Genomic DNA, 142,242 nt, shown 5'->3' on the forward strand with positions numbered 1-142,242 from the left:
TTTTCTTATGCCCATGCAATATATGCACAGACATATACACAATATCCTTCCTACCTGTTTTGTTTTGGTTTTTGTCAGTCCCAGGGTTTGAACTCAGGGCCTTGGGTACTGTCCCTGAGCTCTTTTGCTCAAGGCTAGCACTCTACCGCTTTGAGCCACAGCTCCACTTGCAGTTTTCTGGTGGTTAATTGAAGATGAAAGTCTCACCAACTTTGCTGCCCAGGCTGGCTTCAAACCACGGCTCTCAGATCTCAGCTTCCTGAGTAGCTAGGATGACAGGTGAGAAATACAAGTGCCTAGCATTACAGTTTCCTTTCTGAGCAAGAACATCTTCCCAAACCAGTGTTGATAAATCTTCCTTCCAAGTTTTTCCTTCAAACCAATAAGGATCACTTCTTTTCATTTTTTTTCTGAACACACACGCACATTATTTTTTTCTATACACACACACACAGATGCTTGGCCTTGCACATGCTTGGCAAAGTCTCCACCACTGAGCTATGCCCTCGCCTTCCTTTCATTTTGTTTCAGATGTCTTTTGTTGTTGTTTTGCCAGTACTGGCATTTGAACTTCAAAGCTTCATGCTTAAAGGCAGGTGCTCTACCACTTGAACTATGCCTCTAGCACTTTTTACTCCTCTGATTAGTTTTACACTCCTCACACTGCTGTAACCATTTTTTGTTCTTTTTTTTCTGTTGGGATGGGATCTTACAAATTTTTTGTTGGGGGCAGGGAGAAGTGTTGGCCTGGAACCATAGTGCTCCCAACCTCAGCCTCCCAGGTAGTTAAGATTACAAGTCCTGGAACTTGAACTCAGAGCCTGGGCACTGTCCCTGAACTTCTTTTTGCTCAAGGCTAGCACTCTACCACTTGAGCCACAAATCAACTTCTGGCTTTTTCTGTGTATGTGGTACTAAGGAATTGAACCCAGGGCTTCATGCATGGTAGGCAAGCAACTCTGACACTAAGCCACCTTCCTGGCCCTACATGGACTTTTTAAAATATAAGAACCTTAGAGGTGCTTGAGAGAATAGTCAGTGGTAACTTACCTGCTTGGCCCGTGCCCCAGTGCCCAGCATCCTTGCCCTTCCAAAGGAAAGCAATTCCATTCTTTTTTTTTGGGGGGGGGGTCTGGTCATGGGGCCTGAACTCTGGGCCTGGGCGCTGTCCCTCAGCTCTTCAGCTCAAGGCTAGCGCTCTACCACTTGAGCCACAGCGCCACTTCCAGATTTTTTCTTTTTTGCTTATGTGGTGCTGAGGAATGGAACCCAGGGCCTCAGGCATGCAAGGCAAGTGCTCTACCACTGAGCCACCTTCCCAGCCCCAGCAATTCCATTATTATGATATGTCCCCCAGAAGGTTTTGATTTTATTTGTCTTGTGCTAGGACCGGGGCTTTAACTCAGGGCCTTGTGCCATAGCTTGGCATTTTGCCCAAGGCTGTCATTCTACCACTTGAGCCACAACTCTACATCCTGCTATTTGGTGGTTAATTGGAGATAAGAATCTCATTGACTTTCCTTCCTGGGCTGGCTTCGAACCATTAATCTCAGCCTCCTGAGTAGCTAAGGTTATAAGCATGAATGTTTCCCCCCATCCCCCCACCCCCAGAGGTTTTTAGATAGGGAATATTCAAGTCCAAGTCTGCCACTACCCAGCTGTGTGGACTGGTAATTAATAATTTCTTCTTCTTCTTCTTCTTCTTCTTCTTCTTCTTCTTCTTCTTCTTCTTCTTCTTCTTCTTCTTCTTCTTCTTCTTCTTCTTCCTCCTCCTCCTCCTCCCTCCTCCTCTTCCTCCTCCTCCTCCTCCTCCCCCCCTCCTCCTCCTCCCTCCTCCTCCTCCACCCTCCTCCTCCTCCTCCTCCTCCTCCTCCTCCTCCTCCTCCTCCTCCTCCTCCTGCTCCTCCTCCTCCTCTCCCCTGTTTCTTCTTATTGTAATTCCTTCTTGTGTAAAAATGGTGATTTGTTAAAAAAAATAATTTACCACCTAGAACTTGAGAAGTACTGATGGTAAAAAAAATAAATACAATAAAAACTCTTGGTAGGCAGCCATTGTTATTGTAATAAAACAGCACAGAAGGTGGGGTTTGCTTTTTTAGCTTGGGCCACACAGGGCCAGCCCTGCACTGGCATTCTTCCATCCCCAGTGATTGCCAGGAGCTGGCACTTCCCAAAAGCTAACAGATAATTTGGACATTAGATTATTCTTTTCCTCCGGTGCTATTATTTTCATAGCCCTGCTTCCCTTCCTCGAGGTGATGTAACGCTGAACCATCTGCTTCCTCCTTATCTAAAAAGCCACCTCGAGCGATGCTTTTGCTAAAAACCTCTTCCAGGACCTTGCAGGGGGCATGGTGAAGAGCCAGCCAGCCTGGGGACTGTCCCAACTCCATGCGCAGCTCTCTGACCTTCAAAAGACTTTCACACAATACACCTCACCTCACCTCACCGTGGCATGGTGTGTGTGTATGTGTGTGTGACAGCATTGCGTTTTCCCTCTGAGACAGACTGGATGGTCCTATTTCATCAAGAAGCTCTGAAGCCAGGCACTGGTGGCTCACACCTGTAATCCTAGCTACTCAGGAGGTTGAGATCTAAGATCGTGGTTCACAGCCAGCCCAGGAAAGTCCATGACATTCTTATCTCCAATTAACCACCATGAAAACCAGAAGTGGCACTGTAGCTCAAGTGGTAGAGGGCTCACCTTATGCTGAAGAGCTGAGGGACAGTGCCCAGGCCCAGAGTTCAAGCCCCATGAACTCTATGGAGTTAAGAGTTAAGCCGGCATCTCATTTCTCTTTGAAGATGGTAGATTGGTTTGATAAGTGGATGACAGGGGTGTGCAGTGGCTGTCTTCAGCTGTAGGTACTGTTCAGGTGTTGGCACGGGGGCTAGTTGTGTCCTCTATAAAATGGGAATCAGCAGAGCACTGACTTGAGGAGTCCACCAGCAATGATCAAAGTTGTATAAGGTCATTAGCACTCTGCCCAGCATGAAACAAGAGTTGATAAATGTTAACTATTGTTATTATACAATTATTTACTACTACTACTACTACTTCTACTACTACTATTATGTGGGGGGGGGGGTGCTGGTCTTGAGGCCTGAACTCAGGGCCTGGGTACTAAGCCTTAGCTTTTTTTTTTTTTAATCAAGCCTAGGACTCTCGCTTGAGTCACAGCTCTACTTCAGGCTTTTTGGTGCTTCATGGGAGATAAGAGTGTTATGAACTTTCCTGCCCACGCTGGCTTTCAAACCCTAATCCTCAGATCTCAGCATCTGGAGCAGCTAGGAGTATACGCATAAGCCACAGGTGTCTCATCTTTCTTACCTTTTAACTGCCACCCCACCAATCCCACCCTGCTACCTGCCACACACCAGTACCCTTAATTTTCAGATCAGTTATTTTTTTTTGGGTCCGGTTGTGGGGCCTGAACTCTGGGCCTGGGCGCTGTCCCTCAGCTCTTCAGCTCAAGGCTAGCGCTCTACCACTGGAGCCACAGCTCCACCTCTGGCTTTTTTCTTTTTTCTTATGTGGTGCTGAGGAATCGAACCCAGGGCCTCATGCATGCAAGGCAAGCGCTCTACCACTGAGCCACCTTCCCAGCCCCTCAGATCAGTTATCTTTACAAAGGAATAAGGGAAGAATCCGAGGACAGACATCATAAGTTAGGTTGCTGGGCCTGGTGACTGGAAGGAAGCAAACAAGGAAGGAAGGAAGGACAAAGGAGGGAAGGGAAGACTACTATGGCAATTCTTGGGTAGCAGGAGCGTCGCCCTGCGGTCTGTCTCCATGGCTTTTACCCTGAGCATCCTCTGGTGTTGTTTATTACCTAGAGATCACTGGTGACTGGGCAGCACGTCCTGTGCCCAGATTCATTGAAGTTTGGCCTTGGCCTCTGCTGCACGTTGGAGCCACCAGGCAGAGGTTTCCAATGTTCCAGGGCCCAGCCAAATGCCTCCTGTTACCAACTTGAAAAGTCGCTATAAAAATAGCTCTTACGGAGAGGGAGGCTGACCTGTGACAAAGATCTCCTGGCAGGAACAAGAAGGCTGGAGGGTTTTTAAACATCTTTTTTTTTTCTTTTCAAAGAGAAATCTGCTTTCATGTTTCTATGGTGTGAATTTGCTTTTGAGGCTGTGTTTTAAAAAAAATTACCCTTGGACATGTTTCTCCTTCTCTAAGAGTGAATTCATTGGTTCTTTGTGCCCAGTTAGGATTACTCTTGGGCCAGGTATAAAGGTTGAAATCAAAACAAGATAGACCCTCCCCCCCACTTTTTTTTTCTTTTCTTACCTGGGTAATGAATTTGAGTATCTAAGTAGGGAATTTAGACAATCCTGAGGACAATCCTGGTGGTTACAGACTTTGGGGTGGGTCAGAATTCAAATCTTGACTTCAGGATTTTTCAGATATCAAAAAGGATTGATCACTCGCTGGATGCCAGTGGCTCATACCTGTAACGTTAGCTGCTCAAGAGGCTGAGATATGATCGCCATTTGAAGCTGGCCTGGGAAAAGAAAAATCTGTGAGACACTCATCGCCAATTAACCACCCCAAAAGAGCCAGAAGTACAGCTGTGGCTCAAGTGGTAGTAAGCAAAAAAGCTAAGGGCTAGCGTTCAGGCCCTGAGTTCAAGCCCAGTGTTGGCACAAAGAAAAAAAATAAACCAAAATGCTATGGGTCTTGGCCACTGTCAGAACTCTAGACAAATATAAAGCAATGCCGTGTTGTGAATTTCAGAAACAAAGGAAGAAGAAAGGAAAGATAAAATTCTCAGGTCTTGGAGGCTTAAGAATTTTTATTCTTAAATATAATTTATGAAAGAGCAACGGTATAAAATTTGTGTTGTGTATGACATATATATATACATTGTGTGTATGTTTACGTGTGGTATTGGAAATTGAACCCAGAAACTCATAAATATATGTAATAACTATTATAATAAAAATATATAAATACCCCCGAGCTACATTCCTAGGTCCTGTGCTAAGTTTACAATTTCTGTTTTATATTTGAACCCTTTTCCTTGCCAGGGGAAGTTGGGATCCATTGTAGTTACCCAACCCTCGGGTAGTCCAGGAGTTAATCGCAGAGCTCCTGTAGGTATGTGGTGTGGGCAGGTGTCTGGGCACAGCTTTCAGATCCACACTTCCTGCCTTTCCCGGCAGCCTGTCTCCAGGCCTTGGTGTGTAACTTCCTCAGCAATAACGTCAATGATCTAAATCTGAGGCCTTTGACGAAGGTAAGATTGAGGCCACAGGTCCCTCCTGTCCCTGTCTGTGATATTCCCAGCCTGGGCCTTGCTGGCTGCCAGCTGGGTGACCTTGGGCAAGCAGCTTAACTTCTCTTGGCACCAAAGTTCTAGTTGGTAAAATGCTTCATCGGTGTGTGCCTACCTTGTAGTGTGGTTGTGAAGAATGTCATGGTTTGGCTCAGGATGAGACATCAGTAAATGCTCAATACATATCAGTTAGACTCAGTCAGGGTTATTAGAGCCAAAACCCAATGCCTGGGCCAAAGCTGACTCACAGCACTGTGTGGTCACTGCCTCACCCTAAGTTCATTCTGTCTTCTTCCAACACATATTTACTGAATGACCACTTTTAGCTTTTGTGAGTTCTGTTTTACAAATAGAATTTTATTTTATTTATGTCTACACTAGCGCTTACACTCAGGGCCTAGACACAGTTCTGGAGCTTTATCCACTCAAGGCTGGTGCTCTACCACTTGAGCCACAGCTCTTCTTCTGGCATTTTTTGCTGGTTAAGTTTCACAGACTTTGCTGCCTGGGCTGGCTTCCAACTATAATCCTCAGCTCTCAGCCTCTTGAGTAGCTAGGATTACAGGTGTGAGCCACTGGCACATTTTTATTTGCTTTATTTTATTAATTTTTGTCAGTTGTGGGGTTGAACTCTGGGCCTGGGCGCTGTCCCTCAGCTCTTCAGCTCAAGGTGAGCGCTCTACTACTTGAGCCACAGCACCACTTCCAGTTTTCTGAGTGGTGTATTGGAGATAAGAGTCTCATGGGCTTTCCTGCCTGGGCTGGCTTTGAACTCAAATCTCAGCCTCCTAAGTAGCTAAGGTTACAGGTGTGAGCCATCAGTGCCAGGCTTCTCTCTCTCTCTCTCTCTCTCTCTCTCTCTCTCTCTCTTTCTCTCTTTCCTTCCTTCCTTCCTTCCTTCCTTCCTTCTTTCCTTCCTTCCTTCCTTCCTTCCTTCCTTCCTTCCTTCCTTCCTTCCTTCCTTCCTTCCTTCTTTCTTTCTTTTTTTGAGACAGGGTCTCATTATGTAGCCCATGATGGCCCCAATCTCATGATCCCCCTGCCCCTGCCTTCCCAAGTACTGAGATTACAGGTGTGTACTACCACACTGGTTTGGCATTGCTTTTATAAGCCACACTATTGGAGGTAGGATTGAGGGGACCTCTGAAAACTGTTTCAGTGCTTAGGGGCCCTTAAGTGGTACTACTCAACTTTTTCTCTCCCTCCTTCCCTCCCTCTCTCTCTTTCCCCCTCCCTCCCTTCGTCTTTGTGCTGGTACTGGGGGATTTGAACTCAGGACCTCATGCTCTTGCTTGTTTTTTTTTGTTCAAGGCTGGGGCTCTTCCATTTGAGCCACACTTCCTGTGCTCCTCCATTTTGGCTGCACATTTGAATGGCCTGGGGAGCTGCAAACAGGGATTCTGTTTCAATGGGTCTGGGATGATGCCTAGGTCTGCAGGGTCTATTAGAAAAACAAACTTGAGAACTCCTGTTAGGATCCCTCTCTGGATATGAACTGCTCTGTGGGGTGTTGCTGGGAATGTGGCTTAGTGGTAGAGTGCTTGCCTTGCATGCATGTAGCCCTAGGTTTAATTCTTCAGTACCACATAAACAGAAAATGCCAGAAGTGGCGCTGTAGCTCAAGTGGTAGAGTGCTAGCCTTGAGTAAAAAAAGCTCAAGGACAGTGCCCAGACCTTAAGTTCAAGCCCTAGGGCTGGCAACAAAAGAAAACAAAATATTGATGGGTCATGCCTATAATCCTAGCTATTCAAGAGGCTGAGATCTGAGAATCATGGTTGAAGCTAGCCCAGGAAGGAAAGTCCATGTGACTCTAATCTCCAATTCATCACCAAAATACTAGAAGTGGATTTATGGCTCAAGTGGTAGAGTGCTAGTCTTGAGCAAAAAGTCAAGGGACAGTGCCCAGACTTTGAATTCCAGCCCCACGACTGGAACAAAAACCCCAAATAAATAAGATGGTAGCACAATTTGAGTTTTATTTTAAGAAATCCCCTTGGTCTCTCCAAGAGTGTGGCTCAAGTAGAAGAATGCTTGCCTAGCAAGCATGAAGCCCTGAATTCAAATCCCAGTACCACAAAAAGTACACAGCAAGAACACATCTAAGGAAGGCAAGGAGATATCAAAGAAAAGAGAGGAAGGAAGGAAGGGGAGGGGAAGAAGGAGGGGGAAAGGAAAGGAAGGAAGGAGGGAAGGAGAGAAGAGACAGGGAAGAAAGGAGAAAAGAAGAGAAGATGGGGGGCTGGGAAGGTGGCTCAGTGGTAGAGCGCTTGCCTTGCATGCATGGGGCCCTGGGTTCGATTCCTCAGCACCACTTAAGCACAAAAAGCCAGAAGCAGCGCTGTGGCTCAAGTGGTAGAGTGCTATCCTTGAGTTGAAGAACTGAGGGACAGCGCCCAGGCCCAGAGTTCAGGCTCCGTGACCAGCCAAAAAAAAAAAAAAAACAGAAAAAGGAAAGGAGGAAGGAAGGGAGAGAGGGAAGGAGGGAAGGAGGAAGAAAGAAGGAAGGAAGGGAGGGAGAGAACGGAGAGGTCATTTTGGCCCTTTGTAGCAGAGTTCCTTCAGACAGATTCCCAGAAGTGGAATTACTGAGGAAAAGGTTATTAATGTTTTTGGATGCACTATTAAATTGCTTTCCAGGAAGTTTCTTCTCCTCTGTCCTCACACCACCCCTCTCCCAGCACTGTTTTTGACTGTTAATTATTTCCCTGGGAAAAGTACACACAGCGCATGCACGTGCGCACACACACACACACACACACACACACACACACACACACACACACACAATTGAGCAACTACACACAACCTTCTTTTTCATTGGTTGCAATATTATCTAACCAGGCACCAGTGGCTCACGCCTGTGATCCTAGCTACTCAGGAGGCTGAGATCTGAGGATCACGGTTCAAAGCCTGCCTACGCAGGAAAGTCTGTGAGACTCTTATCTTCAATAAATCACTCAGAAAACCGGAAGTGGTGCGATGGCTCAAGTGGTAGAGTGCTTACCTTGAGCTGAAGAGCTCAGGGACAGCGTTCAAGCCCAGCGTTCAAGCCCTATGACCGACAAAAAAAAAATTATCTAAGGGCTGGGGGTGTGGCACAAGTGGTAGAGTGCCTACCTAGCAAGCATGGAGCTCTGAGTTCAAACCCCATTATGGCCAAATACACATGTATATATGTTCTAAATAGGCAGATGCTTCAGAAACAAAAATGTAGAGCTGGTTTTTACATAGAATTTATGGATTCCTTATTGTGTAAGTTAGTAAACAAATATTGCTGTTAACTCTCAACATCACTATGGAGTCAGGACAATAATTATATCTCCATTTGATTTGCAAGAGTAAATTAAAATCCCAACAATTTCCTCTGTTACAAGTGGGAGAGAATGGAACTTAGAACCTTTCTTTCAATTACTGTGCTGTGGTTTATAATTTGAAAAAAGTTTTAAAGGAATCATGAAATTTCCCCCTAAGAATTGAGGATGCTTGTTGTTATACTATTAATCATGTTGGAATCTGAATAAATGGCCTAATTTGCTTGCTGAAGTGCCATTTGGAGCAAGGATTGAGGGAAGTAAAACTGATTGATTTCTTACGTCAGTCATTTATTCATCAATTCACCTGAGGCATCAAAAAGTAAAGAACTTGAGGAAAAACTGATGCAAATAAGCTCAGAACTCAGAGCAAAGAAATGCGTTCCTCTCCTCTTCTTTCCCTTCTCTTCCTCTTCCTCTTCTTCCACCTCCTCCTCCTCTTGCTTTGTTGTCTTTGTCTTCATCTTTTCTCTTTTCTGTGCTAAAGATCAAACCCAACACTTGTAGGACAGTACTTTACCTTTGAGTTATATCCCAGCTCTAAGAAAAGGCTTTGAAGCTAGCATGGTGGAACATGACTGTAATCCCAGAGTTTGAGAGACTGATGGAGAAGGACTAAGAGTTTAAGATTAGCCTAAATTATATAGTGAGTCACTGTCTCAAAAAAAAAAAAAAAAAAGGAAGAAAAGCAAAGAAATAAAACCTGGAATCTCTGGTCAGATTGATAGAATCCCAGAAGAGGAAAGATTGAGCAAGTGAATTAAGCATTTCAGTATTTATTTATTTTTTATGTCTGTGGTAATATTGGGGTTTAAACATAGGGTCTTGAATATGCAACTCTATTCTAGTCATTTCTTATAATAGATCCAGTTCCCTAATCTCAACTCCTTGAGTTCCTCAAGGCCAGAGCTTGGGTTATGACAACTACCCTGTCCTCAGAGATGGGTTTTCAATAACTTTTACTGAATAGTTTGAATGTGTACATTCAAAAGTTATGTGAGGAGCTGGGAAAGTGGCTCAGTGGTAGAGTGCTTGTCTTGCATGCATGAGGCCCTGGGTTTGATTCCTCAGCTCTGTTAGGTTTTTAAAAAGTGGTAGCCAAGTAAGAACAGCACCACACACGTGATATTCAGGTATGGGGTAGGTTTATTCATCGTTCTGGCTGGCCCCAGGCCATGTTGATCCTCCACGTGGCTGGGAAAGGCCTGGGAAAGAGAGCTGGGAAAGAGTGAGAGCTGGCCTGGGAACGAGAGCTGGGAAAGGAAGCATCCGGGCCTGGGCTAGGCCTTATCTAGGGTATGGGCGGAGAAAGGTGTGGCCGTATCAAATTCAGAAGTGACCTCATCGGATGCAGATGTGTGACCTCTTCCAGGTGTGCCAGTTGCCTTGGTAACGTAGGTACTGGGTGGAGACTTTGCTGTGAGGAGGGTGGAGTCTGCTCCCCATCCAGGAGCAGACCTTACAAGCTCCACATAAACAGAAAAAGCTAGAAGTGGCACTGTAGTTCAAGTGGTAAGAGCACTAGCCTTGAACAAAAGCAGCTCAGGGACAGCGCCCAGGCACAGAGTTCAAGCCCCATGACCAAAACAAAAAACAAAAAAAACAAAAAAACAAAAACAAAAAACAAGCAAACAAAAAATACACAAAACCAAACCAGGTACCGGGCCTCACATCTGAAAATCCTTGCTAGTCAGGTGGCTAAAATCTGAGGATTATGCTTTGAAGCCAGCCCTAGCAGAAAAGTCTGAGGTTCTTATCTCCAATTAAGCAGCAAAATGCCTGAAATGGAGCTGTGGCTCAAGTTTGTACAGCACCAGCCTTTAGCAAAAAAGCTAACTCAGTGCCTAGGTCCTGAGTTCAAGTCAAAGTCCAAGTACCAGCACCCCCGCAGCCCCATACACAAAAACAGTGTATTTGTTATGCCATTTAAGAACCTCAACAATAATTGTTATAATTTATAACGTGTTTATATTATACATATAACATATAATGTATTTCACATTAATTATTGTATAATAGTAATTATATAATTAAATCAATTTTCAACAAAGAAAAGAATGACTAGTTGAAAGACTATTAGTCTCACAAGGAAGACCATACTAAGTTGGAGGACTCTAATTCTAGGATTGGATTCTCAGAGAATTTTTTTCTTCATAAGAAACCAAAGAAGGGCTGGAGGTGTGGCTCAAGTGATAGAGCAACAGCCTTGCAAGTATCAGGCTCTGAGTTCAAACTCCAGTACTAGCAAAGGAGGGTGGGAGGTGTAGAGAGAGAAGGGAAGAAGAAATGGTAAGAGAGAACACTTGCAGGTTCTTTCTGAATAGTTTGTGGGACTCTTCGTTATATTCTCCCCTTAGCAAGAGAGAGGAAGATATCCAAGGCCACTTCTAGCTAGAGTGTGTGCTTATAAGAGCATGTGTATATATACCTCCCTTTACTCTCCCTTCTGTTTTATTGAATTAATGGATTATCAATTTATTAGTCTGTAGTGCTGGGGATAAAACAGAGGGCCTTGCCCACAGTAGGCAAATGCTCTAACACCAAGCTCCTTTCTCAGATCCATGGATTCATTTGTGTGTGTGTGTGTGTGTGTGTGTGTGTGTGTGTGACCAGGGTTTAGGTCTGCCCAGTAGGAAATGTTCCTAGTTGAACCAGTTCTGTGTTGAGGCAAATATCTACATCTGTTTAGAAGCAGGGAGGGCAGGGAGAGGAGGAAGAGGGAGGAAAGTGCCTTAGGATCCTCACTAAGTGAATGGTGGAGCTTACGGAGGAGCGAGGGGTAAGGGGGAGCAACAACTTTTCATAATCAAGTACCCCTGCAAGCAATTGTACAGTTCACTTTGCAACACAAAGGTTAAGTCCCCTTATGCAGACAAGCTTAAGACACGTACCTGATGTGTGTCTTGCACATTCCACCACCCCCCCCCTTACCCAATCCAGGGCTGGGGATTGAACCCAGAGTCTTACTGATGCCAGGGAAGTGCTCGATCGTCCAGCTTCACCCCAGCCTCTTGTCTACATATTCGATACCTATGTATCGATCACATCTGCATTCACAGAAGGAGTCAGATGCTTCAGTGAATTCTCTGGGAGGAACCGGGGGTGGGAAGGTGTTTCAGGGGGGATTCCCAAGCACAGGCTAGGGGCTGGGGTCGCGGCTTTTCCTCCGCGTAGGAGCGGGCTGAACTGTCAGGACTGGACGCACACCTCTCAGGTGTGGGCTGCGAACTCAGCACCTTCTTATTTCTACCTTTTCCGGGGGATCGCGAGCAGGTGGGCGCTCGCGAACTCCTATGCATGACGCAAGAACATCAGCGCCCTCATTGGACGCCTGATTACACCTGATTTGTGCGCGCGCGCGCGCGCGCGCCTGTGTGTGTGTCTGTGTGTGTGTGTGTGTGTGTATGTGCGCGCGCGCGCTTGTGTAAAAGCGACGGCGGAGAGTCCCCCCCCCACTCCCGTGATCCCCCGCGGTGGACGAATCTCAGGGCCTCGAGGGAGGTCTGATCGCGGCCCCGCCCCATCAGACCACGCCCGCCAGCAACAGGCCCCGCCCCCACACAAGCCCCCGCCCCTTCTCCCCAGGCCCGGCGGGCGCCGGCGCCGCCCCTCGTTCCCAGCATGCCGTGCGGCAGCGGCGGCGCGGCGGGCGGAGCCGGGAGGCGGGGAAGCCGTGGCCGTGTGAGCGTGAGGAGCCGCCACCACCGCCTCCTCCTCCTCGCCGTCCTAGTCCTCCTGGGCCCCGGCGTCGCGGGTCGCGTACGGCTCTGGAAAGAGACGTCGCCTCCCCTTCCTCCGCCTCCCCCTCGCCGCGCCGCTCCCGCCTCCTCGTCCTGCGCTGCGGGCTCAGGCGGAACCCGGAACGGCCGTCGGCCTCCCCCGCCCTCCGCCGCCGCCGCCGCCGCCTCCTCCTCTTCCTCCTGCTCCTCTTCCTCCTCCTCCTCCTCCTCGGCTTCCTTCTCAGCCCCAGGCCGGAGCGCAGTGTCGGCGGCGGCCGGTTCGGGCGGCGACTCGCGCTTCTCCGGGCGGCGGCGCTTGGCCATGTCGTGTCGGGGAAGGTAATGAGCCGCAGAGCCCCGGGGTCTCGGCTGAGCAGCGGCGGCGGCGGCACCAAGTACCCGCGGAGCTGGAATGACTGGCAACCCAGGTGGGTGACGGCGGCCGGCCCGCCGCCGCCGCCGCCTCCGGGCCCTCGGGGGCGCCGCCCGAGGCCTCGAGCCGCGGGGCCCGCCGGCGCGGCCTAGGCCCTCCGCCGCCCCGGGGAACCGGGCGCGGCTTCCTGGGTCTCTCCGCGGGCCTGCCCTGGCGGGTCGGCCGGCCGGCCGGCCGCGGGGAAAGCCAGGCCCGAGTGTCAGCGCCGGGAACCCTGGAGCGCCCTGCCGACACGCCCTGGCTTTTAGGGGTCGGGTGGGAAAAGGAGGCCCTCTCGGCATTTGGGGATCCGAGTTCAAGACCCGCTTGGTGACTCCCGGACTTCCTGGGACCCTCACCCTTCCAGCCCCCCACGTGGAGGACCTGAACTCCGTTCCCCGCTGGCCCTCCCACGTGCTCTTCTTTTTTTAAACCTCGAACTCCCAACTCGGGAACTTTGACTTTTAGGCCCGGCGCGAGTCGGGCTCGAGAGGAGGTTGTGGGGTTGATGATGGAACGTGTGGAGGGAGGTCGGCTTGTCCTGACCGATCCTGGGAAATGGAAGTTGGCTCTCCCAAGTGCAGGACAGGTGGACGGACGCACCTGGATGCGGAGATCTCCCTGGGCACTCACTCTCTCAAGAGTATTTTTTCTCTTACTGTGTCGGGCGGGTTTGATCTCAGGCCGCTTTGGGGCCTTGGTTGGATTAGAAGATATTTAGGAGTATTCGGATTTTTTTTTTCCCCATTAGGTCAATATAATTTCCAATTGTAGTTTAGGATTGATTTAGTCTTTGCTACTGAGAAAAGACTTGTAACAACCAGAAGAGTATTTGGAATTTAACCCAGCACGTAGGAGAACTTCCTCAGTGTATTTGCATGTATTTTAGGGTTAGTGGATACTGGAAGCTTTCAAACTTGAAAGCATACTTGGAATATAATTGACCAGAAACTGGCCAAATAAATGTAAAACGCACACACTATAGAATGCTGCTTTGCTTCCTGATGAACTTCTCCTGATTTTCAGCTGTGTATGGGAGTGAAAATTTTCAATTGTAAGATATTAGAATGTTAACCCCCCCCCTCCCTCCAGTACTGGAGTTTGACTTAAGAGAGGAGAGCTTCCTGACCAGGGAAGCCCTGCCATTCTCCCAGCCTACAGAATCGAAATAATCTTTGAGTGGTGGTGGTGAGGTCTCTTATTTTGTTCAAGTATGCTTCCGTTAGTTTGTGTCTTTTGAGAACTGATGTATTTAAATGACTTTAAAAATGAATGCCCCAATCTAGAATTGAGATGTTAATTAGTTCAAAACAGTTGTTTGAAAAGAATGGCTTTGACTTGACTGGTACAGGGTTTTAAATAAATCAGATACAAGTAGTATCTGTGCTGTACATACTTAATTGTTTTCGCTTTTATTTAGATGTGTGAAATTTGACTTTAGGCAATTAGTGCATTAGATGATAAACAACTTGGATTTGACCTTTCACACCTCTTTAACAATGGATTTTCTGTTGGTTTTTAGCATTGTGCCAGTATATTGAAGAGAATTTTAGATATCATTGAGAGGTTACAATACTTTTCCCAAATAGTCCTAGAGCTTTGGGAAATGAAAGTGTAACTGTGCTAAATAAATGTGATAGCAGATTGCCAGCCACATGCTGAGGTCACCTGACTTCATTGCTGAAAGGTATGAAGCAGAATGGCATAAAAAGTTTAGGAATCTGTGCATAGGTTATTAATAAATATTCATGTTTCTTTTAGTTGCTTTCTGTCTTGGCTCTGTGAGAGATTATTGGGGGTGGTGCTGGGGGGAGGATGTAAGGATGTAAGCTTGCTTTGGAGCTCTGTTCTGTAATAGTCTGACCTAACACCCAGGTTAGGTGGGTACTTGTGAGGTGCACCATGAATTTACTTAGTGGAGTGCCGTTGTAGAGAACAGAGAAAGAAGTATGTATGGACGTACTCAATAACCTTGATTAGTTTGTGATGTGCCATAGTTGCTTTGTAAAATGGCCAATAAATAACCCCAGGTATTTGCTAAATCTTAATTTTGTGACATTTGGGGTTGTTCCTTCTATTCAGAAAAATGAAAGATAACAGAATGGAGGTTGAACTTTCCACTAATTTTTAGGGTTCATCTGAATAGTAAAAAATTCCATTAATTTCCTGATTTTTCAGGGGGCAGGGTGTTCTGTGCTCCTTGATTTGGGATTTTGAGAAAGTGGGTTTTTTTTTTTTTTTTTAAGCAATCATTTTCAGTTTCTTTTAGCTTTTTTTTTTTTTTTTTGCCAGTTGATCAGGAAACTTGACAGTTGACTCAATCATGACCATGAAGACAGGAAATGTTCCAGGTGGCTGACAAGTCTAGTGTTAGAGAAGACAGCCTAGCAGGCCCATCTTCCTTTGAAGCACTGCATAACACTGGCTTACAGACTTTAAAAAAAACAACTGTACTTTGAACATTTACGAATGGTTAGGCAAGTGAGTGGTATTCGGTTAGTCAGTTATTACTTACAGTCTGAGGGTTCATCAGACATGGAGTTAATATTTTAGGAGGCAGGCTCGTGACTGTATTCCTAGTTACTCAGGAGGCTGAGATTTGAAGATCACCATTCCAAATCAGCCTGGACAGAAAAGTCTGTGAGTGAGATTCATACCGCCAATTAACTAGCAAAAAGACACAAGTGGAGCTGTGTTTCAAATGGTAGAGTGCCAGCCTTCAGCCTTGATCAAAAAGCTAAGACAACAACATAAGGTTCTGAAATTTTATTTAGTTATTTTTTATTTTTATTTTTTGTCTGTTGTGGGGCTTGAACTCTGGGCCTGGACGCTGTCCCTCAGCTCTTCAGCTCAAGGCTAGCACTCTGCCACTTGAGCCACAGAGCCACTTTCGGCTTTTTCTGTTTATGTGGTGCTGAGGAATCGAACCCAAGGAAGGCTCAGAATTTTAAATCCCAGTACTAACACCCAAAAAATGAAGGTTTCATGATCCTGTGGATACATCTGGTGTTTTCATATGGTGGCTTTTTGAAGTTAGTTTGCTTTCTTTTCTACCTTAAAAATATATTTGTCAATAGACAAAGTCTTTTACTTTTCTGATTTTATTTTGAAAAACAATTTATGTACCATTGAAACCTAGAATTAAAGTTAAATGTGTAATATTATACATTTTATTATTTTTTTTATTTTTATTTATTTTTTTGGGTCCGGTCATGGGGCCTGAACTTTGGGCCTGGGTGCTGTCCCTCAGCTCTTCAGCTCAAGGCTAGCACTCTACCTCTTGAGCCACAGCGCCACTTCCGGCTTTTTTCTTTTTGCTTATGTGGTGCTGAGGAATCGAACCAAGGGCCTCATGCATGCAAGGCAAGCGCTCTACCACTGAGCTACCTTCCCAGCCCCTATTATACATTTTAATATTCCAAAATACATAGATTACTTTGATATAGTAAAAAAAAAAAAGCTCATTAATCAAGAAAGAGAAAGCATTCAGTCCATCAAAAACAAGTATATTTTATTTCTTGGATTTGTTTAACAGATACATGGGAAGTCTTTTGGTGCCCAAACTTATTTTTACAGTTTTTTTTTTTTTGTTGTTGTTGTTTTTTAGTACTGGGATTTAAAGGCCTGTGATGCTAGTCAGGTGCTCTAGCACTTGAGCCACTCTAGATTTTCTGGAATGGTCTTGCTCTGTTGTTCATATTGACCTCAAACTTGAGATCCTTCTGCCTCAGCCTCCCAGATAGCTTGCGTTAGAGGTGAGTACCACAATGCCAAGCTATGTATAGATTTGATACAACCACATAGTAGAAATAGCTTGCATGTTTAATGTAGAACAGAGGTTAGAATTCTCAGTACTTTCTGTGACAGACCAAAAGATGGAAATGTTCTGAAATTGAAAGTCATATATTAAAAGCTAGAATTTATTTTTATTTTTGAGATGGGGTCTTGTTGTATAGTCCATATTGGACTTGAACTTAAAGAACTGCTGTCTCAACCAATGGAAGTCTGAGGTTAGAGGTGTGCATTAGTACACCAGACCTTTAGCTAGATTTTTTTTTTTTTTGAGCCTGTTCTGGGGCATGAACTCAGAGCTGGAGCATGAACTCAGAGCTTGAATGCTGTCCCTGAGCTTTTTTACTCATGCTAGCACTCTGACACTTGAGCCACAACTCTACTTCTGTTTTTTTTTGGTTTTGTTTTGTTTGTTTTTTTGGGTCCGGTCATGGGGCCTGAACTCTGGGCCTGGGCGCTGCCCCTCAGCTCTTCAGCTCAAGGCTAGCGCTCTACCACTTGAGCCACAGCGCCACTTCCGGCTTTTTTCTTTTTGCTTATGTGGTGCTGAGGAATCGAACCCAGGGCCTCTGGCATGTAAGGCATGCGCTCTACCACTGAGCCACCTTCCCAGCCCCTACTTCTGGTTTTTTTGGTGGTTAATTGAAGGTAAGAGTCTTCATGGACTTTTCCTGCCTGGGCTGGCTTTGAACCTCGATCCTCATACCTCAGCCTCCTGAGTAGCTATGTTTACAGGTGTCAGCTACCAGCACCCAGCTTCTAACTAGGTTTTTGAAAGAGTTTTCTATGAGTAGACCCCTTTATGAATTTTAATGTCTGATGCACATAGTATGGTGAAATATATAAAGGATATAATTACATGGAGACATTTCATAGCTATAAGTGGTACCAGATTACTTTTTGGGGGGGTTGCAGGGGGAGTTAGAGGAGGGAGACTGAGTCTCATTGTGTTCCTCAGGCTCTCCTCCTGCCTCAGCCTCCCAAATACCTGAAACTACAGGCATACACACCACATCGGTACCAGAGATTTTATAAGTTTGATAGTGAGGTGTATAGTCAGTTTTGTCTGTATTTAATGTTTTAGAAGGAAATTTATGTTTTCATTATAAAATAAAGCATTCCTTATGAAACATTTAGCAATTATATCTTTTTTAAAGCAATTATATCTTTAAGCTAAACATTTTCTCCCCTTCTGTTTTAGTTCTTTGTAAATAGGGAATAGAGTTAAACATTTTTTTCTTAAATGACAGAAGATATGTAATACTCTATTGAATTAGAAATACTATAAATCAGTGAGAATGTTCTGATTAGGAACTATTGATGTTTTAGAGATGCTTATGACTTCTAAAACCATTCTCACAGAGGTCATAGGCTCATAGGGGAAGTGAGGACTTTAAAATAGCAAGGCATCTAAATACTGTATTATAGGTCTTGATATACTTTTTTTTTTTTTTGGGTCTGGTCGTGGGGCCTGAACTCTGGGCCTGGGCGTTGTCCCTCAGCTCTTCAGCTCAAGGCTAGCGCTCTACCACTTGAGCCACAGCGCCACTTCCGGCTTTTATTCTTTTTGCTTATGTGGTGCTGAGAAATTGAACCCAGGGCCTCATGCATGCAAGGCAAGCGCTCTACCACTGAGCCACCTTCCAGCCCTATACTTATTTTTTTTTATGCGATCAGTAAAGTTTAAAATGAGTTAGAAGTGGGAAAGCTCTACAGTTGAGTATGAGAGGAGAATGAATTGGTGTCTACAGCTATGACCATAAATTTGTGGAAAAGTCCTAAAAGAAAATAAGGATATGGTAAAGTGTAATTTGTCGTTGGCAAAATATTTAAATAAAAATCGATTAGAAGCCTTGGGCACTTGTGAGGAGTAATACAAAATAAGAGGCAAAGCCTGAAGAGTTGGATTAGAACCATATTTGTAAGCTTTGACTTATCTGTAATGGCTTTAGGGAATGACCCATTGCAACTTTACCTAGTAGATGTGGCACAACTTAGGAAGATTAAATCTAGGTTCTTGAAGGAGGTGGAGTGAGGAGGAGGAAGGGAGGGACTATAGGAGTAGACAAGAGTGCTACCTAAGAACCTGAGTATTGTATTCTGTTTATAATTCACAGTTCAAATTCAGACAAGTGTCTGGCCAATATGCAAAAAACCCTTCATTTGTTATCTGCTGTTGATTGAGGATGATCACTTAAAGTGATACTTTTTATCTGCTCACACTTGAGTTTGCCTTAGGAAATGTACATGGAATGTCACACATAAAATGGAGTGTGATTCATAGTGTCATTTAGGAATATTGAGTTCTCACAACTCTTCAGGATTTCCTGCCTTCCCTACCTGGCATTTATAATAGGCACTTTTGCTATCCTAATTACCCAAAATAAATCCCTAGGGTTCCTTTCATTGGACTCTCCTTTATGATTTACATAAGCTGTTTGTTTCATGCCTTCATATTGTCATTATTTTCGTTACCTGTTTTTGGCTATCTTAGTTTTCTCAGAGCTCATTTTACTTTGGGAACTACAAAATAAAATGTACCTTCACCTACATAGAGATAGAAGGGCAAAGATTGCAGAAATATTGTGGTTTAATTCTTGTATAAAATAGTCCAGCTTAGGTGTATATAACTTTCCCCTTTACATGTAGAACATTTGCTTACATAGAAATGTTTGCTTTTACGGTATTATTCCTTGCTTGTTTATGTACTTTTCTAAGTTTGCTTTTCTTTTGCACTCCACTGTAATAATTTTTATTTATTTTTTGTCTTTTGTGGGGCTTAACTCTGGGCCTAGGTGCTGTTCCTGAGCCCTTCAGCTCAAGCCACTTTGAGCCACAGTGCCACTTCTGGTTTTCTGGTGGTTAATTGGAGATAAGAGTCTCATGGACTTTCCTGCCAGGGCTGGCTTTGAACCTAGATCCTCAGATCTCAGCCTCCTGAGTGGCTAGGATTACAGGCATGAGCCACCGGCGCCCGGCTGTACTCATTTTGAGACATGTTATATATGTCTTAATTAAGTTTAGTGAATTTTGACAAATATATACACATCTGTACCCAAGAATTCAATCAAGAGACTTCAGGTTGACTTTTCCCCACTCCCCAAAGCAGCAGTGTATGGAGTCTCTGCATAATGTCTTACCATTTATTGCCAGTTTACAGTTAATAAGGATTAATAAACTCATCATCTTCAGTATATTTCTCTCATTTTTCTTTTGCTATAGCATTGCTAATTTACTTAGAGTATCTGAAGCAATTTTCAGGCTTTTGAGTTCAGGAACATGAAGGAGTTCCTCTTGGTGGCTATCTTTCTTTCTATGAGTTACAGGTTTATGGGCCCTTTTTACCCTTGTGCTACTTGGCTGTGGCTCTGATCTGCTCTTCATGCTCTTCTGCATCTAAACTTGTCCTTCCTTTGACTCCTAACCCTGCCTTCGGTGATTTGTCTCTCTGCTATATAATTTACAAGGGATCTACAATGAAAAAGAACATGCCCTTTTCACTTTAGTTGTCCATTTTGTTCTCCAATTAGTTAGATGTTTGAGAGCTGTGATTGGGTCATTTTTCTCTCCTGCTTTCTGTGTCTTATCCCGATGGCACTGCCCAAGCTCATTCCTGCCATAGGGCCTTTGCATGTGCTGTTCTTGGTGCTACTAAAGATGATTGCCATTCTCAGCTGCTTTTATACTGTCTTGTCCTGTCTTACCCCTCTGTGGGAGAGTAGTCTTCGTAACACTTCATCCCAGGTTTTCTATTGTCTTTTTCTTTTCTGTTCTGTTTTTTTTTTTTTTTTTTTTTTTCTGGTGGTGGGACTTGAACTCAAAGCCTGGGCACTATGCTTGAACTTTTCTGTTGAAGACTAGTGCTCTACAGCTCTACTTCCAGTTTTCTGGTGGTTAATTGGAGATAAAAGACTCATGGACTTTCTTCCCTGGGCTGGATTCAAACCACAATCCTTAGATCTCAGCTTCCTAAGTACCCAGAATTACAGGCATGAGCCACCAGTGCCCAGCTCCCAGGTTTTTAAAATAATACCAATAAGCACACATTTTGTGTATTTTCTTCAATAAAAGTATAACCTTCATATATGTGGATCTCATATAATTCATGTTTTACTTCTATATCCTTCTACATTACGAATCTGGTCTGTATTTGAGTACCTTCTCAAAGAACACATGTATATGCATGCTCATGCACACACACATTTGCTATGAGTTGAAATTGTTAAGCAGCAAAAACAATCTAATCTTTTTGACTTTTGACACAGGGAGGGCAGGTACAAATGCAATTAAACTGAGAAATGATAGGTTAGAAAGGCAACATGTCCATTACCTAACTTCGATTATAGAATTTAAAAACTATTACTTTCAGGAATATCAATTGAACGTTGAATTATTTTCTTGTTCCCTAAATTATGTGTCTATACTGTACATAATTTAATTTGATGACAAGAGTAGTGATGATGCTGGAATCTTGGAAAGGTTATCCTCTGCCAGTATAGTACTTTGAAGTTCTTGGAGGAGGAGAACCTTCATGCATCTACTGAAAAAACTTGGGAAGAGTCATATTACTTTATAAGAATTTGTATGGAGGTGGGGGAAGAGCCAGGTGCTGGTAACTCATGCCTAGCTACACAGGAGGCTGAGATCTGAGGATCCTGGTCCAAAGCCAGCCCAGGCAGGAAAGTCCGTGTTATCTCCTAACAGGGCCTAAGGACAGCTCCCAGGCCCTGAGTTCAAGCCCTAAGACCAACAAAAAAAAGAAAAAAATTTTGTATAGACAACAAATAAGAATGCTGTACGAGGGGCTGGGAAGGTAGCTCAGTGGTAGAGCGCATGCCTTGCATGCCAGAGGCCCTGGGTTCAATTCCTCAGCACCACATAAGCAAAAAGAAAAAAGCCGGAAGTGGGGCTGTGGCTCAAGTGGTAGAGTGCTAGCCTTGAGCTGAAGAGCTGAGGGACAGAGCCCAGGCCCAGAGTTCAGGCCCCATGATCGGACCCAAAAAAACAAAAACAAAACAAAACAAAAAAAGAATGCTGTATGATCTTAACTGTATTATAAACTCAAAATGAGCATGGATGTGCTCTCCTAAGTAAATTTCTAGTTAGAAACTATGTTTTTTTTCCTCTTTTGCTATAAAAGTTACTTAAGTCACTTGAATTTTGATTAAAATGTATTTTTTTTTTTTTTGTTGGTCGTGGGGCTTGAACTCTGGGCCTGGGCTTTGTCCCTCAGCTCTTCAGCTCAAGGCGAGCGCTCTACCACTTGAGCTACAGCGCCACTTCCGGTTTTCTGGTGGTTTATTGGAGATAGGAGTCTCACGGTCTTTGTTGCCCGGGCTGGCTTTGAACAGCAATCCTCAGATCTCAGCCTCCTGAGTAGCTAGGATTACAGGCGTGAGCCACCAGCGCCCGGCTTAAAATGTATTTAATATAAACTGTAAAAAAAGAATTTGTATGGACTCGCAGGTTAAAAGTGGCTTACTGATGAGCTTAAACTGTTTCATAAGTATCTGAAATCTTAAGGCTAAGTATAAATATCTTGATAAGTGGCTCCTGCCTTAGCGTGAGGAGCTTGGTTCCCTGGTGCTGAGGGCTGCTTCCTAGTCTTCTGGGGAACTACCACACTGTCTTCATTAATTAAGAGAATAGTGAGATTATTCTGAAAGCTTTCTTCTTTGCTCAACTAGTTGATTTATGGCATTTTACTCCCCCCCCCCCCCCCCCCGCCCCGTGCCAGTCCTAGGGCTTGAAATCAGGGCCTGGGTACTGTCCTTGAGGTTTTTACTCAAGGCTAGGGTGCCACTTAAGCCACAGCTCCACTTCTGGGAGTGGTTTTTTGGGAGTGGTTAATTAGAGATGAGTTTTATAGACTTTCCTGCCTTGGACAGACTTAGAACTTCAGTCCTTAGATCTCAGCCTCCTGAGCAGCTAGATTTACTACAGATATTAGTCACCAGTGCGAGGCTAGCACATTTAGTTTTAAAAGGCAATTGTGTATTTTAAGATTCTTGTTACTTTTTTCAGTGCTGAGGATGGAACCCAGGACTTTGGAGTGTGGTAGGCAATTGCTCTATCACTGAGCAATAAACCCAGCCCTAGGATTATTTTTAAAGGGGAGATTTTTTAATATGTAGTTAGGGAAACTTACTAACATGTCACTCCTTGGAGGATGTGCATGAATATACTGACTGGTAGAACATTATCAGAAGATCTCCATAGCTATTATTTGTGTGTTTTCAGGACTTAAAAAAAAATGGTTGCACTTTTTTTTTCTTTTCTTTTTGTGTATTGGGGCTTGAACTTAGGCTCCCAGGCTTTAACTTGGCTTCTTTCCCCACCCCACTCCCAGTCTGACTCTCTACCACTAGAGCCACACCTTTGTTGCCTGTCATGTACAATTTTTATGTTACTAAAACATCCTTGGGGCTTTCTCCCATGATGGAGGCCCTGTCTGGTTTAGACTCTTCTTAGGCTCTTGTCTTGTGTAATTCAGTGATTTCTTAATTTGTGTCCCAAAGGGCTCTTTGGCATTAAACTGATATATGGGAGGGGGTGAGTTTTGTAGACTTTCTTTATCTTCTTGGGGAGGTCATAGAAAAAGAGGTTTCTTTCAGTTTTGGCAACTTCCCAGGGCAGTGGGATGTTTCTAGAGTACTTTCCAGGACTTGCTGACAAATGTGTGTAGTGCTACAATTATCACTAGCACTACCAGGCCAAAATATACTTTGCCCATTCAGCCCCTGTGCCCACTGCTGATCTCTCTCCCCTGCCCCTGTACGTGTGTCTTTTCAAGAAAGTCATAAGGTGAGTGTTTTTTTTTAAATTTTGGTGGTAAAGTGCCCATAGAATGTACCACTTTACAATTCACAGGCCTTAGGTACATCTGTGATACTGTGCAGTCATCACTACTGTGTAGTTTCAGTAATTTCCCCATCATCCTGTGTGAAAAGCCCTCTGCCAGGAAGCAGTTATTCCCCAGCCTCCCTTTTCCCAGTCCCTGGGTATCACAGTCTGTCTTCCCCTCTGAATGTAGGTGCATTCATATAATATGTGGTCTATAGTGTCTGGCTTATTTCTCTTAGTCTGTTTTCCATGTTCATCCTGTAGCATGTGTTGATACTTCATTCCATTTATGTATGTATGTATGTAGGTATGTATGTATGTATGAGTGTATGTATGTGCGTGCTGGCCTTAGGGCTTAGGGCGTGCTGGCTCCTGAGGACCTGGGCACTGTCCCTGAACTTCTTTTGCTAAAGATTAGTGCTCTACCACTTAAGCCACAGCTCCACTTTCACTTTTTTTGGTGGTTAGTTGGAAATAAGTCTGACCTGTAGCTTGGGCTGGCTTCAAACCTTGGTTTTCAGATCTCAGTCTCCTGAGAAGCTAGGATTACAGGTGTGAGCCACTGGTACGTCATTTCTCTTTTATAACTAAGATTCCATTGTATAGGTACATACTTCCTTCTTGAGCCATTCTTCTTCAATGGACATTTGAGTATCTGAAGTTTGACTTACGTCACTAGGCTTTACGTATAAGTTTCTTTTTTTTTTTTTTTTGCAAGTCATGGGGCCTGAACTCTGGGCCTGGGTGCTGTCCCTCAGCTCTTCAGCTCAAGGCTAGCGCTCTATCACTGGAGCCAAGCACCACTGCCAGCTTTTTCTGCTTATGTGGTGCTGAGGAATCGAACCCAGGGCCTCATGCATGCAAGGCGAGCACTCTACCACTGAGCCACCTTCCCAGCCCCACATATAAGTTTCTTTTTGAACACCTGATTTCAATTAGCTTGGACTTATACATAGAAGATTCACTGGGTTATGTAACAGTTCTGTTACACCTTTTGAATGATGTGAAACTGATTTCTGAAGTATGTATACCATTTTATGTTTCCACCAGTGGTGTATGAGGGCTTTCATTCTTCCATATCCTCACAAAACCTATTGCTGGTTTTTTTATTTTTTAGATTTTATATTTAAAGTATGGCTATCTTAGTGAGTATCAAGTGGTTTTTCCTTGTGGTTTTGATTTGCATTTCCCTAATCACTAATGATGAGTATTTTTTAATGTTCTATTGGCCATTTATTTGTCTTTTTCCTGTGTAACCCACGCTGGTCACAAACTTGGTTTCTCCTACCTCAGCTTCTCCCTGTGTTGGAGTCTCAGATGTATCCTACCACACCTGACTTTGTATCTCTTTTTGAGAAAGGGCAATTTCTTTTTTTCCCACTTGGTAATTTTTGTTGTTGAGTTGAAGGACTTTTTTTTTTGTTTCTATGATTGTTTCCTTTTTTTAAAGACACGTTTTTTATTGTGAAAATACTGTACAGAGGGGTTACAGTTACATGAGCAAGGTAATGAGTACATTTCTTATCCAGCATTGTTGCCTCCCTCCCACCTCAACTACCACCCCTCCCCCCACCTAAATTGTAAAGTTCGTTTTTTGACATAGCATCTTGTATTTCTCATTGTTGCAATGGGTCAATCTGTATCCCTATTTAAACATTTTGTTTTTTCCCCTTCCCCTCCCCAAATTATACCAAATACAGTGAAAACGGGTTATACCATGGGGGGGAGGGATAAAGGAATTTTTTTTAATGCTTTGGATGTTAGACTCAAGTGATTTACAAATATTTTTTCTGATTTTGTGAGTTGGCTTTTCACTTCCTTGATGATGTCCTTTGTATGAAAATAAGGTTTAAAATTAATTAATATTAAATATATTTAAAACAATCAGCATTTAAATATATGGGAGTGCCCCTTTCTCCCTCCCTCCGTCTTCCTTCCCCCCCTCCTCCCTCCCTCTCTTATCCTCCCTCTCCCTCCCCCCCTTTCTCTTTTAAGCTTTCAAAAGTTACACAGAGGAGGATTTTGTTGTTGCATTTCTGCACATGGCTTCTTCTATTTCTAGCCTCTTTGTGTTTAGAAAAGTGACTTTTTCGTTTTGAGCTTTGTAACCCAGGTTGGCCTTGTACTCATATACTACACTCCCAGCTCCCGAAAATACATCTACAATTATGAGTGAACTAGATTTTGGTTATAAAAGTCTTAAAGGACAAACATAAACAGTCTAATTGGATTTTGAACCAGCATCATTTTCTAGTTGTCTTCTGCCTTCCTTTCTGCTCTCATGAAATAACCACTATATTAGTTTTTCCCAAAATTTACATGGTGGAAGATCCTCTTATCTTCAATAGTAACACCTCAAGCAAGTGAGCAAATTGAGTTTGACCTCATGAGAGACACATTTTGGGTGCCACAAGTGTTTGAAGAAGTTGCTAGTAATGGGATTTCTTCTGCAACTATAGAGCTTTTTTGGTGCTGATCCAGGGCTTGAACTCAGGGCCTGGGTCCTGTTCCTGAGTTTTTATGCTCAAGGCTACTGCTCTACCATTTGAGCCATAGCTTCACCTGTAGCGTTTTGGTGATTAATTGGAGATAAGTTTTCATTTTCCTGTCTTGGCTGGCTTTGAACTGTGATCTTTAGATCCCAGCTTCCTGAGTAGTTAGGCTTTCAGGCATAAGCCATCAGCATCAGCACCCATTTTTGTTTTGTGTTCTCCCTCCTCCCCCTTCATGCTGGTCCTGGGCCTTGAACTTGGGGCCTGGGTGCTATCCCTGAACTTTATTTTTTTTTCCCCCTCCCTGAAGGCTACCATTTGAGCCTCAGCCCTTGCTGGCTTTCAATGGTGATCCTCAGATCTCAGCCTCCTGAAAGTAGTTAGAATTATAGATGTGAGCCACTGGCACTTGGCTAAGAGTTGTGTTTTATAGAAGTATTTTTCTTCAGTATGGATAGAGATGGGACAGAGGTGTGGATGGAGGTGAGTGACTGACCATAGAGTACTGTTTAGTAGAAAACATCGAAAGGTACCATGTAGCAAAATGGAAATATAGGAGCAAAGCAACCAGTTATGTTTAAGGGATTAGGACTTTTTACTGATACTCCATAACTATGACAGCCTGGCTTCCAGCCCTAAATGTTCCTCTCATAAAGTTCATTGCTAGGATTTCTGGTGTGGCCCACAGCCCCAGATGATAACCAACCTTATTAAATAGGCATGGCATTCCAAGGGCATAGAGATTGCCTTTCAGAAACCACAGGTAAAAGCCACAACTCTCTTTGGGTAATACAAAATTATTTATAATTTTAGAATAAAATTTCTTTTTTACACTGGTCTATATTGGCTAATTCAGTTGAGAATTAGATTAAAAATTAAAAATTGGTAACAAGGAACCAATAAATGGGTAAGTAAGATTTGGTATAGAGTCAATACATAGCTAAGGAAATTTCACCAAGAAGTTATATCAACTTAATATTTTAATACTACAAAACTGATAAGTCCCATTTACAATCTTGACACAAAGTAATTGCTTTACTAAATTTGAGCCTAAATTTTCAAGTGAGAAGCATTTTATTTTTTATTTTTTTATATTTTGGGTCTGGTCGTGGGGCCTGAACTCTGGGCCTAGGTGCTATCCCTCAGCTCTTCAGCTCAAGGCTAGCACTCTACCACTTGAGCCACAGCATCACTTCCGGCTTTTTTTCTTTTTGCTTATGTGGTGCTGAGGAATTGAACCCAGGGCCTCAGGCATGCAAGGCAAGCACTCTTACCACTGAGCTACCTTCCCAGCCCCCATGAGAAGCATTTTATAATGAAGTCTTTGAGCCTGCAAAATGAAAGTTTTGTACTAGACTCAAAATAGTTCTGTTGATATAGACAAGGCTCAGGCGTATTTTGCCTTTTAACCCTTATGAAAGCATATCTGAATCCAGGTGAGTAAGAGATAGTATAGGGATAACCCTGGATTTCTTTTTTAAAGGTAACTAAATTTTCAAATAGTATGAACTTTTACCCCCCTTGTTGTTGTTTGAACTTAGGGCTTTGGGGTTCTAGGTACCAAGCTTTGCCTCCACAAAAAGTATGAAAAAACTCCCGCATAACCTATAGAGAGTAAATTTATTCCTACTTCATTGGTTTCAGTGCAAATCTCATTACCTAGTTTAGATTCCTTACAAATTAGACCTTCCCACAAGGGCAACATCCCTTGGTCAACTTATGCAAAAACAACTCAAAGCAATATGATGCTTACTCCAGCGGGCACCACTAGGTGTGTTTGCATCAAGTCATTTTGGGTGCTTTAGCTAGATAATTTTTTTTTGAGGCATGATTTCATTTTAAAGCTCAGGTTATCTTTGAACTCCCTATGTAACTGAGGCTGATCTTGAACTCACCATTCTCCTACTTTCAGCCTTCTGAGTGCTGGGATTACAGGTGTCCATTACCGTACCTGGCTGGCAAAACTTTCTTTGACTTCACACTTTCTAGAGATTTTTAAGGGAGGTAGAGGTCGGGATTTGCTTTTTCCAGTGCTCATAAGGATGAAGGATTTGTCATTCAAAACGAATGGCTTTTTAGATTGATGATATTTTCTTGCTATTTAGTCTAGATAACTAAAATTAGTGCTAATTGTATTTGTATGTGATTTGTATGTTATAGTTATTTCTCTACGGACCCCCAACTTTTTGGTTGTCACTTTAAGCCTTTTTATCTTCTAAGGCATTGAGTGGCTTTTTATCTTATTTTTGCTTAGACATACAAACCCAAGGGGGCCATAGTTAACTAAAAGCACCTAACCCATGAATGATTATTGCTTCATGTTTGAACATGAAATGTTTTAACCCACTGTCTTCACTAATATTGTAACTACTGTCTTACAGATTGACTTGATGCAAAACATCACAAAGGCTCCATATTATACAGTATGCGATTTTTGAGGTATGAGCTTTAGAAACTTACCTCCCATGTGGCATGTACATCAGGCTTTAACTTCAGTTTGATCACTGGGGAAATATATGCATTTCTTCTTTTTTTCCTCTTCATTATATTCTCATAGTATTAAAGGGGCTGTGCAAGTATTTTTTGTTGCTTGGATTTTAGCCTTAACAGATACATTTGGTTTTTATACTAAATTGAGACACTAATTCTGGAGTTGATAGTTTTGACAGCCTTCCTGACTAACTAACACTGATGCCCACTTTAGAGTTCAGATCTGCATTTTCTGTTTTGATTGCCTCATGCTAAGAGCTCATTTCCCTTCTGTAACAGTTTTTTGATTATTGGACTGGAGTGGTCTTTAGAACTAACAGCCTAACCATTGACGGCTTTCGAGACCCAGGCAGTCTAAATATTATAAAGATAGGGATTTCATGTAAGCACTGAGCCATTTTGTGCTTTTGGGTTCAGAATACATAACGTGAATTCTGGTTGGAAATGTTTTGATCAATTTGAATTAAAATACCTTGGCAACTCTGCTGTTTTTAGGCAGCTCTAAGACAATGGTTCTAAGTGATTTTTTTGCTATATTTTTGAAAACCCCATTTTTTTTAAGCTCAGGATTCATAACTCATGAAATTTAAAAACACTGTATTCTAACCAATTGGGAAGGCAGTTTTGGTTTTGTTTAGCTTGAAATCAAATGCATACTAGTTAGAAATTGATTGGTAGCAGTAAATTGCTTAATTTCTTAAGTGAAGATTTTAACATAAGCTGCTATATGTTGAGTGTAAAAGCATTTTTGCTCAGGAGCTGCTTATTTATTGTCTGCTGATTGGAAACTGCAGGTTTATTTTGTATTATGGTTATAATAAGTCTTAATGGACTCTACAAGCTAAATAGTTGAGAATTTTTTTATTGGGGGTGGGGCTGATACTTGCATTTGCACTCAGGCCCTGGAGCTCCCCTTCCCCCTTTTTTCATGACTGGTCCTCTACCACTTGAGCTATGCCTCCAATTCCAGCCTTTTCTGATTAATTGGGGTTGAGTCTCAATGACTTTTCTAATCCTCAGATCATAGCCTTCTATGTAGATAGGACTATAGGTGTGAGGCCCCAGCTCCTTGCTTTATTAAATAATTCTTAATCTTATTTAAGCCTCATAATCTTACCTGTATGTTAGATAACTGTTATCCCCATCGGCCCAGGAGAAAATCAAGTCCTGGAGACTAAGGCACATGGTACCTATCAGTCCTGGAGCTGGAATTTGAGATCAGATCTTTTCTTAACTGGTATTCTCTGCTGCCTTATGATCCTACTTTGCCCCCAGAAATGGATAGAAATGTTTAACTTTTGATAGTATGGACAGTAGGTGACATGTGAATATAATAAAAACATAAAATAAAGACAGGCTTAAATATTGGTAGACTTCAGCTATCTTTATATAGATGTCCGTTTTTATTCATTTCCTAATATCTTATTTTTCCAGGTTATATTAGGTGCCATCCATATAGGTAGCTACAGCAGCCCACAAGTTCTTTCATTCTTTAGTTCTTTTTCAGAAAGTAGTAATATATTATGCTTTATTATAGATGAAGTTTAATATACTCTTTCTCTCTTTCTCCTTCCTTCCTTTCTCTCTCTCTTTCTTTTTCCCTCCCTCCCTCCCTCCCTCCCTCCCTCCCTCCCTCCCTCCCTCCCTCCCTCCCTCTCTCTCTCCATTTCTTTCTTTCTTTCTTTTTTTTTTTTGGGTCCAGTTGTGGTGCCTGAACTCTGGGCCTGGGCGCTGTCCCTCAGCTCTTCAGCTTAAGGCTAGCACTCTACCTCTTGAGCCACAGCGCCACTTCCGGCTTTTTTCTTTTTGCTTATGTGGTGCTGAGGAATCGAACCCAGGACCTCAGGCATGCAAGGCAAGCGCTCTACCACTAAGCCACCTTCCCAGCCCTAATATACTATTTTTAGACACACAGAATTCTCATGTTCCATAGTGTTAAAGCTTGCTGACCTAGTATATTTAATATCTTCATACATAATTTTTGAAATTCCATATTTTTAATATATTAGAAATACTTAGCTTTGTTTATGAACAAAGGGAGTCTGAATATTTGATGACACTGTTCTATTAGAGCCTTAGCTATTTTACTATGCCTGGCTATAGAATTGTAATAAGATTTATTGCAATAGCTTTTAAAAAGTAACGTAGACTTGTATCAGTTAAGTATCTGAGCTCAATTGGCTACTAACAGTGATTACAGAGAGTTGAGCCTATGGAATGATTTATGTTGATTGTTTTTGTTAGTGGGGAAGGATAAGGTGATGAAAGTGTAAATGAAATGTTATGTGAAGTAATAGCATCTTTACATACAAGAGGGAGGCATGAAGGCAGAGTAATAGACTACTTTCTCCCCTGGCCGGTGTCTTAAACTTTTCCAAAATGATTATAAGTTCAGAAGATGATTTCATAAAATACAGAAGTGATATATATGCTCTTTCTGTACATTCTGTTGAACTTGCTTTCAAATACCATCCTATATTTTTTCCATAAAATAAATAAGGAGTCAGTTGATAGTTTAAGGCAGATTGTTATGAGGCAGTTTATATATACATATATATATATATATAAATTATATACATAAATAAAATAAAATAAAAATATATATCAATCTTCATTTCTTTTTTCTTTTTCTTTTTCTTTTTTTTTTTGCTGGTCGTGGAACCTGAACTCTGGGCCTGGGCGCTGTCCCTCAGCTCTTCAGCTCATGGCCAGTGCCCTACCACTTGAGCCACAGCACCACTTCCAGCCTTTTCTGCTTATGTGGTGCTAAGGAATGGAACCCAGGGCCTCATGCATGCAAGGCAAGCACTCTACCACTGAGCCATCTTCCCAGCCCAATCTTCACTTCTTTATGAAGGTTGTTTTCCTCAGGATAAAAGCAGGATAGGAACTGCTTACTTGTATTTTTCTTATGGAATAGACTTTTATTTCCTTTGTTGACATTTTGATGGGTTGATGGAGTAAGACTCATGAGAAATCTTGAAGCTCATTTATCTACTTTACTGATTAGGAAATGGAGGCATAGAGTAGATGGGAGCCAACACTTGAATATGGATGCTAATTTTCTCCTGAGTGTTACCACTTGTTTATGTCCCAGAATCAGGTATTATTCTGAACAGTACTTACTGATCACACCTTTTAGATTCAGCTTTAGTGAGAGTTCTTTATGTACACCTTTTAAAAATTAATATTGTAAGTATTTTGTGCCAATCCTGGGGCTTGAACTCAGGGCCCAGGCACTGTCCCTTAGCTTTTCTGTTCAGAGCTAAAGCTCTACTACAGTTCCACTTCTGGTTTTTTGGTGGTTAGTTGAATGAGTCTAATGGACTTTCCTGCTTGGGCTGACTTTGAGCTATGGTCCACAGATCCCAGCCTCCTGAGTAACCAGGCTTATAGACCTGAGCCACTGACACCGATCTTGATCTCTCACTTTTTATTTTATTAAATTTATTTGTTTTTTTGGTCGGTCGTGGGGCTTGAACTCTGGGCTTGGGTGCTGTCCCTGTGCTCTTCAGCTCAAGGAGAGTGCTCTACTGCTTGAGCCACAGCACCACTTCTGGTTTTCTAGTGGTTTATTGGAGACAAGAGTCTCATGGACTTTCCTGCCCAGGCTGGCTTTGAACCACGATCCCCAGATCTCAGCCTCCTGAGAAGCTAGGATTACATGCATGAGCCACCGGCGCCCGGCTCTCACTTTTTAAATAATTGTAATTGATATTCCTTAAAATTAAAGAATTTTCAATGAGGTCTTAAGCATTGCTTTGCATAAGTAAAATCTTACTTTGTGGCTAAGGTGTTCTTTCTCTACATTTTGTTGAGTTTGCTTTGAAATATCATTCTATATTTTTCCACCAAATAAGGAGTCAGTTGAGAATTGAAGGCACATTGCTATGAGGCAGTTCTTTAAAAAAAATAATTTGGTAACCAATTGCCACTGACCTGCTGTCAGTGGGTTGTTGGGTTGGTTTTTTTCCCCCTTTAGTGACTGGGAAGACTTAACATTTTTGACTCATTAACCCTCTTCTGTGAGGAGAATTGAGAGAGAATAACTTTTAAAGATCACATCATGGGAAAGTATCTTGAACCAGAGTAGGCAACACTCCAATTTTGCCTAAAACAAGAAACTTAACAGTAGCTAAAGCCAGTAAAGTTGTGAGCAAACTAGCATGAGTTGGTCACCTTGATTCTGATGACTATTCAGATTTTGAATGGATCTTCAGTAGAAAAAGCAGAATAGCTGGCAGTTTATCTGTTGAAGGTTTTTCTGGTTGAAAGGCTTGTAATTAGACAGTGGAGTACTTAATGCATGATGGTAGCGGTTGATTATGGAAACTAGAGGGTAGAGAAAGGCTTGTACACAAGAAAGATTTGTGGTTTTGGCCATTAAAATGCTGAAAATTCTAATTACCTGCATTTCTCTTTGCAGAACTGATAGTGCATCAGCCGACCCAGATAATTTAAAATATTCCTCATCCAGAGATAGAGGTGGTTCTTCCTCTTATGGACTGCAACCTTCAAATTCAGCTGTGGTGTCTCGGCAAAGGCACGATGATACCAGAGTCCATGCTGACATACAGAATGACGAAAAGGGTACATGTGTTTTTGTTTTTGTTTTTTTTAAACTGCCGGAGGCATGTTTTCTGGGGGTTTGGAGGGAAGTGTTTTTTCTTTTTTAAGTTTTCCTTGCAGTGCTGGGAATGGAACCCAGGGTCTTGCATCTATATTAGGAAAGTACTTCACCACATGAGCTATGTTCCCAGCCCCGTGTTTTTGTTTGTATTACTTGCAAATACTCCTTTTCGACAATATACAACCTCTTTCATCTTCCTTGTTATATTTTTTTTGTTTGTTTGTTTATTTGAGCTGGACCTAGGGCTTGAACTCAGGGCCTGGGTGTTATCCATCAGCTTACTGAAGGTTAGAGCTCTACCACTTGAGCCACAGCTCCATTTATGCCTTTTTTGGTAATTAATTGGAGATGGGTCTCATGGGCTTTCCTGCCTGGGCTGGCCTTGAGCCAGATCCTCAGCTCTCAGCCTCCTGAGTAGCTAGGATGACAGGTGTGAGCCATAGATCCCTGGTTGTATATTTTCTAAACCTGCCTAGCTAATTTCCCTCTTCCTTCTTTCTTCTCATAGATTTAAAATTCAGCAAGTGAAGAATAGGTGACAACTACATTATTATTTTGAAAAGTTTATGTTTTTCTTTTTATTACTTTAAGCTTAAATGCTTTCTTTCTCTTTTTTTTGTCTGAGACCAGGACTCCAACTTGGTATCTGACACTTTCATTCATTGGCTGGTGCTCTACCACCTGAGCCACACCTCTAACCCCAAAGAGTTAGTTCTTCCTTTTTTTTTTTTTTTTAGAATGTTTTCTAACATATAAGCGCATTGTATAGTTGCAAAAGTACACAATATTAGAATATTGTCTGTTATCCCTTCATCCTGTCCCTTGACTTATAAAGATGTATTTAAACAAGGCTGGTTGCCAGTGGCTCACACCTGTAATCCTAGCTATTCAGGAGGCTAAGATATGAGGATTGTGGTTTGAAGGCACCCTGGGCAGGAAAGTCTGTCTCCAATTAACCATCCCCCCAAGTCCAGAAGTGAATTTATGGCTCAAGTGGAGTACTAACCTTGAGCAAAGAAAGCTCAGAGACAGCACCCAGGCCCTGAGTTCAAGCCCCAGGGCAGCACAAAAATAAGTATCTTGAAACAAAATCTGACTTAATTTAGTTTTTATTTTTTGTTTGTTTTTTTTGGGTCCGGTCGTGGGGCCTGAACTCTGGGCCTGGGCGCTGTCCCTCAGCTCTTCAGCTCAAGGCTAGCACTCTATCACTTGAGCCACAGTGCCACTTCTAGCTTTTTTTTTTTTTTTTTTTTTTGCTTATGTGGTGCTGAGGAATTGAACCCAGGGCCTCATGCATGCAAGACAAGCGCTCTACCACTGAGCCACCTGCCCAGCCCCTTAATTTAGTTTTTATTAGCTTTAGGCAAGGAATCTATGATTTTAGGATCAGCAGCACAAGGGAAAATTAGAAGCAAAGGCTGGGTGAGTTGTAGATGGATAATGACTTTGTACTATCAGGAATTGATGAAAATGAAGAGCCCTATTAAAAATAAATTTTGTTCTTCTTTTAGGTGGCTACAGTGTCAATGGAGGATCTGGGGAAAATACTTATGGTCGGAAGTCGTTGGGGCAAGAGCTGAGGTTTAACAATGTGACCAGCTCTGAGTTCACCAGTGTTCAGCATGGCAGTCGTGCGTTAGCCACCAAAGACATGAGGAAATCACAGGGTAAGGCTGGAAACCCAAATCCACCACACATACCACATAAAGGGTACCATGCATACATTTCCACACCTCTACCTGTGTTGCATATCTTAGTGAATATCGGTGTACACATTTTTTGGGGAAGGGCGTAAAACCATTGAAGGGTCAGTTTCCTTTACATAAGAGTTCCAATGTAGAATGACTAAAGGCTAAGCCATCTCTTAATGTTTGAAGCCTTATACTACAGAAGTGACATAGACTGTAGATAGTGGTGCTTCTTCTTTACAATAGTTCTATTGGCAGATTTATCAACTGGCAAGTCACAGAGCCTTTTCATGCATTTCTTGTTAACAGTGTTAAATTCTGTTTGGAATTTGCATTTGTTCTTGCAGTGAGAAAATAGAAGAAAAGTTCTGGTTTGCCTCTTGGATCATGGTGTCATACTCTGCTGTCTTCCAGCCTTGATCCTCAGATCGTAGTTTTACTGAATAGCTAGGATTTCAGGAGTGAGCTGCTGTGCCCTGGCTCAGATAATGACATTTTGATGGACATCTCAATACTTTTAGGCTATAAACTTTCTATGTTCCTTTGTACTCAGTAGTCAGTGTTTTATTTTATTTAGTTATTTATTTTTTGGTTCTGGTCGTGGGGCCTGAACTCTGGGCCAGAGTGCTGTCCCTCAGCTCTTCAGCTCAAGGCTAGCTCTCTACCACTTGAGCCACAGTGCCACTTCTGGCTTTTTTTCTTTTTGCTTATGTGGTGCTGAGGAATTGAACCCAGGGCCACAGGTATGCAGGGCAAGCGCTCTACCACTGAGCCACCTTCCCAGCCCCAGTCAGTGTTTTATATTCTCAGAGCGATCGATGTCTTACTCTGATGAGTCTCGACTGTCGAACCTTCTTCGGAGGATCACCCGGGAAGACGACAGAGACCGAAGGCTGGCTACTGTAAAGCAGCTGAAAGAATTTATTCAGCAACCAGAAAATAAACTGGTGAGTATAATACTTGGGAGCCAGAGGTAGAGGTCGAGGTCCAAGGCCAGTCTGTAAAATGCCAGACTTACTCTGAAAGGTAAACTAAAGCAGGAAAGGTGAAGGATTATTAGTAAGTATGAGGCCTCAATTCCAACTCCAAAATGGCCCAGAAAGGGAACAGGGTTGCTTCTAGAAAAATAAGTTTTCTTATTCTGCACTTACTGTATCCATATTATGTTGAACTTTTATTTTTTGCTGTTCCTAGGGCTTGAACCCTGGGTATGGGTGCTGTTCTTGAGCTCCTTTTTGCTCAAGGCTAACACTCTACTAGTTGAGCTCCAGTGCCGTTTCTGGCTTTTTCTGTGCTTACTTGGAGTTAAGAGTCTCACAGGTTTTTCCTGCCCAGGCTGGTTTTGAACCACGATCCTCAGATTTCAGCATCTTCAGTAGCTAAGATTATAGACATGAGCCATCAGCACCTGGCGATGTTCAACAGCAGTTGCATTCTAATGTATAGTTTATCTGCCCTTGTCCACTGTTGCATCCACGTTGGAGTCTTCTGAAATGAAGCACTTTTAGTTTTTAAAATTAGCCTGTGAATAATTCCTCAGCTCTTCAGCTCAAGGCTAGCGCCCTACCACTTGAGCCACAGCACCACTTCTGGCTTTTTTCTTTTTTCTTAGGTGGTGCTGAGGAATCGAACCCAGGGCCTCAGGCATGCAAGGCAAGCGCTCTACCACTGAGTCCCCTTCCCAGCCCCTCAGATTTTTTTTCTTGGTGTTCTAGGACAAAAGTCTCTTTGTTTGGGCTGGGAAGGTGGCTCAGTGGTAGAGCGTTTGCCTTGCATGCCTGAGGCCCTGGGTTCGATTCCTCAGCACCACATAAGCAAAAAGAAAAAAAAAACCGGAAGTGGCACTGTGGCTCAGGTGGTAGAGCGCTAGCCTTGAGCTAAAGAGCTGAGGGATAGCGCCCAGGCCCAGAGTTCAGGACCCACGACCGGACCCAAAAAACAAAAGTCTCTTTGTTTTTCATATATGAAATAGAGATGCATGGTACATATTTCATTGGTGTAGAAGTTCGGTTTGATGACCAGGACTAAGAAAATGGAAAAGCCCTTTAAACAACTCAGGAATAGTTAAATTATTCTTTCCATTCCACATAATTCTAATAACAAATCAAGAGCTTGATGTGGGGCAGTAGAAAACTATTAAGGATGGTCTAGTTAGGCAAATAACAATTTGGCTCAAAGCAAGCTCTTCCCCCTAAGTTTTTATATGAAACTTAAAAAAATACCCAACAAAAATTGTGCAGTGAACTGCCTGCCCACTTTGTCACTGACATCTGCCCATATTGTATGTCCTGTGCCTTCAGCACTTCATTTTAAGTGCATTCAGAGTATTTGAAGTCAAAGCAGCTCTTTTTTATATTTTCATTGATGGTTTCAACGGTTTCCTCTGGATGTCTTTCATAGTTAGAAGAAAAACATGATGTTCCTGATGTATTTGGGGACTGGATTAATAAGGAAGTTAAGTTGCTTTCTAATTATAATTTGGAGAGCAAGACAAGTAAACAATAGTATACAGTTTTTTCTTAAAAATAAAAGTCTTTTTGAAGTTTATTTATAAATGTGTGTGTGTTTTTTTAAAGGTACTAGTAAAACAGTTGGATAATATCTTGGCTGCTGTTCATGATGTGCTTAATGAAAGGTAAGTAACTAATAATAATTAAGTTTAAATGGTAGTTTTAGAAATTATTAAGGTAATTTCTTATTGACTTTGTAAGCAGTATAAATAGAATCTATTTTAAAAAGGATTATTGGGCTGGGGAGGTGGCTCAGTGGTAGAGCTCTTGCCTTGCATGCATGAGGCCCTGGGTTTGATTCCTCAGCACCACATAAGCAGAAAAAGCTATAAGTGGTGCTGTAGCTCAAGTGGTAGAGTGCTGGCCTTGAGCTGAGGGACAGCACCCAGGCCCAGAGTTCAGGCCCCATGACTGACCCAAAAAAAGAAAAGGATTATTTATTTTAAAAAATTTGCAACATAGCTAAATACTTGCGTATTGACTGGTGGAACAAATGAATGATGAATGTGGTTAGTTTTTTTAAACTCAGAAAGTTTGAGAGAACTTAAGAGTATAGAGGTAGAAGGGAGCTTCCGTCAGTGAGCACCCAAAGCTAAGCCCACGCTGGGGCTCTCAGAGGCACCAACGGGCAGCAGTGCTAGAAATACCTGACCTCCATGGTTCCTTGTTCTGTAATTAAATTCAACTGCTAGCTACTAACCACCATTTATTATTCACAGTCTTTCCATATTGACTATATAATATACTTAGTGTTTCCTTTGGTTATTATTTTTGTTTTTGTGCTGGTACGGGGTTTGGGCTGGGGTGCAGTCCTGTAGCTTTTTCACTCAAGGCTAGTGCCCTTTTATTTGAGCCACAGCTACACCTGTAGTAGTGGTGGTGGTGGTGGTGGTGGTGTGTGTGTGGTTTGTTGGAGATAATAATTTCATGGACTTTCTGCCAAGGCTGACTTCTCACCATGTTCCTCATATATCAGCCTCCTCCTGAGTAGGATGATAGGTGTGAGCTACCAGCACTGGCTTAGTGTTTTTTAAATTATTAAGGTGATGTACAGATGTATTATTAAGGTGATGTACAGATAGGCTACAGTACATGAATCAGGTGCAGTTCTTTTTGGACAGTGTCACCCTCAACTCCCACTTTTTCCTTCTCATTCCTACCCACAAGTTGTGTATTTCATTTTCAACATAGTGGCTAGTGAGTTCCAGTGCTGCATCTGTTTACCCTTTGTCTATCTATTTGTTATAGTGTGTTTTATCTGATAATTTGTGGCTACCTTTTCCTATGACTTGTCTAGTTTTAAATTTAAAGCCTCAGTTTTTTAGAAAAGCTAATATCTGAAAAGGGTACTCGAGTATGCATAATAGAATTCTGTGTTTATTGGGTAAACTTTCAATCTTTAATTTGAACTTTTAAGAAATCTTTAAAAAGTTATAAAACATCTGAGACATTTTCTTTGGGAAGAGGTGTCATTCTTGTTGTCTCTGGAAGCTTATGCCTTTTGTGTGTGTTTTGTTTTATTTACATTAAAATAAACAGTAGCAAGTTGCTTCAGGAGTTGAGACAAGAGGGAGCTTGCTGTCTTGGCCTTCTTTGTGCTTCACTGAGCTATGAGGCTGAGAAGATCTTCAAGTGGATTTTCAGCAAATTTAGCTCATCTGCAAAAGATGAAGTTAAACTTCTCTACTTATGTGCCACCTACAAAGCACTAGAGACTGTAGGAGAGAAGAAAGCCTTTTCATCTGTAATGCAGGTAAGGTGAGGGGAAGCGATGACCTTGGGGAGGGAATCTTCCTTATCCTTGGGGGAAGGGCTCAGGAAGGGAAACAGCAGGCAGGGCCTGTCTACTCACAGCCCATGTCATTAAAATTCAGTTCTTTTGGAGTTTGAGTAAAGGATATACAGTGGACCAATTTTAAAATGGGTATGTTTTGAGGATTTTTGTATTTTTTATTTTTAGAAGTTTCCCTTTGTTGCTTAATGTTGGAATGACTTGCAGTTTCAAAAACAGGAACTCTTCTAGAGGAGTTGAACAGAGAGGCTTCACATTTTTTGAGGAAAACATCACACTACACATCACACTCAGTTCTGAAATTTTTTATGCTGATGACAAGACAGGCAAGCAATTCTTCATCCAAATTAATATAAAACTTATTTATAAGGAATACCAGCTTTGCATAGCTTTATTTCATTTTTGTTTATAATGGGGAATGCATAAAGAAAGCACTATCTTTTTTTTTTTTTTTTTTAAATGCTGGTCCTGGGGCTTGAACTCAGGGCCTGGGTGCTGTGCTGTCCCTGAGCTTTTTTGCTCAAGGCTAGCACTCTACAACTTGAGCCACAGTGCCACTTCCAGCTTAATTAATGGTAGTTCATTGGAGATAAGAGTCTCATGGACTTTGCTGTCTTTGAACCATAATCCTTAGATCTCAGTCTTCTGAGTTGCTAGGATTATACACATGAGCCACCAGTGCCTGGTGTTAAATAACTTTTGAGCAAGATTTGAATTTTTTTTTCCCAGTCCTGGGGCTTGGAGTCAGGGCCTGGGCTCTGTTCCTAAACATGTTTGTGCTGAAGGATAATACTCTACCACTTGAGCCATAGCACCACTTCTGGCCTTTTCTGTTTATGTGGTATGGCTTCTTGGCAAGCCACATTTCCAGACCTTGAATTAAAATTTTTTTTGAGATCATGTTTTTAAATATTAGAGTGTTGTTATTTGGTATTTTTTCTCCCTGTTTTAGAATTTCTCTATTTCTTTAGATCTTTATGAAGCATTCCATCTTTACGTATTTTATATGCTTTATTGACAGATTCATTTGTTCTTTTCCCATCCCCTTAAAATGAAAAGCAATTATTTCCATGGCATTTTACAGAATGTCTACGGGATTCATAGTGTTGATATCAGATCTGCCATGGGGGTGGGTGTTGTGCCAAAAGCCCATTCAGAAACCAAGCTGACTAACAGATACCTCCAGGTGTGACAACACTCATAGTTTTTGATGTCATCTAGTCCCTATTTAACAGGTCCAGTTGCTACTGTAAGCTGGAAAAAACTCAAGTGTACAGCTGTGCATATCATCTAGTGGCAAATTCATTTTGCTTGCTTTTTTTTTAATAACTCATGATATGTTTCATTTACAAATGTTTGTATTTTACAAACATTTCCTAATTTTGAAAATGTACAAATTCACAGGAAAGCATATAAACTAATACAAGAGATACTTATGTACTTTATCTAGATTTATCACACTTAATAACTCTTTTGGGGTGGGATGTGCTGAAGATTGAACCCAGCACCTGGGATGTTGCATTTTAACTGTTACCTAGTGACCTTTTGGTAAGGTTTTGTTCTATTTCTCTTTCTTGGGCTCTCTGTTTCTGTCTGTCTGTCTCCCTGAATGTTGAACCATTTGAAGGTAAATGACACCATGACAATTCAGTATGTGGAATAATTTGTTATGTGTAACAGCAATATTGTAATCACACCCAAATGTGAATTTTCTTATATTTACAGTACAAATTCAAATTTCTCAGTTTTACCCTAAAGATGTCTTTGATAGCTATGTCTCCGGTAACCAAGAATTCATCAAGATTCAAGCATTGTATTTGATATTATGCCTTTTTAAGATCTCCTTTAACTTCGAATAGTTTCCCAAGAAAAGGAACTTTAATGCTATGCTCTACTTTTACATTGTTCTTTCCTGGTTTGAGTCAGTCAGTACTTTATGCTACTACACCACACCAACAGGCAGGTAATGTAGCTCATCCACTCTCCCATGTGCAGTTTGATCACCTGGAGGAGAGGATGACTCCAGATCTAGTTAGTCTGCCTTTTGAGAAGGCTTCTTTCCCCCCTTGGGAGTGATCTGGATATCATGCCTTGAGACATTTGGAATATTTTGGGTTTGGTAGTATTTTCTTCAGGGAGTGATTGTAGCATTCACTAATATTCTTGGTAGTACAGGTTACAGCACTGACTTCTGTGAAGTAGAGACTGTAGTTCTAGCATATCTTAATGTTATAGCAGCCTTTGTAAAGAACTGTTTCTTTTATGAAAAATGGTTTTTAACAGATCTAGAACATTCTATCAGTGATATGCTATATATTTATTTTGTCAGTGTGTATATACTGGTAACAAGAACCCGCTTGCTGTCATTGATGTGTGGTGGTCATGCTAAGACATTCTGAGTTGAAACAAATTGTATAAACTTTGTTCTAATGCTGTAATTGCATAAAATGTGTTTACAGTTTAAATTGAAAAGTAATTGTGATACTTTATTATTATTATTATTATTATTATTATTATTTTGGGTCCAGTCGTGGGGCCTGAACTCTGGGCCTGTGCGCTGTCCCTCACCTCTTCAGCTCAAGGCTAGCGCTCTACCACTTGAGCCATAGCGCCACTTCTGGCTTTTTTTCTTTTTGCTTATGTGGTGCTGAGGAATTGAACCCAGGGCCTCAGGCATGCAAGGCAAGCGCTCTACCACTGAGCCACCTTCCCAGCCCCGTAATTGTGATACTTTAAAGAAAATAGTTTCCTAAATATTCTTGTATTTGAAATTTAGTTAGAGTCAGGGTATAGGTGAGTGTTTATGAATTATGGACAAAGATATTACTTAGTAGATAATTGCTGCTAAAGAAATAATGTTAGTAGATGTTAATGTGGAGAACAATGTTTTCACCCTTCCAGTTTTGTGGAGTTGAGATGTTTTCAACTTTTTTTTTGTTGGTTGTGGGGCTTGAACTCTGGGCCTGGGCACTGTCCCTCAGCTCTTCAGCTCAAGGCAAGCGCTCTACCACTTGAGCTACAGCGCCACTAAGAGTCTCTGTTTCTTGCCTGGGCTGGCTTTGAACCGCGATCCTCAGATCTCAGCCTCCTGAATTGCTAGGATTATAGGTGTGAGGAACTGGCAGTTTTCAACTTTTTCAACTAAAACTTGTTTTGTTTGGTTAACATGATCGGTTTTAAATATAGTCACCAGTAATGATCTAATTTGTTTTCTCCTTTGTTGAGTACTTACAGTTTGTAACTTATTTTTAAGCTTGTAATGACCAGCCTACAGTCCATCCTTGAAAATGTGGATACACCAGAATTACTTTGCAAGTGTGTTAAATGCATTCTTTTGGTGGCTCGATGTTACCCTCATATTTTCAGCACCAATTTTAGGGTGAGTTTCCCACTGTCCTTCAATGATGAGGTGAGGGGAGGATTGTGGTGTGAAAAACTGGGAAATCACAGACAATAAACACATTGATTCTCCTTTCAGTTTATCAGTGGCGTTTGAGGGTCTGTGTTTGAATTGATGTAATGATACTGCTTTTATAAAAATAAAAACTGCATGCTTTCTAACCTCAGTACTTCAAGATAAAATATTTCATCTATATCATGAATGCAGTCCCTTCCTCTTCCAGTCCCTCACTTCCCCCTACTAAGTTTCTTAATGTCAAGACCATAGAATAGAAGGGCATTTTCCTAGCTTGTTTTACTGTGAAATGGTCCATAGGTAGAGTGGCAGTTAAGTGCTTCCAGTGACTGGCCTCCTCTCTTTTTCTTTCCATCTAGGATACAGTGGATATATTAGTTGGATGGCACATAGACCATACTCAGAAACCATCACTCACACAGCAGGTGTCTGGTAAGGTTTCTTTCTGTTCTCGTTTATACCAGTTATTTATGTATTATGGGCAAGAATGCAGGTCCTCCCAAGACCATCTACTATGACAGTTCCTTCCATGATCCAGGAAGACTAATTGCTTGAGGGAAATAAATTGGTTATTATAAATGAGTGTCACTTAGCTAAATTGATGTTGTCAAGGGAAAATCATGTGGTTAATAGTAGGGAATGTGAGTACAGATTGCAGTGTTGCACCTGTGAGAAATGTGAAGGATGTACCTTAAGTTTTATGTAGCATTTCCTGGTAGAAGGAAATAATGGTGGCTACAGTACCCTGATGGAAGATCAAGTTATTTGGAATTTTTGCTGTTTTTCTGATTACTTAAAACAGCAGCAACCACCACCACCCTCTTCCCCATAGGTATTTAGAGAACTGTCACAAATCATAACAAAGTGGTTTTGTCTTTGGGTGAATGTTTGCATATGCCAGCTAATTCCAGGTGCAGTACTTGGTTCCATACACTTCTAAAAGTGAGATGTGTTTGAGAACAGTTTGGTCTCCTTTCCTTCCTACTGTGGAGGTGAGAACATCTGTGATGGCTGTATGTGACCCTGGGTTAGCAAACCAAGTAGATAGTCGCATTTTAATTTTAAGTCATGTATAGAGACTATATGGGTATGGATGTGAAACCTTTTAAACACTAAGAACATGAAGTATGTAATTTTTAAGGAATGTTCATTTCTATAGCATTAAAAGAGGTTCTCAGCTGGGCACCAGTGGCTCACGCTTGTAATCCTAGCTACTCAGGAAGCTGAGACCTGAGGGTCAGGGTTCGAAGCTGGCCTAGGCAGAAAAGTCCCCATGAGACTCGTTTCCAATTAACCACTTAAAAGCTGGAAGTGGAGCTGTGGCTCAAACTGGTAGAGTGCTAGCTTTGAGCAAAAGTGCTCAGGGTAGTGGCGCTGTAGCTCAAGTGGTAGAGCGCTCGCCTTGAGCTGAAGAGCTGAGGGACAGCGCCCAGGCCCAGAGTTCAAGCCCCACGACAGACCAAAAAAAAAAAAAAAAAAAAGTGCTCAGGGACAGCACCCAGGCCCTGAGCCCTATAACCGACCAAAACAAATAAACACCTCTCAGTACTCATGCTTGGTTAATCATAATCATCATGTTATTACTTGTTAGCAATCCTGATTTTATATAGAACGTGTTTTTAGATGGGCAACTGGAAAGTTTTACAACAAAGTTTGTGTGACTAAGGCCATGATTTGTGTGATAAAATAATTTAAATAAAAATATTACTAATTTTTTATGATCATTAGTTGTACAGAGGGCTTCAATTCAACATAGTAAATTTAAATAAATCAAAGTTCTTGAATTTCTTTTAAAATTTTGGCGTTCTGTTTTTTGTTTTGTTTTTCCTGTTCTTTCAAAATTTTTTAATGATTCCAAGGGTGGTTGCAGAGTTTGGAACCATTCTGGGTAGCTGATCTTGCATTTTCTACCACTCTCCTTGGGCAATTTCTAGAAGACATGGAGGCATATGCTGAGGTGAGTTTATAGAAAACTACATTATTTCTTAGATTACCAGTAGAAAAGCATTCAGAAATTTTATAAAGGCACTAGATGTATATTAAGATAATTTAGAATCCCCTTGTATTTAAAGTAGAAATTATAAGACCATCACAGTTTGTTTTTTTCAGATGTTCTTAAATTGAAAGGCTATAAAAAGTTAGACCTTATATTTTATAAAGCTTGAAATACTCTTGGCAGCCAATATTTTCCAGAAGATGTATTCTTTGGTTTATTCTTACTTTTTGTTCCCAGATACCTTTAAAGTAAGTTAAGTTAATGTTGAGTGGATATAATGGTGGTGTCTCACATCACGCTCTGGAGGACAAGCTTTGGCTTCGTCCAACTTATGTAGCTGTACCTGAGTTGTGTGGCAGTGCACTGATGAAGCCTCTGGGCTTTCCTGGCCTCACTGCCAACCAAGGCTTCAGCCATCTCTTGTCTGTGTCTGTCTGTGGTTCTTCACATACACCATGATTCTTTGTAGTGTTGAAAGTTCCCTCCAAATTGAGCTTTCTATTTTCTTCATCCCTTCATTATTAACTGTATTTAGTTGTGCTGCTCTGTTTGGTTTTGTCAGGGAAAGCAAGGAGCCATTTTACTTTCTTACTTGTTTTCTTGCTTCCCCATGTGGTCTCTTGTTACCTACTTTACTCTGCAGCTCCCTTTCTGAATCTGCCCATTCAAAGACATTTGGCTTTCATCATAGCTTATTGTTGTCTGCAGATGCATAATACTTCTCTCTCTTTTTTTTTCCCTGACAATATTGTGTTTTGAACTCAGAACCTTGCGTAATAGTTAGGCTTTCTGCACTTGAGCCCTGTTCCTGGTCCCTATAATACTTCTAATGTCTCATTTTACTAATCTTTTGAGTGTATCTTTTGTCTTCACTGGATTAAAAGTCTGTGGAATAGATATTTATGATTTTTTTAACCTCAACTTTTGCCTTTTAAATGCCTAATAGTGGCACAGAGTACTTATTTTTTATTTAGTAGCTCAAAGGATATTAGAATGAGAGTTTAGTATAAAACCAGTTTAGGAATGGGAAAATTTCTGGGTTATATCTTTATATACTTACAGGATACATAGTAGAATAGATTTTTCTCCAACACTGTCTCTGCAGGAGATCATTTTCTAAATCTGTGTGTTTCATGTGGGCTTTTTAAAATAGATAAGACCTGTTTTGATATTTGGAGTCATATTTGTTACTCTCTTCTAGTTTAAAATTCTCTTTGATTTACAAGATTGTGTTCTAAACTTAATTGACTAAAAAACGAGAAGGTTACTGGGTGTGGTGGTACATACATGCATAAAAAAGTACTGCTTAAATAAGAATGCTGTGAATTCACATCTAGGACCTCAGCCATGTGGCCTCTGGGGAATCAGTGGATGAAGATGTTCCTCCTCCATCAGTGTCTTTACCAAAGCTTGCAGCACTACTCCGGGTGTTCAGTACTGTGGTGAGGAGCATCGGGGAGCGCTTCAGCCCAATTCGGGGTCCTCCAATTACTGAGGCATATGTAACAGATGTAAGTGTCTTTAGGAGTTTGAAGTGTCACTCAGAAGCAGAATTGTTATGTACTGTAATTCTTCTTGTGCCTAATGAGCTGTGCTCTTAGCCTTTCATGTGTGTAGCATATCTGTATCTTGGTTAGAAAAGCAGGGAAACCTGCTGACTCTACTCTAGCTTCTTCCTACCATTCCTTTGCTGGGAAAAAGTAACCACTGAATTTAAAAAAATTTCTATGGAATTTTCTCTTAGAGCCTTCACAGATCCACTTACTTCTTTTTAAATGCAAATTTTAAAATATTGTTTCTACTTTTTTTTTTTTGGGTCCGGTCATGGGGCCTGAACGCTGGGCCTGGGCGCTGTCCCTCAGCTCTTCAGCTAAAGGCTAGCGCTCTACCACTTGAGCCACAGCGCCACTTCCGGCTTTTTTTCTTTTTGCTTATGTGGTGCTGAGGAATTGAACCCAGGGCCTCAGGCATGCAAGACAAGTGTTCTACCACTGAGCCAACTTCCCAGCCCCTATTGTTTCTACTTTTAAATATTTCAGCATTTTAAGTTTAACACATGGTAGAAAAATCTTATTATTTTTTGGGGGGTAGGGATTTGGCTCATAGTATGAGTTCTTGGGTTCCATCCCCTGTCATATGCTTACAGTTTTGTTTTTGTTTTTGTTTTTGTTTGTTTGTTTGTTTGTATTTTGCAAGCCCTGGGGCTTTAACTCAGGGTTTAGGTGCTGTCCCTAAGCCTTTTTGTGGCCAAGGCTAGCACTCTACCACTGTAGCCACAATACCGCTTCTGGCCTTTTCTAAATAGTTTATGGAGATAAGAGTCTCCCGGGCTTTTTCTGCTCTGGCTGGCTTTGAACCATGATCCTCAGATCTCTGCCTCTTGAGTAGCTGGGATTACAGGTGTGAGCCACCGGTGCCCAGTCTACAAGTTTTTGGATTTTCAGATAACATACAGACACACCAATTTAAAGTATACACTAATCTGAGACCCATTGTAAGCAGAAGTGTACTTCATTCAGCCCAAAATATTAGCTGCATTCTGTTCCAGCAGTGTGTGTTTCCCTTTCACAGGAAAAACGAGCACAGGTACTACTGTGTTTCCCTAAGAACAGAAAGGCATGTGTGTAGTTCTAGAAGGCTTAATCTAGATTATTACAATTTTACTGTTCTGATATAATGCTAGCTTCTAGGTGTATTTGCTTCTGTGGAACATACTGCTAGATAAAGTAGGATATTTGTTAATAAATGTAATTCTTGGTGAGTTAATTGCATATTCTAACAGATACATCCTAAAGACAAACTTTCATGTTACTATTTTAAATTTGATCAAAATGGGGCTGGGAAGGTGGCTCAGTGGTAGAGTACTTGCCTTGCATGCCTGAGGCCCTGGGTTCAATTCCTTAGCACCACATAAGCAAAAAGAAAAAAGCTGGAAGTGGCGCTGTGGCTCAAGTGGTAGAGCGCTAGCCTTGAGCTGAAGAGCTGAGGGACAGCGCCCAGGCCCAGAGTTCAGGCCCCACAACTGGAACCCTCCCCCCCCAAAAAAAAAAAAAGAAAAAAAAGAAAAGATCAAAATGGCTTAGTATTTTTGTTTCCTTTTTACTACTTTTTTGGCTGGGCATGTGGCTTAGTGGTAGAGTGCTTGCCTAGCATTCATGAAGCCCTGGGATTGATTCTGTGGAACATACTGCTAGATAATGTTATTATTTTAAATTTGATCAAAATGGTTTAGTATTTTTGTTTCCTTTTCACTACTTTTTTGGCTGGGAGTGGCTTAGTGGTAGAGTGCTTGCCTAGCATGCATGAAGCCCTGGGATCTATTCCTTAGTACCATCTAAACAGCGAAAGCCAGAAGTGGTGCTGTGGCTCAAGTGGTAAAGTGCTAACTTTGAGCACAGAGAGGCTCAAGGATAGTACCCAGACCCTGAGTTCAAGCTCCAGAACTGGCCAAAAAAAAAAAAAAAGTGACTTTTTAAAGCTTGTCAGAGTTGAAATAAAGGCAGTTAACTCACCCTGTGAAATAAAGGGAAAGGAACATAATTATTTTTTAGGATAGTTAAGTCTGTTACTTTGTGAAGGTCTTCAATATAGGTCTATTGACTTACAGAAATACTTTGCAGCAACAATTTGTATTTTCTTAATATAAATAATTTATATGTAAGTATTGGCTATTTGAATTTTGTATGTATATATGTGTGATTTGAAAGAAACTTTTTAAAATAAATTTTAGTAGGTATTATATAGCAAGCCTAGAAATGCTTATCTTCTGTAAAAGCTTACCAGGGATTGGGAATAGAAACTTGTCTAGCATGTTAATTGATTTATGAACTTAACATTAGCTTAAGGTGACTTGGGTGTTTAGGTTTAATAGACTTGATTGTCAAAAGTCCAAGAGCTGATCTTCAGGTAGCATGTAGCTAATAGTGTAATCATTTTAAGTTCTGGTCTATTTCATGATTACAGAGATTTTGAGCTTCAACCCTTTAGTGACTTTGGTGAGAGAGGAAGTAGGCATTTAGGCATAAAGGAAATAGAAGATGGCAAATTCCATTTCCTGTCACAAAAATACTTGGGAATTTTTTAGCCATGATTGATTCTTTTTCCATATTGTACTAAGGATAACCTTATTTTTCAGCTACTGAGAACTAAAACCTAACAGATTACTGGATGTAGGCATGGTAGTACATACTCAAGAGCTTGAGGCTGGAGGATTGCAAATTTCAGGCCAGCCTGGGCAATACAGTGAGACTTCATCTAAAAAAAAACAAAAAACCCTAAAACTACTATGGCATGGCAGGTTGTTCATTTTCTATTGAAGATGCATTCTATAGAATGTTTTCTTGCCATGTGGAATCATGTGAATTTTTTTTTAAAGCTGCTTTGTTTTCCTCATTTGCAGGTTCTGTACAGAGTAATGAGATGTGTGACGGCTGCAAACCAAGTATTTTTTTCTGAGGCTGTGTTGACAGCTGCTAATGAGTGTGTTGGTGTTTTGCTCGGCAGCTTGGATCCTAGCATGAGTATACATTGTGATATGGTCATTACATATGGATTAGACCAACTGGAGAATTGCCAGACTTGTGGTACTGATTATATCATCTCAGTCTTGAATTTACTCACATTGGTATGTGAATTATGCTTTTGTTCCTTTTTGACATGTGGATTTATTTAGGCCTTTATTTAGATAAGAAATTAGGGCTTGGTTTGAATGTTTTTTTTTTTAATTATTTTTTTTAGTGCATTGATCAGTCTAGTTTGCATTTGTTCTAGTAACAATTTACTTTTGTCTGCTGATTTCAGTGCAACTTTCACTCTTCTTTTCGTGTGTGTGTGTGTGTGTGTGTGTGTGTGTCTGTGTGTGTCTGTGTCTGTGTGTGTGTCTGTGTGTGTGTCTGTGTGTGTGTCTGTGTGTGTGTCTGTGTGTGTCTGTGTGTGTCTGTGTGTGTGTCTGTCTGTCTGTCTGTCTGTCTGTCTGTCTGTCTGTCTGTCTGTCTGTCTCTGTGTGTGTGTGTTCCCCCATTCTGGGGCTTAAACTTTGGGTCTGAGTGCTTTCTGGGGAAGGCCAGTGCTCTACCACTTGAGCCATAGCTCTACTTCCAGCTTTTTGTTTTGGTTATTGGAGATACGAATTTCATGTACTTTCCTGCCTGGGCTGCCTTCACACTGTGATTCTCAGTTTCCTGAGTAAGGATTACAGTCTTGAGCTACTGGTGTGTGGCTTCAACACACTCTCTCACTCTTTTTTTTTTTTTTCTTTCTTTCTTTTTTTTTGGGGGGGGAGGTCCGGTTGTGGGGTCTGAACTTTGGGCCTGGGCGCTGTCCCTCAGCTCTTCAGCTCAAGGCTAGCGCTCTACCTCTTGAGCCACAGCGCCACTTCCAGCTTTTTTCTTTTTGCTTATGTGGTGCTGAGGAATCGAACCCAGGGCCTTAGGCATGCAAGGCAAGCGCTCTACCACTGAGCCACCTTCCCAGCCCTCTTTTTTTTTTTTTAAATGAAATATTCCAAAATTTGTCTAGCATTCTGCTAAGTATTATGAGAGCTATTTTCAAGGACCTTTATTTTATTTCCTGTATAAAACTTGGTTTATGGCCTTTTATCCTTTATAGTTTCTCAACTGTAAGTAACTCCTCCCTGGTTATGGACACTGTAAAGCAATGCAAAATAGGACACTGTAATGAGTCTCTGCATGCTAAGTACCAGCTTCTATAATTAGAAACTCATGGGCCATCTGGTTTCATCTTGACTGCTGCTGACTTTGCCTCCTTCATGTACCTTCATTTCCAATTGTATTGTTTAAAGAAAATTCCCATTGTGTCAAACATTTCTGCTAAGCTTACACAACTCACTTTGCAATGTAAAAAAAGTACCAGCATGTAAGTGTGAAATGTATGTATTTTATGTAGGTTTTTAAACCTTTTAATATTGTATTGTGAGGGCTTTAAAATATAGCTTAGATATCTACCTTGCTCTTTCTAAATTAATAGGCTTTATTTTTAATGTAGTTTTTAGGTTGACAGAAGAAATGAATAGGAAATCGGAGACTTGTTAAATGATCCTCCAACACAAGTTTCTTCTTCTTACTAACCTACTTTAAGTGGTACATTTGTAAAAATTATTGAGCAAATATTCATATATTATTACTAATGGAAGTTCATAGCCTGCTTTAGGAGTCACTCGTGTTCATCTTCTGGGTTTTGACAAATGTATAGTGACAAGTGCTTGTTTACTAGTAGTGTCATTCATAGAGTCCTAAGAATGCCTCGTGTTCACCCATGTACCCTTTGTGATTTCCCCTTCATCCCTTGGTAACGTTCATGTTTTTATTGCCTCCATTGTTTATTTATTTAGAATGTAGCATAGTGGGAATCACTTAGCACTATGCTTTTAAGGTTCTTAAATATATTCTTTAGATTTGAATAAGTTCATTAAAAAATTTCTATTCTTTTTAGATTGTCGAGCAGATAAATACAAAACTACCATCATCATTTGTAGAAAAACTATTTATACCATCATCTAAACTATTATTTTTACGTTATCATAAAGAAAAAGAGGTAAGTGATACATTAATTATCACTTTTGATAGCAGATATCATTGAAGAATTGGACTTAGGTGCCTAGTAGGCTACATAAATGAAACAGTTAAGTAATACTTGATCTAGAATATAGTGACTAATGATAGCTTCAAATTAATACTGGATGATTATCATCCTGAATATTTGATGATGTGTCAGATGATTTTTTCAGAATATTTGATAACTTTTCTCAGAATTTGTTTTGTTCTTACTAATACAGCTTTAGCAAATTTTCAGAAAGATAAAAGAGGTATGCTGGGTGCAGTGGTAATTCTAGATAGTTGGAAAAGAGACATGAGGGGATAACTCTGGAGGCTGAGATCTGGAAAATCACAGTTTAAGACCAGCCTGAGCAGAAAAGTTAGCTCGACTTTTTCTCCAAAATCAGTAGCTAAAAGCAGGGCTGGAGGAGTAGCTCAAATGGAGAGGACCATAAGCACCAGGCTGAGTCCAATCCCAGTACTGCCAAAAAGAAAGAGAATGACCAATGGAAAAGGTAGCTGGAAACATAGTCCAAACTGTAGAGAGGTTGCCTAGCAATCTCCAGTACTACCCCCTCTACCCCCAAAGAAAAAGAAGGCAAATTATTTGTGAAGTTTTAAATTCAGAAGCAATGTGTCTACTGTAAGTTAAAAAATAGTTTCTCAACTTACTCCTACTCAAACCCACTATAAATTTTTCTAAATAGATGTAGAGAACAAATCTTAATCTGCTATTTGCATGTTTTGATAATATTTGCAAAAAAAAAGAATAAAGGACCACTTAAAGAGTTTTATATGTAATAAAACTTTACACTTTACAAAGCCTTAGTAAAATACATATATATGAGTATATATACATACATGTGTGTGTGTGTGTGTACACATGTTACCAAGGTTTGTTTTTTTTTTAATTGTGATTGCTAGGTGTTCTTAAGTTCATCCCCCCCGCCATGCACTTCGGACATTTATTTTCTGTTGACTATCACTTTCTGTAATTTAATCTTTTTCAGGTTGTTGCTGTAGCCCATGCTGTTTATCAAGCAGTGCTCAGCTTAAAGAATATTCCTGTCCTGGAGACTGCCTATAAATTAATTTTGGGAGAGATGACTTGTGCCCTAAACAACCTACTACATAGTCTACAACTTCCTGAGGCCTGTTCTGAAATAAAACATGAGGCTTTCAAGAGTCACGTATTTAATGTAGACAATGCAAAGTTTATAGTTATATTTGACCTCAGTGCACTGACGACAATTGGAAATGCCAAGAACTCTTTAATTGGGGTGAGCCTTCACTTACAATGACTGTACATTTCTGTGTAGTTCATGTGATATCATGCCAGGGTCTACAGAATTACTGCAGTGGACATATTTAGGATGTGCATATGTGTATAAAATTGGTGGGAATATTTTTGTACCACTAGATTTAAGTTTTTCCCTTGCTATAGACTATTTTACATTTATTTGCTAGGAAATACCTTTCAGGAATTACTCCTGTTAAATCTAGCAATTTGCAGAATTTCAGTATTTTTCATACTTAAGATAATAGCATTCCTTTAATATAGTCTCTTTCTTCCTCATACTTTTTTGTCTTCTGATACAATCATATATATATATATATATTTCCCTCCCATACATTTTTCCATCTAGATAGGGCCTTACTGAGTAGTCCAGGAAGCTGATGTGGGACTCTCTCATCTCCTGAGTGCTAGGATTACAAGCAGGTGCCATCACACCTGGCTCATATTCTCTTAGGAAAAGAGGAAAGACACCCCCCCCCCCCCCCCCCGCTAAGCAATAGTGGGAGGCCCAGAGTTCAAGCTCCATTATTAGCCAAAAAAAGAAAAAGCTGTTTTTTTTCCTTTAAGAAATGTAAGATATTTGCTAGTTTAATCTCGTATTTGAAGGCTGCAGTAGACTTGTTTTATTTATCTATTCAAATTTTTCAAGGAATTCACATTGTATACAAAAAATGGAGAAAATTAATGTCTTGCACCTTGGAGAAAAGGTGGGATCAGCAGTATCTTTGCAGTAGAAAGGAAGGGGGAAAGGCTGGTGGCTCACACCTGTAGCCATCAGTACTCAGAAGGCAAAGGTAGGGGAATTGTAGTCTTAAGAGTATTTTGGACCAAGTGTGAGACCCTATCCAAAAAATAGACTAAAAGCAAAGGAACTGGAGGGGTGGCTAAAGTGATGAGTATTTGCCTGGCAAGTTTGAGGCCCAGTGTCAGTTTTCAGTACTCAGTATTTTCAAAAGAAAAAGGAAAGTGTAGAAAAAGTGTAGAGTGAGTGATACAATACACTTACTTTTCTCATAGGACAGGGCCCCTGGCCATTTGTAGTGTATTAGAAATTGAGAAAATGTGAGATACTATACCAAAGGGTACAGAAGTGGCGCTGTGGCTCAAGCGGTAGAGTGCTCGCCTTGAGCTGAAGAGCGCAGGGACAGCGCCCAAGCCCAGAGTTCAAGCCCCACAACCAACCAAAAAACTATACCAAAGGGGACAAAGGACTTTGCTTAGATTGGCCCATGGACCACCTGTATATATAATTCATATGCTGTACTATTTCTACTTAGAATGTACAATTTAATCAATCCTTTGGGATGCATTTAGAAGTGTGACTGTCTGCACTTGCTCCTGTTTAAAGAAAGTCATATTGACAGACTGGCAGCCACGCTCCTTTCTGTTTTGGCTATAACTTTTCCCACTTCAGTGGCATTGTTGAGGAGTTGCCATATTACCCCACATGTGTTATATATAGCCAATAATGCCTAAGACTTACTTTCCTCAAAAAAAAAAAAGTGTTTACTGAAGACCCCAGGTTATTTCCAAATTTGGTCTGTCATATTAAAAAATATTCAAACAGGACCTAGCTGCTTGGGAAGATTATGATTTTAGGTCAGTTAGCAAACAGTTCATGACACTATATCTCAGTAGTGCAGGAAGGGGAAATAGAAAGTTTAAAATCCAAACCAACCTGGACAAAAACATGAGACCCTATCCCCAAAGTAAAGCAAAAAGGGCCCCCCAGGACATGTCTCAAGTGTTAGGCCATTTGCCTAGCAAATGCTATGCTCCAGTATCACCAAAAAAAAAACAAACGCCAAACTTAGTGTGAATGATAAACTCTTTGTATGCTTGTGTGCCTTTTGGAGGCGTCATAAATACGTTTTCTTTTGTATGTTGTTAGATGTGGGCTCTCTCCCCAACCGTCTTTGCACTTTTGAGTAAGAACCTGATGATTGTGCATGGTGACCTGGCTGTTCACTTCCCGGCCATTCAGTATGCGGTGCTCTACACCTTGTATTCTCATTGTACCAGGTACTGTGCTTACCAGCCCTCTGGAAGAAAGTGAAAACAAAGATACTGTCTTTCTTGAACTGGGTACTCTTGAACTAAAAATGAGAAGATAATTCTTACTCTTGTCTTGCAGGCATGATCACTTTATATCTAGTAGTCTTAGTTCTTCGTCCCCATCTTTGTTCGATGGCGCTGTGATTAGTACTGTGACTACAGCTACAAAGAAACATTTCTCAATTATATTAAATCTTCTGGGGATACTTCTGAAAAAGGATAACCTTAATCAGGACACAAGGTACCCAAGCAGTGCTAAATAATATGAACTCGTTAATTCTCCTTATAAGTTTGAGAATATTCAGTGTGGTTTACAGGAGAGGGATAGAGCAGTTTCTTCAATTTGGTGGTTACCCAATTTTGTATTCTTTGCTACAATCATGGTCAGTAGGAGCTTTTCTTAAAAGGCATGTTACCGGGCTGGGAAGGTGGCTCAGTGGTAGAGCGCTTGCCTTGCATGCCTGAGGCCCTGGGTTTGATTCCTCAGCACCACATAAGCAAAAAGAAAAAAGCCGGAAGTGGTGCTATGGCTCAAGTGGTAGGGCACTAGCCTTGAGCTGAAGAGCTGAGGGACAGCGCCCAGGCCCAGAGTTCAAGCCCCATGACAAAACAACAACAACAACAACAACAAAATAAAAGGCATGATACCAGTTTGACAAAGTAGTTTCAACTTCAGTTTCATTACTTGAGATGCTTGAAAAAAATCATAAGAAACTTGATGTAAGAAGAAAATAATTTTGAAGTTTTGTTTTTGCTTTTTATTGTAGAGTCAGCTGTTCATTTTGTGTTTCAGGAAACTGTTGATGACTTGGGCTTTGGAAGTGGCTGTTTTAATGAAGAAATCCGAAACATATGCACCTTTATTCTCTCTTCCATCTTTTCATAAGTTTTCCAAAGGCCTTTTAGCCAACAGTAAGACTGATATTTTAATTTTTGTTCATCAACCCTTAGAAAAGGAGTATTTGGTAAACAGAAGAGGACAGTTACTTAAGCTCTTTTCCTGATCTGAAGATGTGTAACCCCATTTTAGTGGTAGATAACAGTGTTATTTTTTATTTAAGTTTTTCTTAGTGACTATCCCATATTTAAACTCACATGATGGTAAATACATTCTACATGTTAAACTTTTCCCTGAAAACAGGTTTGTGTGAAAAGCTAGCTTACTTCACTGAGCTGCACTGAGTTAGTGTTTCCCACGTGTTCCTACCAGCATGGGTACCAAGCAGGAGCAGGGCACATTACATAGTAGCTACTCCTTGTCTTGAGAGGAAGAGTGGGTTCATAACACCATGACAAATTGCCACAGCTGAAAGTGACTTTTAATTTTTAATAGCTCTTGTTGAAGATGTGAGTATCTGTCTGCAAGCATGCAGCAGTCTGCACGCTCTGTCCTCTTCCTTGCCGGACGATCTGCTACAGAGGTATGGACTAGAGACTGTTCACTCTGCCCCTGATGACGTGGGGATGTTACCACACCTAATTTTTTCATTTCATTTTTCATAGGTGTGTTGATGTTTGTCGTGTTCAACTGGTTCATAGTGGAACTCGAATCCGGCAAGCCTTTGGAAAGCTGTTGAAGTCAATTCCTTTAGATGTGGTCTTAAGGTATAAAGATATTGTGGGTTTGTGTGTGTGTACATTGTTATTTGTTTTTTCCCATTATGCATCACATGTGGCCTTGAACTTTCCAACCTCCAGCCTCTGCCTCCCACATGGAGGGATTATGAGAGTATACCCTTATGCCCTGCTGGAGCACTGTGTTTTTACTACCTAATAAGTTTAGGCTAAGACAAATTTACCATAGTGGTGCATTAATCTATCTGTCTAGTGTGTATGTCTCAGAGATTGAAGAGGTTGTCAAAGGATCAAATTTTAGAGTAGATCTAGAAAAACATAGTAAGATTTTTATGAACTTTGTAAGCTTACAATAATCAGTATAAATTAATTTATATAGTGCCAGACTATTTCTTATAACTTACTTAAACTATAATATCATTGTTTCTAATTTAGTTGATTTGGGAGCTCTAAAAGCCTGAATTGATGAAATTGTATAATAGACTATTTTAAAGTCCCAGTTTTATGATTTTACTTCTAATTTAGTTAATATAATAACTTACTTTTAAGTACATTTAACTACATTTAATGTGTGCTAACTTTTAGCTACATTTAATATTTGCAAAATAATAATTGTTTTCTGTCTACAGCAATAACAATCACACAGAAATACAAGAAATTTCTTTAGCACTCCGAAGCCACATGAGTAAAGCACCTAGTAACACCTTCCACCCTCAGGATTTCTCTGATGTCATTAGTTTCATCTTGTATGGGAACTCTCATAGAACAGGGTAAGAGGTTTCTTTGGTTGTTGTATTGGGAAAAAGAATTTGAAGAATATCTTGACCTTACATCTGGTTTGGGGGAAAGAATGACCAGAACAGGAGAGTAAAAAGTAATGCTGGGGCATTTTAGGTCTTTTGTGAGAACCTTATTTTGATGCTGGCATTGGTAGAAACAGAAATGGGGCCTTGTCACGCTATACTTGGCAGTGAACTGATTTCTCAGCAGCATTGCTTTGGGGAGAGACTGGGGAGGAAGTTACTGTGGAGATGCTTAGAGTGAATGGAGATTAATTAGCCATTTACCTAATTTAGCCGTCTATAACATTCCCTAACATGCCTTAACTATAAAAAGTTCTCAAAATACTAAGTGGAGAAACAGTATTTCTTAATTTTATAGGTTTTATCTTTGAGGAGGAAAAATTGTAGTTCTTACTCCTGTTCTCCCTGCAGTTGTTTTACATCATTGAAATGGAGTTGTCATTGTCTGTTAAATGTAAACTACTTTTCCCAGGAAGGACAATTGGTTAGAGAGATTGTTCTATAGCTGCCAGAGACTGGATAAGCGTGAGCAATCAACAATTCCCCGCAATCTCCTCAAGACAGATGCTGTTCTTTGGCAGTGGGCTATTTGGGAAGCAGCTCAGTTCACAGTCCTTTCTAAGTTGAGAACCCCACTGGGCAGAGCTCAAGATACCTTCCAGACCATCGAAGGTAAATCCCCTCCTCAGCCTTCTTCAACCACATCATGCAAACAATGACCACAACCTTTTTCACTCAGAAATAATGAATTTCTTTGTTAAAACAAAGATTCGGAAAGTATGTATTTTTCTGTGATCTTTTATAAATAATTTTCAAATACATTTAATAGAATAAGGTTTCATAGAATAATTACATTAGACACATGGTTGTCAGACTTTGGGTAAAATTTAAGGATTTTTTTTGCTTTTTGGGGGGCGGGGGTCAATTGTGGGGCTTGAATTCAGAGCCTGGGCATTGTCCCTGAGCTCTTTTGCCTAAGGCTAGCACTGTACTACTTTAAACCAAAGCACCATTCTGGTTTTCTGGTGGTTAATTGGAGATAAGAGTTTCATGGATTTTCCTGCCTGGGCTGACTTTTAACCACAATCCTCAGATCTCAGCTTCCTAAGTAGCTAGGGTTACAGGCATGAGCCACCAGCTCCTGGCTACTTAGGGAATTTTAATGGAAAAAAACACCTTTTCAGGGGCTGGGAAGGTGGCTAGAGTGGTAGAGTGCTTGCCTTGCATGTATGAGGCCCTGGGTTCGACTCCTCAGCACCACATAAGGAGAAAAAAAGCTGGAAGTGGCGCTGTTGCTCGAGTGGTAGAGTGCGAGCCTTGAGCTGAAGAGCTAAACAGCACCCAGGCCTAGAGTTCAAGCCCCATGATTGACAAAACAAACTTCAAAAAAACAAAAACCCTTTTTCTTTTTCTTGCTGGATACCTCTGGGCTATGCCTGTAATCCTGGATACTCAGTAATCTTAGATACTCAGGAGGCTGAGAGCTGAGGATTGCAGTTTGAAGCCAGCCCAAGCAGGAGAGTCCATGAGATTCTTTTTTTTTTTTTTTTTGGGTCCGGTCATGGGGCCTGTACTCTGGGCCTGGGCGCTGTCCCTCAGCTCTTCAGCTCAAGGCTAGTGCTCTACCACTTGAGCCACAGCGCCACTTCCGGCTTTTTTCTTTTTTTTGCTTATGTGGTGCTGAGGAATCGAACCCAGGGCCTCTGGCATGCAAGGCAAGCGCTCTACCACTGAGCCACCTTCCCAGCCCTCCATGAGATTCTTATCTCTAGTTAACCAGCAACAAGTTGTGGCTCAAGTGATGAGTGACAGCTTTGAATGAAAAAGCGAAGGGACAACCTCCAGATTCTAGGTTTAAGTGCTAGTACCAGTAAACACACAAAAACTCCTTTTCTCATACAATGAGAGCTCAGTCATGTTAAATGTTTTTTTTTTTAATAATCAATAGAGAAATAAGATAATGTTATTTGTGAAATAGGATAGAGAAACAAGATAGTTGGTAAGTGTTGATTTGTGAAATAACTTAATATACTTGTAGGATTTTTTTTTTTTTTTTTTTTTTTTTTGGGTCGGTTATGGGGCCTGAACTCTGGGTCTGGGTGCTGTCCCTCAGCTCTTTAGCTCAAGGCTAGCACTCTACCACTTGAGCCACAGCCCCACTTCCGGCTTTTTTCTTTTTGCTTATGTGGTGCTGAGGAATCAAACCCAGGGCCTCAGGCATGCAAGGCAAGCACTCTACCACTGAGCCACCTTCCCAGCCCCCACTTGTAGGATCTTTAAACTTTTCCTTTAATTTACAATGTTGTCTCTGCTTCTAGGGATCATTAGAAGTCTGGCAGCTCACACATTAAACCCTGATCAAGATGTGAGTCAGTGGACAACTGCAGATAATGATGAAGGCCATGGCAGCAACCAGCTTAGACTTGTTCTTCTTCTGCAGTATCTGGAGAACCTGGAGAAATTAATGTATAATGCATATGAGGGGTGTGCCAATGCACTGACATCGCCTCCCAAGGTTGGTTTCAGTGGGGTTCTTTGTAAGGACTTCTGTTAATCCTGGCAGTACATGCAGAGCCCAAGTCATTAGGGTTAGTTGTGGGTTTGATACTTTAAATTTAAAACTTTGAACCAGTCCTGAGCTTGTCTTTCCCCTTTTTCTAAAGGTCATTAGGACTTTTTTCTACACCAATCGCCAAACTTGTCAGGACTGGCTAACTCGGATCCGCCTCTCTATCATGAGGGTTGGATTATTGGCAGGCCAGCCTGCTGTGACAGTAAGACATGGCTTTGACTTGCTTACAGAAATGAAGACAAATAATCCATCTCAGGTAAGGATGATGTATTTCGGATCATTTAATTTTATTTATTGTGCTAGAGATTGAACCCAGAGTTTAACACATGCTCCGCCTACTGAGTACACACCTACCCAAAATTAATTGTTTTTATATCTGTAAGAGAAGCTTTGGTTTAAGTTTTTTATGTTATGTGATCAATGGATAAAATAAAATCAGTTCATCTTCAAAAGGTTTTGATCTAATATTTTATGAAACTCAGGTCAATTATTTGTTTTCTATATAGAACATGTATCTACTTGCGTTTCAAATGGGCTTGAACTTTCTGGATGATGGTTGAAAATTTGTGGAAGAATTGTTTTATAATGTTTGGAAAAGTGCTTGAATAATTCCTGGCTTTTAAGTGGGGGTTTATAATAATAAGTGAAATTATGTAAAGTATACAAAATGTTTGTTCAAGCCAATATCAAAGCATGAAGTTAGACATTCTAAAGAATGATGTTAAAATTCATATTTCCATGTATGCATGCATGTACCACCCTTTTACACAATGATTTCTATGTTAAAAATCTGAAAATAATTTCATTTGATGTTAAATAGCTACAGATTGTGGTCAGTACTTGCAAATTTTTATGAGGTTGAGGTATGTGACTAACTTCTTTAACTGCTGTTTTTAGGGGAATGAATTGGAAGTAACCATCATGATGGTGGTGGAGGCGTTGTGTGAGCTTCATTGTCCTGAGGCTATACAGGGAATTGCTGTGTGGTCATCTTCTGTTGTTGGTAAAAACCTTCTCTGGATTAACTCAGTGGCCCAGCAGGCTGAAGGGAGGTAAGGTTGAAGAAAAGAAGTGGATGATAGACCCTTTGTATTGCTGGCTAAAATGTTCAGTGTTAAAGCAGTGTGTTTGAGTTCAGCAAAGTTGGTATAATCACTAGGAGGCATGTTAGGATATTGTTTAATTAGGGTTGATATTTCAGTGACTTTCTTACTTAGGAATTAATGAAAAATTGTATTGGAAAATAAGCTGTCAGTTCTATACGTGCTTTTGAGCCAGGTATAGTGGCTGTGCCTATAATCCTAACTATAGGGAAGGCTGAGATTGGGAGGATTGCAGCTCTAGGCCATCCCAGGCAAACAATTTTGAAAGATTGCATCTTAATGAAGAAGCTTGGCAAAATGATACGTCATTCTAGCTACAATCAGGAGCATAAAATAGGACCTCAGTCTTGAGGTCTGGAAGCACAACTACATAGAGCAACACCTTTTGTCAAAATGATCAGTACAAAAAAAGGCTGGAGGCATGACTCAGCAGTTGCATACTAGCCTAGTAAGCCAAGAGTCCCTGAGTTCAAACCTTAGCCTCCTCAAATGAATGAATGAACTTGATCCTTAGTTGATAAGCCTCCATATCAGAGCCTAACACAATTTACTACATATTGTTGGAGTGTTTGCTCATTACTCTTAATGAACTTTCCATTCAAACTCATTCAGAACATATACCATAGAAATAGCTGCTTATAATTTCATCTTCTATTATTGGTAGGCCTTTCTAGTTCTTTTTTGTTGTTTAAATAGTTTTCTGTTAAAAGCAGAAAAAGTAAGATTTTTCTGTTTTCCATGCACACAAAGGTATTAAGAGTCAATTTCTTCAATTGCTTTTTGAGGTGTTTCCTCAATTGCTTTTAAATCTTTTCAACTGGCAAACTCCTAATCCTTAGACAGTGGTTTATTAGGTGAGTAAGATGGGTGAGGCCTATCTAAAACACAAGTAACCTTCAGAGGTGTGTGTGTGTGTGTGAGTGTGAGAGATATCCTTTTTATTCTGTGTCTTCACCTTCATGCTGTTTATAGATTCATTAGTTGTCTATTGTTTTTGAATTTTAGGGGGCCTAGTAAAGGGTACAGGGCCTCACACTTAGGTAAACAATACAAACAATACTCCATTTCCTGTCTTCTTTTTTTTTATTGTGAAAATACTGTACAGAGGGGTTACAATTACACAGACAAGATAATCAGTACATTTCTTATCAAGCATTGTAGCCTCCTCCTTTGTTTCCCCTTCCCATTCTTTCCCATCCTCCCTCTGCGCCCCCCCCCTTTCCCCCCTTTTTTTTTGTGGGTCCTGGGGCTTGAACTCTGGGCCTGGGCACTGTCCCTCAGCTCTTCAGCTCAAGGCGAGGCAAGTGCTCTACAACTTGAGCCACAGCACCACTTCTGGTTTTCTGATGGTTTATGGGAGATAAGAGTCTCATAGATTTCCTGCCCAGGCTGGCTTTGAACCATGATTCTCAACCTCCTGAGTAGCTAGGATTACAGATGTGAGCCACCAGCACCTAGCTGTTTTTGTTTTTGTTCTCTTTAGTTTTTCAGATAGGATCTCATAGCCCTGCTGATCTCTTTTCTGCAGTACTCCTACCTCTGCCTCCTGAGTATCTGGTATGACAGGTTTATTTTCTAGTTCAGTTTGTTTTTGAGATAGAGTCTCACTAACTTTTGGCTGGGCTAGGGTCTTGCTGTATTTTGAGCAGGTGGTCTGGGATTATAGGTATGTACCACCCATGTCCAGTTATACTTACACTCTTGGATTAATTTTCATTTTTAAGGCAAAGATCTAATTCGTCAGTTCCCATGCTCTCACCCCACACAAAGTTTACTCTTGCTTATGCCCTGTGAGTAATCCATTTGTTTACCACTAAGTTGTTGGAAAGGAGATAATTCATATTTAAAATAAAAAATGTCTTCCATTTGGACTTAAGGTTTGAAAAGGCTTCTGTGGAGTACCAGGAGCACTTATGTGCCATGACGGGGGTTGATTGCTGCATCTCCAGCTTTGACAAATCTGTTCTCACTCTGGCCAATGCAGGGCGCAACAGTGCCAGCCCCAAGCATTCTCTGAACGGTGAGTAGTTGTTGTTTACAGGAAACAGTGCAAGGGTTATATTAAACTGTTTTGTGACAGTGACCTTCTTGTATGGTTTCAGGTTTCTTAGCTCTGAAATATTTACAATAGTGGATCCACTTGGGGTCATTGTGTTCTCATTTTACAAAATATTTTCATTCAGGTGAATCCAGAAAAACTGTGCTGTCCAAACCAACAGAGTCTTCCCCTGAGGTCATTAATTACTTAGGAAACAAGGCATGTGAGTGCTACGTGTCCATTGCTGATTGGGCTGCTGTGCAGGAGTGGCAGAGTGCCGTGCACGACCTGAAGAAGAGCACTAGCAGCACTTCACTCAACCTGAAGGCCGACTTCAACTACATCAAGTAAGTAGTACTCCAGCAAAACATATTTCCCCTAACTGTAATGTCATCCTCAATGGAGGAAATGTTTTATCTGCTTATATAGAAAGATTGTGTTTTAATAACAGTATTATAAAAATGACTATACAGAGAGGAGACACTAGAGATGAGAAGATAGACTCATTCAATGGGGGCAAAAAGATGGAAGAAAATGTTATCTCTGCTGTACAAAGTATTCCATGGGACAGTTTTTGTTTCTAAATTAGGTATGACTATAAAATAAAACCGAACAGGGTCAGTGCTTACAGCCATCCATAAATTAAATGTATAGCACATTTGTTAATTGTATAAATGAGTCAGAATTGAGTACTCACTGTATCCAGTCATGATCAGGAAGGGAAAGGTCCTTAGCCTTAGTATGCTAGCCTTTCATTGTGCTGTTTCATTTTCCATGCACCACACTGTTGGCAGTGGGATGCACCAATACAACACATTCCCAGAGGTTGAAAGAACATTGATTGATAGAAGGATTTAAGTAGGCTTAGCCTTTACTGTAACCTGAAAAGTAGATTGGGCACAGGCAGTGTGTGGGTATATGTGGTAGACTGGAGGTAGGGGAGGAAATTGAACCTTGGCCCCATATACAGGCAGTCGTCAACTCAAAGTGTTTCATTGCACAATGGAGACACAGGGAACCTGCTACTTGAAAGGAACCAAGACCCTTACAAAGATGGCTAATTCATCACAGCCCACCCAGCAAGAAGCCCCTGGAAATTGCCCTCATCTGAATGTGTCAGTTTCAGGCTAAGTGTTAAAGGAAGGGATAGGTGAGATGGAGAAATGAAGTTTTTGCTTTGGGACAGCTGTAGGAGAAAGGGCGAGAGAGAGAGAGAGAGAGAGAGAGAGAGAGAGAGAGGGAGGGAGGGAGGGAGGGAGGAAGGGAGGGAGGGAGGGAGGGAGGAGAGAGAAAAGGATGTGAGACCAGCCTTGGCTAGGATCCTCCCACTGGGGCTGTGTGGCTCTTGAAGTTTCAGAGGTTCATTCCTCTTCAGGTAAATCAGGACAGTAGAAAGACTACTTCTCAAGAGGAGGAAATGGTCTCAATGAGGAGGCATGGGAGCAATGAAAGAGGGGTTTAGACTCAGGTGGGGTGATGAAGAAGGGGGGAAAGGTGTTGATGTTGCTTTGGAGGTCTCCCACCTTCCTACTATAACCATGTGCTGAAGGCCACCTGGCCAACAGGCTGCAGCATGGGAGGGTGAGGGGTATGGGGCAGTGTGTTGAGGGAGATTGGGGGTGGGAGGAGAGGTGAGTAGGCACAGATAAATGCCTAATAGCTGTGATATTCCTGTCTCCTGCTGTAGTTTTAGTGCTAATTGGTAGTCACACCTTCAAAATAAAAGTGATGGCAGAGGGGCTGGGAAGGTGGCTCAGTGGTAGAGCGCTTGCCTTGCATGCCAGAGGCCCTGGGTTCGATTCCTCAGCACCACATAAGCAAAAAGAAAAAAAAAGCCGGAAGTGGCGCTGTGGCTTAAGTGGTAGAGCACTAGCCTTGAGCTGAAGAGCTGAGGGACAGCGCCCAGACCCAGAGTTTAAGCCCCACGACTGGACCCCCCCCAAAAAAAAAAAAAAGTGATGGCAGACCTGAAAGCCATTTCTCAAACTGTGGAGTTCTTTCATTGAATGGTTCGTTAGGCTGGAGAGGATAGAACACAAACTGACCAATATTTTAATTACAGGTCACTAAGTAGTTTTGAGTCTGGAGAATTTGTTGAATGCACTGAGCAACTAGAATTGTTACCAGGAGAAAACATTAATCTTCTTGCTGGAGGATCAAAAGAAAAAATAGGTATTTGAGAAAATAATTTTAAAGAGAGAGAGAGAGAGAGAGAGAGAGAGAGAGAGAGAGAGAGAGAGAGAGAGAGAGAGTATGTGTGTGTGTGGTTTGTGTGTGTATGTGTATGTGTGTGTGTGGTTTGTTTTTTGTTGTTTTGTTTTTAAGACATGGTCTGTGTTGCCCAAACTGACCTCATACTCACTGAACTCCTGACTCCTTAACTAGTGCTGACATTACAGGTTTGCACCACTACGGCTGGCCAAAGTCAGCTTGTTCAGTGGACGAGTTTCTAGTATATTTTACTAGAAAAATTGGAAGTTGGTGTACATTTCTTTGGGGGAAGTATGCAGAATCCCATTGGAAGCCATAAATATAGTTTGTCTATTAACATGATTTGGGAAATGAAAAATAATTTTCTTAAAATTAAGTAAACTAGGAAAAGGCTACTTTGAGATTCTTTTAAAAGATGTTTTATTTGGAAAAGTATAAAGCAGCATTTCAGTTAAATATTTTCCTTGATTTTTATCTTGATGTGGCTCACTAATTATGATCTTGATCACATTTTGTAAAAATGTTATAGTATGTAGGAATAGAAGTATTCTGTTTGCCTTGATTTTGAAGATCTAGTAAGATTTGCCAACATTGATCAAGATTTGTCTTTTTAAATTGTAGGTAGCTTATTGATTTTTGAGCCTTTAAAATCAAATGATTTTTAGGAACACAAGAGGAATTTTTTTTTTTCCAGTTGTGGGGCTTGAACTTGGGGCCTGGGAGCTGACCCTGACTTGCAGAAACCTAGCACTCTACCACTTGGAGCCACATCTCTATTCCTGGTTTCTTCTCTACCTCTTCCTCCTGTTCCTCCTCCTTCACCATCTCCTGCTCTTCCTCCTCCTCTTCTTCCTCCTCCTCCTCCTCCTCTTCCTCCTCCTCTTCCTCTTCCTCTTCCTTCTTTCTCTTCCTCTTTCCTCTTCCTCCTCCTCCTCCTCCTTCTCATTCTACTCCTCTCTCCTCCTCCGTCCTCTTTCTTCTTTCTTTTTTTTTTTTTTTTGGCCAGTCCTGAGGTTTGAACTCAGGAGCACTGTCCTGAGTACTGTCCCGGAGCTAATTTTGCCTCAAGGCTAGCACTCTACAGTAGAGGAATAGAACCCAGGGCTTCATGAATGCTAGGCAAGCACATTAAGCCACATTCCCAGCCCTCAAAGAGAAATTTTATATGAGATAATGGTGTTTAGCTATCTACTAAATATGTTTAATTACAGCGTTTAGTGACCTGAATTTACAAATGAAAGATATTTATTGATCATTGTTTAAGTATTGCCAAGATAAATTCTTTCTTGAACATCAAAAGGAAATTATGTAATGAAATTTAACTTTTTTAGATATGAAAAAACTACTTCCTAATATGTTAAGTCCGGATCCAAGGGAACTTCAGAAGTCCATTGAAGTTCAGTTGTTGAGAAGTTCTGTTTGTTTGGCAACTGCTTTAAACCACATAGAACAGGATCAGAAGTGGCAGTCTATAACTGAGTAAGTTCAGTCTTACTTATTTTTATTTTTTGGTACTGGTACTGGGGTTTGAACTTAGGGCCTCTTGCACTCTTCTTGGCTTTTTCATTGAAGTCTATGCTCAACTATTTGAACCATAGCTCCACTTCTTTTTCAAAAAGAAGTTATTGGAGATTTGAGTCTTACAGACTTTTCTGCCCCAGCTGGCTTTGAACCTCAGTCCTCAGATCTCAGCCTTCTAAGTAGCTAGGAGCTACTGGCATCTTGTTAGTAAGTTCAATGTTCAGGAAGTAAAATCTGCATTATGTATGGTAAATTTATACACACATGCAGAAGTAGGAGCACTTGGGAAGAGGCAGTTGCTGAATCACTACTACTGATAGGTTTGATAGTTGTAGAAGTCATTATGATTGCCACTTGTCAAAACAGACTGAGATAAAAACTAAACAATATAAAAAAATCCTTCAGAGCAAATGTCTGACTTAGATCCTTTTAATGTGGAGCAGGCTTGTCACTTTCCCTTGTACATTTAGTACTTTGTAGTTGCGCAATCTCATTAATTAATTGGGGTAAATATTCCTTTCAGAAATGTGGTAAAGTACTTGAAGCAAACCTCTCGCATAGCTATTGGACCACTGAGATTGTCTACATTAACAGTTTCCCAGTCCTTGCCGGTCCTGAGTACCTTACAGCTATATTGCTCTTCTGCTTTGGAGAACACAGTTGCTAATCGACTTTCAACAGAGGTAAGTACAAATGTGTTTTGTAAGCATATCTTAGGGACGGTAAGTAATTGGCCTAAGTATAGAACCAAAGACCTTATTCTTTCAGTTTTTAAAATAGCATTTATAGTTGAACAAGTTACTGAATAACCTATCTGTAGGCAGATTTTCATTTGAGATGTGTGGGGCAGATGGAAGAATCTAAGAACATTTCAAGGATGACTAGTTGTCACATTAAAGTTGGTTTTCTTTCTTGATGTAAAGGATTAGCATATGTAAAGATATTTAGGCATAATATTTAAATTTATTTAGTAAATGCAGTTTTTTTTGTAAAATGCATTATTAAAATAAAAATGTATTTACTTTCTTGGTAAGTATATTGGTAAGTTAGATTTAATATTCCAAAGTTATGTTGCAAAGCAGGCTGTCTTTTGAAGTGTATTTGTCTCTTGTAATAATGACAAGGTGGAGGGGGATAGGAAAATGAATCAATTTGAAGCTGCCCTTCTATACTTGGGCCTGCTTATACTAGCAGTGTGGCTGCAGACCTGAGGGAGCATGTTACACAGGGTCTGTTTCCTCTATCAGGACTGTCTGATTCCACTGTACAGTGAGGCTTTGCGCTCCTGCAAGCAGCATGATGTGAGGCCCTGGATGCAGGCATTGAGGTACACCATGTACCAGAATCAGTTGTTGGAGAAAATCAAAGGTAAAATGTTTTGTTCTTCAAAGTAGCTGTATTGATACATAAATTACAAGTGTAAAGTGTGGTGGGATCATACAGCTATCTGGTCTCTGTCCACCTTCTCTTGCTTAGCTTACTTTTCAGGTTCACTTACGTTAAAGCTATCAGTAAGGTTGGTCTTTTTGTTGTATACTACCATTCAACTCTTCCTTCTCTGATGAATGTTTTTTATTGTGTTTTTCTCATTGGGCAGTTAAGTGAAGCTGCAATAAATGTTGATCTGCAAGTCTTTAGGTTGTGGTTTTTTTTTTTTTTTTTTTTTTTTAAATAAATCCTAGAAGACAGATTGTTAGGTCACATGGCTTAACTTGGTTAATAGTTTGCCACTTTCCTCTAAAGTGGTTGTTTGTAGAAGCCTATGTCTGTATCCCAGGTACTTGGGAGGTTCAGATCTGAAAGACCAAAGTTCAAGGCCCCCCGCCAGGCAAAAAGTTACTATGACTCCATCTCAACAAACAGGTTGATTGGAGGTTTAAGCTTGTAATCCCAAGTATAGGGTTGTTGGAGGCTAGCCTCTGACAAATCACAGAACAGTATCTGAAAAGTAGATGAAGCAAAACTAGCTGGTAGAGTACTTGCCTAGCCAACAGGGTCTGAGTTCAAACTTCACTACTGCAAAACGAAAACCTAAAAAAATGCCTGTAATCCTAGCTACTCATTAGGCTGAGATCTGAGAATCGCAGTTCAAAGCCAGCCAGCCCAAGAAACTTGGGAGACTCTTATCTCCAATAAACCACTCAGAAAACTCGAAGTGGCACTGTGGCTCAAGTGGTAGAGTGCTCGCCTTGAACTGTAGAACTCAGGGACAGCACCCAGGCCCAGAGTTCAAGCCCCATGACCCCCCCCCCCAAAAAAAAAGGTGGTGTTACGTTTGTATTATTTTGTGTCTTATGAAGGTTTCAGTTTTTCTAAACCTTTGCTATTGTTGGTCTTAGTAATCTTAGTCTTTTATTAAGTTTCAATCATTGAGAGTGGGTGTAGTTGTATCTCATAGTCTTATCTGTATTTTCCATAACATTTGTATAGTGAATGTTGTAGATCTTATTTTTCCAATACTTGCTCCTGTATTTTCAGTGAGTTAATGAAGTGGAATTGGGGACTGATGAAACGTTTTCTTTTTCCAGAGCAAACAGTCCCAATTAGAAGCCATCTCATGGAGTTAGGCCTGACAGCAGCCAAGTTTGCTAGAAAACGGGGGAATGTGTCGCTTGCGACAAGATTGCTGGCACAGTGCAGTAAAGTTCAACTGGGAAAGACGACCACTGCCCAGGACTTAGTCCAGCATTTTAAAAAACTCTCAACTCAAGGCCAAGTAGATGAAAAATGGGGGCCTGAACTTGATATTGAAAAAACCAAACTGTTGTATACAGCAGGTTAGTAAAATATACAGTATAGTAAAAATCTGTATGACTTATAATAAAAAAAGTGAGAATTTTCAGTTGCTGCAGAAGGTTTAATTCCCGAGTTGTTTTGTAACTGACATGTAATTCAGTGCTTTTAAAAGAAAGTAAATATCTAATATATGCTAATTTTAATTAATATATGCTAATTATCACAGTGTATAAGTAAGAACTATTTCCAGAAATTACTGATTATTACTGAATTAGCTTTTTTTTTTTTAAGAGCAAAACATTGTATTGCTGTGAAATAATTATATTTGCTTTTAAGGGTAAATTGTCTTTTTTGTTTGCTGGGTTCAGGCCAATCAACTCATGCGATGGAGATGTTGAGTTCTTGTGCTCTGTCTTTCTGCAAGTCTGCCAAAGCTGAATATGCAGTTGCTAAATCAATTCTGACGCTAGCTAAATGGATTCAGGCTGAATGGAAAGAGATATCTGGACAGCTGAAGCAGGTCTACAGAGCACAACAGCAGCAGAACACCTCAGGTCTTTCTACTCTATCGAAAAACATACTCACTTTAATAGAGCTGCCCACTGTCAACACGATTGAGGAAGAGTACCCTCGGATCGAGAGTGAATCGACAGGTAGCATTTGTTCTTTTCCTTTCTTGAAAAATACTAATTTGTAAGGCTGAAATTTATAATGTAATGCTGGCCATGGAAAACAATGTGATTGAAATGAGGTTTCTGTTGGAAGTAAGGTCCTGCCTCTGATACCTCAATGAAGATATAGCATAGCCTGTGTGGCCTTGAATGTTGAAGTACAGGTTTCTTAATCCTCAGGATGATGTGTGTGCTTGTGTGTGTCTATACATACGCACACCTTCCCCCTACCCCCACCTCTTATCTGGTACTCTCCTATTTGAACCATGCTTCCAGCCCAGCTTTAGGCTAGTTATTTGGAGATGGAATTTTAAGGACTTTGTTGTCCAGGCTAGCTTTGAATCATGATCCTTTAGCTCTCCAGTCTCAGCCTCCTGAGCAGTTAGGAGTACAGTATGAATGATTAGCACCTGACTTCTAACACTGGTACAACTGAACAAAAACTGACAGGTAGTTAATTCAGTCAAAATTCTTCCTCCTCCTCTTTTTTCTCCTCCTTCTTTTCCTTTTCCTCCTGCTCCTCTTTCTCTTCCTTCTTTCTCCTCCTCTTCCTCCTCTTCTTCCTCTTTTTTCCCCTTGGCCTCCTTCTCCCCTTCTCCTCCTCCTCCTGGTAGGAATTGATGCAGGATCACCTCGTAGTATGTAAGTGGGTTCTGACCTGGATCCACAGTCCAAGAAATTTTGGATTTCTTGTTTGTATACTGTGGGGATAATTCTTTCCTGAAACATGAGAAGCATGTACCAATTATTTTGTTGTACTAAAACATAAGATTTGACTGACTTAGGTTGGTCTTATAATTCTAACATGTGCTGTCAGGTCTTGGCACTCATAAAAGAACACGTTTTACATTCATTGTAAATCTTGGCAAATGCACTTTCTCTAGAAAATAAAGATTTCTGCTTAATTAGACTTACTGAATAATATAGTATATTCAGCACTTGTTCATTATTTTTGCCAAAAATGTTTAAAATAACCTTGTCACGAAGAAATGTCCATTCAAATGTAGAATGTGAGACATACTCCGACATTTTTAAAAACTGAACTGTTGCTAAAGTTTATTGTTATAAGAGATGTGTTCTACAACTGCTGAACCAAGCATTACTTGGAAAATGTCAAGTTACTGATTTTAACATACTAAAATTTTATTTTATTTATTTTATTTTATTTTTTTTTGGGTCCGGTCGTGGGGCCTGAACTCTGGGCCTGGGCGCTGTCCCTCAGCTCTTCAGCTCAAGGCTAGCGCTCTACCACTTGAGCCACAGTGCCACTTCCGGCTTTTTTCTTTTTGCTTATGTGGTGCTAAGGAATTGAACCCAGGGCCTCAGGCATGCAAGGCAAGCACTGTACCACTGAGCCACCTTCCCAGCCCATACTAAAATTTTAGAAAAGCACTATCTAAATTTGAAAGTTAATCAAATTATGGAAATTACTGATTGCTCGCAGATAACAAAGACCTAAAATTTTGATGGGAATGTCAGAAATTTCTATATGTAATGCTGTGAATTCTTTCATTCCTCCTCCTCTCACCCCCCATCATGACAGTGCATATTGGAGTTGGAGAACCTGACTTCATTTTGGGACAGTTATATCATCTGTCATCAGTACAGGCACCTGAAGTTGCCAAATCCTGGGCAGCATTGGCTAGTTGGGCTTATCGGTGGGGCAGGAAGGTGGTTGACAATGCCAGGTACGTAGAGTTCAATGTGGAATTCAATGCATTATTAGAATGTCTAATAATTTGATGATACTGAAGTAGAAATATTTGATTATTTGTTTATTTTTACAGTCAGGGAGAAGGTGTTCGTCTGTTGCCTAGAGAAAAATCAGAAGTTCAAAATCTGCTTCCAGATTCTGTAACTGAAGAAGAGAGAGAGAGAATATATGGTATTCTTGGACAGGCTGTGTGTCGACCAGCAGGAATTCAGGCAAGGAAGACACATCTGTGTTGGTGTTCGGTGGTGGCAAGGTTGCCATTCCACTCATTGGTTGTCTGTACTACTTTATTGAATGAGGCAGTTACCATTGCAAATATAAACTTTGGAGTTTTAAGATTAAAAAAAAATGGTTTTGGGCTGGGGAGGTGGCTTAGTGGTAGAGTGCTTACCTTGCATGCTTGAGGTCGGAAGTGGCACTGTGGCTCAAGTGGTAGAGCACTAGCCTTGAGTTGAAGAGCTGAGTGATAGTGCCCAGGCGCAGAGTTCAGACCCCACAACTGGGGAAAAAAAATAGTTTAATTTTTTCCTAAGAACATAGTTTCTTGAGAAATCAAGTTATTTCCTTAGGGGCCTTTGAAAACTAGGTGAAGTTCATTTTATATAAATTATATCTCTTAATTACTCTATGATCAGAAATTAGATTCTGGGGTTGGTGCAGCTCAGTGGTAGAGGGGTATACTTAGCATGTGTGAAAGCTCTAGGTTCAAACCCCAGCACTGGAAATGGGGGGTGGAGGTGGGATCTGGTTCTTTACCCTAGATTGGGAGCTGTTAAACCCCTAGAATTTCCCCCTAGAGATTCTGCATGGTGCTTATGCATGTGTGTTGGTGATTCTCAAAATAGCCAGCGTGAAGACCAATGATTAAGTGATGAGTAGTATTCCCTCCCTCTCTGACCCATGACATCAGTTCTTGAATTCTATTGCATATTCAGTTGTAGTCTTCAGAATCCTGGATTTCATTTGTCAGGCTAAATTCTGATGAGTGAGTTCTTCCCTAAACAGTGGCATCTATGTCTCTGCCAAAGCAGGTGCTAGGTATGTATGTGGTATGAGAAAGGAAGGCTTGTTCATATTCACTATCCAGTTAGCTTTAAACTTTACGAATACAGTATATTTACTCTTCGGTCAGAATCTTGTAATTTAGAAGTATTTAAAGTTCAAACAACTCAGTCTTTGCTTAAATCCTTCATTGCATTCATTAGTAAATACAAAGAAGCCTATTGACGTGGACTGAGTGAATGCAGCAGTAATACTGTGGAATATGTCTTTTTATGACTACCTTACTTTTTAAAAAAAATCACCATTTTATGTCTAATTTTTCTCTAGGATGAGGATATAACACTTCAGATAACAGAGAATGAAGATAATGAGGAAGATGACATGGTCGATGTAATCTGGCGGCAGTTACTTTCAAGCTGCCCATGGCTTTCTGAGCTCGATGAAAGTGCAACTGAAGGCGTTATAAAAGTGTGGAGGAAAGTTGTGGATAGAATCTTCAGCCTGTACAAATTGTCTTGTAGTGCATATTTTACCTTCCTTAAGCTCAATGCTGGTCAGGTAAGTGGCATTATGCTCTAAGAAATCATTTGTACTAGATATTCTTTTTATTACACAAACAAGGGTGAGAAAAAGACCTTTCTTCCCTTAATCTTTCACTGTCAGATTCCTTTGGATGAGGATGACCCCAGGCTACATTTGAGTCACCGGGCAGAGCAGAGCACCGACGATGTGATTGTAATGGCCACCTTGCGACTGCTCAGGTTGCTTGTGAAGCATGCTGGTGAGCTCCGACAGTACCTAGAGCACGGTTTGGAAACAACACCTACTGCCCCATGGAGAGGTGAATCCTAAATAAAAATGCATCAGAGAATATTGTTTCCGAGGTGGACATATGAGCCAAGAAAAGAGAGTAGTTACTTTATACGTTATTAGATGTGTTGCAGAATAGCCATGTTCATAGGGCGTCCTGGACTGCCTGTTATCACAAAGACCTTCCATCTCTCTAACCTTTCCACAGAGTGAGAAGATGGCAATGAAAGTAAATCAGAAAAGATTCTTTGCTTAGCCTTTGTAAAAGTATTTGTATCTGCCTTCTTTGTAAGCATTTGTTGAAAATCCATTTCTCTAGGACACTTTTTGATTAAAGGTTTATATCCTACCAAACTTAGAAATCAAGAGCTATTCTGTATAGTTCTTTGCTATCATGGGGCAACTTTGAGTACTTTAAAATTTGTTCTGATACCAACAGACATCAGGTTTTAACCTTTGGCATCCAGTATATTGACAGGATTTAATGACTTTTTTCCTTTTTTTCTTATCCTGAAGGAATTATTCCACAGCTTTTCTCACGCTTAAATCACCCTGAAGTATATGTGCGTCAGAGTATTTGCAACCTCCTATGCCGTGTAGCTCAAGATTCTCCCCATCTTATATTGTACCCTGCAATAGTAGGGACCATCTCACTCAGCAGCGAATCCCAGGCATCTGGTAGGCAATGCTGAATATTCTGCTTTATGTATACATTATAGTTTTTAAGATTTGTGTTCTAGAGTTGGAAGTAAGAATTATTGACTTGAAGGGCTAAACTGCTCCTAGGATCTGTGTTTTACATGTTATTTTCAGTCTTAACTGTGACCCATAAACCTAGGGAGAAATGGAATTTCTCACATCAGTTCAGGCCCATGGAACAGTTAAGGATTAGGTCAAACTCTAGATTAGGAGAACACCTGATTTGTTAGAAACTTACCATCATCCTGCAGGTCTTTTTCAAGCTTGTAATGTTTAATGTTTATAAATCTGTAAAATGGCAGAATATCCATATTCATTCTTAGTTGTCTTAATGCACAGAAGGAAACTAAGTTAAATGACTTGTGTGAAGGCCAATAGATGATGCATGTTTTCTGTAACAGCATGTGCTCATAGTAGAGACACCCAGATTATCTCCTTTGCCCATTCCACTATAGGAAACAAGTTTTCATCTGCAATTCCAACCTTACTTGGAAATATTCAAGGAGAAGAATTGCTGGTTTCAGAATGTGAGGGAGGAAGTCCTCCTGCTTCTCAGGATAGCAACAAGGATGAACCGAAGAGTGGATTAAATGAAGACCAAGCTATGATGCAGGATTGCTACAGCAAAATTGTGGATAAGCTGTCCTCTGCAAACCCTACTATGGTGTTACAGGTACAAAGAAAACAAACTTGCATGTTTTAAAAAGTTTGATTATATACTCTACCCCTAAAAGCCCTAAAAATAATGCTTGTATAGACTGACTTGAAAATAATATTTGAGAAACAAAGCTTTAAGGATTATCAAGTTTAGTTTTATTTATCTTTGTGGATCTAGTTGGAGGAGGGTCTGTAATTGTATAGTGAGCATTTAACTTGTAGTGCCAGTGTTTGGAGAACTGCATGTGAGCTGAGCTGAGCCAAGCTGAGTGGGGGTGCTATGTACGCAGGTCCAGATGCTGGTGGCAGAGCTGCGCAGGGTCACTGTGCTCTGGGACGAGCTTTGGCTGGGAGTTTTGTTACAACAGCACATGTATGTCCTGAGACGGATTCAGCAGCTGGAAGATGAGGTGAAGCGAGTCCAGAACAACAACACCTTACGCAAGTATGTTTTCCTCCACTTTTGCCCAGAAGATGAAGCCTCTTGGCTTTTTTTTTTTTTTAATTTTGCAATCTGGGGTTGGGAAGGTGGCTCAGTGGTAGAGCGCTTGCCTTGCATGCATGAGGCCCTGGGTTCGATTCCTCAGCACCGCATAAGCAAGAAAAGCTGGAAGTGGCGCAGTGGCTCAAGTGGTAGAGTGCTAGCCTTGAGCTGAAGAGCTGAGGGACAGGGCCCAGGCCCAGAGTTCAGGCCCCATGACCGGACTCCCCCCCCCCCCCCCCCAAAAAAAAAAAAAAAAAAAAAAAAAACAACTTGCAATCTATTTATCATCCTAGCTAGTTTTGCTTTTGTTGGCCCTGGGGCTTGAGCTCCTCAGGGTCTGGACTCTGTCCCTGAGCCTCTTTTTGCTCAAGGCTAGCTCTACCATTTGAGACTCAGTGCCAGTTCTGGCTTTTTCTGAGTAGTTTATTGGAGATAAGAGTCTCATGGACTTTTCTGCCTGGGTGGGATGGCTTTGATCCTTGATCCTTAGCTGCTCAGTCTTTTGAGTAGCTAGGATTATAGGCCTGAGCCACTGGCATCCAGCCGTCATAGCCACTTTTAACTGTACCTACATTCACAATACTATGCCACCATTAGGATTTGTACAATTTATTCTTTAGCCCAAATAAGCACACAGTAATTATTCAACACTGTTTTTTCCATTTAAGACTAATATGGCCCTTGTTTACCTCTTTCTCCTTCTTCATTTTCTGGGCATTTTTGTTGATACTCTCCTAATAGGTATGATGGGGTACCTCATTGTGGGTTTGATTTGCATTTCTTAATGACTTAGATACAGAGCATCTTTTCATGTGCTTGCTCATTATTGGTGGTGAATCTTGTCTGGAGAAGACTGTTGCTGTTAATTAGATTGTGATTTTGTTGTTGAGTTACAGAAATCCTTTTTAGGATCTGGATATTAGCTCCTTATCAGATAGGAGATTTGAAAATACTTTTCTACCCCTCTGGGTTGTCTTTTTGTTCTCTTGGTATACAAATGTTTTAAAGTTCAGCTTAATCTGTTATTCCTCTTGGTGCTATATCCAAGGAAACTGGTGTCACAGAGCCTTCCCCTTTATGTTCACTTCCAACAGTTCTAAAAGTCTCAAGTCTAGGTCATTTTTCCATTCTGAGTTATGTTTGGTTATGATTTAAGGGTAGGATCCAATTTCAGATTTTTGCCATGCAGATAGCCTGTGTTTGCCTAACAGTATTGAAAAGAGAAGCTGCTAGCTGGGCGCTGGTAGCTCACGCCTGTAATCCTAGCTATTCAGGAGGCTGAGATCTGAGTCCGGTTTCAAAGCTAGCCTGGGCAGGAAAGTCTGTGAACTCTTTATTTCCAATAAACCACCAGAAAACCGGAAGTGGTGCTGTAGCTCAAGGGGCAGAGCGCTCGCTAGCCCAGAGTGCTCAGGCCCAGAGTTCAAGCCCCATGGCTGACCAAAAAAAAAAAGAGAAAAAAGAAGCTGCTTTCTTTTTTTTTTTTTTTTTTTGGGTCCGGTCGTGGGGCCTGAACTCTGGGCCTGGGCACTGTCCCTCAGCTCTTCAGCTCAAGGCTAGTGCTCTACCACTTGAGCCACAGCGCCACTTCCGGCTTTTTTCTTTTTGCTTATGTGGTGCTGAGGAATCGAACCCAGGGCCTTGAGCATGCAAGGCAAGCGCTCTACCACTGAGCCACCTTCCCAGCCCAGAAGCTGCTTTCTTATAGGCAGAGTTATTTTTCACACTACTGTGTTAGTAGGTTACTTTGCCAATATTTTACTCTGTTTATATTTATTTTTGGTACTGTTTACTCATACTATATAAATTTGAAGTATGTCACATTTGTTGAAAGCTTTCTTTTAATTAGCTTACATTAGTTATCTAGGAAGGGATTTCAGTGTTAAGTTTCCACACATACTTGCAACGTATTCCAGTTGTTGTAAAACTTGAATTATGGTAACTTTCTGAATAAATGTCTTGCTGCATAGAGAAGAGAAAATTGCCATCATGCGGGAAAAGCACACAGCTCTTATGAAGCCCATTGTGTTTGCCTTGGAACATGTGAGGAGTATCACAGCAGCCCCTGCAGAAACACCCCATGAAAAGTGGTTTCAGGATAACTATGGTGAAGCCATTGAAAATGCCCTGGAAAAGCTGAAGACCCCATCAAACCCTGCAAAGCCTGGAAGCAGCTGGATTCCATTTAAAGAGGTATAAAATAGTCTGAAAAAAAGCTACGTGTGTGCGTGTGTGTGTGTGTGTGTGTGTGTGTGTGTGTGTGTGTTGGATTGAACCTAAAGCTGTGTGTGTGTGTGTGTGTGTGTGCGTTGGATTGAACCTAAGGGACTTGGGCATGTTGGTAAGGTCCTCTACCAGTGAACTATATCCCCAACTCCTCATCCATGTGTTGTATGTAACTAAACAGTGATTATGTGAAAGTTCCACTGTTTATTCTTCTGTCATTTGATACTTGTGGGATTGCCAGTTACTTGTTTTTATGAACAAATTGCTGAAGATTGCATTGAAAATTTTTCACACAGCCAAAAGCCCCACTGTTCATTAATTCAGATGCAGTTTGTTGAGTAGGGACATTGTTGGACATCTGATCTATTGTTCCCTGTGATTATTAGAAGGGATTGTAGTTCGTAGCATACTTTAAGTAATCAGAGCTGTGTTTACTTTTCTATTGGAAGCATTCTTACCTAAAGCCATGTATGGTGGCACATACCAGTAATCTCAGCTCTTGTGAGGTGGAGGCTGGGGGATCTTGAGGTTAAGGCCACCCAAGGCTACATTAGAAGACTGTCTCAGAAACAAATTCTTACAAACAAATTCTTTCCTGATGTGCTTTCTTTTTTCTCTTCAATGAAATAAGAGTAGGTAAAGCCTCATTTCTTTTTCCTTAAAATTTAATGTGAATGTCTTTTAAATTGGCTTCCTAAGAGTGAGTGTGGCTGCTAGCTATCTCTTTTGCTCCATTAGGAGGGCCACATTGATTTGTCTTGGCATTGTTGGGCATAGTAAGTAAGGACTAAAATATGGAATTTGTGACTACAGCGGTAATTTTCTTCTGTCTCCCTGATTATATTGGTTATTTGGACAGAGGAGGAAGTGAAGGATCGTATCAAATGGGAATCTTACAGAGCATAGCAGGATACGTCCTGTTGTGTCACCTCCCAAATGGTCCATATTCCCAGCAGCAATTATGTGTAGGGCTGTAAAATCAGTGTGGAAGGAAATATGTTACAATCCTAACATACTTATTTTTCCCATCTTATGAGTATAGATAATGCTGAGTTTGCAGCAGAGAGCCCAGAAACGTGCAAGTTACATATTACGCCTTGAAGAAATCAGCCCATGGTTGGCTGCCATGACTAACACTGAAATTGCTCTTCCTGGGGAAGTCTCAGCCAGAGACACAGTCACAATCCACAGCGTGGGTGGAACCATTACAATTTTACCAACTAAAACCAAACCCAAGAAACTTCTCTTTCTAGGATCAGATGGGAAGAACTATCCTTATCTTTTCAAAGGTAGGGCTTAACTTCATTTTAAAGAAAAGTGTTAGTCTTGTGTGTGTGTGTGTGTGTGTATGTTTGTTGGTTGTGGGGCCTGAACTCTGGGCCTGGGCACTGTCCCTCAGCTCTTCAGCTCAAGGCTAGCACTCTACCACTTGAGCCACAGTGCTACTTCTGGCTTTTACTGCTTATGTGGTGTTGAGGAATTGAACCAAGGGCCTCATGCATGCAAGGCAAGCACTTTGCCACTGAGCTACCTTCCCAGTCCCTGTTGTGTGTGTTTTGAGAAGTTTATCCTGGTGATTTGCTGTATGTCCTGTAACTACATGGGGTAGTTTGAACAGCACTGGTTGGATGGGTGTAGCAAGATTCCCTCCCCTCCCCTTTTGCATGTGAACCATTAGAAGCAGAACTGAGGCATGGTGCATAATGCTAATTCCTGTAGAATCTTCTAACTTACTCAAGTGTGCCTTATTGTTCTGTTTGTTGTTGAAAACATAGGAAGTGATATACTTTGACTTCATTTAGTTACCTACCCCAGCAACTTTTTTTTAATTTCATAGGACTGGAGGATTTACATCTGGATGAGAGGATAATGCAGTTCTTATCTATTGTGAATACCATGTTCGCTACGATCAATCGCCAGGAAACACCCCGTTTCCATGCTCGACACTATTCGGTAACACCACTGGGCACAAGGTCAGGGCTGATCCAGTGGGTGGATGGAGCCACACCCTTATTTGGTCTTTACAAGCGATGGCAACAGCGGGAAGCTGCCTTGCAAGCACAAAAGGTTAGCAACATTGCAATATGGATAGCTTCATTTGAATGTTTTTATGCAGGTTCATTAACATATTCAGTAGTTTTGTGGAATATTTCTAGACTATACTTGAACATGTTTGCATGTTTATTAAGCATTAAAGCAGGAAACACGTGAGGTTCTTTGGAAAGTGATTTGGGGGTGTGTGGAGGATTTTTGTCATGTTTAACAGTTCTTATTTCAAATGTAAAAGTTTAGTACAAACCTTTTTGGTATTTTTTGGTGTTCATAGGAGGGCCTAGGTACTGTCCTTTAGCTTTCTCACTCTAGGCTGGCTTCTACCACTTACTTGATACATAGCTCCACATTCAGGTTTTGGTGTTTAATTGGAGAAAAGAGTCTTATGGACTTTACTGTATTAGGCTGGTTTTGAACTGTGTTCCTCAGATCTCAGCTTTTTGAGTAGGTAAGATTATATAGATGTGACTCGCTGGTTCTTGGTAATACAAGCCATTTTTTGCAGGACTTAGGATTTTTTCTTTTAAAAACACAAATAGGGGGCTGGGAAGGTGGCTTAGTGGTAGAGCGCTTGCCTTGCATGCATGAGGCCCTGGGTTCAATTCCTCAGCACCACATAAGCAAAAAGAAAAGCTGGAAGTGGCACTGTGGCTCAAGTGGTAGAGCGCTAGCCTTGAGCTGAAGAGCTAAGGGACAGTGCCCAGGCCCAGAGTTCAGGCTCCAGTACCGGACCCCCCCAAAAAAAAACCCAAAACAAAACACAAATAGTGCAAACTCGATCACTAGCTCTGCATAATGTAGCAGAAGCTAAGGGAACCAAGATTGCTAAAGTAATTGAGGTGATGGGAGCTTACTTGCCTTAGAAGCCACTGAGGTGGCTCTTCCCTTCCTAGAACAGAGTAAAAAAAAAAGAGGATATGCATGCAACACAATATTTTTGCCATTTAAAAAAAAATTTAAGGAAAGGATAGACCAGAGAAATGTGACAGATTGTTTTAACCAAACTTGTTTTCTGGAAGTATGTTTTATAAAAATAAATGTTTGAGATGCACAAATGCCATTGGACTGGTTGTGGTTATCAACTGCTCAGTAATTAGTATTTCACATCTCTATGCTTTCATTAGTATTATGAAGGTCTTTAGATGTTCAAGTAATTAAAAAGCTTTGAGACCCATATATTTTTAAATTGGTAAATATAAAACTTTAAGGGTAGAATTAGTCTTACTCTATATTGTGGATTTTGTAATTTGATTTAGACTAGGAGTTAAGGTTTGTTTTAGCAGCTGAGTTATTAATATATGGCAGGATCTAGAAGTAAGTGCTCAGGATATTAAGTAAATTTATATAGTGTTAGCCTCATCACAAGAAAATGCTTACAATTAGGGGTAGGTATAGGAAGGTATAGGAAGACACCTTTAGAAGGTGTCTGTTTTCTTCTTTAATGTTTTTATGGTGCTAAAGCTCAAAGTCTGACACATGTGAAACATGCTTGAGCAAGGCAAGACCTGTCGCTCTGGTACCAGAGTCACATTGTTAATTGTTCTGTAGGCTCCTTGTTGTGCATAGAAGCTACTCACTGGTGTGGTAGTACACTCATGATCCAAGAACCAGGAGGCTAATGCAGGTGGATCTCAAGTTCAAGGCCAGGCTGAGCTGTAGTGTAGAGCATTACATTGCCTCAAAATAAAAAGAGAAAGGAATAAAATACTACTTCACATTTGGAATAATTTTTGTCTTGTTTTTTCTAATGTGTGTGTGTGTATGTTTTTTAAGGCTCAAGATTCCTATCAGACACCTCAGAATCCTGGCATTGTACCCCGTCCTAGTGAACTTTACTATAGTAAAATTGGCCCAGCTCTGAAAACCGTTGGTCTTAGCTTGGATGTATCCCGTCGGGACTGGCCCCTACATGTGATGAAGGCAGTGTTGGAGGAGTTAATGGAGGCCACACCCCCAAATCTCCTGGCTAAAGAGCTTTGGTCATCTTGTACCACCCCTGATGAATGGTGGAGAGTCACACAGGTATGTTGGGTTTCGACTATAACCGTGTCTTCTTGTTTGTCTGGTTTGTCTGTCTCCTCTTCTTCCCTCTGTCCCTAAATAAAGACTTGGTAGTTTGAAACCTGTATATGAATCTTACTTTATAGTTAAAAAGTTGTAGCCATGTCTGTATCTAAAGGCAGGAAGGAGCAGGTTGCTGGATGAAGTGGCAAAAAATAAAATCTTAGGTGTATGTGTGTGGGGGGGCGGGGGGGGTGGGGGGGGGAGGCTATCAAAGGAGGTTGAAGGGAAATAGTTGAAAACCTAGCATCCTGATGCTTACACAGCACCTGGAGGATCCCCCAGTGCAGGGTAGCTGCAGCCAGGGCGCTGAGCTCACAGAGCTGTATGAACACATTGAGCTCTACAGGAGTCTTGAGGAGCACTTCTGTGTTGTCTGTTTTAAGATCAGGGGTAGGCTTCTGTCCACGGTAGAGCATAGGGAGGACTATAGTATTAATGATGCTTCCCTTACTCCCTGCCTCTGTAGTCTTATGCAAGATCTACTGCTGTCATGTCTATGGTTGGCTACATTATTGGACTTGGAGATAGACACTTGGACAATGTCCTCATAGATATGACGACTGGAGAAGTGGTCCACATAGATTACAATGTGTGCTTTGAAAAAGGTAAGGTGAAAGTGGACTTGCACTTCTACAGGAGGGTCAGATAATTTCAGTGTAACAGCCAAAGTATAACAATTTGTCTTTTCAAGGTAAAAGCCTTAGAGTTCCTGAGAAAGTCCCTTTCCGAATGACACAAAACATTGAAACTGCACTTGGTGTTACTGGAGTAGAAGGTGTTTTTAGGCTTTCTTGTGAGCAGGTATGCAGTTTTTTTCTCTTCTCCTATTGTACTTTATCTATTAAATGAAGGAGACCTGTTGAATGAAAATTTTAAAAATGTCAGGATCTAGGTGGTTCACCCCTGTAATCCTAGCTCCTCAGGAGGCCGACATCTGAGATCATGGTTTGAAGCCAGCCTAGGCAGGAAAGTCCCTCTTGTCTTCAGTTGAACTACAAAAAAGCCAGAAGTGGAACTGTGTTGTGGCTCTAGTGGTAGAGTGCTTGCTTTGAGCAAAAAAGCTGAGAGACTACACCTATGCCCTGAGTTGGAGCCCCAATACCAGCACAAAAGAGAAGAAAAATTTTTTAAATTCATTGAGGAAACTTACTTGAGACTCTTCTGAAAATAGGTGCTACACATTATGCGGCGTGGCCGAGAGACTTTGCTGACACTCCTGGAGGCCTTTGTGTATGATCCCTTGGTGGACTGGACAGCAGGAGGCGAGGCTGGGTTTGCTGGAGCTGTCTATGGTGGAGGTGGCCAGCAGGCTGAGAGCAAGCAGAGCAAGCGAGAGATGGAGCGAGAGATCACCCGCAGCCTCTTTTCTTCCAGAGTAGCTGAAATAAAGGTGAAGACGAGTGATGTAATAAGATACTGACGCCTTTCTATTAAGAGCGTAAATATGTCCATTTAAAAAAGACAACAAAAGCACTGGTGGATTCCTGTAATCCTAGCTACTCAGCAGGCTAAGGGCTCAAGAGGTAGAGGGCCAGGCCTTAAGTGAAAAAGTCAAGTGAGAGCATCCTGAGTTCACACTTCAGTACTGGCACCAACCAAAAAAAAAAAAAAGAAAAAGAAAAAAATACTTTCTGTATTTTGTTTTCAAGATTAGTGTATAATATTGGAATGACAGTTAAATGTGAGAATTTGATGCCATCTCTTTATTAAGCAGTGCTCCCATCCATAGTTCCATAACCTCTCCTAAGAGGTAGGTTAATAATTTGGGAAACAATGGAACCAATTCAAGTGCTTCCTAGATGAATAACCTTACCTCCCTGTCTGTAGCTGGTGATGCCAGTTTGTTTTGTGTAATGTATTTTTAGGAAGCAATGGCTGTGTGAATTTGAATGAATGTGTTGGTTATCTTTGTGTGTGAAAGGGAGGTGATGCCATCTTCCTTTCATGTTCTGTTGAGGTTTAGGCAAGAATACATTCATATCCGCCTTTCTTGATTCTTGTACAAACATTTAGGCACTGATGACCCAGATTCTCCCTAATCATAAACCCTTTCTTTAGGTGAACTGGTTTAAGAACAGGGATGAGATGCTGGTTGTGCTTCCCAAGCTGGACAGTAGCTTAGAGGAATATCTCAGCCTACAAGAGCAGCTGACGGATGTGGAAAAACTACAGGGAAAGCTGCTAGAGGAAATAGAGTTTCTAGAAGGAGCTGAAGGAGCAGATCATCCTTCACACACGCTACAACATAGGTTTGAAACAGGATTGATTTTGTATTTGTAAAATGTCACTTTGGGACTGGGAAGGTGGCTCAGTGGTAGAATGCTCACCTTGCATGCATGAGGCCCTGAGTTTGGTTCTTCAGCACCACATAAGCTCAAAAAGCCAGAAGTGGCTCTGTGGCTCAAGTGGTAGAGTGAGCTGAAGAGCTGAGGGACAGCACCCAGGCCCAGAGTTCAGGTCCCACTACGGGGGGGTGGGGGGGGAAGGGGCGGGGAAAGGGAGGGGGGAGGGGGTAACCTTGAATTAAGGTGACTGTAGCAAAAAAAAAAAAAAAAGACTGTAGCAGTTCATAAAGTCAGAAAAAGTTCTCTGAAGGACCTTAGTTTTAAAGTGTTAACCAGCAGTTTACTTAAATGTGTAACCAGTTAGGGTAGATAAGTAGGTTTAGTGAATACACTTGGGTTCATAAAACCTGAGGTTTGTTTTTCTCTAGTTGTCTCTTAGTCTTTACTTATTTGTAAAGAGGTACTTTTTCTATCTGCTTTATTGTTTTACACTTACTCAGTTAAATTGAGGGACCTGAGGGACTGTACTTCTACCACACATGCTCAGTGTTTCAGTGCTCAGTAATCTGGAGTTGAATGTGCAAGTGCCAAGCATAGCAGGAGGCATGCAGATTACAATATCTGTCAAGCTTCAATTCTCTACCTTCAAGGAGCTCAAAATCTGTCAGATATGATACATTTATGTAAAACGTCACATAGCCTAGGGAATTACAGGGCTAGGAAAATTGAGAGGAGTAAAGAACATTTGAGCAGGACCCTGAGTCAAGATTGAAAAGCAGCTACTTAGACAGATGTTGTACATCTGACTGAGCAAGGTCCAGGTTGTTAAATAGGTAGGAGAATGAGAAGCATGTAATCTGTGAGTTGTTGGATTGTTTCCCTCTTAGGTATTCTGAACATACTCAACTACAGACCCAGCAAAGAGCAGTTCAGGAAGCAATCCAGGTCAAGCTGAATGAATTTGAACAGTGGATAACACATTATCAGGCTGCGTTCACTAATTTAGAAGCAACACAGCTTGCAAGTTTACTTCAGGAGATCAGCACACAAATGGACCTTGGTATGAGTTGGCTTCTTTTGCATATACCTGGGTATGGGTTCTGTGCATATGTGCGTGTGTGCGTGTGTGTGTGCGTGTGTGTGTGCGTGTGTGTGTGGTGTGTGTGTGTGTGTGTGTTTCTAATTTGTACTCTAGTTGAAATGTGACTGTCTTTTACCAAAAGGTCCCCCAAGCTATGTGCCAGCAACAGCCTTTCTGCAGAATGCTGGCCAGGCCCACCTGATCAGCCAGTGTGAGCAGCTGGAGGGTGAAGTTGGCGCTCTTCTGCAGCAGAGACGCTCGGTGCTTCGAGGCTGTCTGGAACAGCTACACCACTATGCAACTGTTGCTCTGCAGTATCCAAAAGCCATATTTCAGAAACACCGAATTGAACAGTGGAAGACCTGGATGGAAGAGCTTATCTGCAACACCACAGTAGAGCGTTGTCAAGAACTCTACAGAAAGTAAGTTGACAGCAGTCAGTTCCCCTCCATGTCTCAGTAATGTTCAATTTTTGAATCACATCAGTATTATTTTCTCTGAAAAGGTGAAATCTGAATGGAGTCATCCCCCCATTCCATGCTTGAGACAGGGTCTGTCCTCCTGCATCAGCCTCCCAACTAGTAGATATTTGCCACCAGTCCTGGCTGTATTGGCTTTAAAAGGATATGAACCTATTTTTTCCCTCATAGGCAATTTTTTCCCCCTGCTAATTAAACTATATCCCAGTGGTGAGATTAGTTTAAGGAGAGCTAGACTCAAAACTTGACTATATTGGTCACCAAGTCATTTTAGGAATTTGCTTAAACTCTGTAGACTTTTATCTGAGAAATGGAAATTCTTACCCCAGCTCTCTCGTGTGTGTGTGTGTGTGTGTGTGTGTGTGTGTGTGTGTGTGTGTGTGTGTGTGTGTGTGTGTGTGTGTGTGTGTGTGTGTGTGTGTGTGTGTGTGTGTGTGTGTGTGTGTCTCTCTGGGTCCTGGGGCTTGAACTCAAGACTTTTATCTGAGAAATGGAAATTCTTACCCCAGCTCGTGTCTGTGTCTGTGTGTGTGTGTCTGTGTGTGTGTCTGTGTGTGTGTGTCTGTGTGTCTGGGGCTTGTGTGTGTGTGTGTGTGTCTGGGTCCTGGGGCTTGAACTCAGGGCCTGAGTGCTGTCCCTGACCTTTTCTTTGCTTGAGACTAGCATTTTGCCGCCTGAGCCACAGCTCCAGTTCCACCTTGGTGTTTAATTGGAGCTAAGAGTTTCATGGATTATCCTGCCCAGGCTGGCTTCAAATCTTGATCCTTAGATCTCAGCCTCTTGAGTAGCTGGGATTACAGGCGTGACCCATTGGCTTGATTCCAGCTTGATTCCTGCTCTTCAGTTGAAATAGAATACAAAGTTGTCTTACATAATTTGCCAAGCATGAATGTTAATTCTTTCTTGTTTTTATAGATATGAAATGCAGTATGCTCCCCAGCCACCCCCAGCTGTGTGTCAGTTCATCACTGCCACTGAAATGACCCTGCAGCGATATGCAGCAGACATAAACAGCAGGCTTATCCGACAAGTGGAACGCTTAAAACAAGAAGCTGTCACTGTGCCCGTTTGTGAGGACCAGTTGAAAGAAATCGAACGTTGCATTAAAGTTTTCCTTCATGAGAATGGAGAAGAAGGATCTTTGAGTCTAGCAAGTGTCATTATTTCTGCGCTTTGTACTCTCACAAGGTGAGTTGGCATCATATTGGGCCATTTCATTGTCCTAAAAATTGATGCCTTATGAAGATTTCATGTTTTCTTTTTAATTCCATATATAAAGTGGTATTGTAATTTTCCTTCATCTTTTTAGCATTGCTTTCTTTTCAGGTTTTGAAGTCCCTTCTAGCCCCCTCTATTGTGTATATGTTTAACTGAGTCATTTCCCTGTGCACGTGTTTATTATCTCATTTAGGCGCAACCTAATGATGGAAGGGGCAGCCTCAAGTGCTGGGGAACAGCTGGTTGACCTGACGTCTCGGGATGGAGCCTGGTTTTTAGAGGAGCTGTGCAGCATGAGTGGGAATGTCACTTGCTTGGTTCAGTTACTGAAGCAGTGCCACCTGGTGCCACAGGACTTAGACATCCCAAACCCCATGGAAGCCTCCGAGGCTGTTCACTTAGCCAATGGTGTATATACCTCATTGCAGGTAAACATGCTAACCTCAGTTTTAAAAGTTGAGCATTGTCTTTTTCATTAAAAGAAAACATGGACTTCCTCTTGGTTGTTGAAGCAGCCGTTTAAATAAAGATCAAAGCTGAGTATGGTATGTTAGAGTTCTGGGAAACTAGTTGAATCATAAGTTGATCATCGGCCTTGGATACATTTATTTCTCATAGACAGAATAAATTTTATAAGTAGTTTTTTTATTTTTTTGTTGGTCGTGGGGTTTGAATTCTGGGCCTGGGCACTGTCCCTGTGCTCTTCAGCTCAAGGCGAGTGTTCTACCGCTTGAGCCACAGCTCTGCTTTTGTTTTCTAGTGGTTTATTGGAGATAAGAGTCTCACAGATTTTCCTGCCCAGGCTGGCTTTGAACTGTGATCCTCAGATCTCAGCCTCCTGAGTAGCTAGGATTACAGGCATGAGCCACTGGCACCCAGCCAATTTTATGAGTTTTGTAGCCACTTCTAGTTTCTAATTGCATACATTTTTTTTTTTTTTTTACTTTTATGGCATCAAATCTTCCCTCTTAAACCCCAAACACATACTTCTCTTTTGTTTTTAGGAATTGAATTCAAATTTTCGACAAATCATCTTCCCAGAAGCACTTAGATGTTTAATGAAAGGGGAGTCCACCTTAGAAAACATGCTCCATGAATTGGATAGTCTCATTGAGCAGACAGCTGATGGTGCTCCTCTGCAGACTATAGTTGAATCTCTTCAAGCCTACCTAAGAAATGCAGCTATGGGACTCGAAGAAGAAACACATGCCCATTACATTGATGTTGCCAGGCAAGTGAATTCTATGTATTGTTGCCCCATGAAAGAGGTGGGGCAGCCAGGTAAAGGGATTCTAAGTTCTACCTCCACTGTAAATTGCTTTTACCTTTCAGAGCAAGTATAATTACAAATGCCCATACTCCTCTCTTTAGTGGGGGTAGGGGAAAACAAAGAGGTTTAAATGCAGGACAGGGACTCACACTTGCAAGACAGGTGCTTTATCACGATCACTTGTTTTGGTTATTGTTCAGTCACATTTTCCCTTAGGCTGCCTGTGGACTGTGGTCTTTCTACTTCCTGCACAGCTAGGACCTTTAGCTCACATCACTGTGCTGGCTTGTTGGTTGAGATGGGGCCTTGCTAATTTTTTGCCCAGATTGGCTTTGTATCTACAGAGTAGCTGGAATTATAGGTGTTAGCTACTGCACCCAGCCCAAGTGCCTTTAAAAAAAATACTCTACGATGATTGTAGTTTCACTGGAAATTGTCTTTAGGAATACAATAGGAAGGCTCTGTGGCTACTTTACCCTTCATCCACCCTCTTCCAGTGTTCTGGAGACTGTAGCTCCAAAATAACCAATAAAAGCTGGGTGGGAGGTATGACTTAAGTGGTAGAGTCCCAGCTGAAAAAGTCAGTAGAGTGAGAATGAAGACACTGAATTCATGTCCAGGTATCAGTTAAAGAAAAAAGAGTTGAATCCCTTATTTTTATATATTTCTTCATTTATTTTATTTTTATCTTTGAGTTAGCATACATTTACGACGTATTTTAGTTGTTTTAGTCATACAGTAAGAGTATAACTGATTTAGATTATTCATGTAATTGTCATAATTTCTACCAATACAAAAAAAGTTAGGGCTTGAGGTGTGGCTTAAGTGGTTGAATGTCTGCCTAGTAAAGATGAGCCTCTGTGTACCTTTCATACCTCTGTTTATCTGCTGTCTTTTCCAAGGCACTCTCCCCTCACACTGAAGGTATGCTTAGGATGACAAGCTGCATTATTTCTGTGGTAGCCTGTGTGTGCCTTGTTTGAGTAAGTCTCAAGGAAGAATTCATAGCCTTGTCTTGCAGCTCTTTTCCAATAGAAATTGTTCTGGTTAATATTTTAAATCCTAAAACCTTTTCCTGGTTCCACTTATTAGGATGGATAGATAAGGATGGAACTAGGTAACTATTTTACTGATAGTAATTGTGTGTACTTGCAGTTATTTTTTGCTTTTTATGTAACATGTTTAGAGAGAGCACAGGATGTATTAGTATTATATATATATCTTAATGATATTAGGAAATAGGAAGTTTAACAAAGATTGTGCATTCAGAATGCACACAAAATTCCAAAGCTAGGTTTATGGCTTAAGTGAATGAGCACCTATCTAATAGGTGTAAGGCCTCGAATTTAGATCTTTGGCCACCAAAAAGAAAAAACACAATGTGCAGAATTTCAAACTAAATCTATCCAAAATGTTTTGGTTTGTTGTTTCTAGTTGGTTCATCATGTGATTAGAAAAATTTGCTAGATCTACCAATTTTAAAAAAATTATCCTTGACATTGGTCTAGGATGCAAGTTTAGGTTATTTCATATTTTGAACATAAAGTGAGTTTAATACTTTCTGTAACTTTTAACATATCATAACCCAGGTTTGCACAAAGTTTAATGATACTGGGTTAGCTTTGTTGGCTTCATGTAGGTGACACGAAATAGCATTTTCTCATGACATTCCTTCTTCAAGCCAGATTTGCTGACCTTGCATACTGTCCCTGAGATGGCTGATTTTTATGTTCCCTCCTCTTGGATTTCTCTTCAAGGAGGATCTTAACTCTGTTTTCTTTTTCTCTAGAGTACTGCATGCCCAATACGGTGAATTAATCCAACCAAGAAATGGTTCTGTTGATGAAACACCTAAAATGTCAGCTGGCCAGATGCTCTTGGTAGCATTTGATGGCATGTTTGCCCAGGTTGAAACAGCTTTTGGTTTATTAGTTGAAAAGGTAAATGTGGGGTTGGTTTTATGAATTATATAAGGGCAGTGTAATAAGTGTGAGAACAGAGAAAAAACAATTTTTTTCTTTCATTTACAAAGTTAAACAAGATGGAAATTCCTGTTGCTTGGAGGAAGATTGATATCATTCGGGAAGCAAGAAGTACCCAAGTTAATTTTTTTGATGATGACAATCACCGGCAGGTGCTAGAAGAAATTTTCTTTCTAAAAAGACTACAGACAATTAAAGAGTTCTTCAGGCTCTGTGGTACTTTTTCTAAAACATTGTCAGGTAATAGTTCATCGTGTCTGTGTGTCTGTGGTACTTTTTCTAAAACATTGTCAGGTAATATTTCAGTGTGTGTGTGTGTGTGTGTGTGTGTAATATTTCATCGTGTGTGTGTGTGTGTGTGTGTGTGTGTCTGTCTGTCTGTCTGTCTTGGGAGCTGTCCCTGTGCCTCTTTATGCTCAGGGCTAAATGCTCTACCACTTGAACTACTGTACCATTTCCAGTTTTTGAGTAGTTAATTGACAATAAGAGTCTCATGGGGACTTTTCAGCCCTGGCTGGATTCGAACCACGATCCTCAGATCTCAGGCTCCTGAGTAGCTAGGATTTACAGGCATGAGCCACCTGGCTAATATTTCACCTTTAAACATCTAGGTTTAACCTTTGGAACGGAGCTTCATATAATTGTACATTCATAAAATTGGAAGTGCTTTAAATAAGCAGCATTTCTCCCTCCTTTTAAAAGGTTATATTTTTGTAACCTTTATGTAGTTGTATAAAGATGTTACCATTCAACATATCAGTTTCTGAATATAATGCATCTTGATCCACATCACTCATCATTCTGCTCTTTCCCTCCCAAGCCTGCCCCCCCCCCCTTTTTTTTAAACTAATCTTATTTCTGCATAAGGTACTTCAAGAAAATTTTCCTTTTCTTAGGATCAAGTTCACTTGAAGATCAGAATACTGTGAATGGTCCTGTGCAGATTGTCAATGTGAAAACACTTTTTAGAAACTCTTGTTTCAGTGAGGACCAAATGGCCAAACCCATCAAGGCCTTCACAGCTGACTTCGTGAGGCAGCTCTTGATAGGCCTCCCAAACCAAGCCCTGGGGCTCACACTGTGCAGCTTTATCAGTGCCCTGGGCGTGGACATCATTGCCCAGGTGGAGGCCAAGGATTTCGGTGCTGAAAGCAAGGTTTCTGTGGATGACCTGTGTAAGAAAGCAGTGGAGCACAACATCCAGGTGGGGAAGTTCTCTCAGCTGGTGATGAACAGGGCGACTGTGCTAGCTAGCTCCTACGACACAGCATGGAAGAAGCACGACCTTGTGCGCAGGCTGGAAACCAGCATTGCTTCCTGTAAGACAAGCCTGCAGCGTGTCCAGCTCCAGATCGCCATGTTCCAGGTATGCTCAGAAAGGAGAGGCACCTGTATGAAACAACACAAGAGGAGGAAAAATTTAACTCCCTCAGCGTGCCAATCTATAGCAAACTTACCTTCGGATTCAAGGCTCCTTGTTTATCTCTGAAGGTGGGATCATTTCATGTGCACAGTCTGTGCTCTTTGAATTTGTTTCCATCAGGCTGCATCATAAGTATTATCATGTCAGTGAGTATTCGTGGTGGACGTAATAGGGCAGTATTAGGTTTTTTGTTTAGTTTGGATTTTATTTTATTGTTTCCCAGTACTGAGGTTTGAATTCAAGGGACTCATGCTTACTTGGCTGGTATTTACCATTCTCAGTGGTAGAGCCTCTAGCCAGAGTTTTTGCTAGGTATTTTTGGAGATGGAGTCTTTAGGCTTTTCTTTCTGGGCTGGTTTCCAATCATGATCTTCTGGATCTCAGCCTTTTGTGTTTCTAGGATTACAAGTTCAAGCACGAACCACTGACAGCCCTGGTATTCAAGGCAGGCAGTCTTACTGCTGAGCCACAACTCTAGCTCAGTGAGTTGTTGTTTTTTCCCTTTTTGGTGCTAGTCCCGGGGCTTGAGCTCAGGGTCTAAGTGTTGTCTTGGAGTTTTTTTTTTAACTTAAGGCTAACGGTCTGACATTTGAACCACAGCTCTACTGGCTTTTTAGAGGTAATTGGAGATAAGAGTTTCATTGACTTTCTTGCCCTGTTGTTTTTGAACAATGATCCTCAGATTTCAGTTTTCCTGAGTAGCTAGATTACAGGAATGAGCCACCAATGCCCAGTGTTTGTTTTTGTTTTGTTTGCTTTTTGCCATGTATTTCTGAGATATGGTCTCAACTTCCTGCTTGGGCATGCACCTGGGGCGAGGTATGTTAAGCCTAGTATTTTAGGATGTCAGGCATGTTACGCCTGACCTAGCTCTCATTTGAGATGGAGTTTCAGGAACTTTGTTGCTCAGGTTGGTCCCTCACTGTGATCCTCCAAATCTCAACCTTTCTCCTTAGTAGCTAGAATTACAGGCATGAGCTACTGGCATCCAGCTATACTATAATTGTTGGTTGACCCTATTCACTATGTAGACATGTGTCCACCACTGTTAAACATTATAACTAAGGTGATCTCTGTAGTAATTTTAAGTGAATAATCTTCATTTTGGGACCACATTTTAAAAGTTGCTTTTGTCCTTATTTAAAGGCGTCACTAAGACAGCACAGGCTTTGGGGTGAGATGGATTTGGATCCAAGTCACACTTTAGATTTATAAATTTATGTCTGAGTTCCCTGAGTTCTGCTTTCCTTATCTGTGGAAGGAGGACAGTACCTCTTTCATCAGATGACTGTGGGCTTTCTAGGCTGCTAAGCACAGGATAATGGTTGCTTTCTTATTTCTTCCTTTTGAAATAGAAATACAAGTTTGGGTATTGTCAGCAACTGGAAGTATAAGATATCTGAGGACTACAATTTCTAGCTGTGTTTGGCACATCCAGAGGTTACTTTGTATCTAAGTTGTTCCTGGTAGTGGACTTGGTGGCTTCTGCTCAGTGCAGCTGGTGTATTTATTCTTCTTGGCAGGTTTATCGTAGCCATTTTCTTCCTTTGTAAGTTAAACAGTTTATTCCACTTGATTGCATTTATTATGTATCGATTCTCCTACTTGCAGCACATTGTTTTGACTTTGGGATATATTTTAGTAAGTCCAAAAATGATTAATGCCTTGAAGTTTTATGCTTTTGTGAATTTATTTGTTTAAAAATAGGGTAATGGATAAAGTATTTTGTGCCAAGGTGCTTTGAAACTTTAAAAAAAAAAATAAAAAAAATAAAAATAGGGTAATGGAAAACATGGTAGAAATCCTTTCAGGTTTTTTTTTTTTTTTTTTTTTTTGGGTCCGGTCGTGGGGTCTGAACTCTGGGCCTGGGCACTGTTCCTCAGCTCTTCAGCTCAAGGCTAGCACTCTACCACTTGAGCCACAGCGCCACTTCCGGCTTTTTTCTTTTTGCTTATGTGGTGCTGAGGAATCGAACCCAGGGCCTCATGCATGCAAGGCAAGCGCTCTACCACTGAGCCACCTTCCCAGCCCTCCTTTCAGTTTTAAAATTGGAACACATTTTCTTTTAAGCTCCAAGTACAATATGACTTTTTTGTTTTATGATTCATTTATATGTTTTGGGTTTTTTTTCCCCCTGATTTTTTTCTCCTCATTTTGTTTTGGTATGTTTTTTTTTTTTTTTTTTTTTTTTGTTTTGTTTTGTTTTGGGTCCAGTTGTGGGGCCTGAACTCTGGGCCTGGGTGCTGTCCCTCAGCTCAAGGCTAGCTCTCTACCACTTGAGCCACAGCGCCACTTCTGGCTTTTTTTCTTTTTGCTTATGTGGTGCTGAGGAATCAAACCCAGGGCCTCAGGCATGCAAGGCAAGCACTCTACCACTGAACCACCTTCCCAGCCCGTTTTGGTATTTATTTAGTGGTGCTAGAATTGAACAAGTGCTGTGTGTGTGCTAAGTGCACATACAGACACAGTTACCTACACACAGTCACCTAACTTCATCCTCAGCCCTGCATCTATTAGAACCCAGATGTTCCTCGGAACTTCTAGATTGGGCTGCAAACATCCATGATGCCTGACCCCTCAGCAGTCTCTTTCTCCCTTGCCTCATGTTTACCTTCTGTGTTTGCAAAGTTTCTCTCTGTGGCTGCTCCAGTTCCGTTTAGTCTCCTACCCAGTGTGTTTCTCCTAACTATAGAGCTGGGGGGGGGGGGGGGTAAGGGGAGGGTGTTGTCTTTTGAGGCAGAGCATTGCTAACATGGCTCCTACCTGGGCCTCCTTAGTTAGCCAGGCTTGCAGGTATGGACAGCCATGCCCACAAGATCATGAATCTTGTGGGTATGGGAGGTGGGGTAGAATAATGTACTAGACTTTCACATAGACTAGTGAACATACTCCAAATGACTAGTTAAATGTTGGCGTATAATAATTGAGTTTTTTTTTTTTAAATCAGCCATTCACCTCAGGAAAGTTTCCTCCTGGATGTAATTCTTTTGATGTTACTGTTGTTAGCCTACTGGAGCCCCAACCCCTTGCTACCTCTGGTTTCCTCCTGATATTCTTACACTTTTTCTCCCCCCTTTGGACAGTGGCAACATGAAGATCTGCTCATCAACAGACCTCAAGCCATGTCAGTCACCCCACCCCCTCGGTCTGCAATCCTGACCAGCATGAAGAAGAAGTTGCATACTCTGAGTCAGATTGAAACTTCCATCGCCAATGTTCAGGTGTGTTCTCTTGAGTCTTTTGAGTCTTCTTCCCAGTACACCAGCCCTAATGAGTGGTGTTGCCATGTGTCTGTACATGCCCTTGGTCATGAAGTATATCTGTGCTTGTCCCCTGTGTGCATTGTGTCTGTGCTTGTTATCCCCAGTGTGCAGAGTGCCTGTGCTTCTTCCTGGTGTGCAGGGTGTCTGTGTTTGTTGTCCCCAGTGTTCAGGGTGTCTGTGCTTGTTGTCCCCAGTGTGCACGATGTCTGTGCTTGTTGTCCCTGGTTTGTAGGGTGTCTGTGCTTGTTGACCCCGGTCTGTAGGGTTTCTGTGCTTGTTGTCCCTGGTGTGCAGGGTGTCTTTGCTTGTTGTTCCCGGTGTTGAGTGTCTGTGCTTGTTGACCCTGGTGTGCAGGGTGTCTTTGCTTGTTGTTCCCGGTGTTGAGTGTCTGTGCTTGTTGTCCCTGGTGTGCAGGGTGTCTGGATTTGTCTCTGGTTTACCAACCACGTGAGCATAGAGCACAGTCTCTACATTGTTAGGATTCATTTGACTTTGTTACTTTTTGCCCTCCATGGTAATTGAGCCTTATTACTAAAAATTAGTTTGTGAAGCAGGGGTAGAGAGAAGTAGGCTAGATATTCATGCTTTTAATAAATTTGCTAACTGTGCTTCTACCTTAAGGGAACCTCGGTGATTGAAGAACTTCAGCACTTCTTTGTTAAAATGTGACAATTAAAAATGTTATATCTACTTTATTGTGAAGCTTGAACACAACTCTTGTCTTGTAGATAATGGTGTTTTTTATTTTTGTATTTTTGATGTCCAAGGCAGCAGAACATGTTTCTGAACAATTGCTGACTATATGCCTTCAACTAAAGAGATGAAAGTACTGCATTTTATAAAATAAGTAATCTTGAGGATTATGTGTATTTTGATACGGTACATTCTTATACTTGATGTATTCAGTAGTAATATGACATTGTTTTCTCTTTTTAGTATATAATTACTTAGGTATGTTTCAAATTTTGAAGTGAAACTTTTTTGGAGATGACTTCTTTGAAGATTGAAGTAACTTCTAGAAGCATATTAGTCAGACACAGAAGCTAGGTTCTCAAAAGACTTCCCCTCCTTACCACTGCAGCTCACTGCCTCAGGAGACTGTACAATGTATACCAATTCCCCAGCCCCTTTTTGCTTTGTTTTTCTGATCAAGTCTTTTTGCTTGTGGCCAGTGTTGGGCCATTATCTATGCTTCTCACATAGATGGGATCATAGACTGTGCTATCACACCTAACTAGGCTTTTGAGATGGTCTCCTTGAGGGCGTAGTTGGTTTTGTTTCTATACCTCAGTCTTCCCATCTCCACTAAATGTATGTATGCATCACCACTTCTGGTCCTCAGTTTTTAAAGGTGGGGTTGGGATGGAGTAATTGCTTCCACTCAAAATAGTAAATAATGACATAATTTTGCTTTGTAAAACTTAATTTGGATTTTTAAACTATTATTCATAATTTAATAATAAGTGACAGTCTGATTTTTATCTTTCACCAAGTATAAATGGACTTTTAAAAGAATGGTACATTTAGCTTGGTAAGAATTTGATGTAGCAGGCTTTTAAAAACTATTTTTAAATCCAAGGCCTACCTTGGGCTAAGTAAGCATGCACTCATTCTATCACTGAGTTATACTGCAGCCCCTGTATTGAGGTATTTTGCTTTTTGGCAGTACTGAGGTTGAACCAAGGTCTAAATGCTTGCTAGGCAGGTGCGCTACCATTTAAGCGATGCCTCTATCACTTTCTGATTTTTAAAAAATGTGTTTACTTAGTTGTTTATTACCAGAAGGTATGGTTATTTTTTGAGATAGATCTTACTTTATGTCTAAACTGGCCAGTTCCACAGTCCTACTTTGTTTCTTGCCATTTCTGGATGTCAGGCACACACTACCATGCCTAGCTTTCTCTTTTGACATGGGGGACTTAAAAGTCTGGCTTTGAGCTGTCATCTTTCCCATGTTAGCCTCCTGTGTAGTTGAAATGGCAGGCATGTGCTACCATGTTGAGTTACTGTTTTGAAATGGATGTCTCATAAGAGTTTTTGCTGGGGCTGGCCTGGAACCATGATTCCCTGAATTTCTGCCTCGCAGGTCGCTAGGATTGCATATATGAGTCACTGGTGCCTTGTGGTGCTAGTGATGGAACAAGGTCTCATTCATGCAAGCAGGTATTCTATCACTGAGCTACATCCCTAGACTTATGACTTCTCAAAGATTTCTATTTTAAAATGAAAAATAGCCATCCCTAGCACTTCAAAGAGAAAAGGGAAGGTTGATTCTCCTCTGTACATTTTAAAATAGTAATGTCAAAGTGAGCCAGGTGAGGTGGCATGAACCCTAATCCTGGCAGGAGGATCACACATGCAAGGTTAACCTGAACAATGGTAGTATATGAAATTTTTGAGAGGAAGTAGAGAATGTCAGTATTCAGAGGTTCTGCTGGCTTTTACAGGAGAAACTAGCAGCCCTTGAAGCAAGTATCGAGCAGCGACTCAAGTGGGCAGGCGGTGCCAACCCAGCACTGGCGCCTGTACTGCAGGATTTTGAAGCAACAATAGCTGAAAGAAGGAATCTGGTCCTCAAAGAGAGCCAGAGAGCAAATCAGGTACTGTGGTATATGCATCATCACTGTGCTCAGGTTCAATCAAGGTTGTACAACTACTGGAAGTCAGCCTAAGGCAGAGCCTCTAATCTATAAGCTAGATGGTTACACTTGCCCTGGCTTTGGGCGCATCTCCAAGCCTGTCATTTTCCTAGCTATTTACTGTTTCCCAATGAGGTATTAAGTAAGTGATTCATCCTCTGTTGAAAAATAAACACAATTTTAATTTCCTGTTTGTCTAAAGTTCTATATGCAGCTGAAGTGATCCAGAGATTGTAAATTTTTCCATCTGGCAGTAAAATGCTTTATGCTCCAAAACTTAGTGCTCTGCCAAAAGTTGTGAATGAACTTTGTGGTGATTTTGGGGGTAGGGAGTAGAACAGGAATGACAAATCTCAAAAATGTATTATGAAAATTCTTAGTTACAGAATCAGATTAATATAATCATACAATTATCAACTCCTTATTTATACTCCCTATTTCTCCCCATCCCATGTTTAGTAAAAATACAAAATTCTTGGCCTTCTAGCTAAGATTAAATGTAGTATAATAATTTGTACTTGTTAACACTATTATAGAACATGGCACAGTATTATTTACTAATGCCACTTAAAAATGGGGATGCCAAATATCCAGTTATTATTTCAAAATTATACAAGAGTAGAAACACAGGAACATTCTGGCAGGTAGCCTTCCTGAAATTTGGATCTAACATAAATTTAGCTAAATGGAGTAGTTTTCTGTATAAAAACAAATCATGTAGGAGATGCATTTACCTAATTGTTCTTAAGTGCTTTTGGCAATCTCAGAACTAAAACTGTCAAATTAAAACATATACCTATTTATAGCCTTTTTAAAGATTTGGTCTATAAGCCTAAAGATCTGTACATTTTCAGGGCCTATTCTCATCAGAATTCTGCAGACAGTGGTTTTGTGTCATAACTGCATTCTCCTCCCATCCCTTGTGGTTCTGCCTCTCTTCCCACAGGTCACTTTTCTCTGTAGCAACATCATTCACTTTGAAAGTTTACGAACGAGAACTGCGGAAGCCTTAAACCTGGATGCTGCATTATTTGAACTAATCAAGCGATGCCAGCAAATGTGCTCATTTGCATCACAGTTTAACAGTTCAGTCTCTGAGTTAGAGCTTCGGTTATTACAGAGAGTGGTAAGTCTTAGTGGGAAAGAAATCTTGGTGCTTAAAATGATAAGGTCTTTGTGAAACTGTCAATCTGATAATTCAGTTGACATTTTTTGAGAATGATTAAATCTTACTTTTAGCCTTTAGGAGTGCACCTATTTAACTCTATAGTGAGTGAAAAAGTGAAAAGGAGTTTAGAGTTGCAACCAAAGTACCACAAAGTTTCAAAGGGAGGAGCCAGTAGCAGTGATTTGGATGGCACTGAAGACCAGGGGTTGGAGAAGGATTAAAAGAAGATGCATGCCAGAAAGAAGATTTCTGCCCAGAAATATTAAGTTGATCAGTTTGTAGCTTATAGACTTGTGGGAAGGTTTTAGTTTATGCACTAGGATGCTCTGACTTAAAGAGTTTGGGGACCTGGATATGAAGTATATTTGTCATTACAAATAGATCTTAGCCTTTTAACTACTATACCCTATATGATCTTGCAGAAAGTGAGAGTCTTCTATGAAGACTGTTGAAATTGTTAGGTACTATTTTGTAGGTAATTCATTTACTACCTCACAAGTGAGGGAACTTATATTCCTGTCTTTTGGTGATGGTGGTGACAGAACTCTGTTAAGTGAGGTAAGCTGAATACTCTCACACACTTGTTTTGTGTAGGACACAAGCCTAGACCATCCCATTGGCAGCTCTGAATGGCTCCTGTCAGCACACAAGCAGTTGACACAGGACATGTCTAACCAGAGGGCAGTTCAGACAGAGAAGGAGCAACACATAGAAACAGTCTGTGAAACAATCCAGAATCTGGTGGATAATATCAAGACTGTGCTTACTGGTCATAACCGACAGCTGGGAGATGTCAAACATCTCCTCAAAGCAATGGCGAAGGTAAGACTAACACCATGGCGCCACAGTTCACTCTCTTACTTGGGATCACACCTTGTATTTGCTCATGGGAAAATAGTGGCATTTTGATTTTCAAATCATGTCTTTCAACTTGTTTGCAGCTGAGTTAATTTCTGTTGCCAATAGCCCTGTTTAAGTAGATTGACTCAGTGTTCTTATCCTTTCTTCCTCTCCATACCTTTGCCCCCAAGGCACAGAGTTGACTCCAAAATGAATGAAATACTGTCTCTTTCTCCAACATCTACACAGCCTAGTTAATAAGGAAATTGAGCTTCTAAAAAAGGCTAAATCATTACAAAACAGTAATTTTGGGATGTTTTTACTTGGGATGTGTGTGTGTGGGAACTCTGGACCTGGGCACTGTCCCTGAGTTTTTTTGCTCAAGGATAGTGCTCTACCACTTGAGCCTCTGCCTTGTGTCCAGCTTTTTGATGATTAAGATAAGAAGCTTACCAACTTTCCTGCCTGGGCTGGCTTTGAACTATGATTCTCAGACCTCAGCCTCATGAGTAGCTAGAATTATAGGCATGAGCCACCAGCATCTGGCTTTACTTTGGATTTTTATTCGTTCTAGATGTAACATTCTGTACAAAATAAATAGACCTGTAGTAGGTAGTTTAAACTCACTGGATTTGAAATGTTTTCCCCCTTTCAGTCAATAGGTGGCTGCCTTCAGAATAATTGGTAAGACAGCATTTTTCTTAATGAATACTGTGACATTTACAGGATGAAGAAGCTGCTCTGGCAGATGGTGAAGATGTTCCCTATGAGAACAGTGTCAGGCAGTTCCTGGGTGAATATAAATCATGGCAAGACAACATTCAGACGGTTCTATTTACCTTAGTGCAGGCTATGGGTCAGGTTCGAAGTCAGGAACATGTGGAAATGCTCCAGGAAATCACTCCCACCTTGAAAGAACTGAAAACACAGAGTCAGAGGTAAGAATACCTGTTGGCCAGAACTATTTCTAAAATTAAGTAAACATCTAGAATGCTAATTTGTCTCGTTTTGTTTAGTGTTGCTCATACTTTTGTATGTAGTTATTACTAAAACATTTAATAAATTTTGTATTTCAGTATCTATAATAATTTAGTGAGTTTTGCATCACCCTTAGTCACCGATGCAACAAATGAATGTTCGAGTCCAACAGCATCTGCCACTTGTCAGCCATCCTTTGCTGCAGGTAGGAGAAGATTGCCATTTGTTGATAACAATGTAGATGCTGAAATGTTCAATTATATATGAGAGTCTAATATACTTAGATAAAGTCATTACATCTTTAAAGCGTTTCCTTAAATCCTGATATACATTAAGCTCAATAGAATTTTTGGCTTATCTTTAAAATTATGTGATTTAAGTGCTTTTTGAAAAAGAGAAATGTATGAACTTACTGTGTTAGTACATGCCTGTAAACCCCAGCCTAGAGACTGAGGCAGTAAGCTCATGAGATCAGATCAGCCTGTGCTGTGTAGGGAGACCTTGTCTCTCTTTTTTAGATAAAATTTTAAGATATATACTTGTTGAAAATTTGGAAAAATGCTTAATAGAAAAGCTTAGGGGCTGGAGTGTTGGTCCCGTGTCAGAGTGCTTGTCTAAGTACACGGCCTTGATTGCAAAGTTCATTAAAGAAAAGAGAGAGAAACAAAGGTGTAGCTTATTCTAGCTAGGGTAAAAACCACTGCACATGTTTCCTTACTTTTAATTGGATGTGTGTGGAAGTACACAGGATTATTTCACAAATGCAATTGCAGTGCCTGTTCTATTTAATATTGAGTGGATAGCTTTTGTCACTTTTTAAAGATTTACAGCATACTTACTATTACTATTCTATGTCTCTGCCACCTCAGTTTTTTCATTATTGCAGTTAAGATATTGATTTTTTTTTTTTGATGCTGCCACAAGCCTAGTGAATAATCATTGGTAGATCATATCTGAACATACCACAGTTTAGGCTGTTTATAGGAAGCCAGTTGCTGTGTCAAGAGATAAGGACTTTTAAGGTTGTAAAATCAAGTTACTTAATTTGATTCAGTTTTGGGTATTTACTGCAGCCACATTGCTTTCTTCTTTGTTCTCCATTTCCTGTTCACATGTAAATTGAGCCACCAACACTTTTTCTATAGCAGTCCGGAGCAACACTGCCCAGAAGACTCAGCCTGATGTCATGTCACAGAATGCTAAAAAGCAGATTCAGAAAAATCTTGCTACATCAGCAGATACTCCACCAAGCACCATCCCAGGAACTGGCAAGAGTGTTGCCTGCAGTCCCAAGAAGGCAGTCAGAGACCCTAAAACTGGGAAAGGTAATTAGTGTGGATGAGGATGCCCTAACATTTCCTTTAGGATTGTGATGGGACTTACATATGTTTTCATTGCTTCACAGCTGTACAAGAGAGAAACTCCTATGCAGTGAGTGTGTGGAAGAGAGTGAAAGCCAAGTTAGAAGGCCGAGATGTCGACCCGAACAGGAGGATGTCAGTTGCTGAGCAGGTGACTTAACTCTTTAAGCCTGAGCTACATATTTTAATGCTGTGGGAAAAGTGTAGATTTAAGGATCCTTCTTATACATTTCCTTGGTGGTTCATCAAGGAAGGTGGCAGGTGCTGGTGGCTATGCTGTAATCACAGCTGCTGAGGAAGCTGAGACCTGGGAAATGTAGATTGAGGCCAGCCAGTCAACCAGCAAAAAATAGACCTGGAGGTGTGACTCAAGTGGGATAGTTCTTACTGAACAAGTACGCCAGACAAGGTCAAGCACTGATAGTTGCACCTGACAGAGAGAGTGATGACAGACACAGACATGAGGAATGTAGACTCTTGTGTTTTAGATTCACAAGGAACTCAGCGCTGTCATCATTATACTTTGACTTTCCTGTTAGTACTTTCCTTCTTCCTCAGTTCTCTTTGAACCAAATTAAAAGGGGATCCACTCCAGTCTTCTGTGAGACTCATTGGCATTTTTAAGAGTTTGAAACCTGGAGAGGATGTCGCCTTCATTTCTCCAGGAATGTCTTCAAAGCCTCCTGGAGGGTTAGTGGGGGGTTTTTCCAGCCAATACACTGACATTTTCTCTTTAGTATTACTTATTACTTTATATGTAAGTTTGAAAATGAGTTAACCTCTAGCAGTTTATTGTGAAAAATCTTAAAACCTATAGAAAAGTATGCCCTAGACTTGGTAGCTCTTAACCTCTGTCCACATTTGCTTCATCATTCTGTGTGATAACATTCAAAGAGCAGGTATGGGCTGAGGAGAACCCCCTTACATCTTTATCTAAAGACACTTTCCCAAGATGTGTGTCTTGCGATGTAGCCTCTCTTCCCTCCATAGAAGCCACCTGTCCTTTGGGTGATTAGAAACTCTTAGGCAACTCCTAGAACTTGTGCACAAACATGTTATTTCAAGTTCTCCATGGAGCCCAGGTACCAGTGGCTCATAGCTGTAATGCTAGCTACTTAGGAGGATGGCGGTTCAAGGCCAGCCTGGGCAGGAAAGTCCTTGAGACTCTTATCTCCAATAAACCCCAGAAAACTGGAAGTGCCACTGTGGCTCAAGAGGTGGAGCACTAGCCTTGAGCTGAAGAGCTGAGGGATAGCACCCAGGTCCAGAGTTCAAGCCCCACAATTAACCCCCTCCCCCCCCCCAAAAAAAAAAATCAAGTTCTCCATGGCTTTTAATCTTGTCCACCTCTTTTTACAGGTTGACTATGTCATTAAGGAAGCAACTAATCTAGATAACTTGGCTCAGCTGTATGAAGGTTGGACAGCCTGGGTGTGAATGGCAAGACAGTAGATGAGTCTGGTTAAGCGAGGTCAGACATCCACCAGAATCAACTCAGCCTCAGGCATCCAAAGCCACACAACAGTCGGTGGTGATGCGACTGGGGGCTTACTCTGAGGAAACCTAGGAAATCTCGGTGCACTAGGAAGTGAGTCCTGCAGGACAGCTGCACTCAGGGATACGCCCAACACCGTGGCCTGCAACCCCAGGGTCAAGGGTGAAGAAAGCAAGCTCACCGCCTGAACACGGAGATTGTCTTTCTGCCACCACCGCAGCTGCAAACGTGTCAGGAGGTTAGCTGAGAGAGAAATGGGGATGCCGCAGAGCACAGAGTGATTTGGAACTCCACTCCACCTGACCCTGTGTGTGCAACCCAGGAAAACAAACCCCGCACAGAAACAGAGAAAACTGGGGCCGCGAAGAAATCACAGCCAAGGAAGATTTGATGCATCCAGATTCTGGAGAAATACTTGTTGCTTGGCAACAGTACTGGTTGGGTTGACCAGTAAGTACAAAGAGGCTATGCGACATGAATTTCAGAAATGGACTGAAAATGGAGAGCTGTGTAACAGATACACTACATTGGAAGAACTGACTTCTGAAATGAAGGGAAAAAAAAATCCACCCCACCGATACCTATTCCTTCCCGCCCCTCTCCTCCCTGTTTACCTAATCTAGATTAGACATCTTCCAGATCACTTTTATTTCAATCCTTCTATTTCATATACTTCAGTCTCAATGCTGTTAAGTTACATTTGGAGAGATAAATGAATTTTTCCCAAACCACTGATAACGTGGAAAATTCAAGGATTGTTTAAAGGCGTGATGATCACATACAAAATGTAATTCTGGTTATTTAAGTCATTTCTGTGATTCTATCATGTGCAGTTTCCAGAATTGTCACTGTGCATTCAAAAGTGATGAATCTCCCCGAATTTGATTTAATGTGCACTCCCCTTTCCTTACGGTGTGCATTTTTTGGAGGTCATTAAAATTTTTCCTCTTCTGTGATTGCTGTAGTTTCTTTTATAGATAGTAGCTAATCTGATGTAATCTTTTACCTTTAAACAAAACCAGAATAGAACACCTACCTATTAGAGTTATACATTGTTGATGACAGATTAACAATAAAGTGATGTTCTGGTGGAGATAAAGTGAAATGTTTTTTAATTCAGTTTTCTCATTTGATACTTTTAATTTACAAAGTGTAAAGTTTTGCACTGTGACATGTAAATTAAAAGTGCTTTAGTTTACCTAGCATTTTAGGACATGTACACGAAATGCCAGCAGAAGTGAGAACTACCATCTTTTAAGTTCCATTACTAGTCTGACATTGCTTTACCTACTGTGTGCATAATCTTCCTAGCTTGCTGTTCAGTAATAGAGAATTCATGACCAAGGTTTCTTTCCACCTAGCATCAGATCTTAGTACTGGTTGACATAAACCCTTCATCAAAATAATAAATCCACCCTTTGGGTTGTCAAAAATCACACAGCAACACAAAATTGTTTGGGCACATCTCCCTTGCACTGGAGTTTTGGACAGTAGTCACGTCATGTCCTGCTATCTACTCTTCAGAGGAGGCAAGCTTGGAGGGTACTAAGGAAAGACTCCATGGGCTTGGCATTCCCTGTGTTCTCAGGGCCATTAACCTGTAATCTTTACCCACCAGAGAATGAATTTCAGTTTTCAGTACCTACTTAATACTTCCAAGTCTTGCAAGAAAGTTGGTATATTCTTTAATTCCCCTTTGTCCAGTGGCAAGTTTAAAGAATCCAGGGGACCAAAGTTTATTTTCCTGATTTTGAACTCTCATTTTCACTGTCAAAACAACCTTGCTGGAATAATGACGCCATATTGTATTTTGCAGGCTGCTTGACTTCCTATTCGCTTTTTGGGGTTATTGTACTAGCCACCTGATTACCTCTGCTCTAAAGATTGGTCTTTTGAGCAAATTCTCTGTCACCAGGAGAAAACCCATGCACATTTGTTTGTCCATAGAGATAGCGTTCAGAAATTGCATCTTCCTATGTGGGTAAAGATGAGTGAAATAGGTGAATTTTACTGCCCGTTTTCAGGTATCAGAGGTACCTGGCACCTTATCCAAGCATAAAGAAGACAGCTTTATTTCAAGAAACATGTGCCTCTGGAAAACTATCCATCATTTGTGTTTTAAAATAGTCCCTTAGAGAACACTGTGGCTTGTACAATATGTGTGTAGTTAGTTATAGGGCTCCGTTCACAGAGGACTTCAAAGGGTGTTCTTCACTGCACTCTAGGTAAGACTCTTCCTTTGGTGGGTTTGGTGGCTTCTGCACTGTTGCGCAGAGCCATCCCGTGTGAACTTTGGTAAAAGGCCTTGTCAGACAAGTCAGGGCCGTGTTTGGGGGATTATTTTGTGAAATAATGTAACATTAGAGTGCTATAGTTTTGAAGTCATACGCTTATCTGCAGAATACCATGGAGAACCAGGGATATGTCTTTTGTGTCTATCCCCCTTTCACTCCCCCCTTTTCTCCACCCCTCCACTCTCTTCCAAGATTCAGGGGGTACAGAGTAATTTACAACCTTTTCTTTTCAAAGTACCCTTGGAAATTGGAGTTTTCTCTTAAATGTTGTCTTTAATCGGCTAGACTAGTCTGAATTTTTAGTTGATTGTGGGTTTTTAATAGTGTAGTGGAGCTATTTCTGTTTTTCTACTCAGTGTGTCTAGTTTCTGTTTCTGGTCATGAGTTCGTAACATAGTTTTTTGAGTGATGAGGGTTCTTTTTTGTCTGACACTTGAGTTTGTTTTTTTTAAAGCTAGGTGAGATTTCTGTGTGCAAACTGGTAGTCAGACTCTTGATTTTCTTTCCTGAGTTGCTGTTTTTAGAGCTCAGTCCCCAGGTTCTGGGGGAGGACTTGTACTACAAAGAAAAATATCCATCACTTCTGCCCTTAACAGCTTAGGAAGTAGTTTTCTTAGTATTGTCCAGTGTTTGGTGTTACCAGCATTGTGGTGTTTTTGATTTTTTAATTGTGATTGTTCTGATGTGTGAAATTTAAGGAAAGAGCCATTTTTGAAAAATGCTGAGCAGGGCAATGCAAGTACAGCCAAATATTAGAGTTGATGTGCAATCTTAGGTCCTTAGTTCGGGGTACTGTAGGCAGTACTTTGAATCAAAAAAGTCTTCCTGGCCTACTTTTTTTCCTCCACTTTTTTGTATTACTCTGGGGGCTTACTTGTTTGGCAGTACTAAAAATCAAAGGAGCTGGTTCTTCTTTTCTCTGGATTCTTTTCATAGTAGTAAAAGCACCTACAGTTAGCTTGTTACTACTTACATACAGCAAATACCAGTGAATGAATTACTATGAGCACATTTAAGCATTTTTTTAAAATTGTATGTTTAGTATTAAAACCAGTGCATTTTATATCTTGCTGAGCTTATTAAATGCCAGTAGATTTAGGACTAGAACTTCTCCCTTTTAAAACAAGGGTCTCTTTAAAGAGGTGAATTTTGCTTTCAGTATTAGGGTGGTAGAGAGATTTCTCCTGTGGGGAAAATCTAGCATTATGAAAATTTCCAAATGTTGAAGAGGGAGAAATTCACTATATTATGAAGCCCTGAAGGTTTGCTGTGATTTTCCTGCTTTTTGGCCTGGATAGCAGTGTCACTAGCTTTATTATTAAAAGGGTAAACTCACTGAGAGAAGCTTTTTGGGTTCAAGTGTTAGCTTGTAAAGCAATCCCTTAGGCAGGGTCCTTTGCTTCCATGAGAATTCGTCTGGGCTTACTAGGAAAAACTTGTGCTAATGTAAAAACTGTCAATTAGCATTTTTGAAGAAATGGTAACCTCTTAAAATTGCATGTTCTGAAATGTAGACATTTAGAATGCTTTTCTTCCAAAACAGGCTGATTATACATATATACATACATACATATTTTTCTTTTACTGGACAGTTGAAGTTTCAGCTTCTGTTTCAAGTTCTTGTGTCACTTATTTTTCTGGTTTAAGTTTCTCCTATGTTTCCACCTGTAATGTCAGTGGCAGCGATCTCACACCTCACTTGTTTTCTCCCTTATTATTATAAGAGCAAGTTGAGTTGAACTTAAATCTTCTTGTCCTACAAAACACTGTATAAATAGTGGCATCTCTGTATAAAAGGTGGAAATACCTCCTCATGGACATAATTTTGTGATTGTATTTAAGATTAAAAGTTGAATAAATCACACCAGCTTCCTGAAAAAGTTGATAATGCATCTTTTGGAAACAAAAATGCCTACTGAGCATATTTGCATTAACATGGCGAAGATTGTATGAAATACTTGTTTTTCAGAAAATAAAGGTTCAGTCTTAAAAAGATACAACATTTAAGGTCTGAATTTATTGAAGTAGGTTCCAGAAAAACTTAAAAGACTTGGATCATGATGTCTCCTCCCCAATGCCCCTTTAAGCACTGTTTACCTTCAAAAATCTAAGTACTGTAATCTTCTCAAAGAAGTAAATGCTTTCAGTAGTATTTTTGAGCAGCACTTGAAAAAAAATTTACTTCAATGGCAAAATCCATTAAGGGCCAACTTAATAAAAGCACAATTTTGGAAATGAAGTAAAAACTCCAGATTCTTACTGACAGATGCATATTCCTTCAGAACTCTGAAGGAAAACAGGAAATGTTCTGAAGATTGCATTTCTTGCTGCTAGATTTCTCTAGAAGGATTTAACAGCTTAATCATCCTGCATATTTTGAAAATTCACTTCCTTTGTGGTACAAAAACACAGAAGAAAGCTGGCCACGTGCCAGTGGCTTACTCCAATACTAGCTACTCAGGAGGCAGTGATCTGAGGATTGAGGTTTGAGACTGGGAAGGAGGGGTGGGGGGAAAGACAGTGGCTCAGTGATAGGGTACAAATATGATAGGGCAAAAATGCTGAGGGGCAGTGCTCAGGCCCTGAGTTCAAGCCTCAGTACCAGGAGGACCAAGACATGTCATGCTCCAGAAAAACTGCTGCTTTTACCCACCTTTCTTCTTAGGTTGTACACCGGGAACTTGAGTAAAAAACAAGTATTCTGTAGCAACAGCTGAGCTCACAAAGTAGCTCTGCTTTTAAAGCTTAATGCAGGCTCTCCTTTGGAAGTGGGTATTAAGTCACTCACCCCGCAGTGAGGGCTTGCGTCCTTTTAAGTTTTCTTGTGAAGAAGTGGCAGACGGCTTGCTCCTCCAACACATTTCAGGGCGTGAAGATCTTCCCCAGGGTGTGAGGGGGAGGGGGGTCCCAACAGCTGACTGGACAACCTGTCTTCGACCCCAACATTTCCTCATGCGAAGGCTTCACCGAAGTGCTGGCACTGGTGCAGATGTTCCCCTTTCAGACCCCACTCTTCAAAAACGATCCGTGGCCAAACAAACACCTTTCCAGGACACTCAGTCCTTCCGCCTTTTGCTCCTTCATTCAGGGGGCAGTTTGTGACCTGTTTGCTGATTTCTAGAACATTTCTTCCCGACTTGCCTCAACTTTCCAAAACCTGGCAGGCACTTGGAAATCATTTAAATTCAAATCCCATCACAAGTCGACCATTCGGGGGTAAAAGCGACTCGATCCGACACACCCGGAGAGACCACCCTTTCGGCGGAATTTTGCATTCAACAAACACGGCCCGTCGGTACGGTGTGCCGAGACGCTGGTTGGCGGTGTCAGCGCAGCCGACTTCCTCCAGCGCCCACCCCCCAAACGGCCGGAAAACATACAGCAGGCCCTGGGTGGACAGGACTTCCCGGGAACACCGCCGGGTCAGGAGGTCACGGTGGAAGCCGGGGCGGGGCGGGAGGCGGCAGCCTCGACCCTCCGCCCCCTCCGCCACGGCCGGGCCGGGGGGTGCCGGCTGCACGGTTCCCCCCACCAACAGGCGGGCGGCCGCCGGCGCTCAGCTGTCCCGTGTCCATCCTCCTCCCGGCGTGGCACTCGGGTTTTCCGACCGCGGCTCCATCACCCCCCCGCCGGTTCCCCGACGCAACCCAGGTGGGAACCAGAGCCCCCGGGGCGGAAGGGGAAGGTGGGGAAGGTCAAGACCGCGCCCCCCCCCCCCCCCCGGCGGCGGCAGTTGAACGGCTTCCGGCCGCCGTGGGCGGGGCACGCCCCCCTGGACGCTGATTGGTCAGCGTCCCTCCGTCTGGGGGCGGGGGAGGGGAGGCTGCCTCGGCTCTCCTCTCTCTCCTTTGACCTGGATTTCAAGCCATGCGCTGTGCAGCGGTTGGTCTAACTTCCCCGGAGGCTGAGCTCGAATGGTCCAATGAGAAGCGAGCCTCGCAAAGGCTGTCGGGAACGACGGCCGGCCTATATAAGCGGCCCGCGGGGCGTTCCCCCGCGTTGGGGTCGCCGTGCGGAGTGTGGTGGGCTGTTGAGTCTGGCGGTGGCTGCCGCTCGTTCGCTCGCTCGCTTCCTCGCTTGCTCGCTCAGGAACGATGGCGGAGGGAGATAACCGATGTACCAACCTGCTGGTGAGTCCTGGGTGCCCGTCCGTCAGGAGGCGTCCAGGCTCGAGTGGGCTCGGCGGGGCCGGGCCCGCCGTTCGCGGGGTTCCCGGATCCGGCCCTGACGCGTGTCTCCGGGGCTCCCGGGGGCGGGGGGCGGGCTGTCACCGGTCCGGTAGACCCCGAACGTCCCCTATGGGGGCTCGCGTTGAATGACACGAGTAGGGTCGGGGGCTGGCGGCCGGAAGTGAACCTGGGGTGCAGACGGAGCCGCGGAGGCCTTGTCGGTGGCTTTCGGAACCCCCGGGCCCGCCGCGGGCTCCTCCCTCCTCCCCCTCGGGGATCTGAACTTGCCTTCGTGCTTCCCTAAAAACCTGCGCCGGCGTGGAAGGTCAAAGGTTGCCGCGGAGGAGGGGAGAACTGGCACCACCTGCCTCGGCGGAGACCCGCGGGTGGGGTCCAGCCGCCCGGGCCGCGGCGGGCGCGGAGGGGGGGTGGTGGGGGTCACAGGGTACTGGAGACTACCTTTAGAGCAATCGGGGAGGCCGGGGAAGTGCGGGAGGCAGGGTCCGGGGAGGACAGACGTAGTACGCTACAAAATTGATCGCACCGTCTAGGCAAGGATGGGAAGGTAGTTTTGCATTTCAACATTAGGCTTCTCCTCCCCTCCCCGTCCCCCCCCCCCCCCTCCCCGTCCATAAGAGGCAGCGGTGTACCGGAGTGGGGAAGAGAAACCAAACTTCACTTTGGGCTGGTGCACCTCTAAGATCCCTCATAGATGAGTGCATTGAACTTTTGGCTGTGCCTGATTGTCTCTGTGCGTTGGTTTTTATAAGCTCATGGCCTCTTCTACACTCACACCCCCGTGGTTTCCTTTAAAAAAATTTTTTTTTCCCCTCATGGCTCCTTTATTTAAGAGGATTAGCTTAGACACAAAGTAGTTGCCCAGGTTTGTTGTGTTGAAATGGCAGATCCTGGCATAGAGATCATGATTCCCCCAGCCCAACTAGTCCTTCCTGCAAAGCAGTCATCATGACATTAAGAAAAGGGAGCCTCTGGCCTTGGAGTTCTGGCGTTCCAGTCTGCTAACCACAGGGCATCTCAGTTTCTTCGTCTGTAAAACAGAAATAGTAGCAATACCTTTTTGGGTTTGGGGAAAAGTTAGTTGAAGTGTAAACATATAAAACAGTTTTCCTGGGACATGAAGTCAGGAATTTTGAGGCTACCCTGGTGACAATTGTATAGCACAGACAAGATCTTTATTAAAATGAATGTGAATTATATCCAATTTGCATATTTCCCAGTGATGAATGTACCCAAATACCTGCTGAACCCCTTTTTTTTTCCTGCCATAGATCAGCTCAAGGCCTTTTGAGACATTGGCTCATTCTGGAGGTGTGCCTTGGCTGTCAGATTTGCTGGGCAGTTGGAAGTCTAGTGGAATTCCTTGATAAGTGTTCAGAAACAGTGTTGAGGAGATACCATTGGGTTCAAAGTGTCGTATGTAATTAGGGAAAGTGGATGGATTTCCTTACTTCTGCACTGACTGCCAATGTTTGATTCTAGCACAAAGAGCTATTTTAGAGAATGAATGTGCTGTTCAGGGAAAGCTTTCCTAATGGGTTTAGAAGGGTTTAAATCAATGAAAGGACAAAACAGCAGATCAATTCTAACCACCTGAAATAAACAAACTTTAACCTTGAGCAATGCCCTGTGACTCTTTGTTTATGAATTTTGGGAGATTAGTTAACTGTGTTGGGCTCTTTTTGTTTCAAATTCTTTAAGAGTTAGGGTTTGAGCCATTAAAGTTTAGGGTGTTTTTTTCCTTCCCCGTTTCTCACTGCAGAGATCTAGATGATTTAAGACAGTGAATCGCTTAAGAGGTGTTATTGTATTCAGTGCCTTGGAAGAATCTTAGTCTGTAGGAGCCACAAAGGGTATGATCACATTAAATGTGGGTCCTCTGTAGGCTGCAGAAACTGCGAATCTGGAGGAGCAGCTGCAAGGATGGGGAGAAGTGATGCTGGTAGCTGATAAAGTCCTGCGGTGGGAGAGAGCCTGCTTCCCACCTGCCATCATTGGTGTGGTCTCTCTGGTGTTTCTGTAAGTCAGCTATTGGATTACTCGGCTATGTAATACATAAACCCTAAAGAAGTCTCTTCTCATAGGCTCGTTACCTAGACTTATGCAAATGCAACCTATTCCAATTCAATAAATCATGACTCTTAACTTGCCTCAACCCCCCTTCCCTGACTTTTTTTTTTGGGTTAGTCGTGGGGCTTGGGCTCGGCTTGGGCGCTGTCCCTGCGCTCTTTAGCTCAAGGCGAGTGCTCTACTGCTTGAGCCACAGCACCACTTCCCTTTTTTTTTTTTTGCCTTTCCTGGGCTTGAACTCAGGACCTGGGAGCTGTCCCTGAGCTTTTGTGCCCAAGGCTAATGCTCTGCCACTTGAGCCACAGCTCCACTTATGGCTGTTTGATGATTAATTGGAGAGTCTCATAGTTTCCTGCCTGGGTTAGCCTCTAACCTGCAAGCCTCAAATCTCAGCCTCCTGAGAAGCTAGGATTATAGCCATGAACCACCAATGCCTGGCCTTATTCTTAACAAGCATTGAGGACCCAAAAGAGCTTCTAATTTTTTATCTTTTCAGTAACTGTAACATGACATCATGATGTAATGAAGCCTCTGGAAAAACCACTCAGTGAAAATGTGCAAATGACAGCAGATGCTGGCTCTCAGAACCTTGGACTGAGGGAATAAAGTCTTCGGTTAGGAAGAATGACTGCGCTTTTCCAACCTCAGCTGATTTCTTTCTTTCTTTCTTTCTTTCTTTCTTTTTTTTTTTTTTTTAAAAAACAACAACAACAGGATTATCTATTATCTAGATCCATCAGTGCTGTCCGGTGTTTCCTGTTTTGTTATGTTTTTATGCTTGGCTGACTACCTTGTTCCTGTTCTGGCGCCCAGGATTTTTGGCTCCAATAAATGGTAAGTGGCAAAGTGACTTGGCAGTCATTTTGGAGAAGTTACTGATTTTGGTGGTTGGACTTATATGCTATAGTCAAGTGTAGACAATTCTGTAGCCATCAGGTATCATCAGATACACTTATTATTTTTATGTGATACTGAGGCATTGAGCCCAGGGCCTCATGCATGCCTGGCAAGCACTCTACTGCTGAGCTACATTCTTAGACCCACATTTATTACTTTTATGTGAGGAATTTCTTAGCTGATTTCAGCTAGAAATCATGGATTTCCAGTGCTTACATCTCCATAGATCCTTTATGATCAACCATAGGCTTAATAGAGCTCATGTTTTCTTTTGAGTTTTTTTTTCAAAGTCATGTTTCTGATGGAACTCAGTGTGCTTTCCATAATCGTTGCAAATTTACATTTGCATTGATATTTAAGATAGTGGTATAATACCAGCTTCACAAATGAATGAATATGAAAGCTAGTTAGTTTTGATCCACATTCATTTAATGTTACTGTTTTGTGGTGCTGAGGGTGGAGCCCAGAGCCTCATACATGCTACAGACACACTGTACCCTGTAGCTTCATCTCAGCCCTCATTTAGCAAATCTGTATTAAACAGCTGATCTTTCAGAGTCCTAGATATTGTGACATACTGTGACCTTTTCATTTTCAGATTGCTGGTGGGTTTAAGACGAAGTTGCTGGTACATTGACGTAGTTAGCCAAATGCATAGCAAATGCATAGCTCAGAAGATGCACGCTGTATACAAGTGGTGATTGCTCTGGTTCATACCATTCACTGTGTGATTGTTTTGTGTTCCTAAGATGATTGTTATATAGTCAGGATCATATGAAAATGACTTTAACTTCTCTCTACATTGTTGAATTTCTCACCTTTCATCCAAATAACCCAGTTGCTAGCAGTCTTACTTCTCAGTGTAGAATGTTGCTTAGCATTCGGGCATGTGTGAACACATACATATACTCCCTCACACACACTTTGGTCCCCATTATAGGGTGTGTGTGAGCATTTCCCCAAGTGAGCCATACTACATGTTGGAATGGATTCTTTCTTGTTTATTTATTTTACATTAGATTTCTACTTGTGCCTTTAGAGTTTTTTGTTTGTTTTTTGTCTGCCAAGGGGCTTGAACTCTGGGCCTGAACGCTGTCCCTCAGCTCTTCAGCTCAAAGCTAATGCTCTACCTCTTGAGCCACAGCACCACTTCAAGTTTTCTGAATGGTTTATTGGAGATAAGAGTCTCAAGGACTTTCCTGCCCAGGCTGGCTATGAACCGTGATCCTCAGATCTCAGCCTCCTGAGATCTAGGCTCTTTAGTTTTTTGTTTTTGTTCCCAGATGATAGCAAATAATAACATTTGGGCGAAAAAAGAAGTTTTTTTTTTTTGGTCCGGTCATGGGGCCTGAACTCTGGGCCTGGGCGCTGTCCCTCTGCTCTTCAGCTCAAGGCTAGCACTCTACCACTTTAGCCACAGCGGCACTTCCAGCTTTTTTTTTCTTCTGCTTATGTGGTGCTGAGGAATCAAACCCAGGGCTTCATGCATGCAAGGCAAGCACTCTACCACTGAGCCAACTTCCCAGCCCAAAAGAATTTTAAGTGTGTACTTTGTGGCTCTTTAAGCACACATTCACATTTTGGAAGTGTTTGTGTTAGTTGTGGGCTCAGCATGTTTCCCTCACTGGATGGGTTGGTAATGGGACGAGGTTCCTGGTGATCAGTTCAGTGCAAGAGACATAGCCTGGGCCTTGCACAGGCTACAAGTCTAAGCGCTCTAGCATTGAGCCCCACCGCAGCCCTACTGGGCAATTTGTGTTATTTCATCTCAGTGGAATGATGTTGTGGGAAAGAAGCACAGAGACACCATTTAGCCTTGACCGTGGGCAACATAGAAGGGCTAATCAGTTGCAAGAAGTTCCTGGGCTTTGTAGAATCCTTGTCAGTTTGCAGCTGCAATTTCCCTGGAGGCCTGGAGGAGGGAAGGTCATCCTACCTACCATCAGCCTGTAAGTGTGCAGCAAAGACAATACAGGCTTGTTTGTTTGCTTTTAAAATCAGCACCTGGAAGAAATAAGGCTTTCTCGGAAGGTCTCACTAGGTTTTTATGGCTCTTTAATTTCCCTCACTAAAGAACTTGTGTTTGAGCTAGTTCTTACTGCCCTGGCATCAAATGTGTGCAGCCTAGTCGATGTTATGCTTTGAATACCAGTAGTGATATCCTGCTGCAGAGTTTTCAAATACTGAACTTTAGTTGGATGCAGGACGCAGATACAATGCAGGGTTTAATAGAATCTGAAAAATGTATGGTAATAACGTCAGATTTATAAAGTATCTTAAAGGTGCAGTAACTTTTCACCTACATGGAGGTAGTGGTGAACCAATATTTCTATTGAGTCTCTTTAGAAGATAGTCAGGGCTGGTCATGTAGTTCAGTGATAGGGTACTTGCCTAGCATAGCCCAGACTTCAGTCCCCAGAATTGAGCTGGATTTACTTCTTTAAGTCTGTGAGGATGGTATGTTTCTGTGTACTGCAGACACCTGCTTATAACAAAGAGGAAAACTGTTTTTTAGGACTACCGAACAACAGCAGAGATTCCATGAGATTTGCAGCAATCTAGTAAAAACCCGACGCAGAGCTGTGGGCTGGTGGAAACGCCTCTTTACAATAAAGGAAGAGAAGCCTAAAGTGGTACTTTTTAGTCTTATTCTTTCACTTAAGTGTAAAGCAAAATTGTAAGTTTATTTTGGACTTGACTGCAGTCCAGTGATAGCATTTTTGCTTTAATAGTTAAGTAAAAGGTTGGGGGCATGGCTCAGTGGTAGAGCTTCTGCCTGCCCAACTAATGAAAGAGCCCTAGTTCAATCCCAGTACTTCCAAAAAAAAAAAAAAAATCGGCACACGTTCTTATTAACCTGGTACAACTTGTAAATGCATTAATAAATACTCAGCTAGGTATTGTAGCACACACCTACAAGCCTCGCACTCAGAAGCCTAAGGCAGGACAATTGAATTTGACATCTGACTCCTAGAGAAAAACTGTCTCCAAAAATAATATTTTTCTCTATTAGACTGAATCATTGAAAGTTACAGATTATGTTTTACTCTTTTTTTTTGGTGGTGGTCGAAGGGCCTAAATTCAGGGTTTGGGTGCTATACCTGAGCTCTTTTGTTCAAGGCTAGCACTCTACTACTTTGAGCCTCAGCTCTACTTCCTGTTTTCTGGTGTTGAATTGGAGATAAGAGACTCATGGACTTTTCTGCCCAGACTGACTTCAAACCACAATCATCAGATATTAGCTGCCTCTGTAGCTATGATTACAGGTGTGAGCCACCAGCACCTGGCTAATTTTTTTATTATAGTTGGCAAAGTTTTGTTTCTTTTTGCCTTTTTGTGTGTATGGTATTTGAGGTGTTTTTTTTTTTTTTTTTTTTTCTAATTCAGGTGTTGGCTTGCTTTGCAACACTCCAAACACTTGAGCCCAACCCTAGCTTTTTTGTTTTACTTTTCAGGTAGAGTCTCAGACTTTTCTGAGAGCTGGCCATAGACTGTGATCCTTCTGTATAGCTGGAACTACAGGCATACACTACCACATTCAAGTTGGCTTTGTGAGATAGTCTCAACTAGCTTTTTTGCCCAGGCTGGCTTTTGAACCACAATCCTCCTGTAGGGATTATGGACATGCCTAGCCTGTTTCTTTTTCTTGCTGAAGAAAGTACACTCTTAACAACACAACACTCTCAGCTTTACATGAATCAATAAACTTATTGATTGGTAGATAGCATAATTTACATTGTGAAACATTTAATCTATACATAGACTTACAGTCTAAGAGGAAATGCAAATCAAGTCTTATAAAGTAAATCTGAGTTTTTTTTATAGGTTTTGTAGATGGCATAGATTTATTTATTTTTTGTCAGTTGTAGGACTTGAACTCTGGGCTGGGCGCTGTCCCTCAGCTCTTCAACTCAAGGCAAGGGCTGTACCACTTGAACCGTAGCGCCACTTCTGGTTTTCTGGTGTTTAATTGGAGATGAGTCTCACAGATTTTCCTCCCCAGGCTGGCTTTGAACCACGATCCTCAGATCTCAGCCTCCTGAGTAGCTAGGATTACAGGTGTGAGCCACTGGCGCCCAGCTCTTTTTCTAACCTTTGAACAGTTAAGGTTGTGTTATGTTTGACTTTTTTTTTTTTTTTTTTTTTGGCTAGTGCAGGGGCTTGAACTCCGGGCCTGGGCTGTGTCTCTGAGTTTCTTTTGCTCACAGGTAGCACTTTACCACTTGAGTCACAATGCTACTTCTGGATTTTTCTGTTTACATGGTATAAGGAATTGAGTCCAAGGCTTCATACATGCTAGGCAAACACTACCACTAAGCCACATTCCTAGCCCCTGGTTTTTGTTATTAGCATACATTAACTACATGAGAGAAGTGTATTCATGGAGACATTTCTATGTCATGATGTTTTGATGTATGTACACGTGGGAAAATGGTGACACTAACTTGCTAAGTAGCCGATCAGGTCTGTTCTTGGGGTTGATAACTTTTCATTTCCTTTGCTAGTACTTCCTGGGCATGATCATCCTTCTTTCTGCTGTGGCTTGGGTGGGACAGCAGGTCCACAACCTCCTCCTCACCTACTTGATTGGTAAGTCTGTGCAGATCAACTACAGGCACATGGTGGTCAGAGAGGCCCAACTGCAGGTTGGCCAATAAACAAATACCCAAGTATTTACCAGGTTTAAGAAACTGGCCAGGGTACTTGGGGGAGATGGGAAGGTGATTGAGGACTGATGGTCCTTGGTTTCAGGAAGAGGGAAAGGCAGCTTCCTAACCAAGATAGGAAATGATGTGCCAAAAGGAGAGGGATGCAGGAGGGTAGGGGAGCACAGGAGAAGAAGTTTCTGGGCCAGTCCTCATGGGAGCCAGTGGGTTTCACATTGCTTCTAGAGAGTCAGATGTTCATGGCTGCCTCCTAACTTTGTGTGTTGCTTTTAAGTGACTTCCTTGCTACTGCTTCCTGGACTAAATCAACATGGAATCATCTCGAGGTACACTGGAATGGCCAAGAGGGAGATAAACAAGCTTCTCAAGCAAAAGGAAAAGAAAAATGAGTAGAGTGTTGTGGCTCGTGGAGTCCAGCCAGCCCTGAACACTTTCTTCCACGCTATCTGGATTGTACAATGTTACACAGTAGCGCTTTGCTCTCCTTCTCTCTGCCCTTAGTTCATAGGAATTCACACTTGCCCAGTTAGGCCTTGTGCATAGTGTCTTTTAAGTCAAGTGTAGCTGGGTGAGTTCTTGTTAGTTGGCCTTAAAGGGACAACTTGCTAGTGAGTGTGACCTTGATTTTCCTCCCCCACGATCAGCATTTTGCTTTAGAATAATAGGATGCAGTTAGCAGTGACTTGGGATGCAGGTTGACATGTGCACTAGCTACGTGGACCATAGTGGCCCGTGGCTACAGGAAGCTGCTTCCACAGTCTGCTCCCAAACTGCCTAGCTTCATGAATATAGAGAACACATTTACTACTTGTGAAAAGACCAATCAACATTTAGTCATTCCTCATTCTGTCTCTCGAGCATGGGAGAATGCCCAGGGAACAAATGAAGTGCTTTCCGCACCCTCCTCAGCACGGGTGTCTCCTGTGCCTGTCCAGCGTAGCCATATCTAGGAAACACTGGTGATGTCCCTGTGAAGATTTTGACAGGACTAGAGTGCTCTTCCCCTGGCTTCTGCCTCAAGTTGCTCAGTCCTCAAAGGCTCGGGACTCCTTACTTCAAGATTAGAGTTGGGTTTGTAGCATGCCTGTTAAGGCAAATGCAGTGAGACCTCAAGTCTGCAGTAGGTTAAGACATCTGTGACTTTTACTCCAAGACCAGTCAGTCGGGGCACAAGTCTTCCTATGTTTAGTTCAGATTCTCTGCAGTAGAAAACAATCTACAAATCTTAAGACCACAAAAAGCCTTCAAAAGCATCAGAAATTGTGTTCGGCGGCCACAGGTTTGCATAGGGGTAGCTGGTGTCTTCCTCCACTGTTTCTCAGAAACGGCCGTGGCTGCTGCAGAGAGCAGACTTGGCAGGTTGGCCTTTGATCTAGATGTATGGATTTTGTGACTTGGAAAGCTTCTCAGAAGCACCCTTTCCTCTTAGCCCCTAGGACTTTAGTTGAAATTTGTAGGTTTGAACCCGAGGGCCAAACTGTGACATAGTTGGGAACACTTGGTAGCCTGCTGATTCGCGGTGACTAGTTTTGTGGACAAATTGCACTGATGCTTGTTCACCGGCCCCTGCTGAAGGGCCACCTCCCCTCCTACCCGCTGTAAATTTGCCACCCATCCTGGCTTCCGTGCTGGTTTTTTTTTTTTAATGTGTCCATGACAACTACCTTAATTTTACATGTTTCCTCATTGTAAATAAGCTGTCTTCCTATCTGGATTTGTGTGTGTGTATGTGTGGATACATGTTCTACCAAATGATGTACTTCGGCGGTTTTAATCCTGCATTTCTTCTATTTTGTTTTGTGTAAAAGGGGGAAAATAAAAACATCTGGAATGAGTCCTAGTGTGTCCCTTACGTGGTTACTAAGCCTTGCTCGGCTTAGTTCATGGGATTAGATTTATAAACCCAGGTGGTGAACTGCCTTGCATAGTCATGACACTCTGTGAAGGCACTCTGTAAGAACACAAAGTAGCAACAAGTTCAACTGTGTTCATTCAGCCAATAGCTGGCAGCTGTCCTGTGGGAGGGGAAGCAGTGTGATGGGTGAGGGGGTGGCTGGGGGAGGACAAATGGGGGTTTGGCCTGTCAACACATGGGCCTCAGACCTGGCTGCCTGTTCTACACAATGGTTCTTGGTAAATTGTGGTTGGGTGACATAGAGTTCACACCAGATGGCTGTATCTTTGGATGCAGAGGGAGTAATGCATAGCAGATTAAATTCTGATCTGCTCTAGTGAAGGACTGAGATCTTTCTTTGCAGCCTCCTGGGTGTGGGAGTGACAGCCAGCCCAGGAAACCTCATCCTAAGGTCACCACCTGATGCTTAGGGCTGGTTCTAGGTTTGAATGCAAGGACCTTGCATGTTTTAGGCTTCATGCTGCTACATCAGTCACTCCACCTTTTTATTTAAAAAAAATATTACTAAGATGTTATACCTGACATAAATCAGGTAATGAGTACTGTTTTTTTTTGGGGGGGCATCTTGGGGCTTAAACTAAGCCTGGGTGCTACCCTTGAGCTTTTGTACTCAAAGCTAGTGCTTCATCAGGAGTTAACAGCTCCACTTCCACCTTTTTGCAATTAACTGGAGATAAAGCGACTCCAGGACTTTTCTCTGCCTGGGCTGGGTGCAAACCATCCTCAGATCTCAGCCTTCTGAATAGGATTACGGGCAATCCATAGCAAATTCCAGAGCAAAATAATATAGCAAGCATCTACAATGTACACGCCAGACACTGGCACCAGGAGTAAATTACCTCATCTGGCTCCAGCTACAACCTTCCTGAGGCACATATTATTATGACTGCTATTTTTAAAAATAGCAATAAAATAAAACATGTATGAGGGTCCAAAAAGGACACCAGATTGGTTCTCCCGCTGGAGGCCAATGCATCAAGCTCAGTCACCTGATGTGCAGTTTGAAACATGGCCTCACCCTTATTCCCCCCACACAAAAAAACACCGGGCCCCAATAAACTCTAAGATTTGGGAGAGTCAAAAAGGTTATTTTTCTTCTGTACTGGGTGTGAACGTAGGTGCAAGAGCTTGTTAGGTACTGTACCACTGAAGCCGTGCCTGCAGCTCTCCATTAAAGACAGCACATTTTAACTGCCGTGAAAAGGTCTGTAAATCCACAAAGCAAGCAGGATTGTATATGGAAGAAGATAATTTTCCGCCTGAGCTCCTAAACACCCGTCCCAAGAGCCAGGGTCCGCTTCCTGGGAACCTTCCAGTAACACTGTAAATCACAAGTATCAAAGTCAGTTCTACATGGTGAACTGTTATCGCTGTAAAAAAAAAAAAACAGCAAAGTGGCTTTTTGGGTTTTTTTCGAGATCTGGTGGTGGGGCCTGAACTCTGTCCCTCAGGCTAGCACTTTACCACTTGAGCCACAGCGCCACTTCCAGCTTTTTTCTTTTTGCTTATGTGGTGCTGAGGAACCGAACCCAGGGCCTCATGCATGCAAGGCGAGCGCTCTACCACTGAGCCACTTTCCCAACCCTTTTTGTCCTTTTACATCCTAAATGCTAAAAGGTAGTCGGATCTCCGATGACGGCTCCACCCGGACTCACCTGGGGAGGTCGATTCCATCGACTTTCAACTGCCAACTCCTGAAGCGGCTCCGCCCCTTCTGCGAGGGATGGTTGAGTCACCTGGAAAGTCTCGCGATAGCCCTCCCAGTTCCCATAACTCCGTGCGCTCGCCCCTCCCGCTCTCTTTCCGCCATCTTTCTGTGCCGGTGAGTAACTCTCCGAGGGGCTCCGGTGCCATCCGCCGGCCATCGGCGCCATCCTACGGCCTGAGATTCGGATCCCGTGTCCTAAGAGGCCGTCGGGGGCTTCCTGAGCCGGGGGTCCTGGACTTTGGGGAGCTGGGGCCGTCTGGGGGGAGCGCCATGCCCGGTCCCCGCACGCCCCGCCACGGGGCCCCGGCGGGCACGCAGCTGCGGGCCGTGGGGAGAGGCGGCCGCGGCGGCGGGGCCTGCGGCGCCCGGGGCTGCCCCGGGGACGGTGGCCCGGGAGGGCCGCCCCCGGGAGGGCCTCTCGCCAGCCGGAGCGGGGGCACTTCCGGACTTGGGGCGAGCCGGGGCTGCGGCGGGGCGGGGGGAACGCCGACGTCGGTGCGGGGTGACGGGTTGCTTTTGGCCCACGTCGTTAGGACTTGCACAGAGTTTAGAGTCTGTGGCAGCGTGCGGACATGGGGGAAACGGGAGTCCGGTCCCCTGCAAAGTGACTGTGCGTGTGGCCTGACTCAGGCTGGTGGATGCCGTGGGATGACGTAGACTGGGACGCTGTAAGGATGAAGTCGGGAGATGAATTGACTTGTGAGGGCAGTGCCAGTTAACTGGACGCTGCCCAGTTAGGAGACTGGAACACATAGCGACCCGTGTTGAGTAGCTCCCAAGTACACCCGAGTGTATTCATTTGGGCATCTTGACAGTTCCCGCCAGTCCTGAGGTCGTCTTAGTGCAAAATGAATTTTAGTCTTCCAGTCATTCGTGTGCTTCATTCAGCACACATAGATCTGACTCCTCCTGCGATCTGGGACTCTTGGTGTAGATGTAGTGATACTTGGTTAGTAAGTTTTGGCAGGGCAATGATAGGTTTGGCTCTTGGTTGACCCTGAGGATACGTGTGTCTTCCCCCGAGCAGCCATCATGGTGCGCATGAACGTCCTGGCTGACGCCCTCAAGAGCATCAACAATGCTGAGAAGAGAGGCAAACGCCAAGTGCTCATCAGGCCGTGCTCTAAAGTCATCGTCAGGTTCCTCACTGTGATGATGAAGCATGGTAAGTGTGTTGTTGGCTCCGTTTCATTGTGTGGCTGTCAGGGCACATGGCATGTCATTCATGCCTGGGATCTGACATTGAATTTGTGGGTTTTAAATTGTAGCCTGGATTCTTTGGGGTGTTGCTCTCAAAGTGTTATGTAGTACTGTGGGAATGGAAATGAGCAACTCAACTCTACCCAGACTGCCCAAAGGGAAAGATGAGAGAGATGAATCCAGCAGGCGGAAAGGAATACTGGGGTGGTGGAAAATTCGGGTCACAAACTGAGGCATTGTGTTTGTTCCTTAGGCTACATTGGCGAGTTTGAAATCATTGATGATCACAGAGCTGGGAAAATTGTTGTGAACCTCACAGGCAGATTAAACAAGGTGAGGATGGTTTAACGTTCTTGTCTGGCAAATATTGCATATAGTGCCCTACTGCATCTCATTTGTTCTGTAGAGTTCTCTGCTGGATACTTGGGCTGAGTTGTGTGTGAGTGAGTTGTGAGCTGTGTGATGGGTGTTGGGAGAGAAGTTAGCCTTGGTGGTCTGGTACTTGAATCCTGGATGTGGTATGCCCATCCCTGGCTGGAACTTGGCTGGTCGTGGGTGTTTTGAATCTGTCTTGAGTAAGTGGATACCAATATTAGTTAGTACTCAGTTCAGTTTTATTGCATAGGGCTTTACCTGTGTCCTTGAGGTTTGGATTGCGATTGGGGTGAAGACAGGGTTTTTAGCCCTGGCTGGCTGTGAGTTAGCAGTTGTCCTTTCTTGTCTCCAGAGAGGATTATAGGTGAGCTGTATTTATTGCCTGTAGGTTACCAAATTGTCCTGATTATTCTAATCCTTTTCACTTACGGTATAACTGATCCTTGTTCTAGAGTCAGGATGTCAGTATGCACAGGGTATTTTTAAGAGGCTGAAATTGCTAGTCCACCACATGGGAAAACACAACAAATTGCTAAAGACAGGCTTGGTTGATAAAGTGCTCAGTGCAACAGTTCCCATGTTGCTTCCCTGTATATATAGCAAGCTTGTTTCATGTTAAGTAAAAACTACTGGGATGAAGTCCCAAAGATTTATTGGAGAAGTTGCTAGGCTTGTTGAAAATGCTTTTGTTACAATTGCCACCTCTAATGGGAGAATGGGCTTGGTTTGGCTGCTCTTTCCTGTTTTTAAAATAGAAGGGGGTGCCTTTCTGCTTGCTCTTATGCCTACAGTATCCTGGCCAGTTAGTAACTTGGGTGAGTTGCTTTAGGACAAAACAAATAATGTTTCCATGTTCTCCCAACTTTCAAATCCTGTTATAAATAGAATTTCTTGATGTCCCTCAAGGGATAGCTGCACAGAGCTTGGGTGTTTGATTTTGTTTGGCCTGGGGAAGATGTGCTGAGTGAGTTCTCTGGGTGGATATTTTTCACTGCTGGAAAGGGTCTGGATGCAAAGTAGGTGACTTGTTTGGAAGAGCTTTGATTTCCTCTTAGTATTTCCACTGGTGGGTTGGAGGAGCTGTGATCATGGACAGCAGAGCACAGAACCTCAGCAGCATAATGAGGCAGTTGGGTTCATAGTTAGACAGGCTCTGGGTTCCAGTCTGCTTCAGGGAACTGTGGCTTACAGCTGCTCTGAGACTGGAGGAAGTGCTCCCTTATTTGTGTGCATGCATCTTGGGTGTGCATGCAGGTGTAGAGGTGTGCTCACAGCTAGCTGTCTAACTGCCATCTGAGCCCTCTGCTTGAGGAGCGGAGTTGGTTGCAGTCAGTGTTCTCACATACTCATTTCTTGTGTGTCATGGTAGGAGCCTTTCCACAGTGAGATGCACTGGTGATCTGCAGAGATTTTAGGACTCACAGGGTGACTAGACTGGTGCTCTTGGACAGTGCTTTCTGTTTACAGTAAGGAGCTGCTTTTGCTGCTTGCCTTCTGTCAGGTTAGTTTGCAGGCATGGGCCTGGGCAGCAGGCCACTGCCACAGAAGTATAAAGTGACAGTAGTAGAAGTTCAGTGCTGTGGGGCCTGTGCTCTTTGTTTACTATGCTGAAGGTCGAACCCAGGGCCTTGTATGTGGGTTCCAGGCAACCACTCTCCCACTTTGCACACCTGTGGTCTTCGTTCACTGGAAATGGGAAAGTTTGGTCTGGTCTAGCTCAGTCTCCAGCCTGTACAGTATGGTCCTTTGTTCTGAGACTGCTCTCCAGCTCACAGTAACACCAGCAAGGGACACACATGACTGGGTTTCCACCTTTTCCTTTACTCTCAGCTCCTTATTTTTACTCATATGTGGGTACCGTTGTAGTGTTTGAACCCTGCACTTTCCTGTCAAGTAAGCACAAACACTGAGCTCTGTTGCAGTCAGTTTATATCAAAGACATATTTATTTTTGTTTCCTTTTACAGTGTGGAGTAATCAGCCCCCGGTTTGATCTGCAGCTCAAAGACCTTGAAAAATGGCAGAATAATCTGCTCCCATCCCGTCAATTTGGGTGAGTTGATTTTTATCAGTTAAGAAAGCGTTAATCAGATGAATAACTGGGATAATAATTTGACTTTAGATGAAATACTCTGTATCCTTTTGTTTTTCCTTTTTTTGGTAGGCTTTGAATTCAGGCAGGGCCTCCCATTTACTTGGCAGATGCTCTACCACTTGAACCACAACTCCAGTTCTGCTTTTTTGCTAATTAATTGGAGATAGAATTTTGTGGACTTCTGTCATGGCTGATTTTGAAGTGTAATCTAGCTCAGCCTGTTGAGTAGCTAGGATTTACAGGTGTGAACCACTTTGTGGTTTCATTTTTGGCAGTAATTGCCTTACCAATCAGGTTGCCTTAAAAATCAGCTCACTGCCATATTTATTAAGCTTCGGGTTCTGAGAGGCCCGAGAGCTGAGATGGGGTGTGGCTTCTCATTTGGTTCCGTTTAGAGTAGTTGGACTGTCTGTTTTGGTGTCTTTTGTACAGCAGATGTCCTGCTGAGTGCCCCCTGATGGGAGATTCAAGTCTGATTCCAGGCTTTGGGGAAAATTAGGGGCTGGAAATCTCATGAGTTCCAATTCTTGTTTCCGGGTTTCAAAGTTGTGAGATGATGGCACGTCATAGACTGGCTTTCCTCCTCTTGAAAATGGTCAGGTGAGCCGGGCGCTGGAGGCAGGTGCCTGTGATCCTAGCTGCGCGGGAGGTTGAACGCTGAGGGTGGGGTTTTGAAGCCAGTCTTGGCAGGAAAGCCCATGTGAATTAACTCCAATAAACCACCAAAAAAGCCAGAAATGGAGCTGTGGCTTAAGTGCGAGAGCATTAGCTTTGAGCATAAAGCTCGAGTGCTGAGGCCCCAGAACTGAACAAAAACAAAAGGGTTGGTAGGTGATAATTAAGACAGCCTGCCATCCAGTACTTGTTTTGAGGACTAAGTTACTCTAAAGGTTTAGGTTTCACAGTACATGTTTAAGATGTCGTCACCTAATTCTCTCTGAAGGCTTTTAGGATGTAAAACAACAAAAGTTTCTTCATTGTAGCTAAAAACTTAGTGTCCTTGAGAATGGTTGAATCCATTTTCTCCTCACTGTGTTAAGTGTACAGTGTCACTTCTGTGTTCTGTGCACAAGACTTGTCAAGTCTACAGCAAGTGGCACAGTCATTTCACACTTTGAAGCTCCTGGTGCTTGAATAGTCCATGTCTCCTGCCCGGGAGTGAGTAATGGGAGCATATTTTAGGCTCTCTGAGTTTTACCTTTGTTTTCTAGTGAGCTGCAGTCCTGAGGGTGGTCAGTGTTGAACTCACCGCATGTCTCTTCCTCCCTAGCTTCATCGTTCTGACCACCTCAGCTGGCATCATGGACCACGAAGAAGCAAGACGGAAACACACAGGAGGGAAAATCCTGGGATTCTTTTTCTAGGGATTAACACATGCATATAAATAAAACACCTCAGTGGACTCCGCTTCTGCTCGTGGTTTTGAGCTCTTGCAAGAGTACAGCCAGTGGTTTGCACTGTTCTCTGAAGAGTTCGAGCAGGCCTGGGGAAGTGTCTGGCCCAGGATGATAGAGTGTGGGTTGGGGTTCAGGTTTGAGTTCCTCTTCTTCCTCGGGAGGACTGGTGTAGCCTAACATGGAGTAGTGCTGCAGATACTCTTCAGTACACACCCTATCTTGAAGCGCAGGTGGTTACGCCACCCACCACTTCTCCTGTAGATGGGGTCCTGTCATCTGTTGCAGGCGGGATGTGGCTCCTCACCTTCTGCCCGGCTTCTGGGCAGGGCTGACCCTCAGCCTCCTGCCACTGAATGATTTCTTTGCACCTTGAGCAGTTAGAGGATCTCTGGGTAAAAGGCATTTTATTTTGCCACAAATGCTGAGATTTTGCATGTAATAGAGGGATTTTAGTGTTTGAAATTGTATATCTGCGCAGCCTGACATGTTGCAGGCTAGACTTGAGGGTGTGGATCCTTGGAGAGAAGGGGTTCACATTATCTCCCCTGTCCCGGGATGGATGTTTGTGAGTTCAGAAGAATTTCTGGGGATAAACGGATTGCAAGTTCTGAGGAACCTGTTGTGAATGAGGTTCAGGGATTTGTTTAGGCAGAATTTCTGGTTTCTGCTGCTGGTGCCTTTTATTTTTACTGCAAGCTTTCCTCCCAAAGACCAGGGCTCTAGCTGGCTCAGTGCCTGGTTTCACGGGCTCACCTGATCCTCCAATGGACAGAACTGTGGTAATGAGATCTCAGGCCTCACACAGCCCTCTTCCCTGAGTCTCAGCCGTGGTGGGAACCAGTCCTGTAATTCCAAATGGAAATTGCAAGGCTCACTAAACAATCGTAATGGGAAAGTGCTGTGGGGATTTGCTAAGCTGTCGGTCTTGGTGACAGGCTTGGGAAACTGCTGAGTCCCAGGAAGACCAGCTCTCACGACCTGACCTGGTGGCACACCTCTGTAATCTCCGCATGCTGAAGCAGGAGGCCACCCTCAAAAAAATAGCTTGAGTTTCAAGTCACCCCTGCTTTCCACCAAAACCTGCTGCTTGCAACTTAACAATGTAGGTAAACAAGTAGGCTTTTATTATCCTAGATTGTGTAGTTTATGTAGGTAAACAAGTAGGCTTTTATTATCCTAGATTGTGTAGTTTTCAGCCTCCTGTAATCCCAGCACTGAATTTAAGAGAACACAAATGTGATCTCACCCAGCCGCCAGTGGTTCAGTGGTGTAACCCTAGCAACCCAGGAGGCTGAGATCTGAGGATTGCGGTTCAAAGCCAACTGGGGTAGGAAAGTGAGTGAAAAACCAGAAGTGGCTCTGACTTAAGTGGAAGAGTAGTACCCTTCCTTGAGAAACAGCACCCAGACTGAGTTCAAGCCCCTGGACTGTACAAGTGATCTCATCTGTGACAATAAGGCCATTAAATGCTGTCAGTCACAGAAGAGCTGCAGTTTCAGTGCACATTGGTGAGCTGCTGGAAGGGGGAAGTTGGCCCAGGCTCCCTCCTTGCATAGATAAGCCCTTTGCCTCTTGGTGCTCCGCTGCTTTCACCTTCACTGCAGCCAGTGAGTGCTCCAGGGATCTGGTGGTTCCATCCATTCTGCCAGATTGCTGGTGAGAAAATGAGTCTCCTGCAGGGAGAATGTACTGATTTGCATTTTCTACTTATTTGGCTCCTGGCTAAATGGAATTTTCATTACTTAATACCTGGCTTTCTCCTTGAAGATGAAAGTAAGTTTCACACTGGATTATTGAGCACATTCCATAGCCAAATAATCCTTTTATCATTCCGAGTGGGATTTTCCTGGTGGAGGTTGTCTGGGTTCTCTTGAGCTCATGCTTCCCGTCCTTGAAGTGGCAGTTTGGAAGACTGGTCTAAGTCACTGGTGAATTCAGTTGCTTTTAGGCATTACTGCTATTTGAACTCAAGGTCTTGTGTTTCCTAGACAGATGATTTACCACTTGAGCCACATGACTAGTCATTTTTCTTTTCCCCTTTCCCCCTTGCATGCATGTGACAATCACCTATACAAAATTAAGCACTCAGCACGTGCCCAACACCCATGTCTCCAAATACCTTAGGACAGTGCCCGCATCCCTGGGAAGCCTGGGAGATGGGCACACTGCAGTGGGCTGAGCAGTTCTGGCAAAGAACTGGTAGCCAGCAGTAGTGCAGGGTTGAATTCAGGTTGGGGGCTCACTGATGCCAGGATTACCCCCCCCCCCTTTTTTTTTTTTTGGTGGTGATGGGGCTTGAACTCGGCCTGGGTGCTGTCCCTCAGCTTAAGGCTAGCGCTCTACCACTTGAAAGCCACAGTGGTACTTCTGATTTTCTGTGTGGTTTATCGGAGATAAAAGTCTCATGGACTTTCCTGCCCGGGCTGGCTTTGAACCTTGATCCTCCTGATCTTGGCCTCCTGAGTAGGATTATAGGCGTGATCCACCGGTGCCCAGCTCAGGATTCCCTTCTATTTCCATGTATTTTATGATGCACCCAGCCAGGTCAGGCCAACGTTAATCTCCAGTTATGCGGAGTGTCCAATTTGGAATGCCCAGGTTTGGCAATTCTGAGAAACATCCCTGGTGCTGAGTGGACAAGGGTCTCTGACCCACAGGTTGCTTCCCATGGCCTATGCTATTGGATTGGCCCATTCCTCATGACCTTCCACAGTGATGAAAAAAGATGAAACCAGGAGTGGTAGTGCATTCCTGTAATTCCGGAGTGTAGTTTAAGGCCAGTGAGGCTACATAGGCGAGTCTCAAAAGCAAGAACAATGAAAGTGATAGAAGCTAACAGATGAGCTTGGGAACATTTCCCAGAGGTCACATGCAGTATGATCCCATTCATGGTTCATATCTGTGTAGAACATGAAGTGTTCTTGCTGCCTGTGGATTGAGAGGTGGGGTTAGGAGCGACTGCTAGCAGTATGGAGATGGTTATTTAGCGATACTGGAGTTCGGACTGAATCTCAAGCCTGCTAGGCAGCTGCTCCTACTGCTCAAACCACACCTCCAGCACTTTTTGCTGTATTTTGATAGACTTTTTGGTCAGGCTGACCTGGGCTACAATCATTTACATTTCCTAAGTGGCTAGGATTACAGGCAGGAACCCATGGAGTCTAGCTGATGAGTCTCTGAGAATGGTTTACCTGACTGGCTTTGCACCAGTACCCTTCTCATGGATACTTCCTGAGTAGCTGAGATACAAGTGTGATCACTGAAGCCTGTCTGGAATTTCTTTTGGTGGTGAGGATGCTGTAAGTCAGTTGTAGCTGTGTAATTTGGTTCAGTTGAGGTGGATGAGTTGTACAGTTTCAAAAGGACATTTGCATGGCACGTAACTTTGCCTTTTTTGTGTGTGTATGAAAATACTGTAGAGGGGTTACAATACATGAGCAAGGTAATGAGTACATTTCTTATCAAGCATCGTTGCCTCCTTTGTTTCCCCTTCCCATCTTCCCATCTCCCCCCCCCCCACACACACCAAAGTTGTAACATTCGTTTTTCAACATAATGTCTTGTACATCTCATTGTTGCAATGGGTCCACCTGTATCCCTATTTAAACAATTTGTTTTTTTTTTTCCTTCCACTCCACAAATTATACCAACATCAAATACAGTAAAAACAGGTTATACCATGGGGGACATACAAAGCAACAAAGAAATCATTATAAATATGTTAGAAACAATAGCACAAAAGAAAAACATGAGTCATTATCTTGGGGTTCATTTTGCCTAACGTGACCATTTCTGCTTGTCTCAGACATACACTAGTAATTGCAAGTAAGGGAAACCATGGGACCTCTGTTTCTTTGGGCCTTTTGCCTGTTTTTTTAAAAAAGGTACAGTTGGTTTAATACCATTTTTCATTATTGTGATAACAGTAAAGATCTACCCTCTTCCTGAAATTTTAAGTGAGCAGCACAGTAGTTTTAATGTTGTGTTTAATGTTAGAGTCGAACTTGGGACCTCACAGGTGCTAAGCAAGGTGCTGAACTACCGAGTCATGCCCTGATCACTGTTAATTGTGAGTGGACTGTTTTGGGCAGTCTCTAAGACAGGACTGAAACATCCTCTGAGCGAGGTGTCAGTCCACCTGTCCTGGAGGAAGCATTGATCTTTTTTGGCTTCTGTTTTGAAGGCTTCAGTCCCTTGCTGTGGGGAAGGTGTGGCGAAACAGCAATTCCATCATGGTGGCCAGGAAGGGGAGGGAGAGGAAGAGAGGAGACGGGAGCGTGATCTTTTTTTCCATTGGGGCTCCAGCCTTTGGATAGTGCCCCTCCATATCTAAGGGGAGTCTCCTTCAAACACCCTGAAGTCCACCTTCATCCAGTCACGTTGCCAGTGACCAGTGACCTGCAAACCCAAACCATAACCCCTCCAGTACGAATGGCTCTTCCCTAAGAGACAGCAGGTGTGGAGAGGGTGGGGTTATCTGCACCTCTGCACATCCCAGGCAGGATGTAAACTACAGCCCTTATGGAAGCCAGGGAGCTCCTCAAAAAATTAGATCCTCTACAACCCAGCAGCACCAAAGGCAACGTGTTGAGAGCCTTGTGTTGCCTGCAGCACAACTCAGAAGGGCTGATGAATGCAGTGGACCTAAAGGTCCATCAGTCGCTGAATGGACAAAAAGAACTAAGCGATGTGCTGACACGATGCACTCAAAACAAGGAAAGTCTAGTTGGGTGCTGGTGGCTCACCCTGGAATCCTAACTAAGAAGGCTGAGATCTGAGGATTGTGGTTTGAAGCCAGCCCAGGCAGGGAAGTGTGTGAGCTGCTCAGAGGTCCAATTAAAGAAAGATATAGGCGTGGCCCAAGGTGAGTGATGGCCTTGAACACAAAAGTCTTCAGGCCCTGAGTTTAAGCCCTACGACTGACACACGCGTGTGCATGCGCGTGCACACACATGCACACACACAACATGGGAGAACCTGGAGATGAAATGGCCCAGGCACAGACAGACACACCTGGCATGGGCCTGGGGCGGGTGAGGGTTAACCGAGGTCATCTTATACCCAGTGGTTCTGTGGCTCCGTGGTTCCATGGCTCCGTGGTTCTGTGGCTCCATGGTTTCTTTCACTCCGTGCGTGTTCGGTGCTGTGAGCTGCCTGTTACTCATCTTTGGGACAGAAAAGCGTTGGATACGTACGCGGGACTTGGAGCCGGAAAGCTCTGACTCAGCCTGGTCCAGCCACAGGCTAGCTTGTGTGTAGAGGGGCCTGCTGGCTCCCCCGTCCCTGCCACACCATCACCCCACTTTGTTGGACCAAAGACACGGAAGCTGGAGCAGAGATACCCAGAGAGAAGGCTGAGTTGGCAGAGGCTTTGGTGAAGGGCACCGGGGAAGATAGGGACCAAGTTGGGAGAACTTGAGTGGCAGGAGCCGTGACTCAGCAGAAGCCTGAGTGATGGAGCCGTGACTCAGCAGAAGCCTGAGTGATGGAGCCGTGACTCAGCAGAAGCCTGAGTGATGGAGCCGTGACTCAGCAGAAGTCTGAGTGATGGAGCCGTGACTCAGCAGAAACGTGAGTGATGGAGCTGTGACTCAGCAGAAGCCTGAGTGATGGAGCCGTGACTCAGCAGAAACGTGAGTGATGGAGCTGTGACTCAGCAGAAACGTAAGCTGGAGGAATGTGTCAGGAGCCCATGAGTCAGCAGGAGCCTGAGTGACAGGAGCTGTGTCTCAGCGGAAGCCAGAGGTGAGGTGGAGCCGGTAGGGTGCTCAGTCACCTTCCTCAGGTGGGCACTGTGGCGGCCATCAGAACTAGAGCACCCTGGGGTGGTTCAGGCCTCACTGCGTGTGAGGAAGCCCAGCTGGAGGGTGTTTTCATCCATTCCTGGGCTGCAGCACGGGTGGAAGGTGTTACCCGTCCCTGGCAAGAACAGCCAGAGGAAACAAACAGATTTTGACACCCATAGGTCTGAGGGGGAGATGGGCACCAGACAGTGCCCAGCTATAAGAAGGACCCCACCAGCTATGAAAAGGACACCCCTCAACTGCTTAATACAACCTTCCTAAATCGGCTGCTTGGCATCAGGGCTGGTCTTACATCTGCCTTGCTTGTTAGGCAGGCCTGAAACACTTGAGCCCCAATTTCAGATAGGGCTTTGAGCTTTGAACCAGGCTGGCCCGGGACCGCGATCCTCCTGTCTCTCTGCTCCCGTGTAGCTGGGGTTACGGTTATGCACCACTATACTCAGCACACTCAGCTTTGTGACAAGTCCCTTGTCTTGTTTAGCTGACTTCTCAAACACCTTTCTGTCTCAACTGGCCTGTTGTGCAGTGTCACCACTGAATACTGACAAGCTTGAAGGAGAATGGAGCGACAGATGAGGCTCCAATAAGGATCAGGTTGGGCGAGGAGAAGGGGACCAAACTCCTGTATGGAAACTCCTGCTTCTTGAGGACTCCCACTCTTCCTGGCTCTGCTGAGTGACCACGCTGTGCTTCCTTAATAGCGCCTGGCTGTGCACCTTAATTGGCCTGGTGATTTCTTCCTTTGAAAGGGTTCAGACCACTCCCAATGCCTTAGGTGAACCTGTTGTAGACACGAGAGCCCCTTGTTGCAGTACCAGAATATATCCTCTAGATGGCAGCACAGGACAGCAAATATTCTAGACTATCGCCTGTCCAGAGCTCAAGGTTGGACCAAAGGGCTTGGGAGATGCGGGTCTAGAGCATTGACTAGCCATGAGCGAGAAGCAGGTACTGGCGGGGAATGCATGTGTGTGGAGAGGCAAGCATGCCATTGGCCTCGAGGTCTAGAGGACAGGAATAGTTGTATATTCAGTCCATCTATATCTACCTGCCCATTACCCACATGTCAGCCCAGACAGCCATTCATCCATCCATTCATTCATCCATCGTGCATCCACTTGTCCATCCATCTATCCACTCATCCATCCATCCCTTCATCATTGACCCATCTATCCACTCATTTATCACCATTCACCCACCTACCTACCCATCTATCCATCCATCTATCATCTGTTCATCATCCATCCACCTGTCAGACTATCCATTCATCCATTCATGCATCCTTTCGTCTACCACCATCCATCCATTTTCTCATCCATCCAAACAAATTTTCTTTTAAAAATGTTTTTTTTTTAAATTGTAAAAATACTGAACAGAGGGGTTACACTTACATGAGTAAGGTAAGGAGTACATTTCCTATCAGGCATTGTTACCTCCTCCTTTGTTTTTCCCCTACCATCGCTTCCCTCCCTGCCTCCTCAACTCCTCCCCGCCCCCAACAAATTCTTGAGCACCGCTGTACCCATGCCGATATACACGCGCATATACAAGCGCACCCACATTGGCAACACTGATATAGATCCCAAAGATCATGTATGCATAATAACTGGTATTTTTTTTTTTTATTATTGGGAGTTTGTGTATATAGCTCAGTCTAACTTCAAACTCATGATCCTCCTTCAGGCTCTGAGGTGCTGGGATTACAGCATGCACTACTACTCCCAGCTTTGATATTGCCTTCTACTGAGTGTCAAGTTTGCTCTTCTCCCTCTGACCAATGGTAGAGACTGCCAGGCCTGTGTGCGTGGAGCGTCTTGCTAAGATCTGGCTTCCGGTCTGACTGCTCTCTGCTTCTTCACTTCCTCACATGAACCTGAGAGTCATCTAGGCTTTGAGATCTCAACGAATATTCCAAGCTGCTCCTCAGCCCTTTCCACCCTGCTCCTGAGAGAGAACTAAGTTGCTCTTGGATTTCTCACTTCTTCTCCTGCATCCTCTACTTCTGGGGTCCTGTTACCCCGGGCCATGCTTGTGACCTGCAGTGTATCATATTCTGTGATTTTTAACATTAAACTTTTTTTTTTTTGCAGTGACGATGTAAACTGATTTCAATTTTTTTCATTTTTTTGGTTAGCTTATATATTAATTGTGCAAAGGGCTTTCGCTGTGATACTTCCAAAGCAAATCTGATTTGATCAGCATTACCCATTTATTACTCTCTTGTTTTCCTCCTCCCTGTTAAAAATTTTTTAGTGGGGTTTAATTATTCCAGTTTTCATATGGGCCTGTGAAGTACTTGGAACATATTTGTCCCCCCTTGATCATTTATTTTTAATCTTTTTGGAAGTACTGGGTTTTGAACTTCCTAGGTAGGCATTCCGTCACTTGAGCCAGGTCCCCAGACCTAAATTATTAATATTAATTTTTTCTTAGTCCTGGGGCTCAAACTCAGGGCATGGATGCTTTCCCTGAGCTTCTTTTGCTCAAGGCTAGCATTGTACCACTTGAGCCACAGCACCACTGCTAACTTTTTGGTGGCTAATTAGAGATAAGAGTCTCACAGACAGTTGTGCCCTGGCTGGCTTTGAATTGCAATCCTCAGATCTCAGCCTCCCGAGTCGCTAGAATTACAGGCGTGAGCCACCTGCACCCAGCTTAATATTATTTTTTTAACAGCATTAACAACCACAAAAAAATGACTGGGGGATTTTCAAAGCAGACATGCACGGCTGTGTCCCACTGTTCTGGGGTACACACTGGACTAAGAGGATACACACTGCCTGGCCTAGTATCCTGTGTAGCTAACTCAGCTGGCCACCCCCTTGGCAGAGTGCTCTGCGTGACGGAGGCTGGGGATGCAGCCTTCAGTTACGGCACCCACCGTCCCCAAGTAGCCCTGGAGTCCTTAGGAGGCAGTATGGTGCAGCTGAAAGGCTCCAGTCTCCAGTAAACAACCCAGATTCTCGTTTCCAACCAGCCTCCTCCTTGCTGAGTGTCCTCAGCCCCCCGCCGCCCCCCACATCACACCCCATGCTACCCCAGGCTGCCCACTCTTGAAAGAAAGCTCTGATTGGTGCCGGAACTGGGGCCTGAACTCAGGGCCTGGGTACTGTCCTTGAGCTTTCATGCTCTAGGCTGGTACTCTACCACTTGAGCCACAGCTCCATTTCTGGCTTTTTAAAATTTTTTGGTGGTAAATTGGAGGTGAGTCTTTCAGACTTTTCCTTCCTGGGCTGGCTTTGAACCTTGATCGTTAGATCTCAGTCTCCTGACTTCCTTTCCTTCCTTCCTTCCTTCCTTCCTTCCTTCCTTCCTTCCTTCCTTCCTTCCTTCCTTCCTTCCTTCCTTCCTCCCTTCCTCCTTCCTCTTCCCTCCTTCCCTTTGTTCCTTCTTCATCTCATTCCTCCCTCCTTTGCTCCCTCTCTACCTCCCTTCTTCCCTCCCTCCTTCCTCTCTCTCCCTCCATTCCTTCCTTCCGTCCTTCCTTCCCTCCCTCCTTTTCTTCCCTTCCCTCTTCCTCTTTTCCCTCCTTCCCTTTCTTCCTCCTTCATCTCATTCCTCCCTCTCTCCCTTCTTCCTTTTTCCTCCCTCCCTCTGTCCCACTCTTTTTTCCTCCTTCATCTCCTTCCTTCCTTTCTCCCTCCCTCCTTCCTTCCTCTCTCCCTCCCTTCCTTCTTTTCCTCCCTCCTCCCTCTTTTCCCTCCTTCCCTTTCTTCCTCCTTCATGTCATTCTCCTCTTTCCCTTCCTCTCTCCTTCCTTCCCTTCCTCTTCCCTCCTTCCTCTTTCCCCACCTTCTTTCTTTCCTTCCTACTTCCCTCCTTTCCTTCCTTCCTCCCTCCCTTCTTCCTTTTCCCTCCTTCCCTCCCTCCCCCTCTCCCTCTCTTTCTTCCTCCTTCATCTCCTTTCTTCTTCCCTTCTTCCCTCCCTTTCTTCCTGCCCTCCTTGGGCTTAGAGCAGGGCTCTGTGGTAGAGTGACTGCCGGGTACATTTGAGGTCCTGGGTTCCATCTCTGGCACTGTGATGCAACAGCCGACGGTCTTGTTTGGGAGGTATTTTGAGCTGACCCTGCTGGTTCCATTTTGCTGCCTGATGACCGCAGTTCCACCCGGAGAATCTGGACCCACCTCTGACAGGCTTCTCCCCTAGCCTGCTTTGATCAGAGAAAGAGCAGACCCGGAGCCCTGGCATGTCCAGAAGGGAACGCTAGCTGAGATTTAATTTTTAAGGAGGTCTTTATTATATTTTGTTCAATGGTTGCTTGTAGTTTATAACACAGTATTGGTTTTCCATTTATAAAAGTGTTGTAAAGCTTCTGATATCAATAAATGCATTTAATTTTTGTTTTTTACAAGTGAGTTGCTTCCTAATAGGTCTGGAGGATAAACAATAGCCAGGAGAAAAGCAGATGTAGCACGTCTAGAAGTGTCCCGAGGGGCTGTGGATGGGGAGATGTAGATCACCCAGCCTAAAGGCAGGGGCCGGCAGCTCACATGCACATCTGCATGCAGGGTTAGTCTCTCCCCGCCTCCCACCCCATTTGAGTTCCCAGTGTCATATGTACGAAGTTGTTGTTATTGTTTTCCTGGTCATGGCGCTGTCCCTGAGCGCTTCAGTTCAAGGCAAGCGCTCTACCACTTGAGCCACAGCGCCACTTCTGGTTTTCTGGTGGTTCATTGGAGATAAGAGCCTCACAGACTTTCCTGCCTGGGCTGGCTTTGAACCTCGATCCTCAGACCTCAGCCTCCTGAGTAGTTAGGATTATAGGCGTAAGCTATTGGCGCCTGGCTTCAAAGTTTTAATATATATGAATTTCTCATACAAAGTTCTGAGTGTTGCAATTACTGACCTTCAGGCTGCCGGCAAGTCAGAAAGTCAACTTAATTAAAAGCAAGACAAAAACAATGGGGCGAACTTTCCTCCTCCCCCAACTCATTTGTGGTAGATTTGGTCCAACAATGACTCTGGCAGGCAGGTTCTCGGTTCTGTGGGTAGCTGCGGTGCTCACTTGTGTTAGAGGGTGTAATTGGGGTGGCAGGAGTTGGGTTGGATTCTTGGCTCCCAATTGCCATCCATGGGATCTTGTCAAGGAATGCCAAAAAAACCCCAAAAACTCCATGACTCAATTTCCCTATTAGTGAATGGAGAGTGTTACCATTTTTTTGGGGGTGGGGGGGCTCACTATATCTCTTGGCTCTACGAAACAACACCTGAACTATAGGAGGGCTGGAGAAGTGTGGGCATTATTGTAGGTGAGGGAGAGAAGGAGTCTGGGCCAGCAAAAGCCCCTCTGGCTTTCCTTCTTTATTTTATTTCCTGTAAGCTTGAAACTTAATGATCGGTATAACACCCAAACAGAAATCAAGTTTCTCTTGCCCTGGTGATATAATCACATATAATAATGCCACTTACATAAGCTTTCTACGTCCTTGTTAAATCCACCCACACTCTGCTCCATTTCCTGCTGGTAAAGAATTTTTCTTCCAGAGGGAAAAAGACACCCCATGTTAGATTAATTATTACTTTAAAGCAGAGACCATAGGCAAGCAGGAAAAAGGAGGCTGGGGAGGACTCTTGATTGGCGGGGTAAAGTCTGCAGATGGGCGCCAGGAGTCAGGCTCGGAGCCCTCGGGCAGCAGAAACCAGCCACGTCCCTCACCTAGGCTGCATGGGCTCAGCCCACACTCCAGAGGATAGCATCCCAAGAGCCTGTTATCTGGTGGGCCTGTGTTTCATGGTAGGGGTGGGAAGGCAAGAAGCAGAGAGGGTGGAGGGGGAATGGAGTGGATGGATGGATGAGCGCTCAGCTTAGGGACCTACAGTATGAGTGGTAAAACAAAAAGAGGAAATTAGATACACATGCAATTCTGCCATCTGCTGGGTGCCAGGCACTGCCAGGTGTTGGCAACATCAAGTGATTATTGGGGTCCCCAGCTCAGGAGTCTCAGCGTTCTGTAGGGGATAGAGTCATGGCAGGTAATAAGAGGAGTTCCACCACGGCCGTTGGAGGTTTGCTAAATACTTCCTGTGAATTACCTTCTGTGATCTTTTCTTTTTCTTTTTATCATTTTTTAAAAAACTTATTGTAAAGGTGATATACAGAGGGTTATAGTTACATAAGTCAGGCATTGAGTCTATTTCTTTTTGAACAGTGTCACCTCTACCCTCGTTTTCTCCCATTTTTTTCCCCTCTTGGCATCCAACCCCCCGTTGTATCGTTCATTTCCAGCATAGTGTCTAGTGAGAATCACTGGCTGCATGGTTCACGCATTGTCCCATTATTTCTGTGCTTCCCATCCCCACCTCAAACCAGATAAATTTACATACAAGACAAAAGGTACGGAAATAAAAAAAAGCAACAAAATGGGAGAAACAGAAAAAACAACCCACACAAAGTAAAATTTAAAAAAAAAACAACTCTTGTTTCCATTTCTTGGAATTCATCTCGACAAGCATCATTTTTTTAATTGTGAAAATACCATACAGAGGGGTTACAATTACATGGGCAAGATAACGAGTACATTTCTTATCAAGCATTGTTGCCTCCTTCTTTGTTTTCCCATTCCATCCCTTCCCCTCTCCACTCCCACCCCCTACCCCCTCACCAAAGTTGTAAAGTTTGTTTTTTGACATAACATCTTGTACATCTCATTGTTGTAATGGGTTCACCTGTATCCCTATTTAAACAGTTTGTTTTTTTCCCTTCCCCTCCACAAATTATACCAACATGAAATACAATGAAAGCAGGGGTTTTACCATGGGGGAGGGACATACAGAGAAATCATCTTATAAATATGTTGGAAACAATTGCAAGAAAGAAAAAACCATTTGAATCCTTATCTTGGGATTCATTTCACCTAACATCAACTTGTCTGACAGTTTCTGTTTGTCTCAGACATATACTAGTTATTGCAAATAAGGGAAACCATGGGACCTATATTTTTTGGGTCTGGCTTACTTCAATTAATATAATTTTGTCCAAGTCTTTCCATTTCCTAACAAATGAGGCAATGTTATTCTTTCTGATGGAGGCATAGACTTCCATTGTGTATATATAACACATTCTCTTGATCCATTCATCTACTGAGGGGCATCTGGGTTGGTTGAATATCTTAGCTATGGTAAATAATGCTGCAATAAATGACAAGCATAATTTTATATGATCATATGCACAAAGCTATTGAGCCCTTGTGATCCTCTCCTAAGCGAAGTAAGCCAGACCCAAAGAAACATAGGTTGCATGGTTTCCCTCATCTGTAATAATTAGACTGTGCCTATAAATCTGCAAGTAAACCCAATGTATAGTTTAAGGAAAACCAACAAAAAATTACACTTGGACATGATGAATTAAGCAGGACTCTAAACATTTACACAATGAGAGCAAAGGAGGATATCCTGTGATTTTCATAACCATCCTTGGAGAGAGTAAGACCAGCATCAGCTTTACTTTTCTGATAAAACTGAGGTTCAGAGTAATTGAACACCTCATTCAACGTTAGGAAGTTGGTAAATGACGAGAACCAAACTCAACTATTTAAATAGTGGTTATGAGGATAAAAGATGGTAGGTCATGTTGTCCCCAGTGCTGGCCACAAGGTGGCGCTGTCAACAGTCAACCTATGGCAGCTTTGTTGCTGACATCTCTTTTACAATCTGTATGTACTGCCAGGCTGGGAGTTTGGGTAAAGTATATGTGTTTTTTCTATTGCTCTGCCAGCTGGCTTCCTTTTACTGGGGGCTCGGTGGGGGGGGGCAGGTTGGGAGGACCATTTGGAGATCAGACAGTGGGAAAGGAGGGAAGTTCTGTAGCTGTTGTGGGGAGCAAAGTTGAGGTGAGTCCAAATTCCTTTGTGCGATGATGGCTTGGTGGAGTGAAATCTAGTCTGGACTGCAACTGCATTTCCAACAGTATGGTATTTACTAGTCAGGGCCATGTGGGCTCCAGCCAAGGGTCATCAGAAACTCTGTTATCATTCCTTCTTCTTTCCTACCCACCTCCAAACCCTTCTAACCAGTTCCTTTGTCTGATAGCCTAGAGCAGTTTGTGCTCTGCTGGTACCATTGCTTCTAAAACATGAGCTTAGACTATCGCTGGCTTTAGGATGAAAGATGACAAGTTGTCCACTTCTATGGGGGAGAAAGACACTGGCCAACCTCATATCTACAAGGCCAGGAGGGCACTCAAATTACATTTATTATCATTAAATGTGTCACGATACGTTGGAAATAGTCTAGTCAATGCTTGGATGTCTGGTGCAATGATGCTAAGACATCCCTTGGGACGTCTGCTTTTTGAATTTGTCCTAAAGATGAAGTGACACAAACCAGTGATACACTATGCTTACTTGGTTAGTGGCCCTAGATGAACAGGCCAGGAAGTGCTAAGGGATACTGACCATAAAATGATCTTCTTGCACAGTGCCCCTCCATTCTGTTTGCTTTGCTCCAGAATACAGAACTTAGGTGAACCGCTTGGGTGCCAGGGTATTTAGAAACACCATGAGGAGGGTGATTAGGAGCAGAGGAGGAGGTACCGGGCACAGATGCTGAGGTGTCTCCACAGGTCTGCCACAGCCCCAGGTCTCTGCTGATGATTTTCAGCAACACTTTCAGTCTCTGTGGGGAACTCCTCTCCTTGTGATACTGTCAAGTTAGCAGGTGGCTGTGGAAACAAAGCTCCACAATGGGTTTTCCAGCCAAGTTTGCTTCATACCAGCAAGAAGCCTATATCTGGTTTTATTCAGCCTTGCTTGGAGATGAAGGAAAAAAGAGTTGAGTCACCTGCTGAGGAGGAAACGAGGCCATTATTGCCCAAAGGAGGCATCTGTCCTAGATTTGAGGGATGCTCGTTGTCCTGGGAGGTTTTCTCTTGGATCTCAGAGGGACGGCCACTGGCATCATTCACGCCTGGGTACCTAGGAAGGCAGGAAGCATGCCATGGAGCTTGGCACCCAGGATCTGAACACATAAGCTTGTAGAACTGTAGACTCTCCACTTTTCCCATCTCCCCACTAGCAAAGTCTTGCTTCCTGTAGGCGTTCTCATGTCACTTCTGCTGGGCTTTGTCCCCAGGATGGAGGATCAGTCGTACAAGAGCCTCTGGGATGATGGCTTCTCCAAAGGGTGATGGGGTGAGGAGCGTGGGCCCAGTGTGGAAGTGTGGAGGGAGCGGGACCTTTAAGAGGGGGAGCTTTGTGTGTGTGGGTGATTTGTTCCCCGAGCTCCATTCCCATGAATGGCCTCTAGGAGTGGGTCAGAACTCCAGGCTGGATTAGGGTGTGTGTGTGTGTGTGTGTGTGTGTGTGTGTGTGTGTGTGTGTGTGTGTGTGTGTGTGTGTGTGTGTGTGTGTGTGTGTGTGTGTGTGTGTGTGTGTGTGTGTGTGTGCTGGTCCTGAGGCTTGAACTCAGGCCCAACAGTCACCACTCTCCAGGGAAAGATGCTTCGGTCACCTGAGGAAGTTTGGAGGGATTGCAAGCTCTGGGGCTGGAGTGAGATGCTCAGATGAGGTATTTGAGTGAAATATTTTCCTGGCATGCTGCGAGCTCAGGAAATGATAAGGGTTTCAGTAGTTTGCTGCTAAGAACTGAGAGTAAAGACCAGACTATATGTATTTCTTATTATGAATCACCATGCAGTAGAAAGATACATTATGGCTTTCTTCTCCCTCCTCGATTTCTTTTCATTTCACCCCTTTCCATAGGTAAAAGCTGGACCAGCATCTTAAAGGTTTACTCCACAGCATTGTAGCTTCTTATCTAAAATCGAGACCTGGCCAGGTCTGAATCCCAGCAGCCAGGTTTGTAGTGACAGGGGTCAATGTCTTACCCATTGTACTTGTTTGTAGCTACCCCGTGCTGCCTCAGTGTGGGCCGGTCTCAGGCAGCGTCTCCAAACAGACTCACTTTCCTGCCTGGAAATAACAAAACTCAACCCATGCAGAGCTGTACAGTTCTAAGTGTGAAGAAAGATACTGAAGTGAACCCAGTTCCAGTCCCAGAACATTATCACGATCAATACTGAAGACAGTGGCCAATGGCAAATGCCTCCTCAGCTGTCCCCTCCCCTTTCCTCTCCTCCCCTCCCCTCCCCTCCTCTCCTATTCCCTTCTTCCCTCCCCTTTCTTCCTCTCCCTCTTGGTACTGGGAATTAGGCCTTACCACTTGGGCCACAACTCCACTTCTGACTTTTTTGATGGTTCATTGGAGATAAGAATCTCAGGGACTTTCCTGCCTTGGCTGGCTTTGAACCATGATCCTCAGATCTCAGCCTCCTGAGTAGCTAGGTGTGAGCTAACAGCACCCAGCCCAAAATATCTATATTATCTTTGTCCCAGCATCTGTGTAAAGGTTTCACAAGATGACATGAAAGCTTTAAAAAAATTTTTTTTTGGGGGGTCTGGTCGTGGGGCCTGAACTCTGGGCCTGGGCGCTGTCCCTCAGCTCTTCAGCTCAAGGCTGAGCCACAGTGCCACTTCCAGCTTTTTTTCTTTTTTTTGCTTATGTGGTGCTGAGGAATCAAACCCAGGGTCTCAGGCATGCAAGGCAAGCGCTCTACCACTGAGCCACCTTCCCAGCCCCTAAAAATTTTTTTATTATCACATCTAGGACGTGTGCTTTTGAACAAATCATGTCATTGTTGCAGGACTGACAAGGTTTCACTCTTTGGCAGGGATACTAATCACTGACCCATTTAACAGATGGCTGAAGCGTTGAAGTCAATCTGCTGTGATTAAATGTACCAGCTCCACTGGGGGTAGCAGTCAAGGTCTGATCAGGCGGGGCAAAAGCATGAGACCCTATCTGAAAAACAAATTACAAACACATAAACACGCACACTACTTATATACAACATACAAATATATACACTTATAAATACAAATTTTTCCTCCTAGGGAAATAAAAGAGGCATTGGAAAGGACACTTATTTGTCTTTT

The 142,242-nt window shown here is 42.6% G+C and overlaps 3 protein-coding genes and 1 non-coding gene across 5 annotated transcripts; all 4 read left to right on the forward strand.

The window, feature by feature from the left end:
• Positions 1-12,367: 12,367 nt before the first annotated feature.
• On the forward strand, positions 12,368-103,658 carry LOC138825595 (serine/threonine-protein kinase SMG1). Of its 2 annotated transcripts, XM_070020269.1 has the most exons (64): positions 12,656-12,744; positions 28,237-28,294; positions 32,772-32,935; positions 34,487-34,642; positions 35,474-35,610; positions 37,240-37,298; positions 38,713-38,926; positions 42,219-42,344; positions 42,740-42,812; positions 44,240-44,337; positions 45,714-45,887; positions 48,776-49,000; positions 50,827-50,928; positions 51,941-52,210; positions 54,119-54,249; positions 54,362-54,523; positions 55,076-55,194; positions 55,616-55,703; positions 55,786-55,887; positions 56,487-56,627; positions 57,133-57,332; positions 58,979-59,175; positions 59,324-59,488; positions 60,130-60,284; positions 62,213-62,355; positions 62,519-62,720; positions 64,436-64,545; positions 65,916-66,063; positions 66,629-66,788; positions 67,353-67,473; positions 68,634-68,882; positions 69,210-69,494; positions 71,056-71,200; positions 71,300-71,438; positions 72,556-72,786; positions 72,892-73,069; positions 73,555-73,716; positions 74,193-74,410; positions 74,685-74,839; positions 76,849-77,071; positions 78,147-78,393; positions 78,942-79,171; positions 80,930-81,178; positions 81,687-81,825; positions 81,912-82,021; positions 82,392-82,610; positions 83,279-83,469; positions 84,393-84,565; positions 84,729-85,008; positions 85,981-86,253; positions 86,477-86,711; positions 87,288-87,514; positions 89,343-89,493; positions 89,586-89,775; positions 90,432-90,901; positions 94,042-94,179; positions 96,669-96,821; positions 97,807-97,986; positions 98,623-98,850; positions 99,595-99,806; positions 99,945-100,051; positions 100,992-101,171; positions 101,252-101,358; positions 102,567-103,658. In XM_070020269.1, the coding sequence occupies exons 2-64, from the start codon at positions 28,281-28,283 to the stop codon at positions 102,642-102,644; spliced, it is 10,908 nt and encodes a 3,635-aa protein (XP_069876370.1). In that variant the 5' UTR covers positions 12,656-12,744; positions 28,237-28,280; the 3' UTR covers positions 102,645-103,658. The 2 variants fall into 2 exon arrangements, with proteins under 2 accessions (XP_069876369.1, XP_069876370.1); XM_070020268.1 differs by lacking the exon at positions 28,237-28,294 and having other exon boundaries at positions 12,368-12,744.
• Positions 79,924-80,056, forward strand: LOC138825621 (small nucleolar RNA SNORA66). Its single transcript, XR_011371438.1, has one exon. It is a non-coding gene; the product is annotated as a small nucleolar RNA SNORA66 (small nucleolar RNA).
• Positions 103,659-108,991: 5,333 nt separating the features above from the next.
• On the forward strand, positions 108,992-118,652 carry LOC138825596 (ADP-ribosylation factor-like protein 6-interacting protein 1). The gene is made up of 6 exons (XM_070020270.1): positions 108,992-109,126; positions 111,069-111,202; positions 111,968-112,087; positions 114,666-114,783; positions 116,656-116,740; positions 117,092-118,652. Exons 1-6 carry the CDS (start codon positions 109,091-109,093, stop codon positions 117,208-117,210), a joined length of 612 nt encoding a protein of 203 aa, XP_069876371.1. The 5' UTR covers positions 108,992-109,090; the 3' UTR covers positions 117,211-118,652.
• A 1,819-nt stretch (positions 118,653-120,471) lies between these two features.
• On the forward strand, positions 120,472-125,511 carry LOC138825598 (small ribosomal subunit protein uS8). The gene is made up of 5 exons (XM_070020271.1): positions 120,472-120,554; positions 121,468-121,605; positions 121,894-121,973; positions 123,982-124,067; positions 125,380-125,511. The coding sequence occupies exons 2-5, from the start codon at positions 121,473-121,475 to the stop codon at positions 125,471-125,473; spliced, it is 393 nt and encodes a 130-aa protein (XP_069876372.1). The 5' UTR covers positions 120,472-120,554; positions 121,468-121,472; the 3' UTR covers positions 125,474-125,511.
• The last annotated feature ends 16,731 nt before the right edge of the window (positions 125,512-142,242 follow it).

Source organism: Dipodomys merriami, unplaced genomic scaffold (genome assembly GCF_024711535.1).
Source record: "Dipodomys merriami isolate MVZ:Mamm:240054 unplaced genomic scaffold, mDipMer1.0.p SCAF_138, whole genome shotgun sequence".
Lineage (NCBI taxonomy): Eukaryota > Metazoa > Chordata > Mammalia > Rodentia > Heteromyidae > Dipodomys > Dipodomys merriami.

Coding starts and splice junctions, on each gene's coding strand:
- LOC138825595 (XM_070020268.1), top strand. CDS start 12,659: ATGAGCCGCAGAGCCCCGGGGTCTCGGCTGAGCAGCGGCGGCGGCGGC. Junction 50,929..51,940: donor GTTATCATAAAGAAAAAGAG/GTAAGTGATACA, acceptor AATCTTTTTCAG/GTTGTTGCTGTAGCCCATGC. Junction 71,201..71,299: donor AAGGTGGTTGACAATGCCAG/GTACGTAGAGTT, acceptor TTATTTTTACAG/TCAGGGAGAAGGTGTTCGTC.
- LOC138825596 (XM_070020270.1), top strand. CDS start 109,091: ATGGCGGAGGGAGATAACCGATGTACCAACCTGCTG. Junction 109,127..111,068: donor ACCGATGTACCAACCTGCTG/GTGAGTCCTGGG, acceptor GGTCCTCTGTAG/GCTGCAGAAACTGCGAATCT. Junction 114,784..116,655: donor AGGAAGAGAAGCCTAAAGTG/GTACTTTTTAGT, acceptor TTCCTTTGCTAG/TACTTCCTGGGCATGATCAT.
- LOC138825598 (XM_070020271.1), top strand. CDS start 121,473: ATGGTGCGCATGAACGTCCTGGCTGACGCCCTCAAGAGCATCAACAAT. Junction 121,606..121,893: donor CACTGTGATGATGAAGCATG/GTAAGTGTGTTG, acceptor TTTGTTCCTTAG/GCTACATTGGCGAGTTTGAA. Junction 121,974..123,981: donor TCACAGGCAGATTAAACAAG/GTGAGGATGGTT, acceptor TTCCTTTTACAG/TGTGGAGTAATCAGCCCCCG.